The sequence below is a fragment of the Musa acuminata genome, chromosome BXJ2-9 (assembly GCF_036884655.1).
Source record: "Musa acuminata AAA Group cultivar baxijiao chromosome BXJ2-9, Cavendish_Baxijiao_AAA, whole genome shotgun sequence".
NCBI lineage: Eukaryota > Viridiplantae > Streptophyta > Magnoliopsida > Zingiberales > Musaceae > Musa > Musa acuminata.
The window spans coordinates 9,201,430-9,335,000 of NC_088346.1; the positions used below are offsets into that span (position 1 = coordinate 9,201,430).

Consider the following 133,571-nt stretch of genomic DNA (forward strand, 5'->3'; position numbering starts at 1 on the left):
TCAAATCGACACTGAGATATAAATATTTTTGTCTTCGAGATTAATTTTTCTTCATTTAATCGTGTGATTCGCATTATTTGAAAAAATATCTTTTTCTTTTTCAAATATAATGACACTCGGTATGTTAGGTCGACGATTAAAAATTGATGATATTAAATTTCATGTCGAAATAAAATTCATCTAAAGTAAATTTGTCCTACTAACTTCAACTCAAATACAAAGTATGATAATTAAGAACAAAACTATATTATTAAAACTCATCAAAGATTCTATCGGACCATTCAATAAATAATGGATCTAATGTCTTACCGATTGTTATTCCAAGTCAATAGCTGCCATGAAACAAAGCGTGGGAGCATCGACTTCCATAGCAACCACGCAAGTGGTTGTTGTCAACACAAACTTCAATTAATTTGAAGCAATTATAAAGATTTGGTCAACGCTAGAGTTCGATTCAATCTATATAGAATCCATCTCGAGCTCAATCATATACATTCCTTAATTGCATACATAATAATTTGCTATTTATTGATTGTTACAGTGAGAACCTTATTTGGAAGGATATTTCATGATCATCGAGAATTTACTTCTGATATCGATTATAATAATCGATGATAATAGTGATGATGAAATGGATGGACGATATTATATCATTATTTATACGAAAGGTAAACTTATGATAATTGATATTTTTATGAATAATATTATTTAATAAATAATAGGCAGAAAATATATGATTAGAATACTATTCCGTACGGTCAAAGACGATGTAATACTTAAATACGGAGTGCAAAGAAAACAGACAAAAGAGAGAGGGGAAAAAAAGCCCTAAAAAAGAAAATGGTAGGGTTTATTGTAAATGCTTTGCTTTGTTAGGGTTGAACATTGATCACACCGCGGCGTCCGAATCTAAAAGCAAGGAGGAGGAGGAGGAGGACAAGAGGTGAAGATGATGAGACCCGGTCAGCCACGGATTCCTTTCTTGGTATTCCCCTCTCTCTCTCTCGCTCTCTCTCTCTCTCTCTCTCTCGCTCGGTTGGGCGTCGTAACCGTAGAGGCATTAAAGAAGTCGGTCATTTTAATGGGATTATTGCTCTCCTTCGGTTTGGATCCGCGTGCGGCGGTGCAGGGGGCGGAAAAAGGGTCAGCCTTGAGGGTGGCAATGTGAAGGGGGGCAGCGCGGAGGCCGCCCGCTATGGATCCGAATTTCTCAGGTGCGCTTCTCGTCCTTTTCGTCACTGTTTGTGGCTTCTTCGTTGCGGTTTTGGCAATTGATGCCTGGGGAGATCTCGATCTGCTCGCTGAAGTGGATTCCGAGGGGGAACGCATGATTCGGGTTCGATGTGGTCCCTGGTTCGACAAAGTTGGAGCACCCAAGGGGCTCGGTGGTTTTCTTCGATCTGTAGGAGTTTGGCGTTACGAAGATCGGGTTTTTGTAGGGTTTCTCCGATTTCCTTCTCTCACCTCTTTGTGTAATCCGCTCCTTCCTTGCATTTGTGGGTGATGTGCAGCGGATGACCAAGTTTGGGGCAGTTGGCATTCTTTTCCCCCAAATTTTGGCTTAGCATATGCTGAGGAAGATGAATTTTCCTTTTGCCCCCCCCCCCCCCCCCCCCCACTCATCTCGAGCTTCCTTTTTCACGCCTCGGATTGAAATGCTGATTTCATCAGCGAATTGTGATGGCTAGGAATTCTCCTATGTCTAAGAAAAGTAAAAGTCCACTGAAACGGAACTCTTAATTATTTCAACCGGAAAATGTGGTATGATCCATAAGGAGTTCTTTTCTTGATCACATTTTGGCTTTCCTCAGCTTGAAGAATTCTGGAATTCTATGGTCGATGCTAAAGCTTAGAGGGTTGCTGGTAAAGCGTCGGTCCTGTGGGTTCAAGCTGCATCCCCATGTCGTTCTCAATCACAAACTTAGGATTTACTTGTTGAACTATCATTATCTTCGATTGCAATGAGCTAAAATTGCTTTCTTTTGCTTCAAATAGTTTGCTGATTTTACAGAGGTCATTTTTTGCTCAGAGGTTTCTTGTTCAGTGTGATACTCTGCCTCTTGTACTGTAGTTCTGGAACCTTTCTGTTTACCACAGGAAAAACCTGCACTCAAATAGTTAGCCAGGAGAATGCTATATGTTAGAAGTTACTAAATGTTAGTACTTGGGACTCCAGCTTACCTGCTACATCAGGTGTCCAAAGAACAGTAGTTTCTGAGTCGTTGGCTGGCACATAGATGAACCCTAATGTCATATCAACTTACTCTTTGTGAGGGTGAGCCTTAGCACCAGTGCCTTACTGCAGGCCATGTGTCACAGATTTGAGTTGTGGAAATAGCTCTATGAATGCAGGAGTAGGGGTGAGGTGTCATAAGTTTGACCTTCTCCAGACCCACATTAGAGGAATCTTGTACAGTGAGGCATCTTCTTCAATCATTGTATGTTTTTTAACTTTTTTTTTTAGTAATTATGATATAGTTTGCTCTTCAGGGCTCGTACTTGACCCATCTAAATGTAGTAAGTTGAGCATCGAGGAGAAGAGAGAGCTCGTCCGTGAATTGTCGAAGTGGCCAGAGAGCGCTCCTGAGAAGCTGCAGACATGGAGCCGGCGTGACATTTTAGAGATCCTTTGTGCAGAGATAGGGAAGGAGAGGAAATACACTAGCTTAACAAAACAAAAGATGATAGAATACCTTTTCAGAGTTGTTTCTGATAAAAAATCTGGAGAACATACCAAAGACAGGGACTCTGCTCAGGATCTGTGTACACACAGCCCCCAAACCCCAGCTAAGAGACAGAGAAAGAATGACCATCCTTCACGTTTGCCCATCACTACGGACAATCTGCAGTCGGGTGATGTTGAAGAAGCTTCGGACAACATTAGATACTGCAAGAATTCAGCCTGCCGGGCGACTCTTAACATAGAAGATGCGTTCTGTAAGCGGTGCTCATGTTGTATATGTCACAAATATGATGATAATAAAGACCCTAGTCTTTGGCTGTTTTGTGGCTCAGAGAACCTTTCTCAAGGTGACTCATGTGGCCTGTCTTCTCATCTTGAGTGTGTTCTTAAGCATGAAAAAGGAGGTGTCATGAAGAGTGGGCAGTGCACAAGATTGGATGGGGGCTATTACTGCATATATTGCGGAAAAGTTAATGACTTGCTAGGGTAATTTCTTGAACATAATGTTAAATTGTTTTCAATAATCCCCTTAGTATATGTTCATCCATTTTTATTTAACTGCTCATTACTGCTTTCAGTCATCAAACTTTTAGTCTATATCTGATCCATTTATCTTTAGCACCTAATCTACTTTATCTTGTGCAATAACCTAATTAATTGTCTTGTCTTACCAATCCTGAATTACTTCAGGCTAAAAGAATTGTGATGGTTCAACATCATTAGGTGTTTAGTCTGCTAGTGTTAGGAGCAGATAATTTTTTTGATGAGTTTGATGAGCTCAATTTTGTTTTTTTTTCTTTAAATGTGATAAGCAATTAGACTTCAATGACACAATCTAATAGCGAAATTTCTCTGTCGGTGTTTGTTTAGTAGGCCAAAGAGTAGTCATATCTATGTTTCTTAAGATTCATAACTCGGCTAATGTTGAATGCTTCAATAAAAGGATAAACTGGCTCTTGAGATTAACATGAACATAAGATGAATGGAACTAGCAGATATAGCATTTAAAGTTAGAATGCTTTATTTGAATGACTTGGAAGAAACAAGTGCTGATGGAAAGTTGCAGTGGAGGACTTTATTATAGAAACCTAAGTGCTGATTTATGGCTTTTGGAATGCTTGTGATGGTAGCGGTTGATGTCTCATGGCCTTTAGAATAATGGGAATGATTGGGTGCGGATAGAAACAACAGTAATAGAATAAGAGAGGGATTGTTACTGCATTTTGCAACAAGAAAAGAAAATTCTTCATCAAGCAAAACGGTCAATACCTGTAATTCAGTATCACTTTTTATAGCCACTTCATTTCAACTTAAAAGAATAATGAAACCCGTTTGCCCTTGTATATTACTTGTATGGATTCAATAATATGCAACCTTCCTTATTTAGTGAAAGTTTGTTTACATGTTTGCTTTTATCTTGTTTAGACATATGTTTCTTATCGTTAAAGTATGCATAATTTTTACACGGAAGCTAAGAAGTAATCTATATCAGAATATGAGAGAAATGCAAAACCAGTTCTTTTTTATTTAATTAAGAATTCCATGGAGAACAATGATAAATTACGAGAAACTGACTGAGAAACTGCTGTTGTGATATAACGGCAGGTGCAGGGAGGCCGCGGTTATGATATTACAGCAAGAGGTAGTAGGTGCTGGTATGAGAAAACCTCAGTAGGTGAAAAAAAAAAAAAATCCAGATTCTAACTGAATTTAATCATATGCAAATGTCAAACAGTGGTTATTTGTCAATACATTGAATTAAAAATGAGAGAATAAGTGGAGAACAGAGACCATAGTTTTTTTTCATTTTTCCTACTGAACAAAACTCTATCGACTCACAAACTTTATGGCTACCAATTTGACTTCAATTAAATTTCAAACTTAAGTATCATCATAAATAGGTAGTAATGTATATAAAAACATATAGAACATGTTGCCTGAATGCAGCATGACTTAACTTGACCTTTTTTATACACATCCTACATCAGTTAATCTTGTCAATTGTATTAATTGTTGGTTGTTATACCAAATTTTATAGCTCCATACTACTAGCAAGACACTCCGCATTGAGTTTGTTAGATAGCTTAAAATACCATAATAGGAGCTAAGACAACATATGAGGTCCATGGTGCATCGTTCTTGCATCATTCTTTGTGTGCTAGGAGATAAGAGCTTCAGAAGTGAGCTTAAGATGGCTTGTCTTTGTATTTCTATTCATAAGCACAGAGGGTTTGGAAGTGTGGATCATGAATGTAGAGACTTAACCTCTTTGCCTGTGGGAGGGCTTAGAACAGTAGAGTAACATCAAGGTATAATTATTGATTGAAAAGATAATTTGGTGAAGAAAAGATATGTAAGATATGGATGTATATTCTCATCAGGTGGAGAAAGACACGATTGCCATTATGGCAAAATGGACAGGAAAATGACGGCAAAAAATGATTATGAAAAAGGGTTCTGGAAGACCATGAGCTGATGTGTTTCTTTTAATAGAATCTCTTTTCTCCAATTTCAATTAGCTGGTACAGTGTTAACCATTGCACTTAGAAAGATAAAACAGATGGTAATTGGTAATTTAAATGGTTCCATTATCTCCATTTCTCTTTGGATCCTGAGTAGATTTTTTATGAAAGTTTATGTAACTGCTAAATGTCTCTTTCGTAAGGAAAATTATGCAAACTTAATGTTACTCTGAGAACAGCCAGGGGACCGATATGTTCTCTCTCCTGAAATTACTTGAACAGGGCAATTTGTCCTTGAGTCCAACCTGCCTGACTTTTTTCCTGCAAGGACAGAAACAGGTATGCATTTGTCATGAAATTCATGGATGACTATAACATCTGTTTTAGTGAATTTTCTGTACCCCTCAAATGCTTATTCTTGTCCATATTATTGTACATATCAATTATTTGGTCCTGAGAGATTCTCATTGATCCTTCCTACTGGATTTCCCTTTAGGTTTTAGGTTGGCTTGTTACGTTCTAGGTGTTACACATTAGATTTTGGCATGAACAGTTATTTTGAAGTAAATCAGTTCTAGATTGTCTAGAGCTGTTCTCACTTCACAACTGAAACATATTGTGGAAGAGAAATTCCTTTGGTGGTCACACATCAAACCGCAGTTGCTTCCACAAGGGATTCACTTATACCTTTTTTTTTACTTTTTGTTTCTGCAGGTGTTGGAAAAAGCAGCTCATGATTGCAAAGGATGCACGACGAGTCGATGTATTGTGTTATCGGATTTCTCTTAGTCATAAACTTCTCAACTTAACAGAGAAGTATGCAAGTTTGCATGAAATAGTTGAGACAGCACAGAAGAAACTGGAGGCTGAGGTTGGATCTATCGATGATTTACCAAACATGGCACGAGGAATCGTCAACCGACTTTCTGTTGGTGCTGAAGTCCAGAAACTGTGTGCCTGTGCAGTAGATTTACTAGATACAATGCGCTTAGGTGGTTTATCAGCCACTGCTCAAGTTCAGCGTAAGCTCGTCTAAGCTCCAAGTTTCTTAAAATTTCTGTTACCTTTTTGATGCATTCATCATTCCTTCATGAATTTTTGTCACCTGCAGAAACTGGTTCAGTATCCTCCAGCTTTATCAAATTTGAACAGATATCGCAAACATCTCTTACTGTGGTTTTGGATTCGGAGAATAATTCGTCATTAGGTCAAGAGGTAGCTGGCTTTACCGTGTGGCACCGAAAGGCTGACACCCCAGAATACCCCAAGAAAGCCTCATTTTCTCTATTAAATCCAAAGAGAAGGTTTCTAGTAACAGAACTAGCTCCAGCTACAGAATATATGTTCAAGGTGGTTGCCTTCGGCGATACAGGGGACCTTGATACATGTGAAGTTGGAACAAAAACCAAAGGCATCTCACTGGACAACTCTATGGGCTTGGCACCGCAGACAGCTGTATTAGAACCACATTGTCAAAGCCCTAAAACAAACAGTAGTGGCTTGTCTAATCCCTCAGAGGGTGACGAATCTAATACTAACAGTACCGCTTGTGCTGACTTGAACAAGTTGCCAGAAATAGAATTTGATGAATGTGAGAAGCCTGAGATCCTTGAGACAGAAAAATCAACGGATCATGCCCAGAAAGATGCTGGCCACCAAAAGAGTGAATGCAAGGGCAGTACAAGCAGAGCAGAAGTTCCTGAACGAGATGAATCACCTGGGCGCTCTGATTCTGTATTAGATGAGGAACCAAACTCAACGATTCGGACAGATTCCACTAACTCTATGGAGAATAACCAAACATCTGACATCCCAAGATCAGAGAATGAATCTAATGCTCCTGTTGTCAACGAGATGGTGATTGTACCATTTGTGCAATCCAACTCCACCCTTCCTGCCACTCCTTGCAGGGTGGAAGCTGGAACAGAAGGTTCTGAGAGGTGCAGCAAAGGAAAACCTAGTGTCAATAAATTTGAAGATGGCTTGATGAAGCCAGGCATGGAACCAGGGAGTTCATCAAAGAAAAGATGTGGTGGGAATCTTGAGGGTGTAAATGTCAAAGATGGATCACTGGAAGGAGCATACGAGTATTGCGTGAAGGTGATCAGATGGCTGGAATGTGAGAGGCACATCGAAACCAACTTCAGGGTGAAGTTCTTGACATGGTTCAGCTTACGGGCAACCCCGCAGGAGAGAAGGATCGTTAATGTTTATGTCGATACTCTAATAGATGATCCTGTGAGCCTTGCGGGGCAGTTGGTGGATACCTTCTCAGAAACCGTCTGCAGCAAGAGACCACCCCGAGTGCCGACTGGCTTCTGTGCTAAGCTCTGGCATTGAGACTCGGGGAGCCATTCTTCTCGGTATTCTACGAGACAATTATTTACATGCAGATTTGTGGCATTAATTCTTCATCAATTATGTGTTCATGGATCAGCAAATTTCAGGTCAATTCCTATTGTTGCTCATTGACAATCACACTTTTATATGTAGTTGAAAACTAGTTTTCATTAACAGAACTACTTGGTTCTTAATGCTCTTTTAGTCATGTGGCACTCCTCTTCATCTTTACACTAGTTTAAAGGTTCCCTATGCTGATACAAGCACTTTTTTCAAGTGAAAAGATCATTATGTTGTACTTTACAATTTCTCTGGGTAAGTTATATTTTTTTACTAATAAATAGACAAAGGGTATCGTTTTTTGGGATGATTACTTTGATTGAGATCTCTTGGGTGTATCTTTTTTGCATGGTTAAGCATAACTGGGAAGCCTCCTTGATTCCTATTTCTTTTTTGTTTTGGATTTGATCTTCTCGTTTAACTTTGTTTTCCTGCATACCTCAGCTGGATCTTCATTGAGCTGCCTTAAAAGTTTTCACTTGAATCGAGTATTGTGTTCTTATATTTGAATTGCCATATACTAACAACATTAATTGAAATCTTTACGTACGCGATTTAGATTATTAGTTTGGTTACACTGATTGACATAACAATCTTAAGGTGATTTGACTGTTGTGCAAATCATCCCGCTAACAATGCAGATGTAGTCCATCCCATTGCCCCCTCGGTCTATGGTCGCTACACCACCATCAACAGCCGGATGAATCCGCGCCCTCTAACGACATGCCTTGAGCCTACCAGGTGCTCGTCCGAATGCCCCGACGTGATCCGTCGATTGGGTCCTCACACGCCGCCCGACCTCACAACAGCGGCGATCGGGGGCGTACGCGGGTGCCTCTCTGCTCTCTCAGCCCCATGGCCAGTTTGGGTTCGATCTCGATGCGCTCGTCAAAGGATAGAGCTTTGCTTCCGAGATGTTTGATAAGAGTTCTGAAAGAAAAAGGCTCTCTCAGCCCCATGGCCAGTTTGGGTTCGATCTCGATGCGCTCGTCAAAGGATAGAGCTTTGCTTCCGAGATGTTTGATAAGAGTTCTGAACGAAAAAGGCTAGGCGGCAATCGTATGCCGGAAGAAGAACGATGATGTTTGTTGAACGAGCACCGTGCTCGATTGTTGTGACATCTAAATCATCGTCGTCCATAGCAAAAAGACGAATTGGAAGACGGAAACCATCAAAGAAAAAAGAACACTATCGGCATCAAAAGAAGCATACGAATCAGAAGTATGGGCCACAACTTGTTCAGGAAGCGCACCTGATCCTGAGATCGCAGTAAATCCAGGTGGAAAGTTCTTCCGGCAGGAGCGAACGTGGTGGTGCTCGCTCGATCGATGGAGGCGAGGAAGGGAGATGAGCAGGCATGGGCCAATCGCAGCGGTATCGGCCACGATCAAAGCGTGGATCTAACAGGTGGTGATGGGTCAAGCAAGGTGCAGTCATCCTGCCATCTTTGAACAAATTATTAGCATAGGAGTATGCAGGGCCCTTAAAAAGGACCAAAGAGAAGAGTGGTACAGCTTTCAAAGGCCTATAGGAACAAGCATTACCCCCACAAAAACGACGTGTTAAGCTGACCCGCTACAGAAAGTTACCCCAGTGACAGAGTTCTCGGAGTCCTCCAACTCGGTTCTCATGTGAGTGAACAGAGAGGTGGATGTCATGCATACACCCTCCAAAGGTCTGACAGATGAACAAAAACTTGTATGTTAATCTGTATTCTGAGTGGTATTGAGAAACATTAACATTTCCTAAGAACTGCGCACGCTACTTTTTTAACATTTTGCTTCTTTGTACGTTCCATGTGTTCCTATCAAAATATAAGACTGGTTTTTTTCACACAAGCCCTAATCAAATGACCATTGCATCTGATGAAACGCATCTCCCAAGTTCAACTTGGTGTGTCTAAAAGCCATGAAGCATGAGTCAGTTGGGTATTGACGAGCTGTGATATCTATACATGGGTCAGTTTGAAAATGATGTGCAGCATATCAGATATACCATTTCATATTAACCATTAGGTTAACAAAAAAAAATTCCAGAAACATGCCTTGAAATAGGCAAGAACATTAACAAAGACCTATCTTCAGCTGAAGAAATCCCAGATGTTTCCACTGCACCTGTTGATTAATAAGAAAAAGACATTGAGTGGGTATCAGCTCCTTACCACTAGGGCCAGGGTTTCTGCACAACACATACTGGAAAGACAAAGTAGAACGTTAGCATTTGAAATTAAGGGCAAAGCCATATCCAACAATTTCTTGGGGCTCACCAAGATATTTGTAGCAACTGGCATCATAACCAATAGTTTCAATAAAGTTGAGAGCGTATCAGCAGTCCTGGGAGGCCGGCAGTGCACAGAAGAAATGAAGCAGTACTCTTAATCTAGTATCTGATTAATGTTTCAACAAGCAATGTCTAAGGCGAGCGGTAAATGTTATACATGATGGGTAGAAGAGAATCTCATACTATGATGACTAACCACAGCCCTGGACTGGATTCGGGAAGTGAAGACTTGCAGCTTATCACAACTTGCTTGGTTTCAGAACCCTGGGATAATAGAAATCTAAGATCAATAAAATTATGAACAATTTCCCTTTAGGTAGCAAGGAAAACATGTTAAAAGTAAGGTGCAATAAGTTTGACTTGAGCTTTGAGCATTTGATTAATGAAGCAAAACTAAGTACTTTGATGATAAAGTTCCCCTAGTTACATCCTTTTATTCATTAATAGAACACTACGAACAATGGTAAAAGAAGGGTAAGAAACAAGTAGCTGTACTGAAAAGTGATTAACATGCTTATGTGGAGGACAGAATGCTAATACAATAAAAAATTTCATTCCATTGTTGTGGAAATGATATCTCAGGCAAACCTTGCATTTCCACTATGCCTGAACAAGCTCACATAGCAATCAAGGACATAAATGATGAAATGAACACAGTGGAAGCAACACTAATACACTTTTGTCATATGTCATAAATTGCATGTAATACTAATTTATATCACCTAATATTTTTTTTATTACAGAAGTGTACACTCATACACTTTTGACCTTCCCAAAACCTTGGCAGCAAGCTTGGTGCATTGGACCCTCATTCTTATTTTCTTACTACCTGGTCTGAACTCTTATTCTAAGTTATATTTCTTTTTTTTATATTTTAATGTTGATAATGGAAGCAAAACCTGTCTCAAAACTACTGATACAGGAAAAAATATTGATGACTATCTAACCATGAAAGACATGTAAAACTCCACTCTGGCCATAGCCTAAATCAGAACTAAAATTTCAAATTCAAATCTAAATTAGTCTATAAAATACTACTGGAGATTCTTATTGGTAGTGGTGACTTTTTTTTTTGTTGGTCAAATGCATAATCTCACAATCATATATGTTCCTTCGATGAGATGAAAAAATATTCGGTCATTTACCAACCACCAACTAAAGATCAGTAGTTTTAAGCAACATTTTTCTGCTAAAACTATTCTCAGATATCGCGTGGAATGACAAGTTAACTAAGCACAAACTTCTATCCTTAAAAAACTGTCACTTAACATCAACTAGGACTTCTATTGACCTTAAGATATACTTAATGTCAAGATTCATTTTCTAAAAATGACCTGCCAACAGTTGAAGAATTATACTGGGCCATTAAATCCAACAAATGGCAAAATTTCTGCCCTGTATCATATTGCCATGGTTAAGGTTGTCGAGGATAGAAAGAAAGATAAAGCTTATACAAGTTCAAAAGACAAGCAAAAAAAACGAAAATCAATACTTTTCATTATAAGCATAACACAACACAACTCCTCTGTAAAAGTGAGGAAAGAACACAGACGCTAGTTTAATGATTCAGTGAAGGTAGGCCATGCTTAAAGGTTGTGACAGAAGGAACAGCAGATGCCTTATATTAATCCAAAGATAAGGAACAAGGGGAGAACATAAATGTACCAGCATTTATGTGTACTGGTGAGAACAAAAAGTTGTAGGCTCGAAGAGTACCGATCATTGTGTACTGGTGAACTACTCTTTTCCATTTGCACCTGTTACTGTATAAGATGGTCCAATTGAACACCCCATGCCTCACATAACATTTTAGTTTTGCAATTAGTCTTCCCCATATGGTAGATGTTCCATGACAGTCTGCATCACATGGAAACCAAATTCCTCTCTCAAGGATGTTTGAAGCAGACAATAATTTACATATGGTGTTGTCCAAAGCATTACTAAGATACTTTCTCACTAGAACATTCTCAAATTTGCTTGTAATATGTTGTGAACTCAATCAATTTAATTATTCTTTATCTCTAAGGAACTCAAAAGCGAGTGCTGATCCCTGAGTTGGAGTTACTAACTTCCATTTCCTATTGTCAGAATCTTGTCTAGAAATATTGGGAAGTATGTAACTGGGTTTCAAAGTACGTGTCACACAATACCAGCAATATTGCCAATCACATGCTATGTGATTAATATGCATAAACCCAATTGGCATTCGCAATGCGCAATAGTGGATGGAACAAGACAATCCAACCAAGTGTGAAGTTTTGGGAAACTGTATAGTGGTGGCATTTCTTGAACAAGTGAAACTTGAATGTAAAAGCACATCAAGCCTTATTTCTAATCCAAATCCAACTTGGAGAATACCTTTCATGTCTTGAGTCAATTCACATAATTGCTTTTTAAGAAAGAATAAGTTATACAATTTCAATGGTTCTACGGCAAACACTAGTTACATAGCAAGAAAAAAAATGATTCAATGTAATAAAAACAAAGCTAAAAGTTCTATGTAAAAGCTAGGGCATGAACAAAAAACCCTAACCTTTCAGGCTGTAATCAAGATTCTAGCGGTTCCGCTCCGGAGGCAAAGGCCGATTAAACCCTCCCCTCCTATTCATGTACTGCCGAGGCTGCCGCTTCGTAACCACCCTCACCCCGCTCATGTCATTTCCCTCCACCGGCTTCCCTTTGGTGGAATCGAACCCTATCGGAATCCCCAGCATCTTCATCATCTCCAGCTCGTCCGGGTCCGCGTCCGTGGGCGCCGGCACCTCCCCGCCCCTAGGAGCGTCACCGGCCTGCTTCTTCTGCTCCTTGGCGCCGCTATCCGCGATCTCCGAGGCGGAGGAGCGGCGGCGGTCGCGATCGTCGTCGCTGCCTTCCCGGCGTCGCTTGCGGCGGACGGAGTCAGGGGAGGGGGAGCGCCGGTGGTGGCCGTGGCGGCGGCGGTGGCGCTCAGCCGACAGGGAACGGGACCTCGACGGGGACCTGGAACGCGACCGCTTCCGGTGGTCTCGATCTCTGTTCCGATCCCTGTCTCTCTCTCGATCTCGATCTCGATCTCGGTCTCGGTCGCGACCGCGGTCCCGATCCCTCTCGCGGTCTCGCTCTCTCTCGCGGTCTCGAAGCTTCTCCTTTTCTCTCCGCCTCTCCGACATCCTTCTCACGCGAGCCCGAAGCTTCTTGAGCTGTGGAGAGGCATAAAAACTGCTTCATTCATCGCATCGACGGTGCGCCAAAACCTAAAACCACCGGCCCGAAAGAACCGGAAACGGGTCGGATGCGGGTCTGATGCGAGAAAAACCATATCCGCATCAATCATAATAATCAAAAACAAAAAAGTCAATCAACTAATTCTAAGGAATATTTTCAAAGTAAATATTTTTTTTGAAAAAATAATATTATTTATATAGATAAACTCAGTTCTTTCATATAGATTTGCAAATGATCAGAAACCCAACATAAAGACTCTTAGATCCAACCAATCCCTTCACTCTTTCTTAGCATACTATAAAAGAGATACTTTTAATTCATGCACAACACATTCAATCCCTTCTTCAATATTTTGAAGCCATCAAAAAATTCAATTCTTGAATCACCATCTATCAAATTATTACAATCATTATAACTTAAAATTCATCCACATCATGCTTTGCTTTTCTTATAGAAGAATGTCATCAGTAAAATACTTGTAAAAAAGCTGAATCTTCATGTTGAAAATCAACAATAAGTTCATTTTGTCGCCAGTGCAACCATGATTGATAGCCCAAGTAACTTGTTATTCATCTTAAATGGACGGAGATCAATTACTCTTTGAATCAGCCATTCATTTCGAAGTAATAATTAAGAGCTATCTTGAAAAAAAAAAAAACATAGAAAAAACTATTATTGTCATACAAGGAGGAAACAAAACCATTTTGATTGCTTTTGGACAGATGATTTCATAAAATGTTCAAAGACAACTGATTTCAAGAAGTAATCCGAGAATGCTAACATAGGAAAAACATTTGAAAGGAAATCATTGATCACAGATTCCTGCCTCGTCGATTGAACTAACTGCGATCAGCCGCATGATGACACAAGAGCTGACATAGGATCATTTGGTCTGTAATACGTCGAGACCGCTTTAGATCATTGATATACAAAGCATAAACAGCATTTCATCAGACATGTTTTTAACTTCAGGACCCACGTGCCAATGCTGAAGTCTACTGCATGACAAGAACATGATAGCAGAGTCAGAAATAAGCATATGGACATAAGAAACGGAGATGATGTTTTACCTCTTTAAAAACTTTTTAGACAGCTTGTACTTTGCTGGAAAGCTCTTTTGGTTTACTAAGTTTACCACTTTCCTTTTCCTGCAATGAAAAATATTTAGAAATTCAATTCACATTCTCAAGCCATCAAGCAGTACAGATTCCTATAAAACTTGCTTTTATTCCAAGAATTAGGCAAATTTAATAGAAGACCAATGCATGGATTAAACAAGAGAAGTCTTACAAGTACAATAAAACCCAAAATAAACAGTTGAGAATCAGACATTAGCACCCACTTATCCTCAAAGACCATGAAAACTTGGTAAAAGGAAAAGTTGAACATCATTTGCTGCCAGAGCACTCTCATCTAGAGACCTCAAAATTCTCATGCTTATCAGGCTGCACAGTATTAGGAGCCGGGAAACATGTCCGAATCGCAAACACAAAGCACGAGAAATCATGAAAAGCCAATATGAGGAGATAACTATCTAGATCAGTTTATAGTTGATGGAGCAGAATGAATTATGCAAATGCAGACACCTTGGTTGATTCAGAGACCAGATAATAGATCTAGATGGGAAATCAAGAACTTAGGCTAAAAGAACGTCATATGGGGCTTAGACTCACTGGGTTTAGCATATGGAAACATGCTACATTTGTCATATAAAAGCATGAAATTCCAACATTTCCATATTACTTTTAAATGACATTTCAAGCATCAAAATAGACAATTAATAATTTTTTGAGATGTTCTTGAAAACCTTTGCTAAAGCATTCAAATTCAATTAAAAGTTTCTTCCTCCAATACAGACTATTATGTCATGCTAAATACCTTATGTAAATCGTACAATTTTACATAAATGACAAGAAAAATCAAACTCCCCTAGTTAAACTAATAATAAACAAATCACACAGACATGTCCTTGCATTTGTCCAACTTTCACACATATAAATTCGTAAGTCAAGATGTTTATACACTCTGATCCTGCTTCATATATCTTGACATATCTCCAGGCAAAACACATCAACAATACAAAGAGGACACACAGTATCGCTCGTATATATTCGCGTATATATGTAATTGCATAAGATGTTTTCTCATCAGCATAGATCAGCTCATTAGCCACCAGGAGTTAATAAACCCCCTTCCTCGGCAGCCACAGCCCTCCGAAAATTAACTCGATTGTTGTTCTTCTTCCAAGCAATCGACCTTCTTTTTTAGTATCAAAATTTAACTATTTGATTCAGGTCATTCTCAATCCTATGATATCTTTTTTACACAGTGTCATGATAAATCAAAAGATAGCTGTAAGTGGTTGAAGGTACCTCAAATGCTCATAGTCAAGACATTTGAACACATGGTCCGGTAGAGAAAACTGAGAAAAAACATCTCTTTGTAAAAATTCGAAAGTGAAGATAGATCAAGCAAAGTGCTCTAGGAAACAATTCCAAGTGAAAAAACAAAGTCACTCAAAAAAATAGCAAATCATACAGAGTGACGAAGATTCAGTAGTTCAACCACATATTCCAAGTCCAGAGTGACCCTCAAGCTATCACCAATGCTAAAAGATCAAGCAAATTCCAGGTGATATAATCGAAATCATTGAATAGCATAACTAATCATAAATCAGCATATCGAAGAAAGAAAAAAGCAATGACGAAAACTCGGTAGTTCAATTCCATATTCCAAATCCAGAGTAACCTTCAAGCCATCGCCGACCAAAAGAACATTACGAAACTTCACGACCAAAGCGAAAAGAACAGTAACCTTTTCACTGCTCTCGTAGTAATCATTCAACGCCCACTGGTACCTGGACTGGTTCAATCCAAACCAATCCGCCAAGTACTCGTCCAAGCTCGAATGCGCTGTTAGCCAAAACCAAAAATATGAGAAAAGAAAAGATCCTACAGTACCCCCAAATTTCAAGAATTTGAATAAGATACCATTTTGGACTTTGACAATGGCGTCCCAGAAGAAGCCGAATACGGATCCAGAAGACTTGGCGGCAGGCTTCTCGAACTGCCGGGGTGGTACCTGAACCGGCGGCGGCGGCGGAGGAGGAGAAGCCTTCGCCGGCAAAGGATCCTCCTTTTCAGGGGTGCTGGCACTAAGGCTCGGCGTAGGGCTCGCAATGGGGGATCTTGGGCCCTCGGATGGCGTCGGGTTCGGAGGCGGGGTGATGAAGACGGTGTAGCTCCCGGCCTTCCCAATCACCGGCGGCGGTGTCCTCTCTGCGGCCATGACTGCGGACGATGACCAGCAAGTAGAGATCGAAGGCACGGGAGAAGCGAGGGTTTACAGTTTGGGCTCAGTAGAGTGGGGAGGAGAGGGTGTGAGAAGTGGCTCGTGTGAAAGCTAGGCTGCGAGATTCGCCATTAGAGAAGGAAGAAAGTGGTGGGAGCTTTTTGCCGACGCTGAGTCTCTCTCTCCCTCTCTAAAAGCGCAAGCGGCAGAATTCGTGCCTTTTTATCCAACATTATTATTTGTTCTCGTAATCCATCGGTCTTTTTCGGCTAAATAACGAAAATGCCACTGAGTGCGGGGCTGTGTGGTAAATTCGGGGTTTTCACACCGAGGGATATTGATTCGGATCGCCTGCCTCATTCCAGCCATGGGACACCTTCCCTCATCGCTAAGGTTCCTCGCATCAACCCCCCGGGACCGTGGAGCCCACCGCTCTTTGGCGACGGAACAACTCGTGCACCCTGGCTGAACAAGACAGGAAGATGAAGATCCGACCTGGCGTTTAGGAGAATGCATTGGGATACAGCTACGGAGTAACTCACGAATAGGACACGAAGGAGGCGTTATGCCTTGTCGATAACTTAAACTTGAGACAAGAAGATGCACAGATCATATATATATATAACATGACATGGACGTGCAAAGAGACAGAGTTCAACAACGAGGCCCTGTTCCCCAAGAATCACTGATCTAAAGCACGATGTTTTATGCATTGGCTCTCTCTCTGAGGCACGGCATGCGTGCTATTCCCTTTCACTTGGATAAAACTAGTGTGGGTAGATCTGACGAGCGATGACTACTGTTTGCAGACAGCAAGAGGCCGCCTCGGTTTGTTTTGGGTCCACCGGAGGAGCGGTGGTGGTGGGCGGCACACAACCCGACGACGACTAAGACGGAGGGGGCGCCCACAGCCACGTGACGAAGCCATAGTCACGTGTCAGGCGCTAACAGAGGGACTAATTATATATTATCTCCGTCCTATTAATATTATTATAATAAAATAAATAATTTTAGTATTGACAAAAAAAAACACATGATACCACATATTTAATCAACATAAAAGTAATAAGTAAAAAATATAATTTTAATATTTTTTTATTTATTTTTTTTTTTATCGATTAAATCGTTTGAAATGGAATGAATATTAAAATTAACTTTTTATCTATCATTTTCATATTGATCTAACAGTTGTGTTACGTATTATATTTTTTAATATTATAATAAATATAATTATTTATTTTATTTTTAAAAGCATAGAGATCCTAATGTACATTTTTTATTTATAGAGATTGCGATGCTGAATCTAAATATAAAAAGTAATATATAATTAGCTCCTTATGTAACAACTATATTCATTCATAGATTTTAAAATTTATTTAATATAATCTTAAACCAAAATTCCTATAACAACTCAATTCACAAGCATTTACTATCATCGACATCATCTACTACTAAAGATGTTATGATAAATAGATTTAAATATATTTTTTTATAATTATATGGATGTCAATATAATTTCTTAACATATTAAAATCGTAAAACTAAAGTTAACTCACTACAGGGTAATATATAATTAGCATAACTTAAGGCAACTCTATTCACTTCCTAATTTTAATTTTTATTTAATATAATTTTAAATAAAAAATCCTGTAACACTCAGTTCACATCCCAATACAACTTGTACTGCTCTAAGAGGCAGTTAACGAAGAGGAAAGAAAGGTAAGAAAAATATGATCAGCTATGTGTAATGCTCACTATATAAAATCACATGTCTTATATAGAATCCTAATTTTTCAGATTGTTAAATTTATAATAATATAATAAAAATTATTTTTGTTTATCTTTCATCTTTGCCTAGTAACATAAAACCATATGAATGGTAGAATCAAAGAAAAAAAAAAAGGATTCTTATATACTTAATAAACTAGTTACGATGAATTAAAGTTAAAAAAACTCTTCAAAATCGATCGATTCGATCGAACTAGCTAAGTCTCATACCTAATTATTAAGTCGACTCGGACAAGTTGAGCTCATGCCTCTCTTAAAAAAAAAAAAAAAATGTTTTTTTTAGCTCCTTTTAGACGAATCTATTTATATAAGATTAAATATTCTATTAAAAAATAAAAAAAATATTGAAAGCAACCAACATTATCAAATTCACACATAATTTATAAAAAATATGCATTATTGATCTTAGTTGATTAAAACATTTATCTTTGGATATAACTCATCTGTCTAATATAAAAAACATTTATGAAACTCAACACAACTGAAACATCCTTTCTTTTACAAGACATCAAATTAGGACCCCAAAATAAAAAATAATCTAACATGTCCAACATGAGTATAATATTTTTTGTGCATATTAACCTAAGACAAAAACACATCTAAAACATCTTAGACAACCATATCATATGCATAACATGATTAATGTATATATATTTCTCTTTTATACATCCATTTAAAATAAAAAATAACTAAAACATCGTTGTATAATTATTTTAAGTGCAAGTAACAATAATCCAAATCTTAAAATGAAACGAAATAATATACATGATACAAATAATCAAATCAATTTTATTATGTCAGATTAATAATCAAAATTGATCGTATCATGTTAGCTATAAGATTTCATAAAAAATAACATAATTATTCAAATTTATATCTATCATCTCTTGAATCAAATAATATAACTCATAAACTTCTTGAACATCGAAGTGGAAACAAATATGGAGTGATCCTTTTTGAAAGTATTATGGTGAGAAACAAAGCTCGATAATTTATTTTTTTTTGTCATAGTTTTTTTTTCGAAAAATATTTGCTTTAAAATTAATTAAAGATCACATGAAATGTTAAATTGCGACTTCTCTTAACGGCGGGGAGTAATGCGTAGCTTAAGTCGTGACGTCCGCGGTTGTGGAGGCGCCGTCATGGTCGTCGTCTTAAAAGACCGCCGGTCCGTGTCTTGCCGCACGCGACCCGCGCCGACTTCCAACGCAGCCCTCGATCCTTTCTTGGCTATCTGCCCGGCGACGAAATCTCTGTTGGTAGTCAAACCACGGCTTCTCCTCCTTCCCTCTCCACAGCAACCCCCCCTTCTCTACGTCAATCGAGGAGCCCGACTCTTTCCTCTCCACTCGCCGTTCTTCCCCTTGCCCTCATTCCGCCATGGCCTCTCTCTTTAGAGCTGGTCGCCAGGCGGAGGAGCGGGGGTCTGGCGGGAAGATCCTCCGCGTCCGTCGACGATCACCCCCACGGTCCGCCCCCTACGCGCGCCCTCCCCCTCCTCCTCCCCCCGCTTCCACGGGCAGCCCGAGGTGGCTCCTCGGCCTCATCTCTGGCGCTGGCAAGTTCATCTCCTCCGTGTTTCGCTCCGATGGCAGCTCACCCTCCTCCTCCTTTTCTTCAGATCACTCCTCGTATGAAGACTGCAGTCCACGATTCAGTGAGTCGTTTCATTTTCTCTGTTAGGGTTGCATTGTTCTCGATTAGTTGTGGGGTGTTGAACTTCTTGGTGCTTGCAGTTAGTTTTCTTTTTTGTGTTCTCTTTGTATCGGTGAACTGAATTTTAGGGTTCTTGTATTGGGTTTCTCTTTTTTGACGAATTAAGGTTAAATTGTACACTTATTGGAAGTTTGTAGCATGGTATGTGCTGTGGGATATCTATGTGATAGAATATATTAAACCATGTTGTAGTCCTGTTCTAGTGCAACCATACATTTCTATGCAATCATACTTTGCTTAAAAACGACTCCTATTTTCGTTGGCATTGAAATCGATCTGGGTTTACTGGAACAGTGACAGGAAATTGTCTCAAGAAGAGAGTTTTTGTTTTAGAATTTGTCATTAATGAATAAGCTGAGATAGTTGTGGTTACATTATGTTCGTTTGGAAACTCTTTGTTTGTGAAGCACACTACTTTCTTCTATATTATTCACTTAGAAACTATCTCCTTTAACTATTTCTTCTTCCATGCAGTAGATGTACTACTCACGCTTACATGCCTCCCTTTTTCATTTTATGCGAACTTATCTTTCCTCCATTGGTAGTAGATTAAAAGTTACTATGAAGGCCGTCGAAACCTTAGCACTAGTGACTAAAATGATGTCTTTTATCTTTTTGTGGCCACAAACTTTACTAGAAACCGGAGATATGCAACAGAATAGAATAGAATAGAATATCCAGTAAATTTCCAGAGTGTAACATCTTTTTATAACACAATCCTAAGAGGTTTGTTCCAAGAGTTGCATGTAGCACACAGATGTTATATTTTGCATGTTTGTGTTGCATTTCCATTCTTTTAATTGTGCTATCACGGTTTGGCAGTACATATATAATCCAACAATTAGAAGATGTGCTGTTGTGATCACACTTCCTCATCATTCTAAGAATGGAGCATTGGAGATTTCTGGGGCAATTTATATCGTACATGCTCATAGCTTTCTTGATAAAGAGTAAAAACATCACTGGAGTGATCACAGTGGCCATTCCTCAGGATTTTTTTTCTTTTATTTTTCTTGCTGGTATCCACCCTTGTCATTATATGCCAAGAGAAACATGGCTGGCATGTTCTCGCTTTGCAGTGAATATTGGATATGTTTGTTTACTTGGTCCAGGATGAACTTTTGTTTGTTCTCATAATTTTAATTCTTACATGGAGCTTATCTGATGATTTTTATTAACTTTTTCAGATGAACCGGAGGATATTGATATGCCTAAAGAACTTCATGGATTGAATCAAGTAATTAGTTGTTATGTTTTTCCTTTTTCTTGGCTATATGTGGCCTTGGTGTATCAGTTTATGTTGGCCATGAGAAGTAAGCATTTCAGAGCATATGGCCTTGCTTGTTTTGCAAAAACTTGCTTGCTTTTGATATCAGCTTAGCAAAGCCTAGGTTGTGTTTTTTTCCCTTTTCTAAATCAGAGTCTAACATTCTTGGAAATGAATGAAGAATATGGGTTTCTATATGATCAGGACCTGAAGAAACCAGAGTTGATTACTGACTACACGGAAGGATCTTGTGCAGTTGTCGGAACAAGTAAAACCAAACTTGCCATTGAGAAGTTGCTTAGGCAGGAGACTTTCTCGAGGTAGTTGACTTCATTTCTCATTGTCCCCTTTGTTCTAGGGTTGTCTGTTTTTCTTGGCACCCTCCTTTCCGACAAGAGTTTTGTCTTTTCACTTTTGCATGTGTGCATATATTCCCTCTGTGTATGCACCAGATAGCACTTTCCCTTTGTATAGAATACATGGAATGATTTATAATGTGACAAATGATGAAATGTTATCATTATATTAGTAAATAGGACAGTTTAGATGCTATGTAATTCTGAGTAATTCCTGCACAGTCTGATTGTTCACCTTATTTTTTTTCTAATCAGAAATGACTAGAAAAATAATTAGGATCACATCAGTTTGGTTGGCTTCGACGATGTGGATTTTAGGATACAATTTTGACTAAACAACATGAAGCAATAATATCCCAAATATTTAGAGTCCACTATACAATATGTCATTGCCATTGAGCTATGTAAAAAACAATATTTGTAGTTAAATTAAGAACATTTAAATCTTTATATATATATATATATATATATATATATATATATATATATATATATATATATATATATATATATATATATATATATATATATATATATATATATATATTCTAGCAAAATCTTCTTAGGTCTACTTCTTCCTCTCCTCATACTACCAATATTATGTTTTGCATCTTCTAACTACAACATCTATATAGCTCTTGGCACATGTCAAAGATACCATTATAAATGATTCTTTGTCATTTTATTCTTTATCAAAACTATATTGTTCATAAATGAAAACATTTCCTTTTCTATCTTTCACAGTAGCTACACACATTCATATTAATATTCTCATCTTATCGACACACTTTTTGACAAAATATTTCACTTATTATCCTTGAAGTTTTCAAATATTCTTATTTTATAATTGAAAAAATAAAAAAAATTGATACTGAAACTAATTATTCTAGAACATTTAATTATTATTTTGAAAATTTTGTGGTGATTGCTTTGTGAAATAACATAATGTCTTGTATGCTCTATAAAGTGATATTATTGGATGTTATGGTTTATCTTTGTTATCATCCTGATCATTCACCTTATTTTCTATCTATTCAGAAATAATTACAAGAATAATTACAATAGGATCAGGTCTGTTGGATTGGACTATGTGGATTATGGTAGCAGGTTCGGCAAAAAGTTCTAAGTATGACTTTTCAAATTCTGAACAATCTTATAATTAGAAAAAATAAAATTTGAGTTTGAAATATCGGTGATGTGATTACTATGTGAAGTTTCAATCACTTGTATGCTCTATTATATGATATTATAGTAGTGAGTATTCTTTTGTGGTACTACATAGTTTTCTTTTCCAAGAAACATGATGGAAAAGGTTTCTTTTTTAAATTTTTGATGAAAAGTAAACATGAATTGGTGTGGAAAAAGGAAGATGGTTTCCTTTTCTTTTGTGCTCTAAGTTGCAGGAAATCTTAAATCTTAGTCTTTTTTTAGGAAATTTAACCAAACAAATGGAAAGAAATGAATTATTAAAGTTTTTATTTAGATTTTCAAAGAAAAATGGGAACCAAAAACCAGCATTTTCAAGAAATCTTTTCTACCAAACATGGAAGAAGATTTTTTTCTGGGTATAATTTGCCATCAAATTGTCCATGTAACCAAACACATGTGGGTACCCAGGTAAACATTTGAATTTTGGTGCGGGTGATTGGTAAGATTGGTTTGAATTGTCTAACCTGTTTTGGATGATTTTTACAGAAAGAGCACAGAACGGATACACCAAATATGTTCTCTATTATCCAGAATTTATTGAAGCTATAATGTTTTGAGTAAAACTTTACTATTTTGCTTCTAGGTATGAATGCGACAGGCTGACAAAGTTGATAAAATCACAAGTTATCGAATCCCCATCAGAACTTGTTCAGGAAGGTGCTGAAAGAGGCAGCAAGGACGCGGACTCTTTGGGAGATTGGCGATCTTTGAAGCAGTATATGGAATTACCTGAATCATTTCATTGCTCTCCTGTTCTGAGTTCTCTTTCCCCTAGGACTCCCACTTTTAGAAAGTGCACACCTGATATCCACAGTGCAGCAGTTATGGAGGCCAAGAAATGGTTAGATGATAAAAAACTGTTACCAAGCACCAAAGTTGATCCTGTGTGTGGACCTTGCACTTCAGGCACTGATATGCTTCCTTATGTAAGGACCCACTTTGAATTTTCTTCTCACTTAATCGTCTTTTTTTGGATGTTATTTCGGCTTGTGTTCTCGTTCTTTGCTGTAATCATTACCCATTATATGAAACTATTGTTTCAATTTCATATCATTGCTCTATCTTAAGCATATGTCATTTGATTAGTTTTCTAAAATACATTCTTTTCTCACACTGATTCTTATATTATTGTCTTGCTGTTAAATATTTATATTTTAGAAACAGCATTGATAGATTTGAACATCTTTTCCTTATATTCTGGTAACATAAGGATTTATGCATATTCCATGCATGTATGCCTTATATCCATTTTGAATATGCATCCGTTGTATCTTTGATTTGTATGTCTTTTCTGAACAAATATGGTTACATATTTGGTCATGGTTTCCCATTCTTTTGTGTAGCTGACAGTTGCAACTTTGACAACTGTAAGCAAGCTTGCAATGATATCAATGCATCATTTCCACCATTGAAATAGGATGTTGGATGGCCATTATCTCTGATGGATGAAGGATCCTCTCTAGTACTCTTTGATGCAGCACAACAATGTGATGTGGTACGAAGGGAAAGAAATGTTCCACATGTGAGCACTTTGAGACAGTTCAGATAGAAGAAGTAGCAGATGTAGGTTTGCAACCTTAAGGAGATAGCATCTTGCTTGCTGTTATGAGAGAGAAAAAGGTACAAAGAAGGGTAATAGAGGATGAAACTGTGGAATTACCTCTTCAGAAATTGCAAGAGATACAGTGAAGATAATTTGGCTTTTTTTGGTTAGCTATGCATTTTTTAGGTTCATTGTGGGTCATCGATATGAACCTTAAGCTCTGTACCGTCTGGGTTGGCAACGAGTATGCTGTTAGTTTGCTGGAGATTATTTTAGCAATTATATTTGAACAAGTCATGCAATATATGTTCATTCGAAGTGTCAGCAGTACCATGGGTCAAACTCTTTTCTAAAGATAATGTGGCAGCACTTTGCCAAGTACATTATTTTCATGTGGAAACAACTATAGATGGTCCATGTGGAATTTCCTTTCATAACAGCGAGTCCTGTTACATGAATTTTTTGATTTTCTGTTTCTTAAATTTGGTGATCCTACCTTATCATATTGCTGTGTTAGTGATGGAAGGATTAATTATTTTGGTGAATATGAGCTCAATTCATACATATATGCAAATGCACTTTTTAGTTCTATTATGTGTTGAAATTTGAAATTCCTCGTTAATGTGAGATGGAGTGACTTTTTTGCTTTGCCTTGATATTTTTAATGAAAACAGAATGTAAAATTTCTTCTTCAAAGAGTATGTATCTTTTGGCATGTTAGATTATTTTTTGGGCTTATGTTTCACCTCTTTAAGATATTTCCTTTTTTTCCCCCCTTTGCCTAGACATTTTCCTACTTTTCATTCGCTTGATGGAACTTATTTCTGACTTATCCTGGTTTGACCATTTATAAAGGCTTTGCAGTGATTAAGGTATCTGTGACCACCGGCTATGCCGGACATAGTTGGCACAGTTTAATATATTGTACTGACCACAGCCTAACATGCTTGATCATGTGGCAAGCATGTCAAGGGCAAATGAATCAGTTTTCTGCCTCCCTGCTTGGCATGAGAACACCACTGACAAACATGCACTGACACAGACCTGCATGTAAAGGTATGCACCTATGTGTAATGCTCCCAACTCACTGGCATATGTGCATCATGCAGTGCAGTTAGGAGATCTTTGATGTGGAATTACAATATGAATAAGGGACATCTGTTTAGGCATGTTTATGACGAAAAAGAAATGCCAGCTTTAGAGAAAGTGTTTTGACTAATCTGATTGCATCTGTCTAAAATAGGTTTTGTAATCCATTCTGAATTGATGTTCTTTAGAAATTTGAAGATTCAGTTTATTGATGCATTCTACAGGATGTCCATGATAAAGTTGTCTCGCCAGTGGATTTGGCTAAAACGTACATGAGATCCCTTCCTTTTTGGCAATCTCCATGTTCTGTTAGTAGTGGTCTCAAGTTGCCAGTTCCTAGCAAGGTCGATTTTGGCATGGATGACATCCCCCACACAACAACCAGCCATTCTTTGCCCCCATTCAAGGTACTTGTTATGGGTCAAATAATTATGGAAAAAATGAAAGTAATGATATGTTGGTGAAAGTTTTTGTTATGCCAACAAGATTAAATTGACTGATTCTGTGAAAAGTTAGTAAGCTATTTTTTCCTTTATCAAATTAACTTGGTCAGAATTTTGATGAAACTGATTGGTGTTAGTTCACGATAATTATTCAGTCAAAAATTTAAAATTCAAAATGGAACTCATAACATTGGATGCTATGGCTGACACGAGCCGAGTCATTTATTCATATTTGTTTTAAACTTGCTGGAAATCTACCTAAACTTGCATCAAAGAAATCTGTGCTTCTTTTTTCAGCTTCAATTGGAAGCACCTCTTTAAGAATCGTGTTTCCTTTGGGTTTCCATTTGCCAGCTCCTTTAGTCTAACTTAGTGGGGAGCATAACTGTCATGATTTTGATTTGTGTCATATTAATGCAGATGTATAAACAAGACTTAGAGGATATGATATACTTTCCCTTGACTTTTCTTTTTAGTTTTGTGATGTCAGTGAACTTATTGACTGAAGGCCAAGCAACAAAATGATTCTCCAAATGATATTGTTTATGCTGTCTTTTAAAAAAAAAAAAAAATTCGTAATATGTGCCATCATTTAAAATTTTCTTTGTTTGTTTCAATAATATTGACAATGGTCCAGCTAGTGCTTTATGATTTAGCATACAAAGGATGACAGACAGTTTTCTTTTGGTCTTTTCCTTGCTTTTGAAGAGAACATATGAAACAGAAGATTTTAAAAAATTGAGCACTTTTAAGTTTTAACGTTACCAACTCATTTAATAGTCAGAATGTGCACACGATTTATAGAGCACAACTGGTTGATTCACTTGACTTTTATTTTAAAATTCTGTTAATGATGTGCTGCTCTTTTCTCTTAGTATACATGTTAAAATGTACTTCTGTGTTCCTTTCTGATGCTTATTTTTTTCTTTTTCTACAATCTAATGATGCCTATGTGAAGGATTTTAAGAGGAAGTATTGCTCTACCAGATTGTGGGGAAGTCCGAATGACAACCGTAGAGTCCGTCTGAAACTGACAGAAAAGATGCTGGAGAGTCAAGGGCCCAGACATATTGATTTGCTGAAAAATATATATCAAAATGAAACTTCAAAGTTCACATCACCAGTAGATGAGGGAAGTCGAGATGTTTTAGGAGCGAAAATTTTTTCGTGTACATTACAAGCTGCGGAAATTTCCAGTGCTCCTGCTAAGTCATCTGTGGATTTGCTTGTTGAATATCAATGTTCAGAGGATGCTCCCCAATTACCAGATGGAAAAACTGTCAAATCAAGCCATCAAACATCAACAGACAATTCCCCTTCCGTGATCATAGCTTCAGAGCCTGAAGAGGCAATTGAAGCTGTAGAATCAACCAAGGAAACTGCATGTCCAACTATCAGTCCTTCAGATCGCAGTGAAACCAAGATAGAGGGTGAACCAAGTTTACCTCTTGCTTTCAATGAAGATAAGGTAATCAGCGTTTGCATTGCTTATTCTACTAAGGTGATTGTGCTTTTCTCTGAACTCTGGATTTTTCTGTTTCTTATTCCATTGTTAGTATTGAGTCACTTCTCTCATATATGAATAGAATACTTGTGATCATCTGTTTGAAAAACCTTGTCTCGTCAGAATGTCATAGAGGCTTCGCAGACCAAAGAGCTAGAAGACATTGTTGACAGTGACATTGCTCGTGAATCTCTTATTTCAGCTTCCACACCAATGGAGTATGGTGGTAAGTTCTCATTGGAAGTTGAGATTGAATTTCCATTGCTACCATGAGTTAAAAAATGATTTGTTGACCTAGAATTTTGTATAATTCAGGAGCCTTGATACCTGAAAAAGTAGAGGTACAAGAGGGCATCGATTCCACAACATTGGGGTTAGTCATTTCATGCATGGATGTTTCTAGTCTATGCCTTCAGTATTATTTTCCTTTGTTATCATAATAGTAGGTGCTTATCGTAGGGCATGCTTAATTTGTTTGATTTATTGTCCTTTTACTATATTGTAGAGTAGCAGAAACATAGAGAAGAAAGGGAAATAAGAGAAAGGAAAAAAAAGAAATTGAGTGAAAGCAGGGAAAGAGAGAGAGAGAGAGAGAGGTATGGTTCGCAGCCAGAGAAAAGGCAGCCCGATGTGCAAGCCTCTTGCCATTGTGGGGTTGCCTACTACCATAACTTTTATTAAATACAGAAAAGGAAAGATATAACCAATCAATACCCTGCCATATTAACCAGTTCAAACTGCTTGTCCAGAGGAGTCTGAGTGCGATTCAAAACTTTAATGAAAACTGATAGATAAACAAGGCCTTAAACTGACTCTAATGTAACTCATATTAAACTCAACAGATGGACTGAAATCACTTAATAAACCTATTAATTTAAATCTGAATAAGAATACAACTGTGACTCTGGCAACTAATTAAGACAGATATATCATCATGGATGATGAGAGAATTTTGCATCAACAGCTTATCATCTTTGAGGTTAGTAGATTCCATATGTGAGAACCAGGTTCTTTTGCACATCATTTGGATACTTTACACTACTTTTTTAAATTCAAAATTTCTATTGTTTCGTCTTTAACATATTCTGACTTTATGTCTATTGATCCATAATTTATTTCTTTTTCTAACCTTTGTTGTGGGTCTTAGTTTTCTGAATGTCGCAGATTTTAATTAGTTGGTGCCTTGTGGTTATTGACTTCACTTTTTTCCCTTCATTGGTTGTGACCCCCCCTCTGTCAAGATATGGTCAGAAGACTCAGACCTATGATAACTGTAGAATTAGCTTCATTTTGATTGAGTTTAGACCTGAAATAATTAATTCTTTCTGGCAAATTGATGTCAATGATGATGCAATTTAAGGCAATACGTTGGTCCTCACTAATAGCTCTAAGATTACTAATAGACTGCCATGTTATGAGTGCAGAGCAATGGTGTCAATAGATGGATTGTTGTGCTCTTACAATTATTTGACTGCAAACTTGAATTCTCAGCTTATTTACATTATTCAGTGAATTCTTCGGATCACCTTTTGGAAGATGTGTTCAATTCTTGCAGATGTAGTGGGAGTATCATAAACTCAATATGATGATTGTAAATTCTGGTCTTCTATGCAAAAGCATTCACATTATGATTCATACCTCTACGTCTAATTGATCTTCTGTCCAAGGATTTAAATATCACCCTATCATACAGAAATGACAAAAACAATAACAAGCCATAATGTCCTGACTATTTGGTTATATGGATTTTTACAAGTGATTCAGCTCTGTACAAGGCAATATCTTTAGTTACTTAGGAAGCATTTAAATCTCTTTTCATAGTTTCTAATGAAGTCTTCTTTTGTCTCCTCTATCTCTCCTTGCATTACCAATGCTAATTGTCTCTCTTGGGAGATACTATACTTGCTTTTGTCAATGAAATTAGTACTTGGAGGATCTAGGTGCATAAGACATTGATGGATCCTAAAGCTTTATAGGTGAAGTACATTAATGTAGACCTGTAATTTTAGGATGTGCAAGCCTCTGTTTTTCCTCTCTCCTTGAAAGTTTGTGCTTCATTCATTCAGAAAATCATCTTTAAAGGACATGACGAAAAGCATGACTGGAGTTAATAATGTTAAAATAAATTCAATTTCTGAACACGGAACTTATTTTGAGGCTTCTTTTATTTGTTGTCTTGCCTTTTGACTCTTGGAGAATTTTTGTACCTGTATGATTTTTTGTGAAATCTGAAGGGTTTTCTTCGTGATATGACCTTTTTCTTAATGTAATTTTTAACAAGCACTAACTAATATTAGTTTCTCTACTCTTGAACCCAGTTATGCTGATGATATCGCCAATCTTGACAATAATGTTCAAACTTGCATCACAAACACAATTCCTACAGTTTCTGGCATTCTGGAGGCCAACAACACTGAAGAATTGAATCTAGATTCAGGTTTCACATTCTCAACTCTTTTGTTGTTAGTTTCAGGCTCTTAATTATTTTGTTGCTCAGTAGAACATAATGCTTTGCTTATTTATCTGCCAGGTTTAGCTGTATTGCTCATTATTTCTATCTGATACGGTTTGTCTTGCTGAGCTCATGTTAATTCATTAGATAATAGTTGGTTTTTGGCTTGGATGAATTCCAGAATAATGTCTGAAACATAGGGGTTCAAAGTACCTAAAACGGAACTCGATGCCAATTTTGATAAGTGGGTACATCGATTATCTATCTAGATGTTATCTTGGATATTGGGTTCTAAAGTTAATATTTGGCCTTTTTTAACTTGTACGTGTTGGGAGACTTACTTGATATATTAGACTTGAAATACCATCTAAATTGTGAATGACTCTTCTTTAGCTTATATTACACCATTTGCCACTAAATTATCATAAAACAAACATAATATTAATATATTCTTGCACATGAATATTTCTGTTGATGTATTCTATTGTTAGGCCTCACATGTGGCTCGATCTAGATTTAAATCTTAATCTGACTAGCTATTAGATATATTATTAGGGTCCATATTATACCAGATATGTTAACTTATTCTAAGGCTCCATCCTTTAAAAAATTGGAAGGCAATTTAATTGGGTAATGGGCTGATTGGGATTCATTGAAACCTTTAGTTGATGGTGTTTACACCAGACTAATTGTGGCAATCTGGTAGATTGAATCTGGTTCAAGTTGGGTTTATGTGTAGTTGACCAAAGTATCCTCCCAGAACTGATCCATCCATAATTGGGTTAAGATATCTCAATCCATGCCCAGCTTTTTATTTCAGTTTTGGTTTTGGGTTTGGGTTGAAAACAATAAAAAAAACTAAAGAATTAGAATATTATGAAAAAGAATCAACCAAATGTTTCTAATACCTATTTTCCAAGTCAGGAAACATCAGATAACTTTCAAGGTTTGATGATGACATAATTGAAGTACCAATTCACCGCAGGGACATTAATGTTTCAGTGGTTGACGTGTGGGACCACTGGAAAGTGCAGAGAGAAGTAAACTAAGTCATACTACTTTTTAATGATATTTTTGGATTAATTTAATAAATTATGACTGACTTAGCTGTAGCTACATTAAAGTGTCTGAAGGAGATTGTGTCGTATCTTTTTAATCTTCCTGACCCACTGATTCAGGAGACAACCCTGAACTCATCCAAGATAGTTTTGCATTGACATCGGGTAATTCTAACATGATCAAATGACAGATGATCTCACCTAGACCCAGTTTATGATATTGTGTGGGCTGTCCGGTTCATGTGAGGAATTGTCACCCATACATTAGACTTGAAAGTCTATGATCCAAGGTGTGGGAAACAAACACTTTGTAAAGAATGAGTTCACGGTAGCAAATTCTTTGGAACAATACGGTTTTGACTATCAGTGTTGTTAGTGCTTTAGTGGTTTGTTCATTTATAACTAGTGCTTGGCAGGGGAATCTGCTGAACTAAATTGTGTTAAAGATGCTTGCTTCTTGTTATTTTGATGTGCCTATTTTTGTGGGTTTATGTATGAATTTTTTGAGCATAACATGTGATTGTGGTTTAGCATTTGTATCAATAGGAATATATGTTTACATGCATTGAATATCTTATACTTTGCAGATACAAAGCCGCAGGATGGAGATATTTATTCAGAACATGAGGCAAAAGGATTGACGAATGAATTCTCAACCAATGGGTAACTGCAGATGAAAATATCTTATTTTCATGGTGATCCTGCTGTTTTACTCGATTCACATCAGTATAACAGCTTTTTTTTTATTCAGCGGATCTGCCGAGTTAAATCCCGCCTCACAGTCCTTTTGTGAGGAAGTTCAAAGTTGTATCCACCTTAGCAATGGGGAGGAGACAACAGGCAATTCTGAAGAAACCTGTGAGCTTCCAAGTGAAGCTGCTATCAACAAGGAGGCTACTCATGATATGGACAGTATCATAGGCAAATCTGAAAACGGTACGAGGATGAGATCAGTCGAGAGAGTCCTAATTGAACGTGAGCCTGAACCTAGCAGCCATACAACAGTAAAGGGAGGAAGAGGGCGAGGGCGAGGGCGAGGGTGGGGGCGGAGGCGGAGTCGGGGTCGGGGTCGGGGTCGGGGGCGTGGACGTGGTTCAAGTGACAACCCGCAATAGCGGGCCCTGTCGTCGGATGCTTTGTCACACCAAAACAACAAGTTGTTTGGCATCCATTCCCAGGGTAGGTGCCTGTATCCACGTAATGTGCTGTCATCTCATTTCCACTTTCATCAGCTTAAGTCAAGAGTTAGATCTGTCGTCGGATCTCATATTTGCGTCTGTAATATTTTATGGTCGATCGCCTTCAACACCCACAAATCACATGAAACATCTTGGTTTGTTACTCTTTCGGCAGCTTAATTATCATACTGAATAGTGGTCTTGGTCATCTCTCGTGCTGTCCTCTTGCAGTTGTCTAAGCTTCGGTTCGTTCAGTATGTTCTTGGACAGACGTGGTTCTCCAGCGTCTATGCCCAACAACTCAATGCTCTGCTTTCTATGCATGAATGCAAGTTGATGCATAAGAGAGGCAGCATAGGTACCAAAAGACTGGATCATAAGTTACTCGAGACAGGTAACCTTTCACCTGCATGAATTGATTAGATCACAGAGAAATCAAATATTAGTATAGTGTATACTGTATAGGAGGTAATGTGGTGTGGCATCTTAATTTTCTCTGAGCCAGCCAGCAAGAGAAAAAAAAAAAACATCGATAGATGTTGTCAGGAGAATAAACTGAGGGGTCAACCAAGTAGGTTGTTGAGGCCTCGGCATCGAGGCATCTTAGATCATCTTTGACCTACTTGATTCCCAGGCCGAGTCGGCTCAGTCAACCATCTCGAGGCATCTCAGATCAAGAACTCATGCTTTTGGTGCATGGCACACAGCAGATAGTATTATTACCGAAGGGGACTGGAACCCTTTACATGACTAGGTCTAACCCAGACTCTCACGTTTTCATGTGTATGTGACAGGTGACGACGGACTGCCGGCTGAAATGACCCAGCTACAGTCACAGATAAGAAGATGAAGAAGAAGAAGAAGAAGAAGAAGAAGTCGATATCTCCAGAGAACCATTGTATATGAGCTCCTCGATCATCTCCTCTATGTACTCATCGTCCACGCGCATGACCTCCGCCTCCTCCTCCCTTCCGACCGGCGCGACCACCTCGACTCTCTTGCCCTCCTCCCGGGACGCCGAGCAGCACTTCTCCAGCTTCGCCATGAGGCCCGGGGACAAGGCCGGCGCCGGGATCGAGCAGTTGGGGTCGACGGGGAAGTTGGTGCGGGCCTTGGATCCGCACATGAGCCGCGCCGCCTCGTCGTAGGCCCTCGCGGCGTCCTCAGCGGTGCCGAAGGTGCCTAACCAGATCCTGGTCTTCCTGTGGTCGAAGCAAGCATTAGCACAAACATGTAGGAGCGCTACTGGTGTTCGCAACAACACAACAACACTGTGAGAAGGTAGGAGACGTTACAGAACGGGGTGCCTGATCTCGGAGACCCACGAGCCCCAGTGCCTTTGCCTAACCCCTCTGAATCTTTGTAGTCTTGGCATGTCTGTCCAATGTGAGCAGCTGCGTGTGTGCGTGTGCGTGAGAGAGAGAGAGAGAGAGATGTAGGCAGGTGATCCTATTTGTAGTATGGGGAGTGACTGCCTTCGCATATAAAGCCTCTGCGGGAGGAGACACAACTGCCCCTTTGGTACAAGCAGCCCATTAAGGGCCCATGAGCCGACATCAAGCTTCAATCTTAAAGCACTTACTAATTATTATGCCTCAGATCTTACTACTAAAATTCCTATGATGATTTCAGTAACTTTCGATTCCTGTACTTAATCATATGATTTATAGAAAATCAAAGCATTCAGGGAAATGGTTTTTATTGACAAAAGAAATAATTTACTTAAGCTAATATGCCCTTATTGATGACAACACATAACATAAAAAGCATTCATGTCAAGGGAGCTCGAATGATGAATAAAAATATTATTTTTATATTATTTATTCTCTTCTCCGTATTACATGCGTATATTCGTCGTCCATGCATAGAATCGAATTGATTGATGATAGATAAACGACTCCGACGATCACGGGCCGACCATGATAAAGAAATGGCAAGTGGGCCCATCAAGTACACAAAGAGGCCCAAAAAGAAAGCTTGGTGTAATATTATACAATGACATGGCCAATTGGTGGGGCATTGCAAGTCCTCAGCGCCTGCCCCATGTGTTGTTGGCCTCTCTCTCTCTCTCTCTCTCTCTCTCTCTTCCCTCTCTTTTCATATCAGATACAAAGAACTCAAGTCATGTAGATGAGCTTATGGGTTGTGGGGCTCATGGCAAGCGACATCACAATGCTTGCACTGCCATGGTGGGAACATCAACAGATGAGAGCTACTTCGAGTTACCTCAGAGGCCCTCACATGAAGTGCCATGGGGAGGGGTGTCTCCTTGTTGTTTAGGACATGTCACTTGGGTTTCTTGTGTGTGTCTTTGGATGCTTTGGAGAGGGATGGGGGGGATATCATTTGTGTAGGGGGGAAGAGAGCATGGCACATGGAAGCATTTTGGAGAGCACATGAATGGCTTTGGATCTTCAAGGGAGAGCCCACAAGGGATGTCATGTAGTGGGAGGTCAAGGGCAGTGCATGTGCCCCATGTGAGGTGATAGGTTTGATGGGGGATGCCAATTTACTCCCCCTACTTTGAGGTGAAATAATAAAGATGTGTGATGGATGACACCAATAACTCCTAAATATTTATACAAAAATATTTAAATATTAAAATAAAAAAAAAGAGTCCATCCTACCTCACATTTACATCTTTAATCTCAATATTGAGCTACATCTATATAAAATCATGATCCAACCCAACTCATTAGCACTTTAAAGTGTGGTGTATATTTATATATATGAACACACATTTTTCTCTCTCTAAGAAGTTGACATGCCCAATGGGCCAATCCAACACATTCTTGTCTAGTGTAAAAAAGCCCAAATCTTTGTTTTTTTTTAGAAATATTTGGTGTCAAATCATGAAAGCTCAATATAATTAATTAAACACAAGAATATATTTATATAAGTCCATTATTTATTATTTTTAATATTAAAAATAACAAGGTAGCTCAACAATAATTCTCAAGCTACCCATAATAAGGCCCTCATATGTCTACATGGAAACAAAAAAAAGGAGCCTTTAAGGGAAGGGAGTCGATGCATTCATTACAAGATAAGATTCATATATTCCTAAAAAAGGATAAGTGCACGCTGAGTTGCACGACCAATTGCGACCACAAAGAGAGCATGGCTTCGGTGCGGCGATGAGAGCGATCACTTGCCTTTCAGCTTCGTCTCCGATGTCAGCACACCGGGGTGTTCTCTGTGCCGGAACAAGGGAACGGCGAGCTTGTACGTGGCGGACGCCCGTGTAGTCCTGTGGCCTCGGTGGGCCGAACCGCTCCGCGTGGCCGTCATCTTCGCGGCTGCCGCGGGTGGAGAGCTCAGGTTGAGGCCGGACAGGAGGAGGAGGAGGAGGGCCAGAACGATGAAAACCTTGGCCATCCTTGTTGCGGGGAGAGACGGTGGCTTCGACAAGGGTTGCATGGGTAGATGGCGTTTTAATGTCGCGTCTTTGAGGCCATGGCCTCTCTTTCTCCTGAGGTAGCGACCTCTTATCATGGATAAGCCACTAAATATTTAGCGGTCCTCCAGTTTGGTTGATTGTTCCGTTTCCTTCGATGCTCAAGTTAGTATTAATATTAAAATTAAAATTTATTATAATTTTTAAAAATAATATTTCTGTATTTTTCATGAGAGAATATTCAACATTAAGATTCATTTCGGTTCTGATTCTAATTTTGATTCGATCCATCGATTTTGGTCGATAAAAAAAATTTATTTATTTTACCATAAATCTATTTAGGTTTCAATTCTTTATACGAACTAAAACTGATTTCAATTCGATTTCGATAATGTGTTAGATGGGAAGCTGATGCACTGTGATCATCGGATCACTTCAGTTCCCGATGACAGAAGAGAAGGAAGAAGAACCAGCAGAGGAGGAGTCACCCCATTCTTCCACTTGGAGCTGCTTCCGAGAAGCAGCGCGTGTAAGCATTTCTTGGGTCCATCCAATGTGCTCGTTTCTTCTTCTTCTTCTTCTTCTTCTTCGTCTTCTTCTTCTTTTTCGTCTCTGCAGTGCATCCTATGCTGAGTGTCAACTCAACTTCATCCACTGTGGTCTCCTCGTCGATGCTCGTTGATCCCTTTGAACTGCACTCTTCGGCTGGCTGTTCGAGATCGAATCCCTTGACATGCGCTCTGCCTTCTGCGTTCGATCGAGATGCACACCGCTGCAAATTATAGCTGGTGTTGGAGGTGGAAGAGGCACCGCTCCAGATTCTGCTCCCGGTATCCGTGAACTCGTTGTTTCGCAGCTCAGCCATCCGCAGCTTCTGATCTTTGTACAGGCGATGGAGTTCGTACACCTGCATGCATCCAATCTAAATGAGTACTCTGAGATCGTTCGCAGTGAACAGGGAGTGCTTCTACCTGTTGCTTGAAGATTTCTTCATGCTTCAACATCGTATTCCTGACAGCATCTCTGCTGTCGCATTCAGCGAGTCTCTCCATCTACCACTTCACCAAGCACACATTGTTGCCTTCGGTGGTCTGTTGTCAGAGACTACGATGGAGTTCTGCCGCTGCAAGGTGGTGAAGAGGCTATTGATCTGATGCAGCTTTGTGCCCATTCCTGTGGAATCAAGAGCATATAGACAAAAGGTTTGCAGTAAAGAGATGAACCTGAAAACATCAGTCCATTAGGCTGACATATAATAAGGTTCTTAGAACTTGTAATTCCATTACCATCGCCTTATGGTGATGTTGGATAAACAACTATATAAAGTCGATCGATCGAGAGAGAGACAGAGAGAGAGAGAGAGAGAGAGATTGCTATCCGGAGACCAATTTGACAGATTTATATATCTCATGAAGGAATCATGAGATCTTATAACAAGGAGTCATTGATGAGCCAAATCCTCTGTTCTTATCTTGTTTCTGGCTCATCATCTTTCCAAAATCTTGCCTTGGCATCTCCATGCTGATGTTTCAAGATTAAAGAAAAGATGATCCTGTTCTTGGAAATTAGGCTTACAACCTCCCTCCAGAGAGACTAAAAAGAGAAGATCATACAACAGAAGCTTATAAATAGCACACAGATGTGAGCAATCCAGGGAAAACCATTGAACTGATGTGATTCAAAGGAAGGTAAAAAGAAAACGAAAGATGACGACGAGTGCATGTCAACTTTCCTCGGAGAATTCAAGAGAACTAAATTATGCAGAATGGCAAGAAGAACATTGGTGTCAGACTCATCAAGCTGAAAGTGGAGGTGCAAACACAGGTCAGAGGATGGATGTCGAGCGATTTCCAGTCAAAAGTTAGTCATTCGTTGTGCATCCATACTGCCTCGTAAGATTTCAAGCATAAAAAATGTAAGCGGAGAACACTTGGAAGACAGATTTCACCTGCAAGCTGCAATTCCACTACCCGATGAAGCCTTCAGCCATCTCTCCTATCACCTCCTCTACTCATTCCGATGACGATGCCATCACCGTGGCAGTTGCTTGCAAGATGGGAGCTCAGCAGGTTGTGGTGGTCGGGGAAGAAGAGAGAAAGAAGGTGAAAAGCCTACTCTGCGACCGAGCACTGTTTTGTGTCATATCCACAAGGCAGGAGGATCTAAAGGAGTTGGCAATCAGAACAACATTATAAAATGATCCCAATCTCACTTGTCTACGCAAGCATGTGTAGGAAAGATTCAGAGATGCTAAGGTGGGCTTATCCTTCTCTCTCTCTCTCTCTCTCTCTCTCTGAACCAAATGCAATCATTTCATGTTCTTATTCCTGTCCTTTTAGAAGTCTTGAGATACCCATGTTTGCTCCCATTTCATTCACACAGCTAAGTCGCGTGATCATCCACTAAGTTAGGTGCACTTCTTTAATCGATCCCAGCGATTGGATTCCTTTTGTTGGATTGACATGGAAGCCCTCCTGCACAGTAAAACTTAGCTTTTACCAAAGAAAGGCTTCAACTTTCGACACCGTTAAATGGATGCCAATAAAAGAGGTGTAGGAGAGCAAAGATGAACAAGAAGAAGAAGAAGAAGTGGAGCAACACTTCCTTCCACTTTCCTCCGAAAGCCGACAGAACACAACACATCTGTCATCCAAGTCTCTCGACTCTTAAAGAAACCCAAAGCCTCTCGTGTTCTCACGAGGCAGAATCTAAATGGGTGGTGGAGAGCTGGTGCTCTGACTCCAGAACAAAGAATCAAGCTGTGCATCTTAATATATCTTACCCTGTCGTTGATGGACTGTACGCTTCCTTTTATTCAGGAAGGAGACGATTCAAGCAGCCGATCTACCAACATATTTTACTGCAGAACGAAGCTAAATTGAATGATCCCTGATTCCTCCATGATCAGTGCATCTGTGGAACCAACAGAAGCTCTAACATGTTCCCCTGATGGGATAAGACAAGGCATGTGGGCATGATACAGCATCGCACTCTGGTACTTGGTCTGCATTGATATCAAATGCTTTGCTTTGTCCATTAGCAGTAGCAACATTTCACAGGGACTCAAGTGTTGAATCTGAGACTTCAATCAAGCACTGAGCTCATGGTCCCATACAGGGCATGCGCCAAAGGTGAATGATGATTCAAGAAGAGCATCCGAGCATCACACATTCTTTGTCCTCTCTGCCATTTCCTACACCCTCCACATCTACATGGTTCTTATCAGGTCATTGGAAAGGACCTGTAAAGCAACAATAAATATGTAGTTCATAAGTGAAAGAAAAAGGAAGAAAAATTCTATAGTTGTATGTTTGGGATAAGTATGATCTGCTTTATATAAAGTAATGTGCATGACAATGCTTTTCCACAGTCAATTCCATCCATACAACGAATCCTATTCTATGTTAGGTAGATGGATAATAAGCTTTTTTTTATAGAATGTTGAGGAGGAGAACAACACCTCAGCTCTAAAATTCAAAGATCAACAATCAAATATAATATAAAAATAATCTTATTGATTTCTGTAAACAAAAATCAAATCCTTCAACGCGTGAGAATAATCAAATATAAGGAATAAAATTGTCTTTCGAGTCAATCCAAAAATTGTATTGCAAAAAATGTTTTTTTTTCTCTCTCTATATTTTCATTTTAGTAAGATCTTGAGATACAGAAGATCATATCTCTTAAAAATCATTTTCGTACATGAATTTTTTGTCATTCAAATAATCTTATTCCTCAGATGATTTTGTTGCTATTTGGGTTTCATAGATCTTTTCCCGAGAATCTGTCTTCTCAACCAAATCTTGTCCTTGTTCAGCAGAGATTCTAATATGATCAGGTAAAGCTGTGAAAATGAGCACAGCAATGTTGAACTCTTGATGAGCAATCTGATGTCTACTAACAGTACATCCCAATTGCAGTGGGACAGTGCGAAGCCAACAGCTGCTGGCATTGGCAACAAGCTGAGTACAGACTGCTAGGAAGCTTTTCCACAAGCCAATCCATGGTGATGTAATTGACTCACCACCCACCAACATTATCGCACCAACTATTCCCTGTGTTCATGCAGCAAAAGCTGGGAGAGCTGCCTGATGATGTTCTCTGTCCATCCACATCCCACACATGGATGACAAGCAACAAAAGGACTCACCCTCATGTCATCGATGGAGAAGACAAGCAGTTTCCCTTCTTGTTCTCTTCGAAAAACTCCGAGAGCTCTCTGTTTTCTTTGCTCCCATTGGCAGGAACACTGCATCCTATAACTCGCACAGTTAAACATAGGTATGTCTTATGGATCAAACAAAATGTTTGGATGAGGGAAAAAGTCTTATCCACCCAAAGATTTATCCAAGAATCACTGTTCATCAATGCTCAATGTGGAGAGGCTATTGTCCAAGTTAGGTGCTTGTCATGATAGAGACAGGGAATACAGATAAAAGATGAGGGATGGCTATAGAAGCAATCGACCAAAGCACAAAATAGACCATATTATATTTCGAGGGGCTTTTCAAGGAAGACGATAATAAAGATGAAAAGGTTGAAGAGATAGATATGGAGATATGAAAGGGTACTTGCAAAGCTAAGATTGAAGACCTTTGTCCGACGGGCTGAGCCGCAATTACTGGGTCAACGAGCGAAGCCGCAATGGATGATCCAACGGGCTAAGCTAATGAGCTGGGCCGCGCTGACTAGACCAATCGAGCTCGATTCGCTGTGCGCGCCCGATTCCGTGGGTCGCACCAGACCGGCCCTCTCGATTTGGACCACGACTACAGTAACAACCAGACAGAACCCGAATCACTCCACGAAGAAATATAATAATCGCTCAAAATCAATTTATTTATTTATTTATTGCCCCTTTCCACAAATCCCACACGCTTTGTACGTGGGTCCCGCGGGGCCCGGTAATCTGGTATGGGTTCCGGGGCCGTAGTATTCGAGGCATAACCACCACATCGATCTCCCCGAGGCGCCCGTGTACATCACATGCGAGCCAGCGGCACCGCCCTCCAAGCGTGCCCCGAAGCACATGGGCGGTCGGCGTTAGTCCCGCATAACACTCATCGTGTGAGTCGTTTAAGATAAAGTTATCGGTGCCTCACCGTAACGGCCCCGCTGCAAGAAGAGGAGGCACATCTCACCTGACCCACGCTCTCTCTCCTGCCTATAAATTCTCTCCCCGATCATTCCCCACCTCTCTTGCTGATACCGAAGAAGCCATCGCCAGTATCGCTTCCTCGAGGGCTTGGAGGAGGAGGACGAGACAGGAAGGAAGCACGCGGGAGATCGATCGAAGGAGAAGGCGTTAGGGTTTCGGGTTATGGGATTTGGCCGATGTCGGGCGAGAAGCCACCGGTAGAGTTCTGCAAAGGCGTGAATGGCCTCGAGAAGGTCGTGCTCAGGGAGGTCCGCGGGAGCTCGGCCGAGGTCCGATTCATCTCCCTCTTCTTTTTTGGTAGTCGCTCTTTTTTTGGTTCGTGTTGCTGTTGAAATTTGCGAGACGAATTCGATTCGAGATCGTTGCCTCTGGGTTCTTTGTGCGCTGGTTGGATCCGATTCGATAGTGCTGGATCTGATGCCTTTTTTGCCGTTTGTGAACTTTTCTTTGGTCAATTGATTTGATTGGAATGATCTGGATCTCTAAGGACTCGGTCAATTCCTGCCGATCTCAGGAAACTAGTTTTGGATAACGCAGTTGCTTGAGAAGTCGGACACACTGCCCGTGTTTTATGTGCACGTAGACATTTACATGCAAGCTCCGTTGGTGATCCGGTGATACTAGTAATTTTGCGGGGTTTTGCAGCTGTCTTGTTTAGCGGATTAGATCATCCAATTTATAAATATTAAATAGAGGTGTAATTATATTGTAATGGTGGTGGTGATGCATTTCATGTTTGGTTCTTCTCTTCAGAAACACCTCGTGAAATCTTATTTCTCGAAAGCAATTTTTAGTTCTCTTGTAGACAATCTTGACATGATTCATCATCTATCTTTCCAAAGCGTTGCAAGAAGATTATATACAGAGATACTTTCTGATAATACTGTCTTCTTTTTCAAATTTGCTTGTCTTGGTAAGTTAGAAGGATAATGTTGCCTAAGGTGGTTTGTCATCTGGAAGCAGGCGAAAACTGTCCTCTCTATAAAATATAGTGCAGGAAGTCCATCTGGGATATGTCAGGAAACTAGATTTTTAGATTTGCTGAGTGAATTATGCACCACAGATAGGAGGCTTTTCCATGAGGATACAATTTACCTTAAATTCTTTTCTAGGAACTAATTGTAGTGCATGCACAGTTCTGAGAAATACTAAAAGGGGCCATATGATTTACAATTTTAGGCCATTGCGGTAGTCTGCTAGTAAAATATTTGTGGATCAAATTTGTCTGTGCCTATCACCCTCTCATGCAATTGTGATGTTCAGGTAACTTCTTTCTACACTGAGTGAAGTTGTTCTGATTTTGTCTGAATAATTGTTTAATGAGATGTGGTACTTGCTGTTGGATGATGTTCATGAGACCTTAAAATTTCTTAGGCTGTTTATTTTTGCCAAAGTCTGCCGCAAACATCATTGGTTTTGCTACTGTTAAATCACCAACTCTCTTTATATTAATTGGTAACTGCAATTTTTTTTTGCATTTTTAGCTTTGGTGGATCTACTCCTTGACCTCATAGAGGTATCTCAAGTATTTCTGGAACATGATGTATGCATTTCTATCTTTAGCTCTATAATCATCATCATTTTGATGTTGGAAGTGAAAATGGAGTTCTTCCATTTATATCTTCTCCCACGTCTGATGTTGGACTAAATTAGAGAATTAAAATCTTTCCTACTTAATGGCTTGACATCTTTGTCAAGGACAAATCTAATATAAAATCAAATCCTAATATGAGCAAGTGAGGCCTAGACTAGCGATGACTTCACGTTATGATGTGTCTTATAGTTTTGTCCACTGATTATTGGATAGCCCATTTCTACTCGAGCTCCTTATGATGCTTTCTGCTACCATAAAAATTGTTATGCCCCAAGTATATCACAAATGTCAAAACTCAAGAAATAACAAAATCCAAACGACATCATCACACAATTAATATATAAATTATTACATTATTTTCAAACATATTCTATTGAGATGTTCAATATTACTCAATAGTAGTTCTGTAAGCTAACAAAATATATATAATTCTAAATTGCAGAGGTACTTGAATTGAGCGCACTTGTGATGTTCCTGTGTTGTTGCCCTCTTATGCCTCTCAAAAAAATTTGCAACAACTCTTAGCATAATTGAAATGTTGTTCAGAGGTGGTGTTACAAAATTTTCCAGACACACGAGATATAAGCATACAATAGCGGGAGGAACATCATAATCTCATTCAGTGCTACGTTGTTACAAAATCTTTTAGAGACTTGGGAAATTAGTGTACAATAGTAGGAGGAACATCATCTCTGAGCAGGTAGTCCATGATTATATTTATTTTGTTAGCTTCCGAATTGCCAATCCATTGAATAATGTTGAACATTTGAATTAAATAAGTTTGAAGACAATGTAATAAATTTTATATTAATTGCATTGATGACACCATATGGGTGTTGTTATTCCCCGAGTTGTGGCATTTGTATAATACTTGGGGTGTAACAACCCAAAATGTCATTGTTTGAGTCATGAAAACAAAGAGTAAGAATGCTTATGTTAACCTTTCTCCAAACCCTGCATTAACGAAAACCTTGTGCACTCGGCTAGCCTGTCTGAAATTGACCTACACTGCCTTTATAATTTTCAAGTACTCTTGGTACAAATTTTTTTTTGCCTGCTCATTTGTTTACAAGATAGAGATTGGTACAACGTTTCTAGCCTAATTACTTGTTGTGTAAGATAGAGACTAGAAAGCTAATCTTTGGTTCTTAGTGCATATTAATTTAAATAAATATTGTCTTTCATGTGATTATATGAAATCAAGTGGTACACCCAGGTCTGCTTACCAGGACAGGGGTGGACCAGTATGCATCCCCCTGTGCAATGGCCTATAGCATAGTTTGATTCCTTGCTTCGATTGGCACTAGTACAAAATCAATTTAGTAAGGTATATATCATGCACCTATTTCAGAGATATGTATACAAAAACAGAAATACAGGTTTTGCAGATTAGTGGTAAATTCTGATGAACTGGTCTTTTTGGTACATGATCATGAAGTCTTCCTTGCTTGCCACCCTTGCTAATGTATCACTAGTTTCATAGGGATGCAACTTATGATGTCATGAGAACTTTATTTGAGGCAACCTCGTCTGTCCTTCCATCTTCCTTTTGATCATGTTTGGCCACTTGTCCTTTTTATTGTGAATAAGTTCTCTCCATCCATGCTATGTTCCTTTCTACTTTCGATAGAAATAGGCATAATTTACTACTACTAGTCCTGATCCCATGTTCTGCTAGTTAGACAATTTTTCATCATTGTTTTATGCATTGTTCTGAATCTGTTACATATTAGTGGGTTTCTGCAGTTTAATGACCTTCAGTTTTTTCCTCTCTTTGATAACTTGGTCGAGCCAACACTAGCTGCTTGGCAGTCTTTGACGTCCTCACATTTGACTCATAAAAATAATGCTAATTTATTAGCAATGGGATTTCTTGAATGGGACAGTTGGACAAATAAATCATCAGACTCTATTCAGTTGATGTTGATTGCAGCAAGTCTATATTATTTATGTTTTGCCAGATATATTTTGTTCTACCACAGCTAGAGTTGCATTTTGATTTTTTTTCCCTAAAAAAGTCACACAAAACACTTTGTAATGACTTTATTTGTTGTGTTGTGCCAAATAAAGACAAGAAAAAGGGTGGAGAATAAGTCTCTGTGAGATTTTATTCTTCTAGTGTTTGTCCTGGTAAAGTTGGATGGTTGTTCCTCAATTTTCTCATTCACAACATGTAGGAGGAAGTGGCAAAAGGACTTGGAAGGTGTAGGTTGGCTAGTGCTGTTTTTCCAGTCTTGATCCTTGATCCATGCATGACCATCATTTAATCCGTGTACTCATGGTGGTCATCTGTCATATGACCAAATTTCTCCATGCCTTGTCACGTGGCCATCCTATAGTCTTTGGAACTTGCTCCTCTCTACTTCTTCTACTTCTTCTTAGCAGACAACTGGAATAAGTTACTTGGGAAACATCTGGTTCACTAACATGCACCGGATGAGCCTTTTCACTAACAGTAGTGGTTGATACATTGTAACTTCCAAGGGAGGAATACGGTGGTTATTGATTGCTTTACATAGCAAATTAATAGTGATATTAGTTTTTTATTATCGTTATGCAATTTACATCATCCTGTTTCTTGCAGGTGTATTTGTATGGTGGTCATGTGACTTCTTGGAAAAATGACCATGGGGAGGAGTTGCTCTTTCTCAGTACTAAGGTATCAGAACTATATTTTCAGTGTTTGATAGGAGTTTAGTCATAAAGTTGGTTAGACCTCTCAGTTGAGCAATGGTAAACTTATATATAAGCATATTTATGCCTAGAATATGGTTAAATAATTACCTTCCAACCTGTGAACTAGGAGCTGGAAAAATAACCTATTCTGCAAGCTTTCATTTGCTTATGGTGCTCTCACATGATGGACTAGTGTCTCTAATGGGATTCCAGGTTGTTAAATTATAGAGCAATAAGGCTAGATCCTCGACCATCCATTTGCTTTTTATAATACTAAAGAAAAAAATAAAGAAAAGGATGCTAAGCAATAACAAAAGAACATACCAGCAATCTAGAGTATATTAATTTAGATCATTAAAAAATATTTCCTTATTTTTGATTTAACAAATGAGATGAGGTATATATCAAGTTTAAACCTCTTTTCTTGTAATGAATGCACCTTGCAGGATTTTTTGGTTCCAGTTAGCATAAAGGCTGTTACTTCATAATGCTTGTCTAAGTCAGCTAGAAGCATGAAACTCTATTTCCTATGTTACAAATTTTGTCCCCTGGGCCTCCAAATTTATAGGAATTCTCATTCAAAGGTCTTGCTTGGTCTTGTTGGATCAGACCAAACAAGATGTTATGCAAACTAACACAACCTTAATCCATCCACTTCATAGCAATCTTAATGGACCTTACTAGTTGTGTCACATTGTTCAACTCATGAAGTTAACTCTCATGTCCCAAAAGCTAACTGAATTTCATTTGACCATCCCAATACTAACCTGAATTCTTGGTTCTGCTTACATTGAAACAAATATTTAAATGCCACCAGAACAAGTTCATTTCTTGTGGCTTCTACATTTACAAGCACTTGGAAGTCATTGTCTTGGAAGCTACTGTTTGCCAATCATCACTTTATGAAACTATAGTCCTATAAATTTTTACCACTTGCATCCAGCGAAACAGGCTCATGGAATTCGATTGCAGCAGCTAATCTGTTTGGTTACCAGATGCTAGATTGAAGTGTCTCAATAAGTTTTACCCAGTTTGTGTTTTTTGTTTGTGTAAATTTCACCTATTTTAGGAAGTAATTGTTTTCCTAACTTTAGTGTTGTACAATTGGGGCCATGTTGAAATTTATATGAACTTATTTTAAGCTCTTAGATAGTTAATAATTATCTCGGAACATGTTAAGTAGCCATCCTCTTGCTCACTTTTCTTTTTTGTTTTCGTTGATACCACAAAGAGGCTGTAGGCATTGGTTGTTTGTGATTAAAAAATGAGTCAAGGGTTTGCTTACAATAATTGTTCTGATCTCAGTGCCCATTTGAGGCTGATCTTGCGTTTGCATCCATGACCTTTGTAACAAGGTATACATATGTAAAGTGAACTACTCAATTTACTTAGACCTAGGGATGTCGTTGAAGGATCTTAATTCTCTTTGGAAACAGGATCTTCAATTGTAGCTTGAATTACAAGTTTCTAAAATGATTTTCAGATATTTGGAAAAAAAGTTATTCATGGTTTTGTTCATTGCTTAAGGATTTTGCTCTGTTCAGAGCTCAATGATGGAAAAAGATTTGCGACATTATGGTTTGTTGCATGGTTTGCAGTACCGGTCCGACAGACTTTCGGTACGCGGACCATATGTTACCGTTCTGACACTGTAGCAGTACTGTTACCATTCCGATACTGTAGCACCTGGGTGTACCGAGCGGTATACCGTACCGTACTGGTACCGAGCCCAGATCGAAACTTCGGTACGGTACGGTATTGCGAACCTTGGTTTGTTGTTCTGTTGATTGCTGGCTGCTCAGTCAACATCAGGTTTTGACAGAACTTGTCTTGAATCTGTAATATCCAGCATCATATTCTAATAAATCTGGGACCTTATTTCATACGTAAATTCTGTTTCAAGTCCATAACAACTAGCTCACTTTTTGCTGTTCTATATATTTGAAACTCATTTGGCAGTGTTTGATACTATGCCAGATCACTGTTTGATTGCAAAACATGGATGAAAATTCTGACTTATTCTCATCATCCGTTATGTAAGTCATATGTCACTTATATAAGACTTGTGAATAGAACTTCGAGAACATCATGATAATCACTAAAGCATGATAGTAGGATCTATCTATTACAATTTCTAGATATGAGGATGATTATATTTAGTTAGTCTGGCTCGGGTTCCTTGTCTTCTTTTACTTGCTATAGCTAGTTGCTTGTCCACTGTCAATCTTTCTCATCTTGTTTCTACTTTCTACAATTAATGATTTGTGATCAAGGTGCATCAATTACTTTCGTAAATCCTTTTTTCTTAATTCAAAAGTGGTCACTGAGTTTTATTATCTTACTTTATCATTTTAACATGTGTAACTGATGTGTTTTCATCTTCTTCATGATCACATGGGCTGTTATATTTGTTTTTTGTTTTTCTTCTAGGCCATTTTCAAGCCTCCAAAAGCTATACGCGGAGGCATTCCGATATGCTTTCCTCAAGTATGACGTTCTTTTGACTATAGTTATTATATCTTTTTATTTTTGGATCTATTACATTTCTCACTCAATGTAATAAATATGCAGTTTGGGAGCCATGGAAATCTTGAACAGCATGGCTTTGCAAGGAATAGGCTTTGGAGTATCGATTCTGATCCTCCTCCTTTTCCTACAGTTAGCTCCAATAAAGCTTTCATTGATTTGATCTTTAAACCTAGTGAAGATGATCTTAAGTTATGGCCTCATAGGTAAAATAAGTATTGGCACCAATTATTTATTCTATTTGAGCTGTAATGATGTATAGCAAGGTCTTTTGTTTATTTATATTTTTATCATTGCAATAAATCTTTAGTAAACTTTTAAGCTTGGATGACTCCTGAAAACTTTGATGCTCATATCTTCTTTTTGTGCAGTTATGAATTCCGTTTAAGGATTACACTAGGGCCTGGAGGAGATCTAATGCTGACGTCACGCATTAGAAATACTGATGGAAAGCCATTCTCCTTCACGTTTGCCTACCACACTTATTTTTCTGTTTCTGATATCAGGTAATATAACTCACTGGTATCTGCTTAGCTTTAAATGTTCTTGTGCTATGCTGCTGATATTTTAGTGACATTTTCTCTGATATCGAGAACATCTGAAATGTCTTGTGAATTTTATTGGTTGATGAAATATATCATTTTTAAATAATGGAGGATGCAATTTTTTATAATTTTGTGCTGTTACCAAAATTTTTTTTGTGCTTCAACATCAAACGAATATTTCAGTGAAGTTCGAGTTGAAGGGCTGGAGACGCTTGATTACCTTGACAACCTAAAAGCCAAGGAACGTTTCACAGAACAAGGAGATGCAATTACTTTTGAGTCTGAAGTAAGTACATGAGATGATCATTTGTTGATTCATAACCATTTTGATGCTAAATTATCTTTATGACAGGTGGACAAGATCTATTTGGGGACACCGAGCAAAATAGCAATTCTAGATCATGAAAAAAAACGAACCTTTGTCTTGCGGAAAGATGGGCTTCCAGATGCAGGCAAGTTCACATTGTCCTTTGCTGTCTCTTTATTGTAGCTTTCTTTGATGGTGTTTTAATAAAAGAAGCTAACCTTTTGGATCCTATGACCTGGCTATTTTACTAACATATTATTGTTTTTTTTTTTGTCAGTGGTATGGAATCCTTGGGAGAAGAAGGCCAAATCCATGGCGGATTTTGGCGATGATGAATACAAGCATATGCTATGTGTGGAGGCTGCAGCTATTGAGAAGCCCATCACTCTGAAACCTGGCGAGGAATGGAAGGGAAGGCTGGAGCTATCTACTGTTCCTTCCAGTTACCGCAGTGGGCAGCTGGATCCTCAAAGGGTGCTTCAAGGATGAAAACCATTATGCTTTATGGTAAGCTTTTCAATCTGTAGCTTTTATCATTTATCATGCACAAAGAGGTATAAGTATGGACACTGATGGTAGTGTATACAGGATCTGGGTAATTCAGTTTTGAGGTGCTAGGAGTACTATAGAGTATAGACGATCATCACTTAATGTGATAGGACCTTACTCATAGTTGTTTGATTGAATCTTAATTTGTTTTAAGGATTAGTGCAAAGATTGTAGACATTTGTGGCATCTATGGTTAGAACACACAAGCTTACTACTGTAACTTGCAACTATAGTATATCATCTACTTGAGTTGATTCACAAAGATACCCCCTCGACTGAGCTCAATGGAAGTGAAATAGCCATGCATTCTACACCTAGTGGCTGGGACCTTATGCCTTGTTTTTGTTGTCGTCTAGTGCTACTTTAGTTGAGCCACACGACTAATTATAGCATGGATTGTGTAAGAACAAGTTTTCATTTAACCTTGTTTGTCTGCTCTTTATGCGTTCTCCTATGGGTCATTTGTTATAACTGAGATATCAAACTCTCTTAATCAGACCTTGTTTATATCATTTATCAACAATAATTATGTTGAAATTATTGGTTTAAGGAATATATTTTAGTTTTAGCTTGATAGCATCCCATATCTTTTAGGATATTCTTTCTCGTGAGGTTTATGTATTCCTGTAATTTTCGTATATTTGGTATGCTATTATAATCATGACCTTTGTAAAATGTTTTTATAACCTAGTTTGTCTTTGCCAGTTCTCCCTCATAAGAAACAATAGATCTGGTCTACATGCTCGCTGACATGGTGCATCTTTGTAATTATCAGATTTGCAGGCACACTTCTTTGTCGGATGCTTGGCATCAAGTTAAAGCTCTGTCAAGCTCTGACCTGTCTGTTGGCGGTAAGTTAAAATCTTTGTTCATCTCTTTTTTTTTTTCTTTTTTTTTTCCACCTGTCTTTTGTATGTAAGGTGGGCTCAAGCAGACCTGTGAAAGGGTAATGCTGGATATGTTTCAAAACATACAACGGGGATTGTAGAATGCTCAATAAGTCTGACTTGTGCTTTGCTTCTGTATACTGTCATAAAATCAAAATTTTTGAGTCTTGTGATAAGAAGGCCTTTGGCACCCTCTGAGTTGCTGATTGATGCAGTTTCATCAATCTTGTTGGCTTAAAGTTTAGATATACATGGCTATTATATATTTAGCAAGTGTCCGTATCTAACATGGATACAAATATTTCTTGATATGTTCAATAAAAGAGTTGTTGACACTAACCGAAATGTCACCAGGGAGTAGAGGGGGGATATATAATATGATAATATCAAATTTGGAAGTGGTTCATATGCAGTTTTCAAATCTAAAGCTCATTTGTTAATCAATCTCTACATCTTAACTTGGATCATGGGATTGATGGAATACAAATATTGAAGCATGCATCTTGCCCTCCTTTTCGCGACGGTGGAAACAATGGTCGACTAAAGACCAGGATAGCCGGTAACAGAGGAGGCTGTAGGTGGAAAAAAGCCTAGATGAGGGAAAGCCCTCAAGTTAAAGCGAGTTGTAATTAATCTTGTAATCGTGACACCTAAACTCTCCCGGCTACATTCACCATTCTGAAATGTACATTAATCTTTTTACTCCTCATCAAAACACGGACATATTCAAAGTCGTTTTATTATAGTAATATCGTCGTGGTGCCACAATCTAATGGAAGTCATGCGTGGACTGACATCTCCTTTTTCTTTCTTAGATGCCAAGCATCATCTCCCTACTTTATTGGTCAAGCCGTCAGCGGTTGGGTAGCAAATTTGAAGCTTCCGATTAATTCTCCATCCTCCATTTCTACATCCTCGTATCCCAACCCTCCGTTAATGCGACAAGTCAAGAAGTTCTAGATGATTGCGATGGGAGGACTGGGCACTTTCAAATGGGAGAATCTCGATTAATAATCAAATCCTTTCCGTTTGAAAATCCACCAACTATCTTCTATTTATTCTTCGATTGCTCGAGTAAAATTCAAGACCCAAGGTTCGGAACACGCGGTGGGGCCTCCTGTCTTAGAAGCCGCCAACGCTTGACTCCGGCCGTCTGATTCGTGCAACGTCTTGCAGAACAAGGCACTTCTCCTCCCGTCCTCCCGAATCATCTCCATCGTAATACATCCTACGCGGTCATACTTTTAGACGATCAAGATCTGTTCCCGTCACAATCAACGGTGGATCAAGACGGTTGCATATATATTTACATGCAAACAACCGCATATACTAATCCACTCTGTAGCGGGCGCCAACCCGTAACGGCAATGAATATATTCATATAAATAGAAGCGGGAGGCAGCCTCGAGGCTCCAACTCGACGACTTGGAAGGCAGCAGCCATGGGAGGAGTCGCAGGCGATGGGAGCTCCAGGAGCAGGGTGGTTGTGGTCGGTGGAGGAGTCGCCGGTGCGTTCCTCGCGAAGCCTTTGCAGTTTGTCGCCGACGTTGTCGTCATCGACTCGTATGTTTCTCTCCCTCCTTGTCTTCTCTCCACCCTGCGCCTTCTTTTCCCTGGTTGCTCGGTTAGATTTCGTCTTGGCGACGAGCTATCCTACTTGTGGAGATCACTCTTTTTTATGGTGTATATATCCCACCTTATCTCCCTTTTTCTGGATTGGAACGATTTTGATGTAAATTTTACTGGAAAGGGGGGTTTTCGGTTGAGCGGTGTGCGCTTTGTGGGGTATAGATTCAACAAGTAGATGGTGTCCTAAAAATCTGCTCAGCATTCAAGTGAATGTGGGATGACGCTATTGAAGTTTGTATCCTCACAATTGCAAATGTTAGGGTTTTTATGTATTTCAGGGACATAACCGATGACTCTTTTGTTAGCGTGCTTGTAATTGTTCGATCATCACCATCGCCTAAGTATATAAGACAATACAAGAAATAAACACGACGATATTGGAATTTGATATGCATGCAAGTAAATTCTGTTTAGTACTTTAGGAAATTATTTCCTTACAATTGCAAATTTTAGGGTTCTTGGGTATTGTAGGGACTTGAGCAATGATTCCTTTGGTTGCACGCCTTTAGTTGTTTGATCATAATCGACTAACCAAATAGGACCAAAAAAATGTCTTGACCTTCTCATGTGAAATTTGCTAGGCATACAAGTGAATTTTCATTGATACTTATTTTAGGTGGCTTATGTAATGACTCCTATAGTTGAATGCCTGTAATTGTTTGATCATCATCGCCTAACCAAACAAGACCCCAAAAAAGGCCATGACATCCTCATGTTATGAAGAATCTTATGCATAAAAGATTTAGGTGACATTCTGATACAACAACATCAAAACTGTAAGTTTCAACTATTTGGGTCAGCTACATGGATCTTTTGTCGTAATTGAGATATGCAAAAATCTATATGTTTAGTTAAATTTAGAATACTTAAGTTTCTATTTACAGTTTCTAACAAAGTCTTTTTAGGTCTTTTTCTATATCTCATCGTACCACTAATATTAATCATTTCATCTCTTCTAACCACCGCATTCGTAGGTCTCTTCACGAATAAAAATGTTTCTTTTCAATCATCCAAAATATGTGTATCGATGCATCTCTCATATTTGGATGCTGCTTGTTCCAATCATCCAATAAATTCTCTAGCTGTTTGTGCTTTCCTTATATGTTTCCTTTGACCTATGATATCAGGAAGGAATATTTTGAGATGCCCTGGACAGAATTAAGATCAATGGTGGAGCCTTCATTTTCTGGCAGAACACTGATTAAACACACTGATTACCTTAGTAATGCAAGAATTATAACATCTTCAGCAGTCGGTATCACTGAAGACCAGGTGTTGACAGCAGATGGAGATTCAATTACTTTTGATTATCTTGTAATTGCCACTGGTCATGCATACTCAACTCCTAAAAGCAGAGATCGCAGGCTTGAACAGTTTGAACAAGGTAAGCATTCAGCATTCTTTCCTTGTCTGCAGTGTGAAGTTTCAGGACAAAATTGGAACTATCTTTATGTTTCAGTGTTATGTTTCTTCGTGCTGATAGATAACTGAAATTTTCCTTATCATGTTTTATCTGATTCAAACATTTGAAGTAGCTAAACATTGGCTTTACCGATATTTGGTCATCCTGAGTAAAAGCAATTAGCAAAGTTCTTTGTTAAAGCCAGAACAACCAGTTGATATTGCCATTTGATTATTTATTAGATACATATAGCTTAATAGATATATACTTATCATCTCAGCTTTATGTCTGTTTATTTACCTTAGATCTGCATCTTTAGCCAACAGGTTTGGTTATGGATACTGATGGAATAAATTATCTTGCACTGCTCATAGAGACATACACTATGCTTAATTGCTTCTGTTGACCTCGAAAGATCCACGCTGGTAACATTTTGACACTTCAGTTATACTTGCAAGATCTAAGTCCTGGGTAATTAGCACATGATCTGCAACTTTTAGATGTTCACAAATTTGTAGTTTCCTCTCTGGCTTCAGAAGTCATGCCAGAACGGATTATGTGTGTCAATTCGTTTCCATTTCAGTGTCTTCTTTGCATAAAAAGGCAGTTGAGTACAACATAGGTTTCAGGTTTTCAACTATTTTGATGATCATTTCCCTACTTGAGATCTGCACACACTGTTCTGTTTGAGTTAGAAAAACAATACATGTTAATTATCTGTGATACATTCTCTTGCAAAGAGTTAGAAGTATACATGTCTTTATCCTGGACTTCTTTCCTGTATCTAGATCCGATGAGATAATGACATATTTAGTATTATACAGCAATCGTGTCGTGTTGCACTCTATTGATGGCTACCTTTTGTTTTATATTCAGACAGCCAGAAGATAAAATCTTCCCAGTCTATTTTAATCGTTGGAGGGGGTCCAACTGGTGTTGAACTTGCTGGAGAGATTGCAGTTGACTATCCAGAGAAGAAGGTGACCATAGTCCACAAAGGGTCAAGGCTGCTGGAATTCCTAGGGCCCAAAGCTTCTAAAAAGGCATTGCATTGGCTGACATCGAAGAAAGTAGATGTGCTCTTAGGGCAGTCAGTTGACTTGAACTCCATTTCAGAAGCTGATGGAGCATACATGACTTCAGCCGGAGAAAAGATTGCAGCTGATTGCCATTTTGTCTGTATTGGCAAGCCACTGGGATCATCATGGCTTCAGAATTCTGTTCTCAAGGATTGCTTGAACGAGAAAGGCAGGTTGATGGTTGATGAGTGCTTCAGGGTCAGAGGTCGAAGCAACATCTTTGCCATTGGAGACATCACCGATGTTCCTGTAAGTCGTAGTCTTCTTAGAATGAACTCACTCTCAATTATATTGACAAGAAAGATGAATTAGTGAAGAAGAAATGCCTGAGTAGATGTAGATTATAATATTTCGATTTAGTTCCAGGCTAATTCAGTTAACGGATTATTTATCTCATCGAGACAGCGCATGATAAAAACCTTCTCTCTTTGGTAATGTATGTGTGGTTTTCATTTGCAGGAGATCAAAGAAGGATACATTGCTCAAAAACATTCTGCGGTGGTGTCGAAGAACTTGCAGCTGCTGATGAAGGGAGGGAAGGAGAGCAAACTGGTGAAGTACAAGGCCGCTTCTGCCACGACCATTGTGTCTCTGGGTCGAAAAGAAGGCGTGGGGCAGTTCCCGTTCGGCACGGTGATCGGGTGCCTGCCGGGGCGGATCAAGTCCAAGGACCTGTTTGTGGAAAAGACTAGGAAGAATCTGGGTCTCGACTCCTGATGGCCTAATCTGAGAGATGATGATGTGTTTGTGTTGCCTCCTTGTTGTGTTCTGCATGTTTGTTGGGGTTTCTGCCGGTGTCAGAACTATTTATATATATAGATCATGTTGATGAGCTCATAAGAGCTGTTTAATAGTTTGGCTGTGGGATTTCAGAACACATTTGCACCTGATATCCACTCCCGTCCTCCAGAGGGGCTTCATTCAATGAAGATGCAGCTCACATGCAAACAGGATGTAAATTTTAGTCTTGATGTGAAATCTGTTCTGAGATGTATCACGGTGTGGTCCTCCTAGGATGAATCCAAAAGATCATCTTTCTCATCAGTGTAGTAAGAGATGGTGTTATCCTCCTTTTAGGGTGAATCTAAAAGACTATCTCTCTCACCATCGTAGTGAGAGATCATGAATACTATTTGTCCTCCTTTTAGGATGAATCCAAAAGATCATCTCTCTCATCAGTGTAGTAAGAGATCATGAATAGTGTTGTCCTCCTTTTAGGATGAATCCAAAAGACCATCTCTCTCACCAAATTTGATGCCCTCGCACGATCGAGATCGAACCAAACCGTATCGATTTAAGCGCTTGAATCAAATCTATGCTCAATGTCTTAGCAATCTATGTTCAATGTCTTAGCCTATCATAGGTTGAGTGTCACGAAGACAATGAAACTTGATAGATGACCTTGTAAAATAGATGCTTGAGGCTATTGCCCTGTAGACATAGCTGGTGAGTTTGTTTATAACGTACTAGTAACCATTGGTGATGAAAATTAACTAATGGAATAATTATGTGGAATGATCGATCATTATTAAACCATGAAGTCATACACTAAGTCAAATGTTATAATTATGAGGTAACCGATGATGAAGACTATCACTCATTGTGTAAGGGCAAGTAGACCTCCATGCCAATATTGAGTCATCATCCCCATATGATAGTGATCTAGCAAACGTGCCACGTTGACAAGATATTCAACTAATAACATGTCGTTGGGTTACCTATATGTTGAATCCCCTTATACTACTCATTGTATTTCAACGTCAACGGGTCCAAATATGATACCTTATTCAATGGGTTATTTAACTATGTCATTTGTTGCATATCTAGATTTGTTAGTTTTGGATCATTCAAAAGATGCTTGATGGTCAATTTTGACTATGTCATATTGAGCAACTCTTTATGGTTAGATTAAATCATATTATTGTCATTGGGTACTTTATGGCCAAATTCAATAATACTACTGTTCAACAATGCTTTGTGGTCAAACTTAACTAGGTTGAACTTGATCATGTTATCATCGGAGAATGCTTAGTAGCTAATTCGATCGCATAATTATCAAGCGATGCTTTGTGATCAAATTCGATGACATCATCATCATAGCCTACTTTATGGCTGAATTCGATCACCCTATTGTCGAAGAATGCTTCTTAATCGAATTCAATCCTCTATAGCTACTTCATAGCTAAATTTAATTGCATCATTGTCAAAAAGACACTATATAGGCAGATTAGATCGTATAATCATCAAGCGAAACTCCACTAGATTTGATTACATCGTTGTTGAAGGATATTTCATGGTCGGGTTTGGCACATCGTCTAGTGATGTTTTATGATTAGATTCAATCATATTATAATCGAGTTATCATACCTTATTGTTCCATACTCCACTTGTGCCATTTGTCACTTTGATTCTAACTTACATAGTGAGCACTATAGGAATTCAAACTATAGGAATTCAAATACACTCATGTGATTTATTATCGTCAATCTTGCCATATCTATTATTTATTTTTATTACTTTGGATATCAACCAGAGTAACATGCATTGCGATAGTTTGGATCTTCTCATGATCCACTATGATCACTTTAGTTTTATGAAAGTTACCATAGTGATTATAGCATTTAATCTGATTTGATTTGATTTATAATGATCATGATAATTTCTTTATGGTTGTCTTTAGTAGACCAATTGAAGAGCTCCATGTTGCATTTAGCTAAATTAATGGGACTCCGAGGAGATCGTGGACGATTAATTGCCCCTAACCTATATATGACTATCATATTATTTGCCCAAACAATAAATGGTAAGTCTATTGAAATATGATTAGTCATCATTTATCTTTATTAGTCTAAGCATAAAGACTTTAAAAAAAAAATATTTTGAGTGAACCCCATATAGTTTTGGTCCTTTGGGATAAGATCCCTTATGATTTTGAGGATAGATAATTCTAATGTTTCTAAGTCCTTAATTTCCTGCTCTCAAGTGTTTATAGGAAAGTCAAGATCACTTGATCCCTTCTTTAAATGCCATTTAATCAATCCTTATTTATCTTTATTAGTCCATGCGATGGTTTATAAGAAATTATTCAATTTAGATGGACCCCACAACCACCTCTAAATATTTTGATTTTCTACTTAAAGCATATTCTCATATGACTTTGATGCTCATTTTATTTCTCTTACTATTCAATCAATCAATCGATGTGAATATTTTCCTTGATATTCAATCGATATGAAACTAAACATTTTTATTCATTAAAAAAATCTTCATCATTATGTATGTTGATTCTCTTTTATGTATCGGATTAATCCTTTTATAGTGATAAATTATCTTAAAACCAATTATGTCACTGGTCGCAAGCCTCTTCTCCGGTCGCAGGCGATCTAACACGAAGCACCTGCGTATCCACCGCCATCTGTTGTTCCACCACCCCCTCACATCTAACTACCACAGCAAGGTGGACAAAACCCCACGTAGCCATATCCTTGGCCGTCCGATCTCGTTCCCTCCGAGCGACGTATCACCGCCGTCCGAAACGCCCCGTCCGCCATCACGAGGACTCGAGACGCTCCCGTACTCCACCCAGCATACATGCGAGTCCCGTGACTCGAGTTACAATGACCTCGTCGCCACCCATGGCTCACGTGACACCGCATCTCTGCGCCCCACTCTCTATCTGGTGCTTCGCGGGCCACCCACTTAACGGGAATGTCCGTGGCATCCGTCCGTAAATAAGGGTATATCCAAGAGTGCCATCGTTGATTTAGGTTTCGAGGCGGTTCCCGCTCTCCCGCTTCCACAGCCACCGCACCGCCGTCCGCATGGCCGCGAAGCCCAGCCACCGTCTCAGCGTCCGCTCCTCCTCCGCCAACCGCCTCGCCCCGCCGGTCGCCCCGCAGCTGGGCACCCGGCCCACCCCCGCGATCCCCGACGCGCTTCTGGAGGCGTCTAACTCCTCGTCGACAACGGCGGCAGGAGACGACAGGGCGCGAACCGCCTTGGACGCTGAGAACCGTCCGCTCTCCGTGATGATCATCTCCCTCCGCAGGAAAAGCATTTCCGTCGGTCGGAGGTCGCTCCATCGGTCCACGCGCACGTCGGCGTCCAAAACCACGATGCGATGGCTGTGCCGCCGCTCTAATGCCTCGCTGTCCTCCGCGGCCTCCGCCAGGAGGAGCGCGTCCTTCCGAACCGTCGGGGCATGGGCGGCGGTGGCGCAGCCGGGGCAATCCACCGAGCGCCTCCGTCTCGGTTCGGCTGGGTGCACCACGATCTCGAGCGGCTCGCTCGTCCTCTCCCCGGCCGAGGAGTGCCGCCTGGAGATCCTGCGCTCGAATGGGTTCGGCACGGCCGTGGCGGTCGCATCACCGCGCCCCTTGACCTCGGCTTTCTCCCCGCCGCCGTGCGGCTCCGGTTCCTGTAGAGGAAATAGGAGGACGTCCTCTGGGTCCACGCGGACGCGGCAGAGCGGGCAGGTGGAGTGGGCGTCGAGCCATGTGTCGACGCACTCGACGTGGAAGCTGTGGCGGCACTTGGGCAGCAAACGGAGCACCTCTGCGGGCTCGAACCGGCTCAAGCACACCGCGCACTCCAGGCCCTCCTTCTGCCCCTGCAGCGATCCGAACCGGAAGACTGGGAGCGACTCCACCACCGCGTGATCCACCCCGGAATGCCGCCTCTCAGATGCGGAGGTCAGGGGCCCCCCGGTGGCGCTGCGGCCCCAGCCATAGGAGGCGGTGCTGTGCTTGCAATGCCGGGCGTAGAGGAGGAGGAGGAAGGTAAGGCAAAAGATGATAGTAAGGACTCCGACGATGATAGCGATGCCAGGACGGAGCGGGACAGCGAAGGAGGAAGGCCGGGCAGAGGGCCAGGGGCTAGGGGCGTCGCCGGCGTCATCACCCGGTGCCTCGAGGAGGAGACGAGGTTGTAGGTGGGAGACGAGTGCCAATTGGCGGTGGTGGAGCGTCATGATCTCCCTCGGCTTCGAGGGGAGGCGAGGACGGATGGAGTTATATCTAGCAAGGCCGGTGACGGGACTGACTCCGTGGGTGAGGAGAGAGCACGAGGAACAAAGGACGACAAAGGCATCAGCTACTCAATCTCATAACTGAATGGGTCCCGTCTTGCTTTCGTATACCGATGGTGAGAGTATGGGACCGACGCGTCGCCACTTGAAGCGCTCGCGGCAGGGCGGGCTGGTGTAGCACTGGGAAACCGGTGAGCGCACCGCTGATGTCGGGAATCTGCCATCTGGGAGGGGAGTAGGACTTGGCCCGTGTTTCGGGCACGGAAACGGCGTTTAAGGGTTCGGGTCTATGATGGGATAACTGCTTTTGTCCTTAGACCCGCGTCACTCCGATCCGGTTCATACTTCGACCCGGTCCATTCATCAATCAGATTGGACAATTAAATCCAGTTTTGTGAAATGTGGATGGAAGTGAAGGAAAGAAAAATGAATCATGACTTGATCCGAGCTGAGGGTTCATTTCATTCATCTGTGCACAGGATGATGAACGGAAACAGTGGCAAGAAATCCCATACTTCCCCGGTGCTTGCCGTCTCTGTCGGGTCTGTTCTGGAATTGGCAGAGCATGGAGAGAGACAAAGTAAGAGCCGACGGGGCCACCTTTTCCAAGATGATAGAATTAATTAATCCCAGAAAGACAAGGCATAAACAATCTGCATACTGTAGATGTCATAAGCTCTCTTCAATGAGAGAGAGGGATACACAGCTTTCTAAGGACGGACTGAGGCTGATGATAAAGGAACAAAATTGTCACTGTATCGCGTGTCACCACGACGCCTATCTGGGAAGGAAAATAATTATTAAGTCTCGGATGCGCCTCCGATGCTCGACATAAAAATCCCGTACGAAACCATGCGAGTAAGTAGGTCGTACGCGTGAGGCGTTATCCGTGGGTGCAGCGTTGTGCCGACGTAAATTAGCGCATCATAGTTCCCGAAGCATTTAATTCGTACATGGACAAACATATACGTTTAGTTTTCAATCATCGAGTGAAGTGATGCGTCACGTCCGCGGTGAGACCAAACAGCAGAACTCTTTATTGTTGCAGTGTTTTGCATTTATACACCTTAACAAGTTGATTGATTGAAAGTACCAGGATAAGGTCGTACTGGCTGCAAGAGTTATTTCAACTTCTAACTTTTGGACAACTCATGGCGGTGACTTGTCGTGTTCGGCTGCGGCTTATGTGACGGGAACACAGCATACATGGGTTTCCAGTTCGTAAGGTGTTTTCTTTTTGTTGATGCTACATTTAAGTGTGCCATGATTCGGACTTGATGATGGTAAGGAAACAACTGTAGACAAGAATTCCGTAGGTGGTTCGAAGCTGATGTGGATGTTGGGCCACTCAAAGCCTAGCCCCCGTTTATGTCTTGATTAGGGCTGGCCCACTCTCGACTAGTTCCCTGGGCCATGTGGGATCTCGATGACCTGGATAAATTGTGTCATCCACACAGACACGGGTTCAGCCCGTATGGTCTGCAGGACGTGGGAGCATACGCTGGTGGAGTGTCTTGGATGTGGGAAGACGGAGCAGGAAATCGAAAAAACACCTAGGAAAAATAAGGTTTTGATCAATATATTATCAACAAATCTCCTAGTGGGGGATTAAGAGCTCACTGGATCCATTGCCCTCCATGGATCTTTTGGCTTAACTCTCTTTCAATACCGAAGCCCGCCCTTTGTTTCTTGAACTCCTAACGCTAGACTCCGGTACTCTCTTATTGTCCTTGTTGACTTACTGAATTGAATCTAGCATAATATGGATCTTATTAAACAAACTGTGGAACTCACTAATGCATAACCTCTCTCTGGCGTCGGCAAACTCACCATTTGAATTGCGAGTGAAGTCACATACGAGAGAAGGGCTACACGTAACAGTTGACTACTTTCTATATTAGGGGATAGCTATCAAGTGTTCCTGGGCACCTGAAAACTAAAATCCCGCATCTAGAGGTGCTTGGTGGATCAGTTAAAGGTGATATAGGTTCTAAAGAATTGGATCTTATTCATATAAATAAAAAACAAACAGTTTAAGGTCGATCTTTGTGAAGAAACCTATAATAACACAAGATGATCACCTTATCACGAAGCTCAAAATTAAACTTGAGTTCTATTTCTTTGGCAATAAAAACATCTTTTGGAAACTTTTTTTTATTTTATATGCCTTATATATATTTTCGATTAATGCCTCAATAATTACTCTATATATACCTTCTTTTGCCAGTAGTGACTCATATATATAACTGTAATTATCTTCAATCATTTTCTTTTTTCCCTACCCTTGTTACATCTTCTTTCCTAGTTTATGCTTTCTTTATTGTTGTTTTTTCTTGTTCTCCCACTCTCTCTCATCCCTGTTCTTTTCATAATAATTCTGTTTTCTCATCATCACATTTCTTTCCTCTCGTTAATTCACAGTACATACTATTGTCCTTCAACGCAAAAAGGTTTAACTTTTATCTTATAATCATCAAGTTTCTCCAATTCATTCTATGAAGATGAGGAACTGTACAACGGTTTCTTTGTTATAATTTTTTTAACATATTTTAATATATAAAATAATTTATACTTCTAAAATCCGACGGTTTGACTGACTTAGTTGCTTGATGGTTGACCAGATAACTTTTTTTCGATAGGAAATGACAATTACGGTCATTGGATACGTGGCAACGTACTAACATTTCCTCTATATGGAGGCAATTCTTTTCTCGCGAGGGATCCGGGGGCTCGTCGCTTCCCAGTCACAGACAACGACACTACGACAACGCGTGCTTGTCAAAGTCCATCTCTGAGGACAATCTAAGAACAGCTGTCAAGCCCATCCACACCGTCACGTGGAGAGACCTTCCATTCGCTCACCCTGTAACACGCCACGAAGTTTTCCCCCACCCATCTAACCGTCAACCTTTCGCCTCACCCGGCCGTTTGTGATTATAGGAACGAACGAATGGGGGGGCCCGCATGCTTCCACGTCGAACGTGGACAGGCGGGCGACGTATTAATGGGGCATCGGTGTAATGCAAATAAAAAAAAAGAGTTGCGTGAGGATCGCGTCGTACCTGGTGAGGCCACCTGGTCGGTGGCAATCAGTCGGAGGAGGAGCCGCCCGATTTGGTGCACTATCATCACAAGCTGGCCGGCCAAACTCGAAAGGAAAGCCGGTCGGCGCCTTCCTCCGAAGCCGCTCCACCTCTGAAAACAACAGTATGATAGCCGCGTCCGCCACCCCGTGTCTCCAGCACAACGCCAACCCATAGATTGTTAATTAGAAGATAGAACCGCCCCCAAAAGCTTCTGCCATCTCCTCTCCTATATAACGCCCCCAACCCCATCCCGTCTTCCTCACTCTCATCACATCTTCCATTACCGACCTCATCTTCTCCTCCATCTCCTCTGCCGTCACGCGCCATGGCATTAAGGTTTTTGTTGCTGGTTTCCTCCATGGTGGCCATTGCCTCGGCTGGCTTCCACCAGAACTTTGACATCACCTGGGGCGAGGGCCATGCCAAGTTCCTCGACAATGGCCAGCTCCTCACGCTCTCCCTCGACAAGGCCTCGGGCGCCGGCTTCCAGTCCAAGGATGAGTACCTCTTCGGCAAGATCGACATGCAGATCAAGCTCGTCCCCGGGAACTCCGCCGGCACTGTCACCGCCTACTACGTGAGTTCGCTGTGCATTTGATTCTCTCGTCTCTTCGTGGCTGTAGTTGTGGGAAGCTGATGTCTTGAGATATATGGTTCGTCCTTGCAGCTATCTTCCGAAGGACCGGCTCATGATGAGATCGACTTCGAGTTTCTGGGGAACCTCAGCGGAGACCCTTACACTCTGCACACCAATGTGTTCGCACAGGGGAAGGGGAACAGGGAGATGCAGTTCAAGCTCTGGTTTGATCCCACCAAGCAGTTCCACACCTACTCCATCCTCTGGAACCCAAGGCACATCATGTAAGTACTCGAGTTGTGTGTGCGTAAGTATGAACTTAACCACGAGCGGGGTAGAAATCGTATCTTACCATGGTTTTGTCGGTGATGGTTTCAGCTTCATGGTCGATGGAACTCCTATCAGAGACTTCAAGAACCTGGAATCGAGGGGCGTTGCCTTCCCCAAGAACCAACCCATGAGGATCTACTCCAGCCTCTGGAACGCCGATGATTGGGCCACCAGAGGCGGGCTCGTCAAGACCGACTGGACGAAGGCACCCTTCGTTGCCTCTTACAGAAACTTCAACGCCGACGCATGTGTTCCGGCTTCCGGTAGGTCACGCTGCGACTCCGCCAAAAGTGGCTGGTGGAACCAAGAGCTGGATTCCGCGAGCCATGCGAGGATGAGATGGGTGCAGAAGAACTACATGATCTACAACTACTGCAACGACGTCAAGCGGTTTCCTCAGGGCCTGCCTCCGGAGTGCTCCATAGCTTGAAGAGGATACCAGAAACACGACCAGATCCATTCTTTCGTTCATTTTGTCTGCATCCATCAGTTGTTTGTTAATAGTCAAGATACTCGATGTAAATTGATACCACTATGAGATTTAAGGTAAATTATAACACAAACGTTTTACTTTGTATCGATTTAGTTTTTGTTCCTATTTGCGTGAAAACAGTCATCATCAAGCAGCAAACAACACAGTGCAAGAACATAATTTGAAATCTAGCTAAGAGAAGATAATTACTCATGCAAATAGCTGAAGAATTTGGCATCTAACCATGCCTAAGCCTTAATTCTTAGGATGACGATTTGAAGCCTGGTTATCCCGTCCATAGGTTTTATTGATTGGTTTTGACATTATCATGTAACTGGTGAAACTTAAATATGATGCCTGAGAATAACCAAAATTTGAATTCTTTTGTAAATTAGTCCACAAATAGCTGCACCAAATCATCGCAGAATGCTATAGTTAGCGTAGAAAATCCTTAAAGTCGTCATTTCTTCTTCGTGCAGAGAAAGCAAGCTTGAGAGTGTCTCTAGTGTAACGCCCACTAAGAAATTGTGTATACAGCATACCTGAACTGGAGAAGATGTCTTGCACTGTCAATCAAAGTAAACTAAAGCCCACATGAAAACACTCGATGTCTGTGCTAATGCTATATAGAAGAGTCGCTACCTGAAGAATCCCTCAGTAAAGCAGCAGGGAAATGCACCAACAAAAGTTGGCCCTAAAAGAGCTCCTTCTCCTAGACAGCGTTTCTATTGTTTCAAAAAGTTGTGGATTCAGGAAAACAGCAAGTGAAAGACAGTGATGAACTTGATAGATAGAGTACATAATATACTCATAAAAAACCAGCAAAACTATAATATTAGTCCCAAGTACAAAGATAAAAGGGAACTCTAAACAATTGCCTATCCATCCTGTTTATTCACCAATCTAGTATATTAGAAATAAGAGACATTGCATTTATTTAAACACATATTCATCGAAGTTATGAAATAGTAAATATCTTTCACGCAAACTTCTGCAGTGGTTTTTTTACTACTCCGAAATGTGTAGATGAGTCAAACTTTTGATATTTATCCATGTAAGCATGCTCAACATTAGTTTTATTAAATTTAGGTAATCAATATTCACTCACCAATATTTGGTGACTAGGGAATTGCAAAGACAGCCTCCCATCCAGCTGATGAAATCCGCAAGATACAGCCATGTAAATTAATGATCTTGCTGTTTCTTCTCTGTCCTGTTATTCTGAAAAAAAGAAAATCACTGGTTGCATGAAAGTGAAGCTTAGTAGAACATCTAAAAAGCTGTGATAACTAAAACATGATGATTATTAATCAGTTACCTAAAGCTAAGTGCATAGGGCAATGGGATAACCGGATATAACTACCACAAAACCAAGAGTTTATGATACTTGTAATAATACATAAACTTAAAATCAAAGTTCACATAGGTAGCTTACTACCATGTAAAAAAAGAGAAATTACACAATTAAATCAATTCAGAGGCTATGATACACAAAAAATCCTTTCTGATTGTGTATGCATTAACCAAAAGGCAATAGGACAAATGCATTTGCCCTTAGTAACAAGTTGAGAAAATACTTTAGTGTACTTCTTTTAATAAACATGCTGCTAACTGGACCTAAAAGAAGACATCTCGTATATAACTCGTTTCTTCCATAAAGCAAATCTCTATCACTTGATTAAAAAGTTATAAGTTCTCTTAAAGTTACGGTAAAGTACAAGCTGAAGTCATGCCAACTTATGCTCACAAGCTTTCTGAAACACCAATTTAGATCAATGCCCATGAATATTAATTGAACTTGGAAACATACATAAATATTATCCTACTTATTCTTCTCTGTTGCCAATCAATTTGCTAACCATCTGGCTCATTGTAAGAGAAGACTTGCTTGCCTTAGCAGAAGATTGATGCCCTCAGATAATTCTCATTACGACTAAAGCATTTTGACTTAAAAGCATCAAAATTACATGAAAACTGAAAAAAAAAAATAGAGAGGGTATGTTAGTCATAGATTTTTTGGTTGATAACTAAACATGACATGGAAAGCTGAAGTTTCTATAGGTGAAGAGAAGAACTAATATGATAAATTTTAGTTTTTTCCTTCACTGATGTAATAAGTTGTCTCCCGAAAGGACACTATTCCTGCCACCTGAAAAAATATGGATAACAATAAAGTTTATTTTGGAAGAAAGCATCTATAGTGTATAAAACTTGTTTCCTTAGTTATTGGAGCTATGTTAACTATTTCCAAGGCTATTATGGTCCTGAAGTTAAAGACAATATGAGCAGCATAAATCATACCACAAGATAGTTGCAACATTGCCATGGTGATTAAAAGTGAAATACTAGATGACAATTATAAATATTGTAAGGACCAAAATAGTTGCAATCCACACCAGAACATTCATGTGCAAATAAGCAGTTGATGAGACCAGTTAGAGTATCGGTTTTGATCTACACACTTTTGGTGGTCGGTTTGGGAAGAAAACTAATTCTGACTCCTTCCTAATATATATAATTTATCATGGGATTTACACTGTGAATAAGTACATACTGTTGTTTTCAGAATTATTGTAAAAGCTATGAGTAAGAACCGTTTCCTGATTCTGACACAGATAAATTCATTGCCAGTGATTTTGAGAACCCTGAAAAAGTAGATCTCGATTCAGCATACATCAAATTAGACAGTCGCTGCCTCATTAGAGTGCTGAAATTGGTGTGTCCACTACTAAAGGTACAGAAGATCATCTTCCGTCTCCAAGGACGCTTATGGGTTTTTTCTATCTATTGCATCACGAATCTTAAGTTAAAATGGAAAACCATTACATCTAATACCATATTCATCCTCTCACGCGAATCACAAACGGAGACTTCCTCCTAAGGCAGTGATCGGTGAGCATATACAATCGATTTGTGCTTCTTCACACTAATGATGCACTTCTAAGCCCACCCAACACTACAGTAGAACCCATCATCGTGTACATTGGTGGGATATGCCGACGAGCGACAGTGGCGGCAACAGAGACAAGGAAATCGGGATACTACAACGGTTACCCAACGACGATCTGATTGACCATCGCTAGATTCCAAGTATTCATCACGTAAATTGCACAAGGAAATCGAGAACAAGAAACCTGAGGAAGGGGGGCCTCCATACAGGCGGCGATGGGCGAGAAGGGCTGCTGCCATGAGCGAATCTTACCCTGGGGATGGATTTGGGTTCCAGTGGCGGAAGAGGGATCGGAAGCAGGGCATAAGAGGAATGAGGGAATCGGCGAAAAAGCTAGGGTTTGTGGGGTGGAGAGAAGACGAAGCGATGGAGGGAAACTCTCGGAGGACGCGTTCGAACTGACGACGGTGCGATGCGGTCAATATGAATGGCGGGCCGAGAAGTCCGTTCACCGCCGGTGAGATTTAGCTTAGGATTCAGTGTTGTAAACGTAACGCCGAGTTGCGCATTACGTTCACCGACAGTATAGTTACCACCGTTGGGAATAATATAGTTGTTGCCGAAAGCAGGTACACTCAGGAAGAGAAACAACGATTGCAGAACGCGAAAGCATCCTCTCCTGCAGTGGCTTTGTCCCTCCTTACACGAACAAGCTCAAGGGCTCTCTTTGCTCCTCCTCTTTCTCCTCTTCAACTCCCTGCTGGCCTCCCCCCACAAGCAAAACCCTATGCTTCTCAGCCTTATTCATAGCCCTTGTCGCCTGCAAGCTGGAATTTAATGTCCCCAGGCTTTTGTTGTGATGAGAGAATGGAACGGGAATGGAATCGATACAATAACCCTTTTGTTGTCGGGTCCCTGTTGTTCTATTCGCCTCCTTCAATTCTCTGAACGCAAGCAAAAGAATTGAAGATCCATTAATGCGGTTTGGTGGAGTTACTGATCGAGGGATGTAAAGCTACGCATCATATATACAAGTGTAAGTCCGAGGAACGGCAGTAAATGCCTTCTTTGACTCCTCCTGGTTCCCCGTTCCTCCTCTCCGCTCCTGTCTCCCGGCCCTCATGCGGCATCTCTCTATCTGCCTCAGGTGTCTACCGCTGCAAGGGCTAAGCGCGATGAGGAAGATACGGGCTCCGGCTGCCTTGGTTACGTGCGTAATTCTAGTCGTCGCCGGCATCTGTTCGCACGGTTTCGCTGGAGAGGTCGAGGGGAAGCGCCGTCACGCAACGGAAGCCGAGAAGAGGCTGGAAAACGAGTCCGCTGTGGGTGTTGCTACCGTCGCCCTCCATCGGTGCAGATCGAAGAAGACTGAACTCTGTGGCTATCTAGTTCGAGCAAAGCAGAAGGTTGACGACGACAAGAGGGCTGTTCCTACTGGCCCAAATCCCTTACACAATAGATGAGGAGGAAGATAAGGGAGAAGAATAAGTACTCCTCTTCCGCTTGTTTTTCTTCCAAGTACAGAGAGGAAACAGTGATAGTTTCTTCTCTTTCTTTCTTTCGGTAGTTCATTGCATATGAGGGTTTAAAGCTCAAAAACCTTGTGCTTCATGATGTTTCAACTTTTGTGATGAAGGTTTACTCTCATGAAGTTCTTGGAGATTATTAATGATGTTTGTCTAGGAAGACAGTCAGTGGACTCATAATGATGGCTGATACTATCCACTTTCACTAAAGAAGAAAATTAATGGTTAATACCACTTATGATCTATAGTTTCTCTCCTACCTTGGAACTTATTACGCATGTTGAAGCTAAAGATGGCTTCTGATTTAACATTAGGGGTTTGTGTTTGTCTTCTTCTTTCCCTCTCGTGAGAGGACTGCAATTTGCTTGAGGCGGAGGAAAAGCTGCTAACTTAAGAGAGAGAGAGAGAGAGAGAGAGAGGCTTTGGTATCAGTGCTAAGGGCGTGAGAAGGTGGAGGAGGAGCTGTTTATATGGGACATGACTTGTAGAATTGTTGGCAGGGACGAGAAACGGGAGAGGAGCAAATGATTCCACCGTCATTGTGTGATTGACTTCCATGTTCATATATAGGCAATATAATTAAATAGTTCGCTGCGAGCCACGTCGTCTTCTTCTTCGAGTGGTTGCTTTGCGTTGCACTCCTCTGCAGGCGGGGAGGGTCATTCGCGACGGAAGCGGTAACTGGAATCGTGCGCGATTTCAGCCACACTCTATGGTATGCAATATAATTAAACTAAAAAAATATTTAATTGTATTTTATATTTTTATAAAGAATAAACACTGAAGGAATTATTTTTTTATAATATTTTAAAAAATATATTACGGATTTATAAGTAAATACACACATAGTATACATTGAATGTGTAAAGTCCGACAAGCGGAAAAGATATATACTTATGTATTACTACTTATACTCCATGCAATTTAGTATACAAAATATAGGAAATATACATACTATATATTATTATAATAGACTACCCCACAGGTGGCAACATCTATCCCCCCTCGAACTCCAATCATAATCATTATTGAATGGGTTCTTATTTGACCAATATAATTCAAGGAATTAAAGAGACAACTTATTTTTTGCTTGTCTTTTCTTCTCGTCGACAAGAAAAATACTTACAGGATGATATAAAGTAAGCACACTAAGAATAATATCACTATCAAAATATAGTTTGGGTAAAGGCAATCAAAGAATATTCTCTAGAAAGAACGAAAGTATGATGGTGATGAGAAATCATTCTCTACTCATCTGGCCATCATCGTCGGGAGAAACCGCCTCCTTTAGTGGCCGCCGCCGCCGCAGCAGCAACTCGTCCACCACCTTCTGCATCGCTGCATCAGCGCCCGTGCCATCTCCATCGCAACCCATGAACAGCTCGGCGATCTCTGCAGGTGTCATGTTGACCTCCTTCAGCAGTGCCTCCACCTCCGCCATCAGCTCGTGCTCCTCCCCCACCTCTAGATAGTTCCGTGCTAGCACTCGGAATGCTTCCGGCTGGCAATAGGATAGGTGGATTTGTCGGTCCATCCGGCCCGGTCGGAGCAGGGCAGGGTCGAGCCGCTCCGGGTGGTTGGTGGTGAAGATCATGAGCCGCTCTCCCACGGATGACGACCATAGGCCGTCCACGAAGTTCAGCACACCGGAGAGGCTTATCGCCTCTTTCGCAGTACTGAATTCTTTCTTCTCCTTCCGGTCGCTGAGGTCGAGGGCGCAATCGATGTCCTCGATGACAATGATAGACCTGGGGGTGGTGGATGCTAGGAGGCTACGGAGTTGGGAATTGGAGCTGACGGCAGTGAGCTCGAGGTCGAAGATGTCAAACTCGAGGAAGTTGGCAATGGCGGCCACAAGGCTAGTCTTGCCCGTCCCCGGCGGGCCATAGAGGAGGTAGCCTCGCTTCCAAGATCGCCCGACACGAGCGTAGTAGTCTGCGCGACCGACGAAGCGTCGGAGGTCGCTGCGAATGTCATCACGGAGGGTCGGGTGGATGGCGAGGGTGTCCAAGTTGGAAGGGTGGGCGAAGGGCACGTAGGACCAGAGGTTGCAGTAGTTGGTTCCGAACTTGGCACTGTTAGTATAGAGGCGACGCTCGCGGGTCCTCAGGCGGATGGTCTTCACCTCCTTGAGGATATGGGGGATGTACAAGGAGTTGACAACATGGCGATCCTGCTTAGGGAAAGATAGCTCGAGGAAGCATTCTTCATGTTCTCCGGAGCGTACGATTTTGGAGGTCCACTCGAGGGTGACGCCGCGGAATGTGTCATGGGTGGTGTGGCAGGGGGGGAGGAAGGCAGCGGGGTGGGAGGAGTCGCGACGCATGGAGAGGTGGAAGGTAGGGGCGTCGGCGATGCAGTGGTGACCGAGGTAGGTTTGGGCTGCACTGTAGAGCTCGTTGGACATGTCATCCTCGAACTTGTAGATGAGGATCGTGATGGTGTTCTGAGGCTTAGCTCGGATCAGGAGGCGATCGAGGAGGGAATAGAGATAGCGGCGGAGCACATCAGGAAGGAAAGTGTCGATCGCCGTCCGTAGGAATAACACCGTTGCAAAGAGCGAAGTCAGGGAACTCCAATCCCAGGCCATCTCTCCGTGTCTATATTGTGTGCTTTATCGAGTGTCTATTTATCGTATCGACGTGACTATTAGAATTTGATTAGGACTGACCCAATAACGTTGCTATCCTGTCGAACATATCAATTGCACGGAGGCCATTTTTATAGCATTCAATGCTTTCAATATATATATATACATATATATATATATATATACATATATATATATATATATACATATATATATATATATACATATATGTATATATATATGTATATGTATATATATATGTATATGTATATACATATATATATATATGTATATACATATATATATATATACATATATATATACATATATGTATATATATATATATATTTTTGGACAGATATTATTTTTGTAATGATATTATTTTTGTCAATTGAAAAAGAGGCTCTGTTTTTATAATTGTATGAAAAGATGGAATGGCTATAAATATTATATTTCCTTGCAGAGAATTGTGTTCTAATCTTAATAGGCTAAAAATTCCTTAGATCTTTGAAAATAGGGTTTGAGGTATGTTTGTCTGACGAAAGCTTATTGTAGTTTATTTACTGATATCTTTGCCTGTGGTAAAGAGTGACAACTCTTAAGGAATTTAATTCATACATGGGTGCTGACACGAGTGCAAATATATTTTTGCTAAAAAAAATTAGGAAGGTCTTGAATTTAATTCATACATGGTAAACAAAAAAGATTTTTTTTTCTTTTTTTCCTTTTACAACATAAGTTGCTAAAGAGGAGCCCACGCATTTACTCGACCTATAGAAGATTAGATTCTCATATCTAATTTCTGGTTTTATAAATCTAATTTGTCATTCAAGATTAGATCGATACTTCATGACGTGAAGTCACTACTAAGATACGTCTCACGTGTACTATCTTAAAGATTAATTTTCAATTATGTTATACTGATAAGAATGACAATATAAATAGTGAAGATTATAACACTTCAAGTTATTCTCGTATTTATGATCTTAATTAAACTTATAAGAGTTTGATATGTATATTGTTAAATATTTAATTTTAAATATTTTCAACTTATGGTTTAAACTTAATTATCTCATTAGATTCAGTATACAAAATTTATTTTAACATCAACCAATATCCTTCTCTAGCATTCTAATTATTGTTTTTTATTGATTTAAAATGGGAACCATGTTGTTCTTTGTCTTTTTATTCTAGCACTATATATATATATATATATATATATATATATATAGCTTAGGATTTGAAAAAGGCAATTAAAATATCGTTACTAAATTAATGAAAAGAAAAAATGGTATCAAAACGGTTCCCATTCATAGATGACAGGATGATGAGAAACCTTTTCCTCTACTCTCATCTCCTGCACCCAAAGCAGAGGTATCGCCATCGTCAAAGGACGCCGCCTCCTGCAGTCGCTGCTGCCTCTGCCGCAACTCGCCCACCACCTTCTGCATTGCGGTGTCCGCGCCTGCGTCATCTCCGTCGCACCCCAGGAACACCTCGGCAATCTCCGCGGGTGTCATATTGACCTCCCCTAGCAGTGCTTCTGCCTCCGCCATCAGCTCGTGCTCCTCCACCTCCAGGTAGTTCCGTGCTAGCACTCGGAATGCTGCCGGGCAACAATAGGATAAGTGGATGTGTCGGTCCATCCGGCCCGGTCGGAGCAGGGCCGGGTCAAGCCGCTCAGGATGATTGGTGGTAAAGATCATGAGTCGCTCCCCTTCGGACGACGTCCATAGGCCATCCACGAAGTCTAACACACAGGAGAGGTTTGTCGTCTCCTCCGCACCATCATGTTGTGTCTCTTCCTTTCGGTCGCTGAGGTCGAGGGAGCAATCGATGTCCTCGACGACGATGACAGACCGGGAGGTGGTGGATTCTAGGAGACGACGGAGTTCGAAACTGGAGTCGACAGCAGTAAGCTCGATGTCGAAAACGTCAAACTCGAGGAAGTTGGCGATGGCGGCCACAAGGCTTGTCTTGCCCGTCCCTGGCGGGCCATAGAGGAGGTAGCTTCGCTTCCAAGGTCGCCCGACACGAGCGTAGTAGTCCTGGCGACCGACGAAGCCGAGGAGGTCGGCGCGGATGTCATCACGGAGGGTTGGGTCGATGGCGAGGGTGTCCAAGTTGGAAGGGTGGGCGAAGGGCATAGAGGACCAGAAGCCGTCATCATCGTTTTCGAGGGCATTAGTGTAGAGGCGGCGCTCGCGGGTCTTGAGAAGGATGCTCTCCGACTCCTCGAGGACGTGGGGGATGTAGAAGGAGCTAACAACATGGCGATGCTGTCGAGGGAAAGAGAGCTTGAGGTGCCGTTGTCTGTTCGAGGACTTCGTAGGGGAGCGTCCGATGTCGGAGCTCCATCGGAGGGGGATGCCGCGGAATGTGTCGTCGGTGGTGTGGTAGTCAGGGAGAAAGGCGATGGGGCGTGAGGAGCTACTACCCATGAAGAGGCAAACGGCGGCGGCATCAGCGACACAGTGGTGGCCGAGGTAGATCTGGGCAGCATAGTAGAGATCGTCGACAGTGCTGCCGTCATACTTATGGATGATGATGGTGGTTTCAGGGTCGAGTCTCGTCAGGAGGCGACGGAAGAGGGAGCGGACGCAGCGGCGGAGCTCCTCAGGGAAGAAATCTCGGATCGCTGTCCTTAGGAATAACAGCGTCCCAAGCAGCGAACTCATGGAACTCCAATCCCATGCCATTTCTCTGTACGTCCATCCGGTGACATTTATATTTTATAGATGAGACAAATTATAATTCGATTAGGACTTGCGGTGCATATTATTATCGATTAGGACACATCAGATTTTTTGATGCCTAATGTCTCGTGCGTAGTTGCATCATATGTAACTTTGCTCCAATATCATATCATATGGTTCAAATATTTTTTGGCTTTCTGTTTTAGGACGAATGCATTGTATATGCAAAGGATAACATTTTAGGACACAAGTAAAATGAAGATAGGGTTTATCTTTTTTTCTCAAAAAAATTAACATTTTAGGACACAAGGAAAAGAGGTATGAATTTAACGACTTTAGTGATTGATTTGATCATGCCCATAGTGCTTGACTAGGGTAATCTTGGTTTAGTTTAAGATTAGTTTAGGTAATATACTTGAAAAAAATATATTTTATATTATGATTATTAATACTTAGATTAAGGCATGGATGACTTAACGGTAAAATCAGGTTTGATCCATTCGAATTGATGTAATGATGTGAAAGATATTAATATTGGACATAGCGTGCGTGTCGAACGTATGAACATAGGGATCGATAGATTTAAGTTAAAAAAAAAATAGAGTCAAAATTAAGATGTGAAATTAATTGGTCAAAACTGAAAATGTTGCAAAACAAAAATATAGAATCCAAAAAAGAAAAAAAAAATGGTGGAAACCACTAAGAAGATTTTGGTTACAATTTTGATTTGGATTGACTATACTTACAGCCGCAATAGAAAGCACTAAATTGTGTGACAAAGATGAATCATCTCATGCATTGGTAATCTGTGGTTAGGAAGGTTAGCTAATGTTCTAAATCTGCCAATTTGACCATCAGAGATGGAAACTCCATTTGACCTTTTTGAATTGTGGAAGGCAGTCAATCACATACATCAATTTGGATCCTGTGGAGACTGGAAACGCTTGTGGCCGGTCGTCCAAACGAGCTGAGACGGAGAGCTTGCTTGGTATCCAAGATGTATATCACTGAGCTGAGAGCATCCACCATGTGTACAGCCTATGCCACATACATGCTTTCCAGCTTTTAATTGATATATATGTGGTCAAACTGAGATCACCTAAGTCCATGACAATATTCAGAACTTACGAAATCTATGAATTTATATTGTCGACGTAAACGTATAATACGATTTAGACAAAACCAACTAAGTCCATGACAATATGTTGATACAATCTTAAATGATTTTCTCTCGTTTTATCCAATATCAAAGCGATAATTATTCACGAATACAAATATATTTTTTTTCCTTCTGACTACTCTATCCGGCTCATATTATCAATTTTTTCTTCATCTTATCCTCCACAAATACGATATTTAGTTGTTTATGATCAAACAACTCTTGATGCCTGTCATCATTTTAATCATTCTATTCTAACTCTGAATAATATCTTCATCTTAAATAATTAATCTTATATATATATTGGTCTATCCAAGTTGATCGAACCATGTGATCATCATCCTCTCCAAGCCATTATATTAACACTCTATCACATACACTGGCTTGGGTCTCGTTTGCACCCACTCTGCCTCCTGGGGCTGATGCCTGCCATCGTTGATCGATCCCTGTGCAGTAATCATCTGGAGAAACATTGCGGAGTAGATATAGCAAACAGTGCAAGGAAACAACAGCAGCTTGTGGAATCACTGACCCATGTACAGTAATCTTCAGAAGCAACACTAGAGAGAATGAGGAACATAGTTCAGATTACTGGACATCTTTCCCCCTTCATTTGACACCAGAATAAGTTCAATCCACAACATTGAGGAATCTCTTCCTCCTTGTAGAACTCAATCTTCAACTTGTAGAACTCATGTCAACATATGTTAATACAATCATTAACGAGGTGAAAATCCCATGAGCAATTCATAGGTTTTAATTTCACGAAGGAGAGATTGCAAAGCCATGACACAGATCTTACAATCCTAATGACACAACTCACAAAATTGTCACAACACAGACAATGATAGGCTATAAACCAATTGTAAACAAGAATCCATGAGAAGAACACTGTTTAGTATTTATGTATGCAGAAAGATGTGGAGGACAATTTCCTCTGTTACATGAATACATCAACCTATTCTATCCCATGCATGGAGAAGATGGGAAAAGAAGGCAAGAAATTACAGGAGGCCATGAAGAAGCAACAGATCAAACTACACGAATTCTCTTCTTGGGAGGGAGAGAAAGGAAGACCGAGGTAAGATCGCGAGGCACGGCGCAGAATTCCCTCGAGGGAGCCACCGGCGCTCTCCTTGCCGGCTTCGGCTTCTTCGGAGCCGGCGGGCACACGAGGAGGGGCTTAAGAACGTGCTCCTCCGACTTGGGCGTGACACAATCATCGTCGTCGGTGCTGGTGACCTCGGGGCGGCGGCCTTCGGCCGGCTTGTCCCGGATCGGCGTTGTCTTGATGGGTGGAACCAGAGGCAATTCACCCATCACGACCACCTCGGCGCCCATGGGCACTGAAGACGAAGAAGTTGCAGAGACAGAGAGAGAGATGGACGGGTAGCTTGGGAAAGGGCGGAGGTGAAGAAGAAGAAGAGGAACAAATTTGGAGGGAGAGGGAAGGCCGAGGAGTTATATAGTCACAGAAGAAGGCGAAGGGGTAGAGAGGCATCCGATTGCGTGCGAATAAGAAACGCAAGGGCACATCCGTCATTCGACATGGGGAAGATGCATTCAAGTGCACTAATTGCAGCATTCAATTACACGAAGAGATTCGATATAGTAATGACGATTTAGAGCGGCCCTGAAGGATTTAATGGTGCCGAACAACCTAAAGGCCCTTCAATTTAAGCAAAACCACACGAGTGCCACTCCCCCCCGGTGGAACGTTTCAACGGCTCCGCGTTCCACATCGCCCGGCAGGCAAAAGCTGCTCCACCCACGTGGCGTTTGGTGGCTCGCTGGGGTTTGAGCTTCCTTGCGTCAGACTAATCGACCCCCTTTTCTTTACCGAATCAAAAGGTTTGATGCCATGTTCATCATGTGGAAGCCATGTGATGATGAGAGTGGACCGATCCCGACCACCATGACGCTATCAAAGCATCCGATGCGATGATGAAATATGATAGACTGGCGGCATGTTCGTGACCTAATTTGCGGAATGATGAGGTGGAACAAGTCAGGCAGTCGCTGGACCAACTCGTTCATCCAACCTTCCAAGCATGTCACATTCTTGGGCATTCATGTAACTAAAAAGCCGTGCTACAATGGAGACGTGGGGAAATCCATGGAGGCTCATCATCAAGTTTGGTAGAACCAGCCATGAACAGTTTGCCCGTGTACTTGCTAACCAGCAGTCTATATTGTTAGCTGTTAATTGGAATATGAGAGAACTGAGGTATGGCTTGTGTGTTCGAGACAAAGAAAAAAAGATGGGCAAAGAGCTGGAGACAGCCAAAGCCATTTGAGTAAAAAGGAGGGGTTGATGCGAGCACAGGAATGATTGGAGCACGCTGCAAGTTCCTGAGAGCAGCCTTGTGGTGGTGTTGAGGGTTGTTCAAATCTGTGCTGGACAAGAAAGAGGCGAAGCAGATCTTTTGGAGTTTCTTTCTCATTTCATTGCCATGTGAAAAGCTCTCACCAAAGGAAACCAACAACTCGAGGATATCTCACGGTATGAGAGGTGTGTTGAGGAAAGCGGCTCAGGCCATGTCCACCCACCTCTCTCTCTCTCCGTGTCTCCATGCCTAAGAGAAAAAGACCATCGAAATAACCACAAGGAAAGTGTCTTTGTACTCTATTTCTCAGTTTTTGACCTCACCTCTCTTTCTCTCTACCCCCTCAAAAGAAAAGACCTCAGCATATTCTTTAATCCATCTCAGATTCTGTCCCACCTCTCTCTCTCTCTCTCAAGAAAAGACTTGAGTAAATTATAAGAAAGAAGGTGGCTTCCTTTGTATTCTATATATGGGGACAGGTGAGAGGGTCTTCACAGAGCAAACCATAGGTGCAGAGTAGTGAATGAATCCTCCTTGCGTGTTCTGGCCGTCAACAGGCACATGGAATGGAGTAAAGATTGGAGAGTACCCACCGCTCACAAGCAACTTCCTTCAGCTGCACACTTAACAATTGGAGTCACAGATCCCGATCCCCTATCCCTTTCCCAAGCCACTATGGACATTTATTCCCAGGTACTCTTGTATATTATGTCTCAGCCTTCAAAGCTGTGACAGTGTACAGATTCAGGTTACCAATGGCAGATATAGTGTTGAGTTTTTGATAACTCAGCTTTCAACAAGAAGATGTTGTTGATGATTCTGCTAACCAAGTACAGCTTCTATACCTAGAGTTTAACCTCTAGGGATTAGTTTAAGTGTGCATGCTGTTGTTTTGAGGTGTTTTTACACAGTAAACTTTATGTAACCACTTTTTCTAATCACTAAGTATAACTCTTCAAGTAGCTCCAGTGTGTCTAAAGCTCTAACCCATGTAGTAAGATGTGCAATTCTAGACCCTGAGGACAAATGCAATTCTCTAGTAGAACATATAGAATGAGGAATCTAGATAAGCATATATGGAAGAGAGTTTTTTTTATGTATATAGGAAACAAGAGAATTAAAGGATTCATGCAATCTACAGAGAAAAATAACAGGAGACATGTAAGATTCATATAACAAAATATATTACCACAGAGAGAGATTAGTGGTGCATGAAGAACACTGAGGGTTTCACAAGCAAGATGAAAAAAGAAACTATCTCTTTTAAACGAAATATCAAATGTAGTCACTAAGTAGGCAACTAAATACCAAGCAGATATAGATACATGAAAAAGATTATCAATTTGCTTATTAGCTTCTCAGTAAGGTGAGAAACATGGGTGTTATATTTGTAATGATTGTCCTTTTGGTTCTTAAAATAGATGAATTGATTTTCTGTTTGAATACTTAATGCTCGACATAAAAAATATGAGGAGTTATTATTGTTTGCAACACTTGCCTCTTATTCATAAAATTTAAGTATCTAACATTTTTTATTGAGAGGAATTGAAATTCTGCTACTCGTTTATTTGAATTTGTATTGATTCCGTCACGACAAGAACATAAGAACATGTGGGCCAAGTCATCCAAAAATACACAAAAGATGTTCCTTGATGATGAATCATAGCTCACACTTGTTATGAGATCTATCTTCAGTGTCAAAGCTTATATGCCAAAAGGTTTTAGGGTCCTTTTCATTAATGACAGAGCTCCTAGATGTTGTTACCTACTGAGTCACTGTGAAACATTAAAGCAACAAAGGTGCATGACACCAAGAAACTAGAGAAGTTTGATGGGCCTATGATGTGCAACATGTTTATTTGGAAGATCGGGTAATTTAGAAGGTTTTCAGATCCCAATGAGATCTAAATCTATTGCTTTGTCCTAAGCCTTTCTCATGTGCAAGTGCTAAAAGTAGTTCTGAATAAGAAATGATAAGGAGAGAATGCTACCCATGCACCCGATCCATATTGTATGGAAATTCTCATGAGCATTGGATGCTTTCCAATGCTGCCATGGTGTTCATAGCTTGATGGCCATTTACAAACTCAGATCACTGATGTAGTTTCACTCTCAATACACTGATCTGAGACTGTTGGCCTCTTCCTTACTGACATTGAAGTAATTCTCAGGCTAGCTATTCTCATCTAGTGAACATCAAAATGCTTTCTGCATAGCAGCATATGATGATTCTTTTCTGGACTAAGACAGTGTCCAGCAACTGAAGTTTCAGTCAGACAAAGAACTAATATCACTTCCAGTAGTAGGACTGTTTTTACCCTAACAGATAAGCTGTAGTTGATAAATGCCAAATAAGTTCTTAAAGTCATCAGCAAAACCTAAGTGTATAAAACAAGATCTACAATGCTTTGCTATTCAAATTATTAGTATGGTTTAAGCTGTTTGTATGTTCAACAAGACGAAGAACCAAACGAAGTAGTAATATTCCAGGATCTGATTGACTATTTTATTCTGGTCCAGATGCAATGGCATGTCATTAATTAGAGGAAAAAAACACACATTTAGGACTTGGGTGCTCATATGATTTTTATGGTGAAACTGTGAGTTGTCAAGCATTGTGTGCCAAGCATGTCAATTAATCATATTGACATGCAGGGGGACAAACATGCCTTGAGTAGGATTCCAATGTCTTTATTTCTCAAAGAAAATGGATCAGTGGTGCTAAAATAACCTTCTTACCTCCTCCGATCCTCCCAATCAAGCATTGGATTCCAAATCCCTCCTCCATTTAAAGCATATAATCCATTCCTATCAAAGAACAAACAAGAACAGTTCTTTTAATTTTAAGCCTTGCACAAAAGTCCATAAGTAACACAATTTTAAGAGTTTTTCAAGTCATGTAATTTGTAAATGACTAGATGCATGTATTCTAATTTAAGATGAAAAGGAAAATTGTTATCTTTTAATATATATGGCTATGCTCTTATGTAGGTCACAATCCAATTAAGCCATATTTCTAATAGGCTGAGTGGCTGGGGAAATCTAAACCCTATGAGGATTGGAATCTCCTCATAACATCTTAGCCCTTTAGGGATCTCATGCATCCCATCACAGTTATACAGGCCCACTGTGTACCCATTAAACATAAACATATAATAGATTTCCAAAGGATAAAAATGAAGGGAAGTTTTTTTTTCCAATATATATTTATATTTTCGCAGGTGACATTGACACCATACAAGTGATATTCTTAATTTGTTAATATGGGGTTAATAAGGAAAATCATACCTGAAAAAAGAGACAAATCAACAAAGTCACTGTGCCAGAGGAAGAAAATATGGACTTGCTCTTCTTAAACATCTAACCAAATATTTTTAATTCCATATACCCAGTGACATGTTTGACAATTGATAAAATATCAGGGTTTCCAATTCTCAGATCTTATTCATTCCTTCATCCTATTCTCCTACCACAATTATACATGGACATGGATCCCAACTACCTGATTTAATAAGAGATGCACAGTGCAAAAATATCCCATGAGAAATTGATGAATGAATGAATGAACGAAACACTAAGACTTGAGAGATTGTGCATTTCTTATAATAGAGAGAGAGTTTATGAAAACTAGCAATATTAGCAAGGAGCACTAGAATACATCTAGGTAAGTAATCAGGTTGGATTCAAACTAAATATAACTAACATTGGCAATCTACATGATCTAAATATGGATTTGAATCCTGTAATTTTCGATTTAAGTCCCACATTGGACCCAATAATCGATTTCTAATATTATTACAGATAGAATTAAGATTCATAATCAAGTTTGATAATGTTTTTTTTTTCCAAGGGTAAGAGATGAAAGCGGGATTTAAGTCTAACACCTTACAATGATCTAAAAAAGTCCAATTAATGTAGTTAATCTAGCTAACACATTCAAAAAATATATCAGACGAGATTTCGGACCCTCATACGTCGATAAGTAGTATACCACTAAAACTATATATATTATGAGATTGTGAACCTCGATCTTTGATAGATGAGTTTGGTACACCATCATCAGAATAAACTAATGTTTAAGGTGCAAGTGTGATAATGTTAACTAAAAAGTATGATACAAATATGATAATAATTTTTAGTTATATTTTGAGGTGCCTGTGTCCAAGTCTATCAACCACACTTATCGTAGGTTAATGGTTCCCTATAACAAGCCAACCCGGTCCCAACTAGGGTTCACCTTACCAATTCGAGTCGATGTACTGATTAGTCGATCGTATAGTACGTACCACCCCATACCGATATACCATGTGTCGCCATAGCGGGGCTTATCAACGACATAGGAAAATGATAAAAATTAACTCCAAAAATTCCTAAAAGATAGAAAAGAAATTAGATTATGAGTTTTAAGTTAGAAATAAATATAAATTTAGTAAAAATTTAACAAAAAAATCTAATTTATGAAATAATAGTGGCATATATCTTTTCGGGCTTCGAGGAACAACTTTGTGGTACGTTCTAGACTATCCTTCCATTGATATTGAATTATCTGCAAAGAAATGATTTAAATTATTAGATTATGAGTTAAACAACTAAACTTTAAAATTCAAATTAGTCAAGTAATCCATCAATGGATACACCTGTTTCTACTACCAAAAAAATGATGAGACTCAAATGGGCAATGAATCAAGATCCTCGATCCTACGTATTTATATCAATTTAATATGTTTATTGGACCCAATCCTAAAATTAATCTCATAACATAGTATACTAATACACCGTATATCATTAGTGCATCAATGTGGTGATGGTCATAGTTTGATCATTGTGAACTGCACTTGTCCGAGACGACTCTTGCGATAAGTACGATTGTAGCACGTATTGGTGTGGAGGTTGGAGAATGTTGGAACTACTTTCGCCACTAATATGCTACTTTATATCAAAAGATTCATCACTATACTACTAGGAGAAAAATGACCAACTATCACCGTACTACTATTGGTCGTAAGATTCTCCCTAATACAAAGACTACGAATATGATGAGCTTCGCTTTGTATCTATGTCGTGTAAGCTCTATTGCATTTGCTCCAAATCATGCACTATCTTCGTTTTCTCTTTCTATGTATAAACTTGACCAGTACCTCGTCGAGCTCAATAATCTAAATCTTGGGTGGCATACTTAAAATACTACTCTTCGGTCCATGCACCACCCTCAAACTATATAGACAAGACCATTGACTCCCCAATGTTGCTGCCATTGTCGATTGAGACATTATTGTCCACATCATTGTTATCTCCAGACCGAGTAGGTTGCTGAATGCGATTAAGAAGGTGCCTCATCGCCCGACTCGATTCTTTCTGACGATGCGGTTGATGTTACTGTGTTCCCCTTTGCCTTTGCCTTTGCATGCTAGGCGAATAACTGTAACAGTCGGGTGTAGGACGTGGAAGATCTCCCACTTCCTCAAGCAAAGGATCCTCTTGGTTCTCTACTGCTTCGACTCACTTTAACATCGATTATAAATTTTCATTGTAGTATTGGAGGTCGATGAGATCAATCTCTGGTTCCTTGTCCAGCTCGACACATCGCAACCTTAGTCGCTTGTTGTAGTAGACATATATCAGTTTCTTCAACCTTCTATACGATAGTCTGTTACGGACATTCATATGAATCAATGTGAATATTGACTAATTACGCTCGCAAACACTTGTCGTTGTCTATGAAAGTACACGAACAATAACCTTCCTTAAATTTAGTGCGTCTCCTCCAAATTGTAACGACCACTCGACTGCAAAAAGATATAAATAGGATTTTATTAGCATAAAAAAATTAATATCGAATATAATTTATAATCAACATGTGTGAAATTTTCTTTTACCGTGATCCATATTATAATGATACGATACAACTATATCGTCATATAATGAACCGATTGTTTCTTAGAATAATCGACCCCCCATAATAGCATCGACTACATCGATAGTGTTTGACAAGAGTCAATATATAAATTTCTTTATGTCGATAATAAATCTAATCACATTCTAAGACTATATCGAAATTGAATGGCAGAATTTAGATAATACGCTTCAAGAAAAATAATTTCATTTCTAAGAATTTTTTTAATATTAAAAATTTATGAATTAAATTACATTGAATATGAATTTACTTGCATTATGGATGTCTTAGTTCATATGAACTTTGGTCCTACAATCGACGATCTGTAAATATTGTTCGATCTGAAAATCATTTGTGAATGTTTTCTTGATCTCATCTTTTGCTGTAATCAACATATGTCTAAAATAAGGCATTTGGTGACGCTTGTCCATATCGACCTTATGAAGGACAACATAAAGTGATTATACTCTTGTTATAATTTCATCCATGGCATCCCAAAATCTAAAAGAAAGAATAGTCTTTTTTACTTTTTTTTTCTATCGTTTGATCTCGAATACTTGAAATCGAATCATTTCTCCGAGGTAATCATTGCCTTAAGACCTGCCTCTTATATTCATGCAATGAGCTGCACAGAGAGTCCAAAACAATATTTTTCTTTTTTCCATCAATTGTAAACTAACCTTCTTTAAATTGGCTCTATTGTCGGTGACTATCTGGACAATGTATTGTGATCTAATCTCCTCTACTACGGTGTCCATTATGTTTTTAATGTAGTTTGCATTTTGAATCTTATTGGAAGCATTGACTGACTTATGAAAAACCACATGTCCATTGTAATACATAAAAAAATTCATGATACTCATTTTTGTTGATCTTGTCCAACTATCACATATCAATGTCTATATTATGTTTTTAATATAGTTTGCATTTTGAATCTTATCGGAAGCATTGAGTGGCTTATGAAAAACCATCACATGTCTATTGCAATACATAAAAAAATTCATGATACTCATTTTTGTTGATCTTGTCCGACTGTCACATATTAATGTCACCCCATATTTATCCTACTATCTCTTGAAGGATTTGATCCAATCATTCATTTTTATTACCTTCTCATCTAAATACATGCTGTGAATCTCCTTCGGTGTTGATGGTTGGATCTCCATACCAGTCTTTTGGATAAAGGAGACTCTACTCCGATAATATTGACTTTGGGTTATGTTTGTCAAAATCCTATAGAAGTTGAACCATTTAGCTATTGCCTTCTCAGTATCTCACTTTTTTTTTTTTGTATATACATCATCATCCAGTGTCTGCTTCATTGTTTATAGAGAATAGGCTTACAGATCAATATCAATAATATATGGTATTGATCTCTTACTAAGTCCTCTAATAAAACAATGGATTCCACCTTATCTCATGCTACGAATTCGACTCAAGTGAGGAGGTTGCCTCATCCTGGTTGACCTATGGAATCCCTATGACGCAGATCTACTGCCACCACCATGCTTCCATTGTGAGTCAGGTCATCAATGCCTCATTATTTTTTCGTATATGTATTGATGCTCTAGTGATGAAATCATCGTTAAATTCACTAATCATATCATTAACATAGCCAATTATTCCCTAATTATTTCTTTTTTATCATTATAAACATGTCAAATATTCTAATAAGCATTCAAGATATTTAATTGACCTAATATGAGTCAAATTTTAATTAAATAAATATTAAATACACTAATCACAACATTAATATAATTAATTAATCCTTGATTAATCCTCTTTCACCTTATAAATATATCAAACACCCTAATGTGTGTTAAAGATATTGAATTGACGCAATATGTATTAAATTTTAATTAAATCATCATTAAAATCATTAGTTATAGCATTAAAAAATTTAATTAAAACCTAATTAAACCTATTATACCATTATAAACATGTAAATCACCGATACAAAGATTTGACCCATTGAGTGTAAAAAATCAACATTAGACACATTAATCATAATATTGAAGATCTTAATTACTCCCTAATTAATATATTATACCATCATAAAGATCTCAAACATCCTATTAGACATTGAGAATAGAATAGACTTAATCTCATAAATCATCAAAAAAGAAAAAAAAATATACCTTTGATTAGAGAATTCTTCCTCTAACTTAGATATTAATCCTCCCTAACTAGTCTTCCAAGCTTGATCCGAATCATAAATCATAGCTTTGTTAAGTTTTAAGAGAGTGCAAATATGAGAAAAAGAGAAAAAAGGGAGTTAGAAAGAGATTAAGAGAGTAGGAGAGTTTGAAAGAGTGAAAGAGGGGAAGGAAAGATTTAGAAACCCTTTCGATCTGACTGTTAGTATTGGTCAAACCTGATATGTTAATTGGCCTTATAAATCGAGGTGTCATAATTTCGCCCACTCAAGGGCTCGACGTACTCGTCAAACCCTAAGATGGTGCCTGTGAGGCATAACCTAATGGTAGCTCCACATATTAAATGTCAAGCCAAAATATATAAGCTAAGATTAATAATAGTATGTCATTTGACTCTTATAAGTCAATCTTAATCTTATTCATTTTTTATGTGGGATTAATTAAGATTTTACAAATGGAGATCTCTCCGTACAGGTTCATTTAACATATACCACTCGGCATTAATCCCATTTTTTATGTGGGATTAATAATAGTATGTCATTTGACTCTTATAAGTCAATCTTAATCTTATTCATTTTTTATGTGGGATTAATTAAGATTTTACAAATGGAGATCTCTCCGTACAGGTTCATTTAACATATACCACTCGGCATTTGATGGTTCACATACCAATCTCGTGTCACACCAATATATACCGGGTGATATAACAAACCTTAATCGTAACTGCTCATCAATTTCATTTCCATACACACGAATCTATCCAATCCCCCCCCTTACAATAGTCCTATCCTGGTCAAAATCATTGTGATAATCAAAGGAAAAAGTCTTAATTCCAGCGGATACTGATCCATCTAGAGATATCTACTCCCACCGTTTGTGTTTTCTTGATAAATTTAATCCAAGAACAGTATATGAGAGGGATGAGATTAATTAATGCCTCGTGATTCGGAAACTTAAATATTGGTATTTAAATAAGATAAGGCGAGGGATGAGAAACCTACCTTTTGATTAAGAGGTCCGGCTGCACCACTTGGTGGCAGAAGGCGCGCACATATTTGGGCGATGCCATCACGAGGGATGAGACGTAATCACTACCGTCTGATGGAAAAGTTGCGGTTCGATTTGCATTTCTAGTCCCGCTTCGCCCACCACTCTCCGTTTCTTCCGGGCTTTAGCTTTGGGTTCTTGGAAACCAAGTGCGATAATGGCCGTTGATCTGGTGAGAACACGAAGATGGACGAGCGGATGGCGTTCCAGGGGGAGGCGGCGATGGCGGAGTTCCGCTCCTTGGAGCGACTCGTCTCGCCGCAGTTCGACTGCCGGGACATCACCGAGCTCACCGTCTCCAAGTTCAAGAAGATCACCCCCATTTTCCACCGCACCGGCCACGCCCGATTCCACCGCGGTCCAGACCGGGCCTCTACGTCGAGGCCGGCGCCGCAGCCCATGGGCCTCGCCCCGGCCAAGCCGCGTGCGCGGAGCCTGACCCTGGACTTCACGAAGCCGATCGCCTGAAGAGGGTGATACGATACGCGCGCCAGAAACAAGCTGGAAGATGATCTATATCTCATCCGATGGGTACTCGTGGCGCAAGTACGGGCGGAAGCCCATCAAGGGCTCCGCCTACCCAAGTTAAGCACCTCCCTCCTCCTCTTCCACCGACTCTTCCCTACCGTCTGACCCAGATCGTGCAGCTAAACCCCCTCTCTTCCCCCTCCATCACAGGCGGTACGCCAATGGCCGCCGCGGCAACACTGCGCCGCCCGTGCCCGCCGATGCCACCGTCGCGGCCGTCCGATGCACGAGATCACCACATCACGCCCGTCCGTTCTCTCCTCTCTCTTTGTGTGAGACGGCGCCGCGGAGAAACGGGGGTGGGGGTGTTACGACGGAACCGAAACCTGGGGCTACCATTCCCGCGCTGGATTTCACGAGCGGTTTCAAGTCCGCGGGCGTGATCTCTACGCAGCAATTCATGCTTGATGACGGATCCTCGTCGATCCGAAACCCGATACCATCTTTATCTCAATTATAATATCATTTTCTAAGCAGTCTCCATGAAACCTATAAAATATTTCAACACCAATCTGTTCCCCCATGAGATGTCAACCTTCACACACACCTCTTGTGAAGCTATAGATGCCGCCTGACTACTGCTTTTAGATTCTTATCCGAGACTTCTTTGTCACGGTATGAATTTGGAGACATTCATTGTCAAGAATTTATTTTCTTATGCTTATCATCGATGCCTTATTTTTCCCAAAAAGAATTTATCATGTGCCGACTTCAGACTCGTTCATCACCTCTGACTCCGTATAGTTTCTGAGAAGCTGCTACATCTGAAAGCTATCTTGTCCTTCTTCTTCTTCTTCTTCTGGGACTCTGATGTCCCCCACCTACCCGCGTGAACTTGTGCTCATCCACCGGTCTTCGCTTCTCCACCACCAATCTCTCTCCCTCTTCTTGGCAACGACTTATCTTGTACAGTGCTTGCAGGCCCTCAGGTGGGCCTTCCTCCACCGACTTCTCACGTAGTGTATGGCCATGACGAAGGAGACTCCGCATGCACCTCCTCCGCCTGCCGCCGCAGTCGAGACCGATCCCCTCAGCAGCGATCCATGATCCTCTTCCACACGGTTCCATGTTAGTGTTAATACTTCAGCTCGGCAGACAATCTGTCTGCCAGCAGCTAAAAGACTGGGACAACACGTTTTGTCAAGCAACGTGAACTGTTTCACTCTTCCTCGGTTGCAGAAATGTGTGCCTCGGTTGACAAATGGAGACCAGTAGGAAGGGATGATCAGTGATTGGATGCTGATCATGAAAGCGAAGAGTGGCAAATAGCGTAGTTGTCGAGCGTGATCATCTTTCTCTCGATTATTTCATCTTCTTTGACCATCGGAGTCACGTACGCGGACCGTATACATTCTCCTGTCTGCATCAGAGAGGGAGAAGAAGCCGACCGGTTCGTGTTCCAGTGGGGTTTCAGGTGGCATGCCCTATTTGTTGTGTGTGGTGTCGACGGTCGTGTCTTTTGTCGTGGACGCAGGCACGTTTTGGAGTCGTGTTTGAACGTGTCAAACCCCGTCACCTTATCTTCCGCGTCCTTACTTCCATTTCTTTATATGCTCTCTGCTCTTCTCTCTGTCGCTTCTCTTTTCATCTCTTGGGGACACCAACCACCAAAGATTTAGCACAAGGAAACGCCCAGCTGAGTTGGGATCTTGGAGTAGCTTGCTTTCTGTCTGGCTCCCTCGTCGCCGATCCGGCGATTGATGACAACAGCGTCGCCGGGGCTCAACAGAAGGCTCTAGAGAGGAGGAGGAGGAGGAGGAAAGAACAGGAAGGAGCGGATGTCTTCCCTCTTGCTGTCCAACGTGCTGCGGTACCACCGCGGCGAGCAGCAGGAGAAGGTGGAGGAGGAAGGAAAGGCGGTGGGGAAGAGTAATGGGTTCCGTTTGGGTAGCAGAGAAGTGGCGGAGGCGTCGTCGGACAGCTCCTCCATCGGCGCCGCCTCAACTTTGTCGTCGGACAGGAACGGCTCGGACCATGGCGGCGAGGAGGACGAGGAAGAGGTGGAGAGCAAGAGAAAAGATGGGGCTTTGGGGTCCTTGGATTCCTTGGAAGACTCACTTCCCATAAAGTATCCTTCTCTCTCTCTCTCTCTCTATCCATGATCGAGCTGTTCTTGCTCAGATTTAGGGATGTTTCGAGTTCGATCAGAGTGAAATATGATGTCTCTCAACATGATCTAAATCTTGCTCCGAATTACTGCAGGCGAGGGTTATCCAACTTCTTCTCGGGGAAGTCCAAATCCTTCGCGAGCTTGTCAGATGTGGTCAACGCGAGCACAAACGACATCGTGAAGCCCGAAAACCCCTTCAACAAGCGCAGGAGGGTCCTGATGATGAGCAAGATGAGGCGAGCCTCCTGCAGCTCCCTCGTCTGCCCACCATTGCCACCACTCTCGGCCCCAGCTCACACTGTGGCGGAAGCAGAGGAGGAGGAAGACGAGGAAGAAGACGAAGAAAAGGAGAAACATGGTGGAAGATCACCTCCCTCCATGGGTCCCTTTCCCCGCCATGGCAACAGCAGCAGCATGAGGAGGAACAAGGCTTTCAGGTCTCCAAGATCCTTCTCCCTCTCCGATCTCCAACATGTCTAACTGTATGTAGTAAATCAAACACGAAGAAATGGTACATGTTATTAATGGAGATTAATATATTAAATAGCTTTACATGATTTATTTTTCCTCCCATCCGAAAAAAAATATTAGCATCAAATCTTTGGGGATCTTATCGTGGCCTTCTGTATAAGGCAAGTGTGGTTAATTATTAGGTGGAGGATAAGATAAGGTCTAAGAGAGCACATGCCATGGACATGACGTGGTGCTCTTATCCCCAACCCCAAGCAATGCTTCGTCCTCCTATGTGGTTATGACAACGTGCTGGGTTTAGCATTTTGTAATGATATGATCAATTTTATACCAACTAAAATGACCAAATGGATTAATTAATCTTCCGAAGCATCTTGTAATTATTTATCATAAGGTGTTTCTTTATTAAGAATTTATTTAGGAATAGTTTTTCTATCATAAGGTGTCTCTTTCTCTTCTTTCCTTTTCTCTTCATCTTTCTATTATTTTTTAAATAAATAAATAAAATAAGAGTGAAGGTAATCAAGTAAATAAATAAATAAATAAGATTGGAGGAAAAGGAGAAGAAAAAAATAACCCAATAAAACCTAAATGATTATGGGTATATTTATTTATTTATTTATTTATGAAAATATTATTTCTTAGGTAAATCAACACAGAATCATAATGGAATTAGGTTAATAATTTGATGGTTTTGAACTGAATCAAAATCGAAGTCCTATGGTTTGATTTTTTGCTTTTTACAAATTAAAACTAAAATTGATTGATTGGATTCCAAATCGATTAAAAATTAAAAAAATATAAGAAGGATTGAATCTTGATGGAATAATTTTATTTTTTTTAACAATTGGAACTAATAATTCAAATGAAAATCATTTGAAATCAATTCGGTTCTGATTCTAATTTGATAGGTCTAGTATTATCTAGTAAAAATTAATTATTAGAAATTTTTTTAGGTAAATGGTCATATATATATATATATATATATATATATATATATAAATTAATTACTAGAAACTATATTCTAAGTGATTTAAAAAAAATATTCATATTTTGGGTATTTCTCAATGGATTACTCCCTTTTACTTTTTTTTCCAACTTTGTTCGAAATTTGAAAAATACTTAAAATTTTTTCATCAATTTTTTTGCTTTTTTTTACTAGTTTTAAACTAATATAATATTTTTATTTGACTTATTTATAGTTTTTATAATATTTATGATATTTTATACAGATATTAAAAATATTATAAATACTACCAAAAAATATTATAAGTAATATTATGTCTCTTTGATTGTCATTACTCGTAAATCATTAGAATATTATATTTTTAAACATAGAATTAGTTTGGTTAAGGCTAGGAGTTCATTTGGATCATTTATAGAATTTCATATATATTTTATGGTATCTTTATTGTGATAGTCAAAACACTATTATAAACTAATTTTTAATTTTTATTCAGGTAATGTCATTTTTTAATTATTATAAATACCTTGTAATGTTTTTATTGCGATAGGCAAACAACTCTAACATGCAAAAAAAATAGAAATATTTTGAGTATTTTTTTAAATTAAGAGTACTACTTGAAAAATTAAAATTAGGGTATCCATTGAGAAACATCCAAAATATAAATATTTTCTAAAAAATTATTATAATATATATATATATATATATATCATTAAGGTAAAATAAAAAGAAAAGAAAAAAAGCTACAAAGCGGCATGTTGGTCATTCCAATATACATACAATACACCGCGAGGGAGGGCAAACACGTGCTTCATTCTACGGCTATCCTCCCGGGCAGAACCGAGCCCATGAACCCAAACTCCACCACATTTCCCTCTTTACCCTCCACACTCAGTCTCACATTCCCGCCCTTTTCGACCGTCCTCAAGGAGGCTTGGAATACCTCCCGCACCCACCTCTCAAAGAAGCTCTCCGAGAAGGAACCAGCGGCCGCCATCAGATCCTCCACCGCCGCCCCATCGATCGACAGCTGCCCAGTCCGCTCGTCGCCTCTCCTCGCCTCGTCGAATGCCTGGCGGAGCTTCGAAGCGAGATTCTTCGACGCGAGGCTCGGCCTCTCCAGGGTGAACTGAGCAGTCATTAGGTCGAGCAGTTGAGGTGGAAGAGGGGGCGGCATCCCTCCGTCGGTCTCGCTGGTTAGGTCGCTCGGGACGTCTTCATCCTCCTTGCTGTCGCTGCAGCACCACCCCCTGTCTTCCTCCTCCTCCTCAGCAAGTAGGTTCAGGTCAATGCCGCGATCCCTTATTCGAGGTCTCTTTGATTCGTCCTGCAACTCGGTTTCGGGCTTCCTTTTGAAACCGCTCTTGGTTGAGCGTCCTTCGGCCCGCAACATCATCTTGATCACACCGTTGGATCCCCCGCCGATGTCTTCGCAGTCGGCCGAATGTGATGTGGTCATGACAAAGATTGAATCAGCCAAGCACACTTCTTCTCCGGATGAATTCTCAAAAGCTCCCGCCTTTAGGACATCTGCGAGAGATCTGAGGAACCCGGTATCTGCTTGATCGATGTCATCAATGAGAACCACAAACTTGGAATCCTTCTCAAAGGCTTCTCCGAGGATCTCTCCACATGAGCTGGTTTCGCTCGCCCCTTTCCTCATGTTGACGTGTATTAGCTTGTGCGTGGATCCACCAAAATGCTCGAGCATCACTCGCGCCAGTCTCCTCTTGGAAATGCCATCACTACCGCATAACAGCAGGCGAAGGGCCTTGTTTTCGCATGTTCTGCATTCGCTCAGTGCTTCCACAATCGCAGGGATGATCTCGGATTGCCAAGGCATGTTGTCTTGCAACTTCTGGGTTAATTCTCGTCGGCCTGCCATTGCTTCTTCCTGCTCGTTCGATGTCGCCGAATCTGAGACTGCAGCACTACACAGAGACAGAGTGATTCCAACATCCTGATTTCCTGGCTTTCTGAGGGAATTCAAGCTGACTGCAGAAGGCCTTGGCTTTGGTTCATCCTTTTGCTGCCAGCTTCGCATTCCATTTCTCAGATCGACGGAGTTGAAGGAGGAACCACCATCAAGTTCTGCAGTGGCCTCAGAGAAAGACAGAGAATATGGTTGCATCATGATCTTGCTCTGATTGCTGCTAGACCACCATGGATACGATGAAGAGCAGGTGTTGTACTTGCCAGTGGAACTCTGACTGAAGAAGGGGGGATACAAATGGCTTTGACGTTGTCTAGTGTGATGGAGACTTTGGCACAGACTGTTCCATTTCCTTTTCAATTCCAGCAAGGCATTTCCTTTACAAATGACATTGATCTTGCTCTGGTGGTGCTTGTCTGGTCTCTGTCTTTGCAGCCAGGATGGCAATTGTACTGAGCCAAAGTTGGTGTCTTTGGCCTCTGACTTGAGAACCAAAGCTTCTTTCTCAAAATGAGCGGTGCATTCATCACAACACATGAGCTTCTCACCATCCTTGGAGCTAAAAACCTCTGAACCAAGAAGTTGAAGTGGATACTCCCTGACTTTAGTAGACCTTGAGTCTGGGCCACTGCAGAACAAGGTAAAAGAAATAGAACGAGATTAGAGCTAAATGATTTGAATACCATCTGATACTTGTACATTTTTTTCTCTGCATCATTGTATTTTTGCTTAATAATTAAGGCAATGTTGATGCTCAGACCACTGCACATTCTTTGTGAGGAAACAAGAGCTGGAGCACAGGAAAGCATCATAGCATTGAGAAAGACATGAGGCTTTGTGTTGGTGGTCTCACCTGGGAGCTCGGAGGCTCAATGCAAGCCCACCTGATGGAACCACCACAGCTTGAAGGGCCCACTGCTTCTCAAGAGATGGCTGCCTCATCTGGCACCTCAAGTATGTGCTATAGCTTGCAGTAGCCAGCAACCACACCTTGTTGTTCACGGTCCCTCCGACATGGCTGATGCTGCTCCTGAACTCACAGAGCAACCTTCCCAGCTCTGCAACCATGTGCTCCACTGGCCTAAATCCACATCCATCCTTTGTTTCCTCATCAACTGCCCATCTCAAATTCCCTGCATAGATGATGACATTCCTACCTACTTCATCTGATGTCATGGAACTAATCTTTTTCCTGAGGTCAGAGACCTCCAGGTCGACATCACTCTTCCTCATGAGCCTGAGGTGAACGTAGGAGAGGTGAAGTTTTATGATATCAGCAGACTTGAGCTCATCGGGGACATCTCCTCTCTCCACCTTCGCCATGAGCTCAGTTACAACCCCCTCTGTCATGGCAACCGAGTCCCCCACCACTACAGTGTTGGTCCTCCTCCCTTGTTTTCTCAGCATCACCTCCATTACCGCGCTCAAATCCTCCTTTTGCGAGGACTGAGCTGGAACCGGTGGGCTTTGCTGAGAAGACAGCTTATACAATGGGCTCTTCCAGAAGCTACTCCCATGGCCGATGATATCTTTGTGTGGCTCGAGCAAGAACGGAGTGGACTGGCCCAAAACGGAGCTCTCCTCCTCCAAGTTGTTCTTAACACAGGTACTGGAGAAGCCAGCTTCCCTCATCACCCTGCTCACACTCGGGTCGTCCAAGATGGAGATGATGAGCTGCTCCAGCTCCACCTTGATGGCCAAGAGAGGCTGCTGCTGTTGCTGTTGGAGCTCAACGCAGCCCCTCCTCTGGTGGGCCTGCGCTCTCTTGAGGGCTGCAATGAGAGCATTGGAGAGGCCGGAGGAGGGCGGGGGAGGAGCGGTGGGGAGCCTGTTGAGGGCCACATTGAGGCAGAGCTCAAGCGCTCTGCAGCGGAGGGGGTGGGAGGCGGGATGGTGAGGGTGGGACCTGAGGCAAGCTCTTCTGAGGAGACTGGATGAGGCAGAAGAAGAGGAGCTCAGAAGCGTGGCAGCGACATGGAGAGGGGTGACCTGGGCATGGCCTCTCCGCCTGGCCAAGCCGAGGGAGTGCTTGAGGACCGAGGCCGCCTCCGCGGTGAGGGCCTGTTGCAGTGTGCAAGCTCCTGTTCGCATTACTTAGCTTCCCACACCAACCCCCCCACCGCCCCAATGTTTTCTTACCTCTTCCTTGCACTTCGAACACAGCCTGCCTTCCTCTACTTCTCGGTGCCCTTCTTCTTCTTCTTCTCTCTCACCTAAACCAACCCCAGCGTTTCTCTCTCCGTGGTTCAGTGGAAGCTAGAACTGGAGATGCAATGCTTGCTCTCTCTTTCTCTTCTTCTCCTTCTACTACTACTACTTTGTGGATATTAGAGTTGAGTTGCTAGCAGAAGAAGGTAGGAGAACTAAGCGGAATGAGATTTATATAGCTAAACTCTATCTCTCTCTCTCTCTCTGGCTTTTTGCTGTTGTGATTGTGGCACTGTTGCTTTTGGATTTCCCATTCGAGGATTGCTCGCCTTCACTTTCTGTACCTTTTTTGGCCTAATCCCATTCGTTTGCTTTGGTAACGTTTGTGCCAACGCAAGGCAAATATACAGGAGGCAAACACCATGATTGCTTCATGCAACACCTCAATCCACATACATCATCTCTGTCCATCATCACTAATCCAAGACCACCAAAAGAACCTATTCATATATATTTTTTGCATCATCACCATGTCTATTTCATGTTTAATCAGTGTTAATGATGCATATGCCACACACTGGAAGCTTAATGATCACAACAATGGAAATAGTTTCACGTCTCACTAATAGTTTATCTGAACTTGCATACTGCTAAACCTAATCTAAGCTATCTTTTCCTTCACAGGCATATGCTTTCAGAAAGGCAGCAACAGGAGGACCCACCACCCTTCCCTCCTTTTAACGTATAAACTCTTTTGAGTGACAGACGAAGGAATGGAAATGAGAGAAAGCAGAGAAGAGGAGGAAGAAAATGAGAAGAAAGAATGGAAGATGTGATCAAAGCAGCAGCGCATACACAACTTTTATGCAAGCATCGTCTCACTTTTTCTTTTTATCTTTGGTGCAAGCTACAGTGTGATATCTCCTCGTCTCAAAAGAAAGGAAAAGGAAGAGATCCCCTTGCAGCAATCCTCATGAATCAGTGTTAATGGTCCTTGGATTCAAGTACCCAAAAAGCACGAGTTCATGTCTGCAACTCTTGCATGGCATCAGCACAAGCCCTTCCTGTGACCTCTAAAAAGTTCATGTGATCTCCAAAGAATAACAAGTGCTTCATGTTCCCTTCTTCTGCTGCTGCTGCTGTTTTAATCATGCATCAATTCCCCAAATCATATAAGCAGCATTTATCTTTTTCGTATCAAAGAAAGACAAGGATTCTTATTTTTTGGTATAGAAAAAAAACCTGATGAACTATGGAATTACAGACTGATTCTTAGGAAATATCAAATTGTTCTTCACATTGCCATTTTGGAGGTATCAAGAAAGCCACCTTGACAATGCTATTCCCTATCTGAAACCTATATAAACAATTCGATTTTAGGAAGATATGCTAACAATTAGTAGATTCTGGCATCAACTCACATGCTGAGGCCACTAACACTAGAGAGAGAGAGAGAGAGAGAGAGAGAGAGAGAGAGAGAGAGAGAGAGAGAGTTATTAGGTCTGATCTCCAAATGTAAGCTGAAACTAGTCAATGAGAAGTACCATTTCTTTGCTAAGTTCCACGACCAAGTATCTTTTCTTGTCGCCGGACATCTAATATGTTCTCTCGACAAGCTTCTTCCAAGATTAACCTCATGTACTTGAACCATAGACTCATGATATTAGCTAATACGTGACATGCTTCTTCTTATGTTCGCCACTGACTCCAATTCGAACTCCGTAATGATACAAGAACAAAAGCAGAAGTACACCTGGTCGACAGTTTATTGGTGACGACATGCAGTGATCTGCTATTCAAACAGTGAATGTACCACCTCGCCTCCCCTCATTGCCAAAGCTCTTCCTCGCTCTGCATGCAGGTGTGCCAAAAGCAGGCAGGGATAAGAAGTGATGCAATATGTGTGTGTTTAGTGCAGCTGCCGGGGAAACAACTGGCGAGCATATATGTGTGTTTAGTGCAGCAGCATTCATTAGGTTTTCCGAGGCGAAGGAAAAGTCGACGATGGTACTGCGCAGGAGATCGACGCGCGTGAAGTGATGCAATACGCGGATACGCTTTCGATCTGCGAACGCATTCTTTTCCTCCTTCTCATGGCGTTGCCTTTTTGACCAGTCTTTTTGAGCTCAGACCGCTTTGGTATCCGTGAAAGCGCCGTCCCCCATCCCTTCTTTCCCCTCTCCCTCTCGCGATAACACGCAGAAGAAGATACGTTGCTTCATTTTGGTAGGGTATGCATGTATATCTGCTAGCAGTAAATGTAACATAGATGAGCAAGCCTCTATCTATCTTTTCTGTGAGATTACCATATTCGACAAGTTCCTCATTGATCATCTCATTCTGACATCTCAGGTGATCATGCAACACATCTCGACCTCATCATTTGCCTGAAACAACGGTGTGTGTTGCTTCATCTCCGGCCTTTCACAGTGCAAGTATTGTCTCAACAAATGGAAGTACTTCTTAAACTGTGTTGGATGATATCATATCATTAGATGGAAGTGTGAGTGAATGTTTTCTTGGGTGTGCCATTTCTCCCATAAAGCCAGTTAGCAAATCAAGTGGGTGTGCCGACACACAAGAAAAAGGACTCCTTTGTGGCCTCAGGAGTCGAGCATTTACGTGAAAGGGTGAAACTTTGGGAAGCTGTAACTTTTCTCGCATGTTCGGAAAGGAATAGGATTAATCGAGGCAATGACAAAAGCAATCGAATGAAACTTACAAGCATCCGCAGGCTTTAAAAAGTGCACATCTCTACTGACATCATGGAACATAAAGCAAAGCATATATCCATTCCCCAACCTTCCGAACCAGTGAAATCACACAGACTCACAACTAGTTTTTCCTTTTCTAAAGGAGTTTCTGATTACTCTCTCTTCTTCTCTTTCTGATTCAAGAGGAACATGAATGTATTATTTTTAGCTTTTCTTATATGTTTTGCTCTACGTAATTCATGCACATAAACAAAGCACAAGATGGCATGCACAAAAACATAGAGATTCCATGGTAAAGCATAAGCTCTCATATGATTGGTACCGTGCTGATCACTGACTCGAAATCTCTGCTGGGACAGCATGAGAAAGCAAGCTGTACCTCTAAGAGAGAGAAAGAGAGAGAGAGAGAGAGAGAGAGAGGAAGAGGATGGTACACATGGATAAAGTGGAGAAGGAGAGGGGTAGTGCATGGGTTATAGCATGCCTCCAAGAAAGAAAGAAAGAGAAAGAGAAAGAGAAGGCCCCAAAGGAAACATTAAAATATTGCAGCTGCCTTTCTTTTCTGTCTCGCAGCATGAGGCAGACTTGCTCCTCTCTCCCCTCTTTCTCACACAAAACAGGAACCGCTCGTTACCCTTTCTTGGCTGAAACCACCCACGGTGAGAACGTAGTAATCGATTTAGTGATTGGTATTAATGTTCACTGTGATTCCTCGATGAAGAGTCTAAAACTTGCCTGTTTATTGATGATTAGTGGCCTGTGTGTGTTTGGTGAGAGGTGCATGCAGCTTGGGAGCTCAAATGGTTGATGCTGCAGCACTCGAGCTGACATGGTGGTCCACAAGGTGCATGCTGCAGCATTTGCAGAACCTTGGAAGTGATCTTGAGCTGAAATGAGAGTGATCAGGTACCAAAAAAGTGAAATCGGATGAGCCTGCCGACTGTGAGAGGACGGACCATCGGGCAATGTGACCTCCTTGTAAGGAAGAGAGATTGATGCGATTGATCTCCCATGATACTGTGTACATTCATGATAAAAGATGGCTGAACGCATGATCCAGTAAGCATTCAGAAGAAGACAGAAGAGAATTTAATCGTATGATATGAAAATTATGTGTCATGGAAGAGAGGGACATAAGTCAGGATAAAGCAGAGCGCAGTCATGTCCTCTCCCTCGGAGTCTCCGCAAAGTGGGGGAGAGACGAAGGGGAATGAGAGAAGGAATGTCTTGTAGTTCTGCTCCCTTGAGAAGCACAGAGAGCGGTGTCACTGCACAGGACAAGAGAGTCGGGGTGGCGAGTGATGGGGAAAAGAGATATGGGACTGAGGTGGATGCACACTGAGATGTGCTTGGAATGGAAACAAGCAGAATGTAGCTTGATTGATGAAAGGCTTGGGGAGGGGACAAATCGGCTTAGGATACTAAGAAATGTGGCAAAATGCCAAGAGGATGAAACCTCTTGGATTCTTGGGAGGGCCATTGAAGGATTGCGCGTGCTGCTCTTCTCTCTCTCTGAGTTTGGGCACTCCTTTTGAAGCTCAATTTCATGGATTCTCTTTGTCAGCATGAAACCCATCACTCCTATCAAGGATTTGTGTACTCATTACGGTCTTTGGGTCCGAGTCTAAGATCATGTTGTCATGCCTTTTATCTTTGTCTTCCTTTACTCTTTCTTTTTCTTCTTGCCTTTCTTGATCGGTTCACTGGCTTTGTTCCTTTGCGCGTGGGATTAATCCAGTGGATTAGGTTTCAGTAGATCTACAAGTCGGAGAAGATTAATGTACATATTTCTAGCTTTGCCTTCCGAACGAATGACGCAAGAGACTATCCCCTACTACCCCGCCTGATGCCATCTTTCGAAGGACGTGCTCATTAGTCGTCACTATTAATGAAAACCCAGATGGGATAAGGAGCACCATAATTTATCATCTACTTCACGCTACTGACCATTCAAATATAAAAGCCAAGCCCCCAAGTCAAACAAGAACAAGCGGGTTTTACGTGAGTTTTACTGGACCCTCTTTTTTTTTTTATGCTACTAATTTAAATATCAGATGGATCAAGTCGGGACATCCCCTTCAATGTTGACTCTTACGTAGGATCACGGCACCTAGTGCAATAATATTTTGATGCTAAAAGAAGAGTTAAATATGAATGGTAAGCTCTCGTTCTAGTGCCAATTTGATAAGTCAGATTTTATCGCCAACAGTGCGATGGGCTTACGAAGAATTATCCATTTTGAACGATGAACGTATCTACAAAATTTAATCTTTTCGAAGCTCATAAGGATAAGAGTGATCCGACGGACTTATGAGCTATTGGTTCATTTACTCCTTAACCAATATGATACTAAATTTTCTTATCAATGCTTCCTCCCGTAAGACTCAAGACGCCCTCCTCAAGCATGAAAAATATGCATGAAAATACATCGAAAACACGTAGCTAAGCATATTAATTGCGCGTCTAAGGCACCCCTCATTCAGGACAACACAAAATGCATCCTCGGCGCACTCGTAAACGTGAGGAACCTGATGCCCGAGACATAGAAGCTATCGGAGCCTCGAGTGACCTCTCGACCAAGCCACGTTCTGAGTTTCGAGCGGGAGGGCGACAAAGTCGTGGGGAGGACAAATGATGGGAGAGAAAAGTTCGATTGGCGATCACCCAACCCAAGTAACAGTGGTAAAAAGAAAATATTTAGCTTATACCCTAAAATATTCTCTTAGATCCGACATTTTATGAAGCATCTGTTCATTGTGAATTCTTCTTCCCACTTCGGTCCTAAAACGTTGGGAGGGACTCGACCGGGCCCCTTCCACCCGGGGGTTTGCTCTTCTTTTAGATCGATCGTTGGGTGAGCAAACAAACACAGAAGCTATCATCTTCGACACTCCGATGCTCCACACACATGGCTCATTCATGACCAAATCGGGCTAACAGAAACATCAACCGTCAATTAACGAGCAGCATTAAAACACTTGCTCACACATCTGACGTGAATGAGTAGTGGTTGGATGCAATAGTAGAAGTCAGAATAGTTTAATTTATCACCATGTTTTAAGCTGGTAACATGTCCCTTGGGAGACTTGACAATTTCCTGTTCCATAATTTTCTGCCTTGATGTTTCAAGACAAACAGATTTCTAGCACAAGGAATTGAAACTTGTCAAGAGTTTCTAAATGCAGAATCAAAAAACAAAACCACTGTGTTGCTTCTGATCGTTTGCTTAATAAGAGCGATAATCTTAAATTTCAAAGAGTATAAGATCAACTGATAAACAACCACACTCATGCCCCTTATTATTAATTGGCAATCACTTTATCAAATTCATTCTATTTTTTTTGCAGAAACAAAAGCATTGCTTGTAAAAAGATTGGAAGCAAGATTTAACAGAGGGCAGATGGTAGAAAGGGCACATAACAATGTCAAATAGTCCTTGATCATCAACACAAGATAGACAACATGAGAAGATATAATACAGGCAAATATATGGTGCTTTCTAAGATCATAAATATAAAAGTACAGATTTCCCTCCTCAAAATTATCTTTCCTTCCAACCAGGATACCCCTCATGATGATGCTGTGTCGCGGTCATTGGCAGTATTGGGAGGCTGATGGTCAGCTACAGGTGCAGAGGCTCCGTTCTGGGGAGAAACAAAAAGTAGTGATGAGAATCACTACTTCGTATGAGAAACACACGATGCATCTTGCGGAGCATTGTGATGGCATTTGAAGAGACATACAGAAACAGCTAAAGTCTATTTTGACTTTTTTTAATTTCTGAAAGGAAAGCGCCTTAGCAGAAAATGACCTACCACTTCATTTCCTTCTAAAGGGCCATTGTGTGTAAGCAAAGATGGATTTTTTGACAAGTCCCTCAATGTACCCTGCAGGACCCGTGAAGCCATAGAAGATAATTAAAATAAACAAGTTAATAGATGACAAGTGACAATTCTTTGGAGTTCCATATAGATGCTCCAGTATGTTATGCATCCTTCCAGAGAACATAGAGGAAAACTCAAGGATTGTGTTCTAGCCTTCAAATTAACATGGATATCAGTATTTACATGAAAAAACATCAATCCAAAATGCACAACACACCATAGTATATAATTCATCTCTCACCATGTCATTCTCACGACAGCAGAGCCAAGGCTTACGAATGTGTCGTTTCGTTCAATGCACTAGCATGGTGTGGAACTAACTGGCAGGCATTAGCTGTACAGGTACAGTATGCCACAGTCGAGCACTCACAGCGCGTTCAACAGCGTAACATGAGCCTTAAGTACCATGCCAGCAATTTCATGGCATGACATGTTAACACTTGAATGCTGGGAAAAAATATGCAACGTGGAAAATATCTTACATGCAAAGATAGCAAGTAAGTCTACAAGGAAACCAAAAAATAAAAGTTCCTAGACAAGAATCCAACTGTATAAAAGTCAACATATAAGTACTAAAAAACATATGAAAAAATACAACGTTCTGTAGCAAATTGATCTACATAAGGAATAATACCTTGTTTGCCCACATAAGTCCACAAGCATTACATAGAGTCCTTGGTCCTTCAGGTCCGCGGCGCATCATTGGAGTAGATTTCGAGCTGATGCCACAGTGATGGCAACTGAAAGTTTTCAAGGAAATGACATTATTGAAAGCCTAAGCATCAAAATAGTGTTATGTCTATGTTAGAACCTAAGACAAGAATTCATTGTTCAGGATCATTGCAAAAGGTATCCCAACATTCCGATATATGTTAAATAACAAATCTTTTCTTTTACAAATTATCTTCCAACATGCTGATGGATACATGAATATATTACGGAGCCTATAAATAGACGGCTAGACTCAAGAGTTGCAACTTGTCCTACCAAAAGATTTTTACTTATGAATTTCTAAACAGCCACCAAAAAACAAAAAGTTAGAGAAACATACACAGCTGCTGATGGTGGTCGACCTTCGATTGAACCCCACCGCTGGATTCCCTCACAATTAGTAACAGACGAAGTTGCATCCTCAGGCTTTGATTTTGATGATGTGAACTGACCTCTATTCCGTTGCATCCTGTAAACGTGTAGATCAATAGTCATGAATAAGGCATATGTTCCAAAGTACATGTAGCAAATACAATAGTCAAAAATCCAAAATCATGAAGTTAATGTTAAAAAAAACACAAAAGTTGTGTAGTATCTATAATGCACCGGGAACCACCATTCACAGCATACAACATCTAAGAAATGATATGAACTGCACCATACTTCCACCTCTTATTCCAAGAACTTTGCAGCCACGAACCAAACACCAAACTTTGATGGTAAGACAGCACACGTTGCATCCTTATAGTTGTCATTTATTGGCAAGAACCTTTTAGATTTCCACATTACTAAAAGTCCGACAAGAGCTACTGATAATCTATAGAACTTTTGTTGCCGAAATCCTCATCTATAATCTCAAATACAACTCAGAGAGTACACCACCTGTTAAAGTATTGAGAAAACTAATGCAAAATGATTGCAGAAAAATTTGACAGGAAATTTATCTCTTACCTGAGAGCAACTTCTTTCCGAACAGCATACCGTATCTTCTTGTCAAAATTCCGCTCTTTCCGCTTCTCTCGAAACCTCATAAGTGAAGCAACTCTGTGAGGGAAATTCAAGCGCTGTAAAGCACCAAAAGATGAAGCTGCAAAGTTAAGCACCTCCCAAATCCTTCCACCATCCCATTAAAGATCCTGTAGCCTAACAAGTACCTTATTCAGTGGATTGGAAGCTGACACAATCGAAGCTGGGTTAGTTGCAATTTCACGCCCTCCCAATAACAAAAGCACGGCTTGAACCTATAGGAAAAGCAAGTCTATTACCATCCAAAGAGAAGAGCACCAGACGCTGTTATTTCACGAGTAAACAGAAATAGCACGCAAAATATAACCTTTTCAGGAGAGACGGAATCGAACACGTAGACCTCTCCTTGGAACGACAGGGTGAGCTGATTGCTGGTGACCGGAGGCACGACCACCGCGTGTGGATCCCCCAAACCTCCATGATCGGGTAGCGCGTCGCCCTCCATCCCCTCCCCTTCGACAGCACCGTCGAAATCTTCATCCACACCGTCGCCACGGCCATTATTGTCCCTGTCGTTCCCGTACGTCTGCATCGCCCTGGCGTCGGCCTCCGCGATCATATGGCCCTCGGCGACGCCTGGCTGCCGGACGAAGCCAGCCGTCCTCAATTCGGCCGTCTGGCCGGGTTTCCCACTCATTCCTCTTTCCTCTCGTTGTAAGCCGCGATCAAAAACAAGAACACCGCGAAAAGTTCCATCATCTACATGATCTTTGGGATTGGTCGGTTCCACCGGGAGCAGTAACATGGAAAACGAACAGGCTCAGATCGGATTCCATCAAAGGCCATGCATGACTAGCCGAATGGAAGAACACCTGATTTCTCGTTCAATCTGAGAGAGGGGAGGGGACAAAAACCCTAAGGATTTGGGGCACGGAGATGAGAACCAAGCGAGGATTACCTGATACGGGACGTACGAAAGGGTCCTCGACGGATTTCAATCAAATCAGGACCGTAGAATATGAAACATACGGTCGTCGAAGTTTACTTGCGGTCCGATATCCACCTAAAATGGGCTTAATGGGCCAACACCTCCGGCCCAACGTTCGCATACTATTCACGTTATATATGCATTTGATCGATTTCAGCAAGTTAAAGCAAGTTTATAAAAATTTTATTAAATAGAAAAATAATGATTCGATGCTAATCATTTAGCTTTATTAAAAACAATTTTATTTAAATCAAGAAAATTAATTAATAATAATAAAATAAAATAAAAGGATAAAAATAACACTATATAACCTGCAACCAAAGACACGATAAGCTACAAGTAATTAAGCAGTACAGTCAAAATGAAATATGATGCTAAGAATAATTATCGTATATTTTTTTAAACAGGCCCGAAATAAAACCAACGCGACACGCTCCACACGTGCAATGGGATGCCATCTGCACATGGTCAGATCACGTTACGTCCTCAGGCGCGCCCCGCACGTGCACTGCCACCTCGACGCGACGCCACTCCGGCGCGAACGAGCGAGCCGCACCTGCTGCAGGTTACGGACGCGACCTTCGCCTTCGCGCCCACCCCCGCCCCCCGCGGCCTTCGACCCTCGAGGTGGCGGCCCCTTCCATCTCCTCCTCCGGCCCCGCCTTGGAGTCGGCGGTGGAGACGCAGGACTCCAGCGGCGACGACGCGGAGGAGGACAGCTCGGGTGCGTCGGGGCCGCAGGAGCGGCAGATCGAACGGACCGAGGGGGACGAGGCGCCAGAGATGACCCGGTCGTCGTCCAGGGACTGGCAACAGGCGCAAACGATCCGGCGGAGGTGGCGAGCGACGAGGAAGTTGGCGCCGTGGACGCTGGCGTCGCATGCCCAGCACAGGGACGCCGCGTCCGCCTCGCAGTGGACGGCGGCGCCGCCGCCGCAGAGTTCGCATGCGGCTCCCGGCTTCGCCTCTACGGCCGTAGAAGCCATCGATCCCGTAAAGGCCGGCAGCATGGCTGTGACGTGAGAGAAGAGAAGGAAGAAGTCGCACAGCAGATGGAAGAGGACGAGATTCGTGCCATATTATACTGAGAGAGAGAGAGAGAGAGAGAGCGCGCAAACGGGGGCGAAGATTACGGAAGGAATCCCGACAGTTTGAAACGGAACGGTAACGGTAACGGAAGAAGACGACGTTTATGTAGTTAAAAGTAACTACTGCCATGAAAAGGAACAGTCCGAAGTCTAACAATGAGAAAAGATCGAACCCAAATAGTTAGGTCACTAATATTATTTATAACCTTATGATGCTTTGTGATTGCTGTAACATTCGAATGTGATGATGTTCATTATTTTAATTGTGATGCACAGTTGGTCATCATTTGCTTGGTGGGGTTTTGTATATGCAATTAGCAAAAGTGCATATTACATTGTTTTTATTGATTACCAAGTGCCATGTTTCTTATCTCTAACTTCTGCATGAGTTAAATGAGAGTAAGCATAGAATCAGGTTTTTCAAGCTTGGATGATACTATTCTTCATCTATTTCCAATATATGATGAGCATAGATTCTTACCAAAGCAACAAAGAACAAGCAATGACAATAGAGGCTCTCAAAGTCAAAAAGTAAACAAAGAATAGAAGAAAGATGCAGGATGGAACAAGACACACACACAGATGCTTCAAGCTGTGTAACTCAGTTTTCAGAGATGCAATGAAGAAAAGAGTCACAGAGATGAACACAGAGCTGACATTAGATGGATACTGCAAGGAAGATTCCATGCACAAGTTACCTGCAAATTGGCATCACTTTATGTCATGAATAATAGACTTACTTGCATCAAAATCTTGTAAGACCACCCTTCACATATGATACTTCAATATATTTGGAGCTTATCCACAGGAATGATATGTCATTGCAGAACAATGGACAATTCAGATGCCAATCTCCTTACAGAGCATGATAACTCCATGTTTAGAATCAGAAACTGTATCTTGCTCAGTGAAACAATAGAATGAACAAAGCTGTGTTACTGCAGCCCATCCTAAGCATGTTGTCATTCCTCATCCACCAAACTTTATGAACTGAACACCTGCATCACTTGTAATTAACTGTACCAAGCATTTTAATCTGCCACTTGCTCAATATCTTCATCAAGATATTTGAATATACAGATGTGACTGCTGTCCACAATTACCAGTTTGAAATAAGAATTAAATAGTTGGTGAGCTTAGGACATTTGGCATATCATTTAAACTACTGCCAATCAGTGAAATTTACACATCAGGCCGAACCCAGCATATACCTCGCGACAATTTAGCCAATTAGGTTGAGCTAGCAAAGGAAAGTCAAAAGATTTAGTGAAAATTTTAAATAAATCTTCATTATATGCCCACAATTGCCTCTTTCTCTAATACATCAAAAGTTCCAGTCTTGTTGTACTAATTAGGCCATCCTTAGAAAAGCTTCCAGGCCTCATATACAAATAGAGAAGGAAAGGAAAGAGAAAACTGTACACCCAAATTATGGAGCACAATTCCGCCTCAAACCCATCCAATAAACAAATCTTGGATCCGGCATACTCCTGATTCCCATCGGCGAAATTTCTGCATCTGTTAAACTGATACGACATCAAGCTTCGAAGTGTCTTTGCACCCTAACACAATCCCATTGAGCAATCCTGTTGGCCAATTACTGCATCTCTTAAACAGGTACGACATCAAGCTTTGAAGTGTCTTCACACCTTAACACAATCCCATTAAGACTCACTGGGAGAAAGCAATTGGTCCATTGGCAACCTGTTGAAACTGGCTCAGATGGAGGAATGATCATAATTACATTCTCATTCCTTCGGACAACTCCCATCACACTTACAGTACTGCCTTCCTTGATATACCTACAAGTAAAGAGATGGCACAGTTTCTGAGTTGAATGGTTCCTAGCTCTGAATTACTCTTTGCCCAAAATAAACAACCATCAGTACGATGATAGTTATGTTACCTTCTTACAGGTAACATTTTTTTTGCTTAGCTATTAGGAAATCTGTGATTACGAAAATATACTAGGATCCCTAGCAAAAATCACAATCAGTGATACTTCAACTTCTGTTAACATGATTAAATTTAAAGATAAAGCTACCAACTAATATAGCCATGAAGAAAAGTTACCCTTCTTTCACACGCATAATACGATCGTCGCTTGAAAGGTTCCTCTGAGCCAACCACCCAAGGAATTCAGGAGATAGGTCTTTCTTGCTTGGGTTGACATTGAACACAATGGACTCATCAACATATGAGGTCACCTTTGCACCATAACCAGTCTTTACCAATGCTCTTAACCCAGATTGAAAATCTGAAATGTAGAAGTCAACCACATGCCTCTGCCAAAAGTTAAACATCAATTTTGAGAGAGTCCCAAGAATCAAGGCATCTGTCTGTCTCCATGAGAGCAGTATTATGGTTTTGTAGCAATATCTCAGCAGATAAACAGATTTTTAGTTCAATAAAAGATTTTTACTTCAATAAATGTTTAAGGCTAATGGAGCATGTATTGACAGTAATGACACCTATATAAAAATTTCACTTACTAGATAAACCTTTCTATCAGAATAAATGCAAAGTAGATTGAAGAGTATGATAGTACTTTGTCGCTTACCTCCATTGATCTAAGACCCCATGTAAAATGGCGATGCTGTGGATTTGCAGGCTTAGATTTCCAACCCCTGTATTCATATAGACTTGTAGATGTGTACACACATCTGGGTATCTTCTCAAAAGATGATTCAAGGGGAACATTTCCACAGGTAACGATCTGCAAATTATGTGGAGAATAAGTCACACAAAGTATAAAGATCAACATCTGGTATCAACCAACAAAAATCAAAATGGAAAAATAAAATAAATTGCGCTAGTAACAATCATATATCCAGACACAAATAAAGGAGCCACATCTTTCGGTAGTAGATTATCAATCAAGAACATATGTAAATAAAATACGTATGGTAAAGGTAGATAAGTTAATGACTAAGGTGCCACACCCATAAGGCAGCTTCTCCAGATATTATTGCATACTGGTATTTTATTGGCTGGTCCATCCTGTAACAGTGGACATTCTATTCTATACAGAGATATCATAAAAGAGAGCAAGAATATCTTTTAATTGGAGTCTGGAAACTAAAAACCATTAATAAGTATCAGGAACATAAAGCTTGAAGCCCATATTGCCACAAGTCATGTATAAAGTATTGTTGAACAAGCATGACAACCAACCTTTTTTGTAACCGATGCTACTTGTTATCTTCAATATAACAGTAAGTTTAACTTTCTTCTTACATATAGTAGACAGTGGTTTAGAGTTTAGATAATATAGTCTAAAAGAGGACTCTGCCAAATAGCACATTGGGTAAAAGAGGGTATCATCAATGCAGTCTAATTCAAATCATTGTTAGTGAATGGCTAGCCTGTGCAAAATTTTCATTTTGACCTTTCCTACGCTTAAGCATACCCGCATTTCCATCTGTTATTTGTGAAACCAAACAAATTGGAAAGCTAAAACTTTCCACGAAAATGTCATTAGCTTAATCTACAAGAATTTTAAAAGCTTAGGCGGAGGAAAGTTTTTAACGCACAAAGTAAAATATTGATCCAATTCATCTAAGTTTATATTTTGAAAGGAAAATCTAATTTATTTAAGCCTGATAGCTACATAATTTGGTCTTTAACCAAAAGGGTAACATGATTTGGTCTTTCAACAAAGATACCTACCCCAGACACCTTAACATATTGACCATCTTTTGCAGTTCTTAGCTCAGCATCAGGATAGTGTGCAATGAGCCGTATCATAGCTCTTCTTCCCCAGCAAGCATTCCAAATGAAAAGTGCAACTACAACACCAAAAAGAGTACAAAAATAATCAGAAGAATGACATTATGAACAGCTCCAAGAATAAATCCAACAGCAACAAATCTTAACACAAACAGAAAAATCACAGCCCACAATAATGGTTTGGAGATGTTACTCTTAGAAGAAGATTTGTCTTCCCGAATGATAGTAGTGACAGCCTGTTTGTGTACAGTCGAAGGGATATGTATCTTAGCTGAACCAGCGAAATCCAATGGGCCAGGCACTTTTCGGGGGGTTCCAGATGAATTTAGAGGACCCGAAGAAACAGGACCAGATGTTATAAGTCCTGTCGCACGGAGAGGAAGAGGACCAGAACTTTGGCCTGCCATCAAGTTAGCCCCTCCAGATTGCTGACCAGATGACTTCTTCATAGAATCATTTTGTTTGTTAAGAGGTCCTGAATTGGATTTTAGTCTATTTGAGCTTCCAGTCCCTGTAACTCCTGTCGATGAAACTGGACCAGATGAATGGTTTGACCGATTGCCTGAGTTGGGAACTATAGGTCCTGAAAAAGAAGCAGCACGTCCAAACGTTTCGGTCTTTGCAGGAGTGCTTGTTATAGGACCAGACTTTCTTGACCTAGATTTATCCGTTGGTATGTCAAACATCTTCCCCAGTTCTCCAGATTTCTTAACATCTCCACCAGTGTATGGCATGGCTACAGAGCTCATAGATGGAGGCTTCTTCTTTGGTTGCTCAGGGCGGCCTGACACGTACAGACCATTGCTGAGTTGATGTGATGGGAATCTAGATCCCATGGAGCTTTGCTTGTAGGTTCGTTAAATCTTGCTAGATCAGATGAAACCTAAACTGCTGTTGGTCTTTATTTGGAAATACTTGAGAGCAACTCCAGTTACAGGCATAATAACAGGAACACTTTTATATCCAACAAGCCCATAATGGTGGAGTTAGGTGCAACCATATGGACACTCCTCATAATGCTCCAATGTAATTCTGTTGAACAGCATCGGATGATAATAAGCCAAAAAGAAAAATAAGCAAAATTTTCTCATGAATTCTTGTTGTTGTGGATGTAATCTGCCTTCAAGTAGACAGATCTTAAAGAGAGAACTAAAATGCAGTGCAGACTTTACAAGAAAGTAGTTGTCAAACAAATTTTCTTTCACTAAACCAATTAGCAAAACAGCCTGGAACAGAATCCAGATAACCATTTAAAGTTCCCAGTTGATATATTTATCTGCATAACAAATCATTGAAACCAATGATGTTATTCTTATTGCAGAAGGCAAACTTACCTCCCCCAGGAGAAGATTAGCCAAATGAATCTTCAAAGTAGGTACACAAATTTCTAAGGATCTCTTGAATTTAACATGTTGAACCAAGAACAATAAAATAAACTTGTAAATACCAAACCTTCAAGTAGTATCCAGCATAATTTTCACTATTGGTTACAGATGCATCTAATCATCAGTAATCGACAGGCATAATGATATTATAAAAGCCAGTTCAATCAATGGAAAAACCCCTATCAGCCTTGTTTCCAGCTTATATGGGTAATAACAAGAAGCTCAAAACCTATAAGATTGTCTAATGAAATATCATATCTATGTTCAACATATACGTCAGCCCACGAGATGGTGGTAAATAAGCATGAGTGGGTGTCTTATAGCATTACTATGCTTGTTCTAATTTGTCATCCAGTTGCCTGTTCATTCACTAAGAGACTCAAATTGGATCTCAAATGGCAAGACAACCCACAAACACATTCTATTAGCCACTGTCCAGGTTTACCATAAAGCCAAGCATTTTCATCAGCATATATCCAGAAAAAAAGGATTTCCAGATCAAGCAAGAGACATCCAACCACACTCGACCATCAAATAACACCAAAATAACTGATCACGAATCGGAAAAAACTGGTTCATTTGAATTGTAAGTAATTACTATCCCAAACACAAAGGTTACCGACTCTCCAAGAAGACAAAGATCTCACTTTTCTCAACATTTGGATCCCAATCCAAAAAGGCAAGAAATAACCACATCCCAGTTCCCCTTCCCAACGAGCCCAGTGCTAGGCATCTTAAAGGCACACGAAGATACCAAAAAACACAAACCAAACCAAACCGAAGAAAGGTGGGATTTTTCGCGTACCTCAGGGATCCAAAGGACAGAGTTCGTGGATTATGAGCCGCCGCCGACCAAAACCGAGCCCAAAGGTGTCCTCCAGCCGCTATTGATCACCCCAATCAACAGTGTACCCGATAGAATGAGAGAGAGAGAGAGAGAGAGAGAGAGAGAGGTAAGAACGAGATCTTGCCTGTCACTGCTGTATCTCACCAACCACAATAAAAGAGAAGAGAGAGAGAGAGAGAGAGAGAGAGAGAGAGAGAAGGTGGTGAGACACACATCACACCTCCCTCAGGCCCATTTTGTAATGCCCTCCTTGCTCTAAAGTGACTGAAGCATCCCCAAGGTTGCCATGATACTACAAATCCACCATGCGAGCAAGCTTGCAGTCATTCACCTCTGATGTGGTCGACTGATCCACCCATCTGCTACATTTCGAAGAGATGGTGCTCTGCGAATCACTCGTTGATTGCTCTGGTTGTGGTGTCTCATTCATATTGGTTAGCTGATGATGTGAAGGATCAACCAATCCTTTGCCTACATTTTGCCTCTCAGAATCTTTCACATTGTTTATAATAAATAGTCTCTTTTAATTGTTAAGAATATGAATATTATATATTTCTATCTCATTTAAAACAAATTAAAATTAAAATTACCAAACGAGACTTTAAACTTACCATCTAACCAATATTTTACATATAAAATTGGTTACATCAGACTTCAAATCATTCGTTAACCAATAATTTTAAATTTTTAATATAATATTTTAAAATGTTAAAATTATATTTATAAGTTGAGATTATTGGATTAATCTATAAAATCTTTATTTTTTTAAATATAAATTAATATTTTTAATCATAATAATTTATTATATTTGATAAGAATATTTAGTTTCATATTGAATGCGGTTCATGATATTCCGAATGGGTACAATCGTAACAATGATGATCAAATATTTGACTTATCAATATCTAAATAATATTTATTATTTATTTTTTTATATATTCTAGTGATATCATAAATGATTTAGTATGCATCCCAAATGTTTTTATGTTTAAATAAAAATGATTAAAGAGTGATTGAATAATTAACTCCAAATTGAGCTGCCATTTCATATGTCAAAAAATATTAATGGCACAATCATTGTATTTATATTTACATCACGTTAGTCAAGATGATAAGGAAGATTTTTGAGGAAGGATCCAAAGAGGGAATCACATGTTATTAGCATCATTAGACTGGGAGAGATAGACATTGACTTTTCTTAGAAAGATTTGAGGGCAATTTTTGGGTGCATAAAACCTCTCGCAATCTGCCGACAGGAATCAAAGCCAATTAGCATTCCACACAAGGTGGTGTTATTTGCCATTTACTACTAGGGTTCTTGGAGAGCTTTTTTGTCATTTTGATTGCCCCAATCAAATAATTAAAAATTATTTAGATTTTTTATTCAAGAGATATTCTAATGGTTAAGATGCTGTGAATGTAATTAAGAAGTCAGAGATTTAAGTATTTAAAAAATAAAAATATTAGATGAATTTTAATATTTACCTTACCATGATTAGGTTCGAACCAAAATCGAATCCGGCTGAATCGAAATTAAATTGGCATGGCTCGATAGTTCACGTTTACAAAATCAAAATCATTGATTTTAAAAAAAAATATTTAAAAATGAATTTATTAATTTATCTATTTTTAAAATTTTAATTAAAAAAATAAAATTTTTGATGAATCGAACCTAAGCGATAATTCTGGTTCCGATTCCAAAATTAGTCGATGCCATTTTGGTTCTAGTTTTTGATTTTGAAGAATCAAACCTGATAGTTCCGAAACCGTAATCAAGCCTATTGAAATAAATCATTTAGCATAAACTGATAGTTTCATTGTAGAATTAATTATTAGGAGAAAAGTTAAATCGTTGTCACAATAGTGCTTTGATTGATTAAGCTCTATAGATATAGTTCTTGAAAGGGTTGTTCATGAGCAGGTTTGATAAATTAATGAGAGACAAATCAAAGAAGGCACTTGTGCTAATAATTTATTAGATTGGAGAACCCTGTGCTAATAATCTATGAACTAAGTTAGAATAAATAATTCATTTAGGTGAGATATGATTAGGCATCTTTGTTCACATCATTATACTAAAGGATGTTGATTGAGTCCAATCTACAACAACAAATTTGCATACAGTTTGCACTTGCTGGCACAGCCAATTAGTAGAAGGATGTTGGCTGATGTAATCTGGTCTAATTAGTAGGTTAATACTTGGTTGGGTGCTTATATGCTGCCTTGTTACTGATGCATTGTTTAGTCATGTTGGTAGCTGCATCAACCCAACTTCTCATATGGCAATCAATTATAATTATGTTACCTTAGTTTCTTTGTATCCTCATCTCCTAAGCCAAACAAAACTAAAAGAAAAAAAAATTGAATCTAATTTATGAAGACTTATTATGCAAAATCACCTAATATCATATAAAAGCTCTAATGATGCATGTTGTAGTTTGATGTTTCTATGGGTCCTTCAAGAACTTAAGCCATGCAAAATCACCTAATATCATATAAAAGCTCTAATGATTGTTTTTTGCAAGCATAGGATGAAAAGCTAGTGGGTATGACACAATGATAGATTGAGGTAAATGGAGTATGTAATGATCAGAACACTAGATGAAAGACTGTAAAAGATGCAATAAGTAGATCAAAGAAAAATGATACTTGAATATGTATTGCCTCATTGTTGAACAAAAAGAAAGATGAAAGGGCATATTATATCTGATGTATGTCCTTTTACTTTGTAAGCTGAGATCATGATAATGAGTTGGATGCCAACTAGAGGGTGACATGGTTCTTTCAACAGCAGTTGGTGAGGTGAGCTGATGATTGATGCAAGGACAGCCATTTTAATCATCAGCAATCCATTTCTTTGAGCTATCAGCTGCATTGAATTCCCCATGATCCATCAATCTCATTTTTATATTTACTCATCCAGTACTTAGAATAAAAATTGTTGTGGAGAGCTGAAATAAGTTAGATGAACTGATGATAATCCTACTCCATTACCTCCTTTTTCTCTATATTTTTGTGAAAGCTGTTGTTTTGCTGAGCTTGATGATAATACCTCACCAGTTGTTGCTATAGACAATGAAAGAAAAAAATACATATATAGTCATTAGAATTCAGAGATTTGTCTTCAGAAATGGGATGGAAGAACTGATTTCCAGAGTCAGAGTGCAGATAAATCTAGACATGAACTGATTCCTTCTATTCTGCAGCTACTTCGTTTCTGTAGCCATTTGGATCAACCAACGACTGGAATGCATGAAGAATTCTTGTTGGTAAGAAAAGTTTAGAGGTATAAAATAGTTTATCTGATCATTTTCTAAATTATAATGAATTTGCTGAGGGTATTGCCACCAGTTTATTTATTGGGAATTCCTTTATCGATTGTTGAATCCAGAAGATGACTATGCTGAAATGATACTGAGAGTAAAGCCCCCAAGAAAGGCTGTGGAAGAGTGCAGGCAAGATTTGGACACCTGTGGCAGCTCAATTGTGGTCTCCTTCCTGATGGGCTGCGGTGCATGGAGTTGTCACCATTTCTCTCTCCACAGAAGTTTCCTAAGCCTCACTGATATAATTAGAATACCCCTCTTTTCCTTGTGCTCATTGCTTCACTCACGACAGTGCAGCTTTGTTTTGTTATGGGAATACAAAAGGATGCTGAAATGCTTACCAAATTCTATGAAGTAGATATTGGTCTGAGAACTATATGTACTTTCTTCTCTAGAATTAATGTTTTTTTTAACCAATTACTTATGTTTTGTATGCAGATATGCAAATCAACGTTATTACGATGTGTTAAGAAAAAATATTGTTAACGTCGTCAACACAATATGATTTTGATCTGTATGTGAAAAGTCATTTGAAGGAGAAGAAATATCTTATAAAACTTTCAAAAATAATTTATAATCAATTCGAACTATCATTTGGATTTTTAAAAATATTCATATGAATATTACACAGAAGAATCAGTTTATAACTGATCTGAACTAGCCTAAGAGGATATTCCTCTTATATAGTATTACTATCCTATAGAATATTCGTCTTATATAGTATTGACCTGATGAATGATGACCTAATCAAGACAGGGAACAGAGATCTTGTCCACTCTATTCGACGTGGCCAATCCGGACTCGGGGGGGCCACCGAGAATATCCTGTCCGCTGTCTCTGATCGCTCGCCGCATTCCTTTGGAGCTGGGTTAAAATGGATATTGGACGGTTGTGATTCGACGGACGGCGCGGCATTTGAATCCAACGGTGGTAATCTTACGGAGAGGAAAAATCCATCGACCGTCGCTCCCAAGTATTTAAACCCGCACAAAAGTATCGCTTTCGGTTGGTCATTCTGAGGATTGTTGTGGCTTCTCCGCCTCTTCGACTTCCTCCTCCTCCTCCTCGTCCTCCCCCCTGAGGAAACCCGGAAGGAGCGTCCGCGCTCGAGATTGTGGTGGATACCTCCTCGACATTTCGTTGATAGTATTCCTCTGTGTTCTTGGTCACCATCTTCTTCTTTCGGATAGATTAGTATCTGCTACTTATTTAGAATTCTTCTGTCCTTAAATTTATCTTATACCCGTGCCGTATCAGTTGATCTTGAACTCGTGATGCTGTTGGTCGTTGCTTGGGAGGGTTTCCTGCCCATTTTGTGGACGTTCTTGGTTGTATTTTTCCTTGTTCCGTGTGCAAATATGCTAGTTCTGGGTTCTCAGGGACGTTGCGAATTTGGAATGATCTCGGTTAGGGTTTCCGGTGTTGTGGTGCTCTTTGCTTCCAAGAAAATGGCTTAGATTCGTGCATCTTGTTAAATAATTTGTACCCAGGAGATCTGTTTGCCTGGTTATCTTCCAGATCTTGTTGTAAAAGAATTTGTATTAGGGCCTTATTTGAGCGTTACTTAGGTTAGGAATAAGTCGTGAGAAAATTTAGGCAGAATTTTTCCTTGGATGCACTTTTCTCTTTTTTGTGTAAATATGCTACTTCTAGGTTTAGGGGTGTTACCAATTCAGAGCGCTTTTGGTTAGAGTTTCCATTATTAGGGTTTTATTTTCCATTAAAATGATGGTCTAGATAAGTGTCCTCGTTAGATTATATGGATTGAGAATTTATGTAGGGGTTAATTTCCCTGAGTGCTCACATCATATATCATAGTCCTAGATGTATACTCAAGAGATCTTTTTATCTGATCCTTTTCCAGTTCTTGATGTAGGAAAATTTGTTTTAGGATCTTGTTGTCTTGTTTAGGTTAAGATTGACCCATGACAAAATCTAGGCCGTTTTATTCTTTTAGTGTTTTTGGGATGTATCTTCATTCTTATCTTAGTTGATATGTCATAAATTCACACTTCATGTAGGAAATATAGCACAAGGAAGGTGATTCAGCCACTAATGAAGACATTCCAAACTCATAAGAGCCAGAGTTTTGAAAATATATATAGACACCAAGTTCTTTTGTGACCTGAACTTTGATGACTTAATATATTATTCTGAAAATATGACTAAATTAGGGTTTGTTATTGTTCAGATCTACTCAAAGTGGGATGCCAATGTTAAGCTACAAAATAATGCTGAAAATTGACTGGAAGTTTTCAAGGGAAGTAAGAAAGGAAATAAAATATTAACCAAAAATCCTAATTTAGCTTCTGTTTTCAGTTAACAATTATAGTGATCTTAATTGTTTAGCATAAATGTTTGACAATCTAAAGTCCTTTACAAGGTTGATAACATGATAATTTGATTCATACACACACACACACACACACAATGTTCGTTGTGCCGACCTGTACTACGTGGTACGTACTAGTCCGACAGGGGATTGGCACGCGAACTGCCCTATACCGGACGGTCAATAATAGGGGACCCCGTGTCGCACGAGATGAGGTTTGTAACGGTTAGAACGGTCAAAATCTGACCATTACTGACCTGTATCGATCGGTAACTGTCAGATTTTGACTTATTCCAATTGATGGCTGGAATTTGTTTAATTAAAACGGTCTATTTGATTATTTGAACCAGATCTAAGGGTTTTTAAACTCTTTCTACCCCCTCATTCTCTCTCCTTTCACTCTCTCTAACTCATCTACTCTCTCAATCTTTTTAAACGGTTTGGAACATACCATAAATCTACTCCTTAAAGTTCGAAAAAGATATGTGTTACTATTCTTTCCTAATTTAGATTATTTTTGCTAAAATTATATTTATTTCGAACTTTTTTTTTTCAGAAATTTTTGGAGATATTTTTGATCATTTTTCTGTGCCGTTAGTATGCCTCATCGTATCAACACATGGGACATTGGTACAGAGCAGCTACTATACAATACTGCCAGTCCATCGGTACATTGGTATGGATCGGTAAAACGAACCTTGTATATGTGTGTGTGTTGATGATTATTGGTGGTTGGTTTATTGCTATCAAGTTACACTGACATCTTGCTTAAATTATCTAGAAACATCCAAAATCTCTATGGTGCTATAAATTTGTCCTTCTGCTGATCAAATGTTTCAGAATACTTCTTGCTTCTGGACTGTGCTTGAGGTTACCATTGTATTGCATATGACAAAAAAAAAAAAAAAATGCAGCATAAAAAGTCTAATGCACCCAGTATGTAGTTATCATGAGAATAGGTGAAATGTTGATCCAGAGTCCTCGTCACAATCTTGTTAAAACATTGTCATTGCTTTTACTTTACAAGAGAAGCAACAAACATGGACTTGTATCTTTGGTCACATTTTACTGAATCTGGGAAGAAATTTCTGACATGTGAAGTATGCCTTTCAGCAAGCCCAGAACCTGTACAGATATTGTAGACACAGAAAGCAAATTAATTGGTTCCAGCATCCTAGAATTGTCTATCTGCTCCAATATATTAATTATTAAGTAGTGATATGTGCATGAGTTTTGTGCATAAGATGGACGGGTATGTATACAAATGAAGGAAGCTGCAGAAGAATGGTGTCACACTTCTGTCAAAAGAAAATGTAACAAAAAGTACTGAAGAAGGTGTTTTTTGCCATTCTAGTACAAGCTGCAAGAACTTATCCTTGTCATTGCAGAAAGATGATCCTCACAGAAATAATATGAACTTCACAGGTTTTGATAGAGATGTTGGCAATGAAAATATATCCTGTGAAATTCATAATATGCAGGGTCACAGGACTCCCTCCATCCTACAGATGGATGCTCCTGCAGAAGTATTACCCAATCCAGATTGTATTCCCAATAATATAGCTATTGGAGAAAACAAAGAACATGCTGAATCTTCTGTCAGATATTTAAAAAAATATGAATCAGATTACAACTCTGGCATAAATGACAGACTTTCAACATCAAAATCTAATAATAATGACAGTTCATATACCATAAAGAATGAAGTGGACACTGGCGAAAAGCTTTCATTGGATAATGTCATTGCAGACCATTGGGTTTCCATTCAGTAAAAGAGTTGTGCGTTTCTTTTCTTAAAAGTCATTGTCTACTTTGGGGAGCATGTGCCAGTGGTTCATGTGGTTCTCTTGAGGTTCTAGATGACCACAATACCAAGTCTTATCAGTGATGCAAGATATGTGATCGGTTGGGTAAATCATCAAAGATGCTAATTTGTGACATCTGTGAAGAAGGATTTCATGCGTCTTGTTGCAGACCTAAAAAAAAGAAAATTACCAGTATATGAGTGGTATTGTCAACCTTGTTCTACAAAGAAACCAAAGCCCCTTATTGATCAGAAATCTGGAAGATCATGTAATTCAGTGGATGGTTTGCCTGGGAAGAAGATAATAGCATCATGGGGAGTTTTGGATTCTATAGGATATATGTTACAAGAAAATCAGCCATATGCAACTGGGGTCCGAATTGGTAAAGATTTTCAGGCAGAAGTTCAGAGTGGTCTGGTCTAATATATGGGTACGTTCTTCTAATGCCTTTTTTTATTATGGAAAGTTGCCTTTGTTTGAGTGACTTCAGAGTGTCTAATAATTCTTGTGGTAATTAGTGGACTACTAGGATCTTTATTATGATCTGGTTTTGTTTGATTCTTAAAATCAAGAATTATTTGTGCTTACCATATACCATGCTTTACTCACCAACCATGTTGTGCCCTCTGTGCTCATATATAAAAGTGGGCTGATTTATGGGCACATGCCTAGTAGAGCATGACACAAATAGATGGAATGTATAGTAATCCACACTGGTATACATATTTTACATGAGAACTGGCGTGATTATCTGTGCTTAGCAAGGTTCGTCGTACCGTACCGTACCAGCGTTTCGACCCGGGCTCGGTACCGGTACGGTACGGTATACCGCTCGGTACACTCACGTGTACCGAGCACTGTACACTGCTACAATGTTACTGTACACTGCTACGGTATTCGGTATGGTACGGGGCGGTCCGCGTACCGCTGGCCTGTCGGACCGGTACGTACCGCCCGTACCGGGCGGTACAGTCCGGTACGGCAAACCTTACTGCTTAGACAGAACTTTGAAAATTTCTCAGTCTAATTTCTTAGAATCATGTCATGGTTGTGTTGCAGTCTATCATTTGAAATTTATGAATGAGTAGATGGCGAATCATAAAGAGGGTTATTTATGTTGGTGAAAAATAGAGTTTGTAACATAAATAGTCCCACAAATATTTTATCCCTCATGAAACAGCTTTCTACAAGCACATCAATCAATGTTAGTAACTATATTGGTATAGTATACTCTTCAATGGTATTAGCAAAGATAAATACTGGTCTATACCGACCGGTAGTTATAGAGTCAAGCATGAAGCATGAACAGAGATACGGAGTGCCTCATGTAACTCTATGGAGCCTATAGGCACAGTGTCTACTAGAAATTTTGATTGATGTGCTGTAACCTTTCTTTCTCATTTGCTTTTTATCAACATATTTGTTTCTATTGTCTCTGTTAGGACATTCGAGATGGTTAATGCATTGTTGCATAATTAATAGGTCTCATGTTCGAGTCTACGTGTGAGCATCTTGTATGCTGGTAATGAAAATTTCTTCTAATTTTAGAAAAAAAACCATATTTGTTTCTATTGTGTTCTTCATGTGTGCAGTGTTTGGCCACAGAGCTGACCTCCTGAGTAGCTGTTTGTACAATGAACAGATGAGGATTCCTCCCAGCAGCTCCAGCTTCAGAGATTTCCTTCAGGTCTGTTGAGTTTGCCCATCAACTGTAAGTATTATGATTAGGCTATCGAGGTTAAAGTGACCTGCAGTAGACTAGTGTTGAGAGAATATGATCGTGATATATTAAGCAAGCATAGTAACAAGGACTAGGGTGTGCCATTTGTTCTTGTGCTTTCTGGCAGATAAAATTTCACTTCATTCAGAAAGTAGATAAACACTGTGATCATAGGGGCATTGTTCAATAGGTTCACATGCTGACCCTGCATTCCTGGACCTGTGCCTTTCTACGAGCAATACATGCAAGCATTGTCTCAGTTTTACTAGTAGAAAACTAGGGAATGTGGGAGTCATAGAGAGCATGGAGAAAAAATTGTCCAATATAGAAGTAGGTCCATGCTTATCAAATGGAAGGAGAAAATGAAGAACCTTTTTTCTTCAAATAATTATAGCATCTAAGTAGCTGTTTGCCAATGAGCAACATTATATTATTACGATTGCAGCTTATTAATTTATAATATTCACTTAGCTGAGCTTAGTCACTGATATCTATCCTTTATAATGAAGGTTTGCATAATGATGATGAATCGAGTTTGGGCCGAACAAAAAGAGAACTTGGTCTAGATTTGTGTTTGTTGTTTTCTCAGTTTCATTAGTCCTTATAAGTGATATGCCAGATTCATCTTGTAGGACCTGCAGATCTTACTCTGTAACAATTTGATAGGACACATCAAAGGCACTTCAAAATTTGGGGCTTTAAGATGAGAATGATTATGTTGTAAAAATTATGAAGGATTAATGTCTGACAATGCTTTTATTGAAACAGAAGTGTCATTCATGAAGGCGCTACAAAAAGTGTTTGTTAGACCAATATGAATGGATTGTAAGGGTGTTAAGTAGGAAGGAACTCCCCCATGGTTCCTTCTGTTGGGTGACGGATATGTCATATTTTCAGAGAGGGTAGTAGAAGTGCGCATTGATTAACCTCATATGCCAAGACTTTTAAATTTGGCCGGATCTGGAAAATAAATTGGCATCCTAATTTGTCTTTTTTTTTTTGGTTCTCTGCAGAGAGCGAGGTATAGGATGTAATAGGCTTTTCGACTAAGATATATATGTCAATGCATTTGCCTTCCATTTGTGGCATTGATACAAATTTATCTGATATAGTTTATCTGATACAAATCGAATACATGAGTCTTCCCTTGCATCTGTAAGCATACAAATCAAACTTGGTATCTGCAAGCATACTGGTTAGTTTATTTGACGGAGAAAGTGAGTACAATATACGAGTCTTCCCTTGTATGAGCTCCTACTTGGTGTCTTGGCACATTAGATCTCAATGGAGGGAGACAAATGCCATGCAGAGAATGAAAGGATAACAAGTGCATGTGATATTGAAGTGTTTTTTTAGTAGAACTGCAAACCCTAGTGACATAAGAAGAACAGCTTGTTTCTTCTTTTTAAAATAGATTTACCCTAGATTTGGACATCAACATAAGAAAGATTTTTCCCATAAGTCTGCTGCAATGCCCGATATAAACATTTCTTCATGTTGTCCTGTTCAGGTACATGACCGAGTTCAAGATTCCTGCGCTGATGGATGACTAGCAACTCTTTGCAATCATCTTTTTGAGTATGTCGAGCACAGTGGCCTCTACACTAGTGATGGTGCAATAATGCCACGAGCAAACACGTGAAGTGCTCGCAGAATGGGATAAAGGAGACAAACCTCCGTGGGTCCGCTCCGTCACATGCGCTGCAAAGAAAGCCACGCTCCCCTGTGCTTCGTACATATCATCACCCCCATTCATTGACTCACTCTACCACCACTTGCTTGGCCAAAACCTGCTCACCGCCACCATCGCCAACCCTACGTCCCACAGGAACAAGTCCTGGTTGAATTACTTCACATTAAATTTCTACCCGTTGCCTGGCTCAGAGCTTCATGTGACATGATTCTCCCGGGTATGGCTTCTTGTTTACTTTCCTATTTAAGCCAGGATGCTCCGAGTTAAAAATATTATTATATGTCGGGAAAAAGAATGCCATTTTGCATAACAACAAAAGATAATTTTAGTATAACTGAAAGCTTTTTCTTTTTCTTTTTCTTTTTCCCTTGAGGGAGATCAAGACATGAGACTTTGAGGGGAAAAAAAATAGTAATACTTACCCAGTTTATAATATCCATAAGAAATATATAATATCTTGGGTTTTTATTTGGATAATTACCCAGTTTATTTGTTTTGAATGGCAGTACTATAAATGCATCCACCAATCCACAGACCGAGTGTCGTCCGTTGTAATTTTGAACTCTCCATCATCATCGCTCCATCACCTGCAAATAACTGCTAGCAACCGACAGGGGCGTACAGACAACTCGAAAAAACAGAGTAGTTTTCATACCGATTGTACGTTAGCGCTGCTTGTTTACCGCATTTTAATTGTTGAAAATAGTGGAGCCCAAAATTGGTTAACCCAAGAAGCGAATCACAAAGCAGGTGAGGTTTGGGGGACCGGGAGTCAAGTCGGAACGAAATTTATGATCAGGGTGGCAAGCATCTTGGCCTTGCTTCCGCAAACTTTTCCTTGTCCGTTCCCCCAATCAGACACTCCCACCTCGCTTATTGTACATGGGACCCGTTGTCCACGGCACTCGCTCACTCGAGCGTACGCTCCGCCACGCGTCATGAAATGTCACACGGCATTTATACTGCCCTTTTCCTTCAGGCTTTGTCTTGTTGTGTAATATACTAATGTCTCTCTCGCACCAACAGTGGCAAAACGGTGAATAACAGTTCCCGAGACCCTCCCCCCGCCCCCTCCGCCATTAAAAGAGCTCCGACCTCCATCATACTCAGCTCTTTCGACCCTTCGATACATGTAGAACCCTATTCCCCTTTCACACGCTCGATCCCTCTCACCTCAGCGGTCTGCGGCAGGTCCTGTTGGTTGTTGGTCACCGCGTTGTCGAGGAGCTGCTCCGATCCAAGCTTCCTGGTGGAGCGGTGGGCGTCTGGTGAGTTCTGGAGCCCTGAATCGATGCTTGGTTTGCACAGAAGAGCAGGAGCCACTTTGTCTCCCGCTCTTCCCTATTGTCGTCACTTCTTTCAAGTGCGGATCATAAGAGTTTGCCTTTTGTTCGTGACTACTAAGCTATCAAGTGGAGTGTTCGTTGATTTCTAATGCTGCTTTCTCCATCACTAGGCATCTTTTGAAACAAAAAATAAAAGAATAATCGTCGCTTTTTGGTCTTTGCATGAAGTGCGGTATACAGTCTTTTGATTGGCTTCGACCCACGCCAGTGCAATGGCAGAATGGTTCAGTTCATGGTTGTTCTAGCCTTTCTTAGTGTGGTAAGATTTAATAGTTCTATGATCATGATTTATAATCAAAATAAATATGTTCTTGACAGCTATCATAGTATCAATTTGAAGAATCTATTTGATCCTTGATGCTGGGCCTTCTCTGTTTGGATTCCTTCATAGCCTTTTGGAATAGTAGATTCTTCAAATTGTTTCCTGGACTCGTAATGCTATGTCTTATTGAATACTTCTAATTGCCATGATGGAAGGGGGTTCATATGGAAGTGACATGAATAACTGTATTGCTTTAAGGATGGCTTCTACACTTTAATGTGAGACATGATATATTTCTTTCAATCATTTTAAAATTTCAAATCAGTAATAATTTTCCCCCTTTCTTCCGGGAAGACAAAATTTCCTTAACTACTGATGACTTTTCCCTCTTCCATGTGCTTCAAACTTGCAGGTTATTGTATAGCGTCAGTCAGTCGACAAATTAGCAAAGATGAAAGGGATAGAACTTGTGAGCATGCTTTTCTTTTCACTACCACTGCTAGCTTTGGGAAGTGGGGAGGTATATATCGTGACCGTGGAAGGAGAGCCTGTTGTGAGTTACAGTGGTGGTGTTGATGGATTCTCTGCAACAGCTATAGATTTAGTGGAAGAGATGGACATCACCAGGTGGGTATTAGCTTCCATCCTTTTGACTTATATGTTGCTTCTGGCGAAAATTCAAAATTAGTAGTGATTGTTTGTGTTGGTAAAGATGATTTAGATGGAACCGTTTCTTTCTGTTATTGTGTAGTCATAGAAATAACCCCTCCACTTGCAGAGGTAAGGTTGCACATTGATCATCGTCAGACCTTGCACAAGCAGGAACTTCATGCACTGGGCCATCTTTTTGTTCCCTTATTTTAGCATTGATCTTCACTTGGAATTACTGAATATTATTTTGGTTATAACATTCTAAGATAGTAAAGCATTTGTTTCCATTATAATGATGGTGTTTGAAGCTCGGTCCATCTTGGTCGAGAAAGGCAAATGCTAGTTCTACTTTTTGAACTAGATATCATCTTGCAGTATCAGGTCATGCTTTTTGCATGCTTTACTGACTTGCTTCTCATATTTTACTTTGGTTGTCTAGAAATTTCTGTTAAAGGGGTGTTTTTTGTAGGGTGTACAATACTTAGCATTTCGTCTTCAACAGTCACTTGAATCAAGAACAAATTCTTCATTTGGCTCCATTTCCATATGTTCGAAATGTGTACTATGGTAATTTATCAAATCATATGTTTTCTTTATATAATGCCAGGTTTCCTATGTAGTTTATCGACACCTATGGAGCTACATAAATAATTAACTGATGTAGCATTTTTGTATTGGGAAGTGGTGACTGTGAAATATCATCGTCATAATAGAGAGAGAAAAGGGGAAACAAATATCAGTTTCAAAATTAAGACCATGTGAAATCCTTGTTATTAGGATTGTGGTGCCTTTTCATATGCTAAAGACTGCATAGTCCTTACAAAGTTGTTAAGGTCTCTTATGCTATCTTCTTCCTAGCAGTGAGTCTGTTACATCTTATGCCCTTCACCTGGAGAAAAAGCATGATGCTCTTCTTGATTCACTCTTTGAAGTTGGGACCTATAAGAAGCTCTACAGCTATCGACATCTTGTTAATGGTTTTGCAGTTCACATCTCTGCTGAACAGGTAAGACACATCAGTAGATTGATTGGAATCTGTCACATGCAGAACTGTTGAATTAGTGTTCAATTTGTTCTCCATCACCTGTTAGATTTATGTGATCAATTATTTCACCAGGCTGAAGCTCTCAGCAAGGCACCTGGGGTCAAATATGTGGAGAAAGACATGAAAATAAAGAAATTCACCACACACACCCCTCAATTTCTGGGTTTACCAACAGGTGTCTGGCCAACACGTGGTGGTTTTGACAGAGCAGGAGAAGACATTGTAATTGGTTTTGTGGACTCGGGAATTTATCCAAAGCATCCTAGCTTTTCGACACACAATACTGAGCCATATGGGCCTCTTCCTCGTTACAGAGGAAAGTGTGAAGTTGATCCAGAGACTCAGAGGGATTTTTGCAATGGGAAGATTATTGGAGCACAGCATTTTGCAAAAGCAGCAATTGCGGCTGGTGCATTTAATCCAGCAATTGATTTTCCATCACCTTTGGATGGTGATGGTCATGGAAGGTGTGTACCTTAATGGATTATTTTGTGCCCGAGTACCAATTCCTTGGCGAATCCTGGGAATTTTTGAGAAATGACATAATATCTAGAACATATCATGCCAAATCAATGGATCAGCTTACCTCTTCAAGATACTGGATGTGTCTTATTTGTACTTGCTCAGCTGTAGGCCATGAAAGAGAGGACATTTAGTTAACCTAAATAACTAAATTTTGCTGACTGAAAATTAAATGTAAACATGTCCTGCCTGCTTGGTCTGATGTTGTGAATTATGAAATGAAGATCCTTATAAGTCTTGTAGGTTAGTTCTGCAAATCACAATTTCTCTTCGACATTTACTTGTTTGTCAGTGAAAATAACTATTTATAATGACTGCACTAGCAATATCCATGAAATGACATTTGTTCTCACAAGAGAGTATCCTGTTAATATTTTGGTTTATGCAATCTTAAAATCTGTTGTCTTTTGATCTTTCTTGGTCCTCCATGCTTCTGTATGCTTTTCTTTCTGTATCATGGTAAATTCTGATGCCTTTTATGTTGCGGCTAGCCATACAGCAGCTATTGCTGCTGGAAACAATGGAATCCGTGTCAAAATGCATGGATATGAGTTTGGAAAGGCAAGTGGCATGGCACCGCGTGCCAGGTAAAGTGTTTTGACTCATGTTGTAAACTGTTTACCGCAAATTTCAGTTTTAGGATATCATGTGTGGTTATCTGTCCTCAGGATTGCTGTGTACAAGGTTCTCTATAGGCTCTTTGGGGGATATGTATCTGATGTTGTTGCTGCTATCGAGCAGGTATGCAAGAAAAACTGATTAATTTTAGCAGTTATGTCAGAATGAATGCGATTGGTGATGGTCAGAGTTCTACTCTGCTTTTGTTGGGAACATGATAATTTGGGTCATTATTGACCACCTATAGGATTGGCGATAGATAATTTTGGAAGGCCTGAGCTGTTTGCTAATACCTGGACATCAAATTCATGGTTGCTAATTGCTCTCATTTTTTGTTTGTCCACTTTATATTTATTCATTTTCTGTATAGTCCTTATGCCACTGCACAAAATTGTCCTTGAGAACATGTAGGCATCATAAACACAGACGGCATGCACCTTATGGATGTTCTTATTACTGGAGCATCTTAGTTGAGGAACTTGAAAAGCATCAGGTTCTCATTGCTGAAGTCAGAGCCAGTTGATAAGCCACAGGAACTTTAATAGATTAGATCACTTAATGTAATTTATCTTCAAGTTATATAATCTTTTTCAACTTCGTGGAGTTCCGTTCTTGAATCTCTGAAATACCCTTTTATGTACTTAACCTGGTGAGTGTTTTCAAACAGGCTGTTCTTGATGGCGTTGATATTCTTAATCTTTCGGTGGGGCCAAACAGTCCACCGACAACAACCAAAGCCACATTTTTGAATCCTTTTGATGCTGCACTTCTTTCTGCTGTGAGAGCTGGAGTGTTTGTTGCTCAGGCTGCCGGAAATGGGGGTCCATTCCCTAAAACCTTGGTGTCTTTCAGTCCATGGATCACTACTGTAGCTGCTGCTATTGATGACCGTAGATACAAAAATAATTTGACCCTGGGAAACGGAAAAATTTTACCTGGGCTTGGATTGTCACGTAAGTTTAAGCTGTTGATATATTCTCCTGCATCTTGTATGAGGAATCATTTACAGCCTAAAGCCTCAGTATCTTGCTTCATGGTGTTTTTACAAATTTGCAAGACAATCATAATTAGAGTTGTCTTTGATAAAACATATACACATTACGACAAGAAGAAATTTTAGAAAGGATCAGCCATGTTCTATTATGGACTTGACAATGAACAAATTTTCTTTTGTGTGAGTTGGTTGTCTTTGATAACCTAGTACTTGGTGGACCCAAAGGAAGTGACAAGAACATTTTATGTAATCATTAAAACTTACAAGTGAAACTCTTCATATACTTATGCCTGTAACTGTGCTGCTCCCGCCAATGCTTACCTTTAAATATAGAGGGGTTGCTTCGACCTGAACCCTGGTCTTCCAGGCTGTGAAGGAGCACAACTATAACATATCTTAGTAAATTTCTCTTCCAATTAACATCAAACAACAGTTACGTATTATTTTGACCTGTCATTTGAGCACTCAAAATCTAGTTATGCTCTATAGTTGACTCGGATTACACAGTGTAATATTTTCATGCATTTCTGGTGATGAGCAGCGGAGTAGCAGAAAGGAATCAGGTATATTTTTTTGCTTCCTTGGTAATTTGGTTGTATGCTTCTTTTTTGTTTGATATATCAAACATCTGACATGTAATTGTTGCAAGTTTATTCAGTTCTGTAACTTAGGTCGTTTTGTTCTTTCATTATGTGGTTCGTAAGTTACAACATGATATTGAATTTTTCAAGTTTAACATTGATGTCATTTTCATTCTCCACCTGCAGCTTCAACGCATGGGAACAAGTCATTCAATCTGGTTTCCGCTAATGATGTCATGCTAGATTTGTCTTTGTTGAAATACAACCCACTAGACTGCCAAAGGCCTGAACTGTTGAATAGGAACAAGGTGGAGGGAAATATTCTTCTATGTGGATATTCTTTCAATTTTGTTTCGGGAACTGCATCAATTAAAAAGGTGTCTGAGACAGCAAAAAGTCTTGGTGCAGCAGGCTTCATTGTTGCTGTCGAGAACACCTATCCGGGTGCCAAATTTGATCCTGTACCTGTTGATACTCCTGGGATCCTCATCACGGATGCCAGAAAAACGAAGGTATCAAATATCATACAACCATTATTCGATTCTTATGTGCCATGCACTTGAAGAAACATTCAGTTTCAGGATGACTTTAAATGTGAATTTATTTACATTGTTGATTTCAGATGAATGAAAACTAGATATTCCTATAACTAACTTGTATCAAAGTCCAATATAATACTTTAAATTGTGAATCTGCAGGAATTGAATTCTACACCTAGCTCAAGCTTGAACACCAAGAAATTTTTAGAATCTTTAGAATTAAATTTTATCATGGTTGAAAATTAATTTCATGAATCTGTGGTGCAATAGCTTCCCTTAAGTTGGTGGAGCATATATTTCTAGATAAAGCTAAATAGCCAAAAGCCACATCTAAGAAGTATGGGTCAAAGTTCTCTTTGTATTCTTTCCAGGTGAGTACATTAACATTTTGGGATGGAAATATCTCGTCTGGATTTAATTTAGATGGACACGGTCAGGTTGATGGACTTTGCAAATGACGTTTCTAACACAACCATCTTGTTTGAAGCATGGCTATTTTTAATGTGTTATAAACTGAGATGAAAATTCAATCAGTGCTTTGGGAAAGTGCCCATGACCTTTATGCATCTATCATTTTTGAGCTTTTTACCCTATATTCTTGGTAGAATCGTAAGCTTTGCTTCCTCTTTCAATGGTCTTGTACCAAATCAAATGATGCCCATTTTGGGCTCCAATCTATCGGGAGCTTACATGTACAAACATTGATTGAATACATAGTCCTTTTTATATGTAGACATATATAAGCTATATCGTCATTGCTAAATATATTAACTGGATAAATTGTTTTATTATCACCGATGATTATGTGTCTTGCTGTTAAGGATGCAGTTTGACCTTTTTATATTTTTTGCTTGCTAATACATCTGGCAAGTTACTGACTTAGCTTTAAACCAAACCACCTTGTCAAGGGAAGTTTACATATTAACCAAAATATGATTACTTTAATTGCTTTTGATCCTGTAGATTTTTGTATAACCAAAAATCTATTCACCGACGGCATTCGTAACCTTCAATTCTATGAAGTGATGTTACACATGTCAATGATGCAAATGAGTAAGCAATGCATGTTCCTACCATTTATTGAATTTGCCAGAACCAGTATTTTACAACGATTTTCTGAATTTGGTTTGATGTTAATCTTATATTATCAATCTCAGGAACTTATCGACTACTACAACTGTTCGACCACAAGAGACTGGGCGGGTCGACCAATAAGTTTCGATGCGACAGCCAGCATAGCTGATGGTTTGGCACCCATACTGCATAAATCAGCTCCTCAGGTGGCATTATTCTCCTCCCGAGGACCAGACGTAAAAGATTTCAGCTTTCAGGATGCTGATGTACTTAAGCCAGATATACTAGCTCCAGGCAATCTTATTTGGGCTGCTTGGGCGCCAAATGGAACAGATGAGGCTAACTACATAGGTAAATGTGCTTGAGTTTTATCATGTTCCTTTGCTGTCACAAAAGAAAATGCAATTAGAGGCCCAGAATATGGTAATTGAAGTTCAAAATAAATACGAGTTAAAGGATATTTTGTAGAATTGCAAAGACTAATACAATATATGCAGGAGAAGGCTTTGCTATGGTTTCCGGAACCAGTATGGCTGCTCCACACATCGCTGGGATTGCAGCCCTCATAAAGCAAAAGAATCCACATTGGAGCCCCGGTGCTATCAAGTCGGCTCTAATGACAACAGCAACTACTTTGGATCGAGGTGGCCGGCCTATTTTAGCACAGCAATATTCTGAAACAGAAATCATGACACTGGTGCAGGCTACACCATTCGATTATGGTAGCGGTGCTGTCAATCCAAAAGCTGCTCTGGATCCAGGACTCATCCTAGATACAAGTAAGTCTCCTTGTTGAGTAGGAAATGCCAATCTTCTAGGTTATTATTACTTACATCTTGGTGATTAAAAATTATTATATTTCTACAATTAATTGTTCAGATTTAGGGTTTTCCATGACATATAGTTTTAAATTTACTATGAACTACTTGTTTCATATGGCAATTATATTTTTAGTTGGGCTTTTATATGAAAAGACCCTCTAAATAGATACTAGACCGTCAAGTCGGTCTTAAATTCTTCAACAGAATAAGACCTGTTTTTGCCACACAAGTTTTATTTCTTTTGATTGTATGATTCAAGACTTTTCATTTTTAGGCATCCATGGTGTTCTTCTTAATATTGAATTATTCATTTTTGCAGCTTATGAAGACTACATCAGGTTCTTGTGTTCAGTACCAGATGTGGATCCTAATGAGGTACGTAACATCACTAGCTCGGCTTGCAACAGCACCACAGGCCTACCAGCCGATCTAAACAGCCCATCCATCACCATCTCCCATCTGGAAGGAACTCAAACAGTGAAGAGAACAGTGACCAATGTAGCCGATACCGAAACATACGTCATCACTACTAGAATGTCACCTGAGATCGCACTCGAAGCCAGTCCTCCGGCGATGACGGTGCTGTCCGGAGCATCTCGTGAGATAACTGTGTCTCTCACGGTCAGGTCAGTGACCGGCGGATACAGCTTCGGTGAGATTCTCATGAAAGGCGATAGGGGCCACAGGGTGAGGATCCCAGTGGTGGCCATGGGCTTTGATAGCTAGGAGATACAATGTCTTCATCTTGGCGCTTGATATTATTCTTTGTAGATTATATAATAAAAAGCTAAACATCATCTGTCAGTGTGATGAAGATGAAGCAATATAAATCTTATGGTATTTTGAAGTTTCTGCTACTTACCAAAGAGCAGGACCAATCGGTAATTTAACAGTCATTATCAAAACATACAACTTGACATTAGTATAGTAGTTCATTATTGTTATTATTTTATCCCATAAAATTGCATGGTACAAGTAACTCTCTAATGCAGTGAGCAAAGATTTTGATTCACTCACAATTTGCATCATGATTTGACACAGTTGGATGTGGAAGAGTTAAAAATTCATGTTGAATTTGATGATGGATAGGGACACAATTATCCATCTCATTGAAACTTATTGATAACCGTAAGTAGCCAGATCTTGTGGGAAGGAGGCTCACAGAGGGGTTGACCGACACAATAGGACTAACAATGCTAAGGTTTTGGTTCATCTGTTTTTGCAAGTAGAAAAAATCTTCCATGTTGATGATGGAATTAACAAAGCTGAAAAGTTCTAAGAGGCATAGAAGATAGATATCGTCGTCCAGCATAGGCTACAACTAGTGATTGCTACATGCTTCTAACTTGCAACTTGTACTTTGTTAAGCATCCATATATTCGTAAAAAGAAATCCAAAGTGTTCCACCAATTAAAGACAATCAGAATATTAGGGCATCATAAATCAATAAATAAAATATCCGTTTATTTTAACGAATACAAAGGAAGAAGACTTAAATACCTGTTTATTTTCTTTTTTATTTGTCAGGGATGAACGATAATTGGAGCAGGTGGGACCGACTGCTCCAAGGGCGAGCAATCCCACTCATTTTCCTTGGTATGGGTGACCGTGAAATGCTTGGGGACCCAAAGTTCCCCACTAGATTTCCGTTCTCGTTGCAGCTTCCTCTGCTTCTCCTCTATGATCTGCTTTGCCGCTGAAGCTTTTCCCCATTCCTTATTCAAAATGGCTTGGCTTACTTCGCTCCACACCGTAGCTGATTCGGTAGGCCACAAGTTCTGTCCAAAAACACACAAGACCCCAAATGTTGGCATGTTTTGAATACTAATTGTTTGTATGATTTTTACACGCAAATGTTACTCTGCAAGGAGTAATGAAAAAATAATTCACATTTACCGGAGGATTAGAAACATCAAGTCAAAAAGTATATAGACGTCAACCAAACTCTCTCTCTCTCTCTCTTTCCAATAGGAAGTGCATTCCTCAAATCTTCTGATGAATGCTGTCAAGTTTGCAAAAGTAAATCTACACAAACAAGTTCTACATACATCCTCAGAGATAACTAGATATTGCAAAGTTTTCATGATACTGCTTGCTTGGTTTGTGGGCCCATTGCATTATATGCTGGATGGTATTGGCATTTTCCTTCTCCTTTGTTACAATTAGTGATATAGATGGCAGGTATGACTCCTTGTTACAATATCTCAAACTCCTTTTACTTTGTAAGAACACCTTGAAATAAGGATTTCGATAGGGGTTCTTCCATCGTTTTCAGGATTGAAAATGTTTGGCACCGATTTTGATACCTGCACAATTACTTTACTATGGTTTCCTTTTTTCTTTAGCTCAGAATATATCTTTTTACAACTATGGGTAAGATTTAGTTCAAGATTTTGGTGCCTGAATAATTACTTTAGTTGTTGGCATTGTTGGTATCATAGTCTGATCCATGTTTCTTTTAGGCCCTCAATAATAATAATACCCAGACCAGACTAGAATTTAAGACTTGAAAATAGAGCGAGCTGATGGGGTACCTGTGGAGCCTGCAGAATAGGAGTCTTAAGTCCTGAGATGGCTTTCTTGGCATCATACAAGATTGTGACCTCCCCGCTGTGGACATCCTTCAGTTTGACAATTCTGCAGAATAAATGATCCACCATGCTTCATTGTACACGAACTTTTGAAGTTGAAACAAAGTGCTGATTGGATCTAGGAATGAACCAAATGACCAACATACCTGTCCCACTGGCCGTCGATCTCGTAGATAGTCTTTAGTGTCTTTGAGTGAAATATCTTTCCCCTGACAGACTTAGAGCTGCCACCAAATCCGAGGAACGCATGGCTCTTGTAATAGCAGAGATCTGCCTCAAGACCAGAATCTTTACACCTGATGCTTACATCCCCAACCCAATCAGCACCAGTTGTTGGAAGTAATTTTATCAACAAGTTTGGTGAATCCATCTCATAGTTCTCACCAAACTTCAAGAGCCTCAGGTGCCTCTTTCCTTTGATTACAGCTTCAACACTTGCACCTTCCAGATTCAAAGATACCAGAGCATGATATGAGTTGATGGTAGCATTGATGAAAATTAAGTCAAACATAACACTGGATTCACCTTAACTTCTGGCATCACAGATTGTGATGAAGTGGACTTAAACACAACAGGATTACAGGTGTGATGTCAAATATATTAGGTTGGATTGAATCAAGTAGAAGTAATATATTATACTCTGTGTATGGCGAAGATAATAAATCTAGCGACGGGAAGTTTCTGAGATATACCATGGAACCTGGGAACTGGTTTGTGGCACCATATCAGTTCTACATTATCCTTTGCATCAGTTGCATGGAGGGCAGACACTGGGGGGTGATGTGAGACCTAACAAAACATAGATACCATAAAGGTTAAGAAAGAAATATTTGTCTGATGTCTTACAGGAGCTTCGCAGTTGTTGTGTTCTTACAAGGCTAAGGACAGAATAATAATTTGGAAGCATTAAAGACTAAAGTTTGTTTTCTGAAGTTCGAGTTGAAGACACTGAAACTATGATTTCAAACATGTTTGCCACTTCAGGTGATGGATTTTGCCCATAGTTGTTTTATCTAATTATCACTAAGTTAACACAGTAGATATAATCTGCTAACAAGACTTAAAAAAATGATTTCTCAATTTAAAGTGCACACAGGTTACTAACCATCCATAGAAACAAAAATGAGGTCTTGAACAAAGGAGGAGAATAACGTTTGCAATGTCAAGTCATCACCTGCTCGAGGAGCACGTTGAGGGATCCCCTGGAGACATGATGAGTTTCTCCTAGAATGGGATTGAAAGGAGCCTGTCCAAATAATGCGGGTCTTGTAGTTGATATGCTCCATGCCACTACTGAAGCAAACCTTTCAAGGCTGCTCTTTCCTTTGGCACATTTGTTTAAGTAGTCCTCACCGAAACAGTAAACTGCTTCCCCATAGCATTGAAGTTGTGATTTTGGCATGTTGAAGAGAGAAGGTAACTGAATGTCCAGAACAAAGCACAGTTTCTAATTTTAATATTGAAATACTTAAAAGAGACCAATAGTTTTGGTTTTACTAAGAATAAACATTTTGAGAGGTAAGATAAGTGCAACAATTAGCTAATTGATGATCTCACCAATGAAAACAATCAAGTATTTCAGTTAAGAGTATATGAATGAGTCATTGGTAAAACATGTTATCGATCAATATCACGAAGCATATGATAATGGTATTCTGAACTTGCTCTTAGGCAATCCTATCAAGTTTTTATAGAAACAGTGAAGCTACTGAAACCAAAGCTATTGAAATCTCTTGCG

The 133,571-nt window shown here is 40.0% G+C and overlaps 18 protein-coding genes and 3 long non-coding RNA genes across 31 annotated transcripts in view; 7 read left to right on the forward strand and 14 right to left on the reverse strand.

The window, feature by feature from the left end:
• The first annotated feature begins 986 nt into the window (after window positions 1–986).
• LOC135623020 (VIN3-like protein 3) lies at window positions 987–7,679 on the forward strand. Of its 2 annotated transcripts, none has more exons than XM_065125481.1 (4): window positions 987–1,214; window positions 2,479–3,169; window positions 5,860–6,167; window positions 6,257–7,679. In XM_065125481.1, exons 1-4 carry the CDS (start codon window positions 1,196–1,198, stop codon window positions 7,483–7,485), a joined length of 2,247 nt encoding a protein of 748 aa, XP_064981553.1. In that variant the 5' UTR covers window positions 987–1,195; the 3' UTR covers window positions 7,486–7,679. The 2 variants fall into 2 exon arrangements, with proteins under 2 accessions (XP_064981553.1, XP_064981554.1); XM_065125482.1 differs by having other exon boundaries at window positions 988–1,214; window positions 2,491–3,169.
• LOC135623022 (uncharacterized) lies at window positions 1,599–2,472 on the reverse strand. The gene is made up of 2 exons (XR_010491251.1): window positions 2,182–2,472; window positions 1,599–2,104 (listed from the first exon to the last, which is right to left on the reverse strand). It is a non-coding gene; the product is annotated as an uncharacterized LOC135623022 (long non-coding RNA).
• Window positions 7,680–9,818: 2,139 nt separating the features above from the next.
• On the reverse strand, window positions 9,819–13,053 carry LOC103997874 (uncharacterized). Of its 2 annotated transcripts, XR_672667.3 has the most exons (3): window positions 12,359–13,028; window positions 10,022–10,089; window positions 9,819–9,931 (listed from the first exon to the last, which is right to left on the reverse strand). XR_672667.3 is itself a non-coding variant. In XM_009419205.3 (2 exons), exon 1 carries the CDS (start codon window positions 12,972–12,974, stop codon window positions 12,381–12,383), a length of 594 nt encoding a protein of 197 aa, XP_009417480.2. In that variant the 5' UTR covers window positions 12,975–13,053; the 3' UTR covers window positions 9,894–10,089; window positions 12,359–12,380. The 2 variants fall into 2 exon arrangements, 1 of the variants encoding a protein (XP_009417480.2); XM_009419205.3 differs by having other exon boundaries at window positions 9,894–10,089; window positions 12,359–13,053.
• Window positions 13,054–13,719: 666 nt separating this feature from the next.
• On the reverse strand, window positions 13,720–16,513 carry LOC135623021 (anther-specific proline-rich protein APG-like). 2 transcript variants are annotated; one of them, XM_065125485.1, is made up of 4 exons: window positions 16,020–16,513; window positions 15,844–15,941; window positions 14,100–14,177; window positions 13,720–14,024 (listed from the first exon to the last, which is right to left on the reverse strand). In XM_065125485.1, the coding sequence occupies exons 1-3, from the start codon at window positions 16,315–16,317 to the stop codon at window positions 14,115–14,117; spliced, it is 459 nt and encodes a 152-aa protein (XP_064981557.1). In that variant the 5' UTR covers window positions 16,318–16,513; the 3' UTR covers window positions 13,720–14,024; window positions 14,100–14,114. The 2 variants fall into 2 exon arrangements, with proteins under 2 accessions (XP_064981557.1, XP_064981556.1); XM_065125484.1 differs by having other exon boundaries at window positions 13,720–14,027.
• Window positions 16,514–19,224: 2,711 nt separating this feature from the next.
• Window positions 19,225–32,131, forward strand: LOC103998126 (uncharacterized). Of its 3 annotated transcripts, none has more exons than XM_018818593.2 (11): window positions 19,225–19,765; window positions 21,012–21,061; window positions 21,296–21,411; window positions 23,240–23,582; window positions 25,513–25,695; window positions 26,690–27,232; window positions 27,359–27,461; window positions 27,551–27,608; window positions 29,554–29,672; window positions 31,333–31,408; window positions 31,497–32,131. In XM_018818593.2, exons 1-11 carry the CDS (start codon window positions 19,489–19,491, stop codon window positions 31,858–31,860), a joined length of 2,232 nt encoding a protein of 743 aa, XP_018674138.2. In that variant the 5' UTR covers window positions 19,225–19,488; the 3' UTR covers window positions 31,861–32,131. The 3 variants fall into 3 exon arrangements, with proteins under 3 accessions (XP_018674138.2, XP_009417797.2, XP_064981558.1); XM_009419522.3 differs by having other exon boundaries at window positions 19,226–19,765; window positions 26,690–27,199; XM_065125486.1 differs by lacking the exon at window positions 21,012–21,061 and having other exon boundaries at window positions 19,549–19,765.
• A 465-nt stretch (window positions 32,132–32,596) lies between these two features.
• On the reverse strand, window positions 32,597–33,351 carry LOC135623023 (ethylene-responsive transcription factor ERF003-like). The gene is made up of 2 exons (XM_065125487.1): window positions 33,219–33,351; window positions 32,597–33,125 (listed from the first exon to the last, which is right to left on the reverse strand). The coding sequence occupies exons 1-2, from the start codon at window positions 33,296–33,298 to the stop codon at window positions 32,756–32,758; spliced, it is 450 nt and encodes a 149-aa protein (XP_064981559.1). The 5' UTR covers window positions 33,299–33,351; the 3' UTR covers window positions 32,597–32,755.
• Window positions 33,352–35,680: 2,329 nt separating this feature from the next.
• Window positions 35,681–37,942, reverse strand: LOC103997877 (uncharacterized). The gene is made up of 3 exons (XR_010491252.1): window positions 37,269–37,942; window positions 36,292–36,493; window positions 35,681–36,227 (listed from the first exon to the last, which is right to left on the reverse strand). It is a non-coding gene; the product is annotated as an uncharacterized LOC103997877 (long non-coding RNA).
• Window positions 37,943–40,331: 2,389 nt separating this feature from the next.
• On the forward strand, window positions 40,332–49,752 carry LOC103997879 (putative glucose-6-phosphate 1-epimerase). Its single transcript, XM_009419210.3, has 9 exons — window positions 40,332–40,747; window positions 44,657–44,731; window positions 47,179–47,235; window positions 47,320–47,480; window positions 47,646–47,780; window positions 48,003–48,105; window positions 48,172–48,271; window positions 48,404–48,633; window positions 49,451–49,752. Exons 1-8 carry the CDS (start codon window positions 40,655–40,657, stop codon window positions 48,613–48,615), a joined length of 936 nt encoding a protein of 311 aa, XP_009417485.2. The 5' UTR covers window positions 40,332–40,654; the 3' UTR covers window positions 48,616–48,633; window positions 49,451–49,752.
• Window positions 49,753–50,966: 1,214 nt separating this feature from the next.
• LOC135623024 (uncharacterized) lies at window positions 50,967–54,525 on the forward strand. Its single transcript, XM_065125488.1, has 4 exons — window positions 50,967–51,125; window positions 52,319–52,575; window positions 53,470–53,921; window positions 54,132–54,525. The coding sequence occupies exons 1-4, from the start codon at window positions 51,004–51,006 to the stop codon at window positions 54,387–54,389; spliced, it is 1,089 nt and encodes a 362-aa protein (XP_064981560.1). The 5' UTR covers window positions 50,967–51,003; the 3' UTR covers window positions 54,390–54,525.
• A 2,563-nt stretch (window positions 54,526–57,088) lies between these two features.
• Window positions 57,089–58,686, reverse strand: LOC103998127 (RING-H2 finger protein ATL43-like). The gene has a single exon (XM_009419523.3). It carries the CDS (start codon window positions 58,639–58,641, stop codon window positions 57,436–57,438), a length of 1,206 nt encoding a protein of 401 aa, XP_009417798.2. The 5' UTR covers window positions 58,642–58,686; the 3' UTR covers window positions 57,089–57,435.
• Window positions 58,687–62,037: 3,351 nt separating this feature from the next.
• Window positions 62,038–63,268, forward strand: LOC135623026 (probable xyloglucan endotransglucosylase/hydrolase protein 23). Its single transcript, XM_065125491.1, has 3 exons — window positions 62,038–62,361; window positions 62,452–62,645; window positions 62,740–63,268. Exons 1-3 carry the CDS (start codon window positions 62,110–62,112, stop codon window positions 63,119–63,121), a joined length of 828 nt encoding a protein of 275 aa, XP_064981563.1. The 5' UTR covers window positions 62,038–62,109; the 3' UTR covers window positions 63,122–63,268.
• A 5,551-nt stretch (window positions 63,269–68,819) lies between these two features.
• On the reverse strand, window positions 68,820–70,169 carry LOC135624036 (AAA-ATPase At3g28580-like). Its single transcript, XM_065127510.1, has one exon. The coding sequence runs from the start codon at window positions 70,167–70,169 to the stop codon at window positions 68,820–68,822; it is 1,350 nt and encodes a 449-aa protein (XP_064983582.1).
• A 1,310-nt stretch (window positions 70,170–71,479) lies between these two features.
• LOC135624037 (AAA-ATPase At3g50940-like) lies at window positions 71,480–72,868 on the reverse strand. Its single transcript, XM_065127511.1, has one exon. It carries the CDS (start codon window positions 72,866–72,868, stop codon window positions 71,480–71,482), a length of 1,389 nt encoding a protein of 462 aa, XP_064983583.1.
• A 2,036-nt stretch (window positions 72,869–74,904) lies between these two features.
• Window positions 74,905–87,321, reverse strand: LOC135623028 (uncharacterized). Its single transcript, XR_010491254.1, has 2 exons — window positions 85,402–87,321; window positions 74,905–79,159 (listed from the first exon to the last, which is right to left on the reverse strand). It is a non-coding gene; the product is annotated as an uncharacterized LOC135623028 (long non-coding RNA).
• Window positions 87,322–87,540: 219 nt separating this feature from the next.
• LOC135623027 (protein OXIDATIVE STRESS 3 LIKE 4-like) lies at window positions 87,541–88,639 on the forward strand. Its single transcript, XM_065125492.1, has 2 exons — window positions 87,541–88,043; window positions 88,178–88,639. The coding sequence occupies exons 1-2, from the start codon at window positions 87,754–87,756 to the stop codon at window positions 88,563–88,565; spliced, it is 678 nt and encodes a 225-aa protein (XP_064981564.1). The 5' UTR covers window positions 87,541–87,753; the 3' UTR covers window positions 88,566–88,639.
• Window positions 88,640–90,264: 1,625 nt separating this feature from the next.
• On the reverse strand, window positions 90,265–93,790 carry LOC103997885 (protein SMAX1-LIKE 4-like). Its single transcript, XM_009419216.3, has 2 exons — window positions 92,307–93,790; window positions 90,265–92,081 (listed from the first exon to the last, which is right to left on the reverse strand). The coding sequence occupies exons 1-2, from the start codon at window positions 93,542–93,544 to the stop codon at window positions 90,332–90,334; spliced, it is 2,988 nt and encodes a 995-aa protein (XP_009417491.2). The 5' UTR covers window positions 93,545–93,790; the 3' UTR covers window positions 90,265–90,331.
• Window positions 93,791–99,716: 5,926 nt separating this feature from the next.
• Window positions 99,717–102,851, reverse strand: LOC135623029 (GATA transcription factor 17-like). The gene is made up of 7 exons (XM_065125493.1): window positions 102,244–102,851; window positions 102,065–102,151; window positions 101,862–101,974; window positions 101,251–101,379; window positions 100,834–100,939; window positions 100,131–100,202; window positions 99,717–99,959 (listed from the first exon to the last, which is right to left on the reverse strand). The coding sequence occupies exons 1-7, from the start codon at window positions 102,679–102,681 to the stop codon at window positions 99,885–99,887; spliced, it is 1,020 nt and encodes a 339-aa protein (XP_064981565.1). The 5' UTR covers window positions 102,682–102,851; the 3' UTR covers window positions 99,717–99,884.
• A 579-nt stretch (window positions 102,852–103,430) lies between these two features.
• On the reverse strand, window positions 103,431–103,850 carry LOC135624038 (B-box domain protein 30-like). Its single transcript, XM_065127512.1, has one exon. It carries the CDS (start codon window positions 103,848–103,850, stop codon window positions 103,431–103,433), a length of 420 nt encoding a protein of 139 aa, XP_064983584.1.
• Window positions 103,851–105,201: 1,351 nt separating this feature from the next.
• On the reverse strand, window positions 105,202–110,102 carry LOC103997887 (uncharacterized membrane protein At1g16860). The gene is given in 6 exon segments (XM_018818103.2): window positions 105,202–105,754; window positions 106,026–106,237; window positions 106,513–106,668; window positions 107,622–107,764; window positions 107,767–108,713; window positions 109,872–110,102. Coding segments are annotated over 5 exon segments (1,455 nt in total). The 5' UTR covers window positions 108,518–108,713; window positions 109,872–110,102; the 3' UTR covers window positions 105,202–105,561.
• An 11,762-nt stretch (window positions 110,103–121,864) lies between these two features.
• On the forward strand, window positions 121,865–130,089 carry LOC135623030 (subtilisin-like protease SBT2.5). Of its 4 annotated transcripts, none has more exons than XM_065125495.1 (12): window positions 121,865–122,057; window positions 122,246–122,394; window positions 122,810–123,024; window positions 123,910–124,054; window positions 124,166–124,560; window positions 125,107–125,202; window positions 125,284–125,356; window positions 125,901–126,186; window positions 126,995–127,320; window positions 128,505–128,772; window positions 128,919–129,200; window positions 129,562–130,089. In XM_065125495.1, exons 3-12 carry the CDS (start codon window positions 122,849–122,851, stop codon window positions 129,966–129,968), a joined length of 2,454 nt encoding a protein of 817 aa, XP_064981567.1. In that variant the 5' UTR covers window positions 121,865–122,057; window positions 122,246–122,394; window positions 122,810–122,848; the 3' UTR covers window positions 129,969–130,089. The 4 variants fall into 4 exon arrangements, with proteins under 4 accessions (XP_064981567.1, XP_064981568.1, XP_064981570.1 ...); XM_065125496.1 differs by having other exon boundaries at window positions 122,304–122,394; XM_065125498.1 differs by lacking the exon at window positions 122,246–122,394 and adding an exon at window positions 122,454–122,675.
• LOC135583447 (oxysterol-binding protein-related protein 4C-like) overlaps window positions 128,402–133,571 on the reverse strand; it is a 6,780-nt gene continuing 1,610 nt past the window's right edge. For 2 of the 3 annotated variants that reach the window (XM_065125499.1, XM_065125501.1), the window contains exons 3-8: window positions 133,008–133,253; window positions 132,526–132,622; window positions 131,980–132,274; window positions 131,777–131,879; window positions 130,743–131,020; window positions 128,402–128,805 (exon numbers count right to left, since the gene is read on the reverse strand). In XM_065125499.1, the coding sequence (XP_064981571.1) occupies window positions 130,766–131,020; window positions 131,777–131,879; window positions 131,980–132,274; window positions 132,526–132,622; window positions 133,008–133,253 (996 nt within the window). In that variant the 3' untranslated portion in view covers window positions 128,402–128,805; window positions 130,743–130,765. The remainder of the gene's footprint in view (window positions 128,806–130,742; window positions 131,021–131,776; window positions 131,880–131,979; window positions 132,275–132,525; window positions 132,623–133,007; window positions 133,254–133,571) is intronic. The other variant, XM_065125500.1, reaches the window with a different exon arrangement.

What these genes read in the sequence shown, in the direction of transcription:
- LOC135623020 (XM_065125481.1), top strand. An exon ending in AAAGTTAATGACTTGCTAGG is followed by an intron (nt 3,170 to 5,859) that starts GTAATTTCTTGA and finishes TTGTTTCTGCAG; the next exon opens with GTGTTGGAAAAAGCAGCTCA. An exon ending in AGCCACTGCTCAAGTTCAGC is followed by an intron (nt 6,168 to 6,256) that starts GTAAGCTCGTCT and finishes TGTCACCTGCAG; the next exon opens with AAACTGGTTCAGTATCCTCC.
- LOC103997874 (XM_009419205.3), bottom strand. Translation starts at nt 12,974, where the DNA reads ATGTCGGAGAGGCGGAGAGAAAAGGAGAAGCTTCGAGACCGCGAGAGA.
- LOC135623021 (XM_065125485.1), bottom strand. Translation starts at nt 16,317, where the DNA reads ATGGCCGCAGAGAGGACACCGCCGCCGGTGATTGGGAAGGCCGGGAGC. An exon ending in CATTGTCAAAGTCCAAAATG is followed by an intron (nt 15,942 to 16,019) that starts GTATCTTATTCA and finishes TTTGGCTAACAG; the next exon opens with CGCATTCGAGCTTGGACGAG. An exon ending in ACTACGAGAGCAGTGAAAAG is followed by an intron (nt 14,178 to 15,843) that starts GTTACTGTTCTT and finishes TTTTCATTGCAG; the next exon opens with GAAAAGGAAAGTGGTAAACT.
- LOC103998126 (XM_018818593.2), top strand. Translation starts at nt 19,489, where the DNA reads ATGGCCTCTCTCTTTAGAGCTGGTCGCCAGGCGGAGGAGCGGGGGTCT. An exon ending in AACTTCATGGATTGAATCAA is followed by an intron (nt 21,062 to 21,295) that starts GTAATTAGTTGT and finishes CTATATGATCAG; the next exon opens with GACCTGAAGAAACCAGAGTT. An exon ending in AGAATTGAATCTAGATTCAG is followed by an intron (nt 29,673 to 31,332) that starts GTTTCACATTCT and finishes TATACTTTGCAG; the next exon opens with ATACAAAGCCGCAGGATGGA.
- LOC135623023 (XM_065125487.1), bottom strand. Translation starts at nt 33,298, where the DNA reads ATGCCAAGACTACAAAGATTCAGAGGGGTTAGGCAAAGGCACTGGGGC. An exon ending in GAGATCAGGCACCCCGTTCT is followed by an intron (nt 33,126 to 33,218) that starts GTAACGTCTCCT and finishes CTTCGACCACAG; the next exon opens with GAAGACCAGGATCTGGTTAG.
- LOC103997879 (XM_009419210.3), top strand. Translation starts at nt 40,655, where the DNA reads ATGTCGGGCGAGAAGCCACCGGTAGAGTTCTGCAAAGGCGTGAATGGC. An exon ending in TTTTCTGTTTCTGATATCAG is followed by an intron (nt 47,781 to 48,002) that starts GTAATATAACTC and finishes CGAATATTTCAG; the next exon opens with TGAAGTTCGAGTTGAAGGGC. An exon ending in AGATGGGCTTCCAGATGCAG is followed by an intron (nt 48,272 to 48,403) that starts GCAAGTTCACAT and finishes TTTTTTTGTCAG; the next exon opens with TGGTATGGAATCCTTGGGAG.
- LOC135623024 (XM_065125488.1), top strand. Translation starts at nt 51,004, where the DNA reads ATGGGAGGAGTCGCAGGCGATGGGAGCTCCAGGAGCAGGGTGGTTGTG. An exon ending in GACGTTGTCGTCATCGACTC is followed by an intron (nt 51,126 to 52,318) that starts GTATGTTTCTCT and finishes CTATGATATCAG; the next exon opens with GAAGGAATATTTTGAGATGC. An exon ending in GCTTGAACAGTTTGAACAAG is followed by an intron (nt 52,576 to 53,469) that starts GTAAGCATTCAG and finishes TTTTATATTCAG; the next exon opens with ACAGCCAGAAGATAAAATCT.
- LOC103998127 (XM_009419523.3), bottom strand. Translation starts at nt 58,641, where the DNA reads ATGACGCTCCACCACCGCCAATTGGCACTCGTCTCCCACCTACAACCT.
- LOC135623026 (XM_065125491.1), top strand. Translation starts at nt 62,110, where the DNA reads ATGGCATTAAGGTTTTTGTTGCTGGTTTCCTCCATGGTGGCCATTGCC. An exon ending in GCACTGTCACCGCCTACTAC is followed by an intron (nt 62,362 to 62,451) that starts GTGAGTTCGCTG and finishes TCGTCCTTGCAG; the next exon opens with CTATCTTCCGAAGGACCGGC. An exon ending in TGGAACCCAAGGCACATCAT is followed by an intron (nt 62,646 to 62,739) that starts GTAAGTACTCGA and finishes TGATGGTTTCAG; the next exon opens with CTTCATGGTCGATGGAACTC.
- LOC135624036 (XM_065127510.1), bottom strand. Translation starts at nt 70,169, where the DNA reads ATGGCCTGGGATTGGAGTTCCCTGACTTCGCTCTTTGCAACGGTGTTA.
- LOC135624037 (XM_065127511.1), bottom strand. Translation starts at nt 72,868, where the DNA reads ATGGCATGGGATTGGAGTTCCATGAGTTCGCTGCTTGGGACGCTGTTA.
- LOC135623027 (XM_065125492.1), top strand. Translation starts at nt 87,754, where the DNA reads ATGTCTTCCCTCTTGCTGTCCAACGTGCTGCGGTACCACCGCGGCGAG. An exon ending in GAAGACTCACTTCCCATAAA is followed by an intron (nt 88,044 to 88,177) that starts GTATCCTTCTCT and finishes GAATTACTGCAG; the next exon opens with GCGAGGGTTATCCAACTTCT.
- LOC103997885 (XM_009419216.3), bottom strand. Translation starts at nt 93,544, where the DNA reads ATGCGAACAGGAGCTTGCACACTGCAACAGGCCCTCACCGCGGAGGCG. An exon ending in TTGAGCCTCCGAGCTCCCAG is followed by an intron (nt 92,082 to 92,306) that starts GTGAGACCACCA and finishes CTTGTTCTGCAG; the next exon opens with TGGCCCAGACTCAAGGTCTA.
- LOC135623029 (XM_065125493.1), bottom strand. Translation starts at nt 102,681, where the DNA reads ATGTTACTGCTCCCGGTGGAACCGACCAATCCCAAAGATCATGTAGAT. An exon ending in CGACCACCATCAGCAGCTGT is followed by an intron (nt 100,940 to 101,250) that starts GTATGTTTCTCT and finishes GAAAACTTTCAG; the next exon opens with TTGCCATCACTGTGGCATCA. An exon ending in CTTTAGAAGGAAATGAAGTG is followed by an intron (nt 99,960 to 100,130) that starts GTAGGTCATTTT and finishes GTTTCTCCCCAG; the next exon opens with AACGGAGCCTCTGCACCTGT.
- LOC135624038 (XM_065127512.1), bottom strand. Translation starts at nt 103,850, where the DNA reads ATGGCTTCTACGGCCGTAGAGGCGAAGCCGGGAGCCGCATGCGAACTC.
- LOC135623030 (XM_065125495.1), top strand. Translation starts at nt 122,849, where the DNA reads ATGAAAGGGATAGAACTTGTGAGCATGCTTTTCTTTTCACTACCACTG. An exon ending in GAAGAGATGGACATCACCAG is followed by an intron (nt 123,025 to 123,909) that starts GTGGGTATTAGC and finishes TCTTCCTAGCAG; the next exon opens with TGAGTCTGTTACATCTTATG. An exon ending in TTGTTGCTGCTATCGAGCAG is followed by an intron (nt 125,357 to 125,900) that starts GTATGCAAGAAA and finishes GTTTTCAAACAG; the next exon opens with GCTGTTCTTGATGGCGTTGA.